Source organism: Mustela erminea, chromosome 5, assembly GCF_009829155.1.
Source record: "Mustela erminea isolate mMusErm1 chromosome 5, mMusErm1.Pri, whole genome shotgun sequence".
Taxonomy (NCBI): domain Eukaryota; kingdom Metazoa; phylum Chordata; class Mammalia; order Carnivora; family Mustelidae; genus Mustela; species Mustela erminea.
This window is the reverse complement of record NC_045618.1, coordinates 10,821,821-10,965,999: the sequence shown is the minus strand read 5'-3', so window position 1 is coordinate 10,965,999 and position 144,179 is coordinate 10,821,821. Positions and strand designations below refer to the sequence as shown.

The 144,179-nt window shown below is 47.1% G+C and overlaps 1 protein-coding gene and 1 long non-coding RNA gene across 2 annotated transcripts; one reads left to right on the top strand and one right to left on the bottom strand.

The window, feature by feature from the left end:
• Nucleotides 1-47,308: 47,308 nt before the first annotated feature.
• ST8SIA2 (ST8 alpha-N-acetyl-neuraminide alpha-2,8-sialyltransferase 2) lies at nucleotides 47,309-109,812 on the bottom strand. Its single transcript, XM_032342114.1, has 6 exons — nucleotides 108,973-109,812; nucleotides 76,368-76,430; nucleotides 72,799-72,927; nucleotides 68,777-69,034; nucleotides 63,253-63,546; nucleotides 47,309-47,728 (listed from the first exon to the last, which is right to left on the bottom strand). Exons 1-6 carry the CDS (start codon nucleotides 109,068-109,070, stop codon nucleotides 47,443-47,445), a joined length of 1,128 nt encoding a protein of 375 aa, XP_032198005.1. The 5' UTR covers nucleotides 109,071-109,812; the 3' UTR covers nucleotides 47,309-47,442.
• On the top strand, nucleotides 107,776-115,490 carry LOC116590393. Its single transcript, XR_004285580.1, has 4 exons — nucleotides 107,776-108,442; nucleotides 108,997-109,071; nucleotides 112,474-112,654; nucleotides 114,526-115,490. It is a non-coding gene; the product is annotated as an uncharacterized LOC116590393 (long non-coding RNA).
• Nucleotides 115,491-144,179: the final 28,689 nt, after the last annotated feature.

Below are 144,179 nucleotides of genomic sequence, written 5' to 3'. Positions count from 1 at the left end.
AGGGTTAGAGGGAACACACCTCAACGTAAAACCCTATATGACAGACCCACAGCTCATAGCTTGCTCAGTGGGGAAAAACAGAGAGCTTTTTCCTAGGGTCAGGAACAAGACAGGGATGTCCATTCTCATCACTTTTATTCAACACAGTACTGGAAGTCATAGCCATGGCAAGCAGGCAACAAAAAGAAATAAAAGGCATTCAGATTGGAATGGAAGAAGCAAAAACTTTCACTCTTTGCAGATGACATGATACCATATATAGAAAGACTATAGGCTTCACCAAAAAACTACTAGAACTAATAAATGAATTCAGTTAAGTCACAGGATATGAAATCAATGTACAGAAATCTGTTGTTTCCATACAGATAATGAAAGAGCAAGAAAGGGAAATAAAAGCAATCCCATTTATAATTGTACCAAAAATAATAAGATACCTAGGAATAAACTTAACCAAGGAGATGAAAGACCTGTACTCTGAAAACTATAAAACACTGATGAAAGAAATTGAAGATGACACAAAGAAATGGAAAGATAGTCCATGTTCATGGATTGCAAGAAGAAATATTGTTAAAGTGTTCAGACCACCCAAAGTGGTCTACAGATTTAATGTGATCCCTATCAAAATACAGCAGCATTTTTCACAGAAGGAGAACAAATAGTCCTAAAATAGCCAAACTAATTTTGAAAAAGAAAAAACAAAAATGGATGCATCACAGTTCCAGACTTCAAATTATGTTACAAAGCTGTAGTGATCAAAACAGTGTGGCACTGGTGTAAAAATAGACATGCGGATCAATGGAACAGACTGTAAAACCCAGAAATAAACCCATAATTATGGGGTCAATTAATATTTGACATAGCAAGAAAGAATATGCAATAGGAAAAAGGCAGTCCCTTCAACAAATGCTATTGGAAAACTGGACCGCTACATATGAAAGAATGAAACTAGACCACTTACACCATACACAAAAATAAATTAAAAATGGATGAAAGACCTAAATGTGAGATAGAAAACCATAAAAATCACAGAAGAGAGCACAGGCAGTAATCCCTTAGACATTGGCTATAGCAACATTTTCTAGATATGTCGGCTCCTGAGGCAAGGGAAATAAAAGTGAAAATAAATTATTAGGACTATATAAAAATAAAAAAACTCTGCACAGGGGCACCTGGGTGGCTCAGTGGGTTAAAGCTTCTGCCTTCACCTCAGGTCATGATCTCAGGGTCCTGGGATCGAGCCCCACATTGGGCTCTCTGCTTAGAGGGAGCCTGCTTCCCCTTCTCTCTCTGCCTGCTTCTCGGCCTACTTGAGATCTCTTTCTCTGTGTCAAATAAATAAAATCTTAAAAAAAAAAGTCTCTGCACATAGAAGGAAACAATCAACAAAACTAAAAGGCTATCTATGGAATGGGAGAAGATATTTGAAAATAACCTATCTGATAAAGGGCTAGTATCCAAAATAAATAAAGAACAACTCAACACTCCAAATAACTCAATTAAAAAATGGGCAGAAGACATGAACAGACATTTCTCCAATGAAGACATCCAGATGGCCAACAGACACACAAAAAAAATGCTCAACATCACTCATCATCAGAGAAATACAGATCAAATCTACCGTCTCATGCCTACCCCGTCTCACACCTGTCAGAATGCCTAAAATCAACAACCCAAGAAACAACAAGTGTTGGCTAGGATGTGGAGACAAGGGGACCCTCATGCACTGTTGGTGGGAATGCAAACTGGTGCAGCCACTCTGGAAGACAGTATGGAGTTTCCCTAAAAAGTTAAAAATAGAGCTACCCTATGATCCAGTAATTGTACTACTGGATATTTACCCCCCAAATTCAAAAAACACTACTTCTCAGGGATACGTGCCCCCTACATTTATTGCAGCATTATTTACAATAACCAAATTGTAGAAGCAGGCCAAGTGTCTATCAATAGATGATGGATAAAGATGATGCGGTATACAGATATATAATGGAATATTATTCAGTCATAAAAAATGAAACAGCATGTATGGAGCTAATGAGTACAATACTAAGTGAAATAAATCAGAGAAAGTCAAATTCCAGATGATCTCACTCAGAGGTGGAATTTAAGAAACAAATGAGGAAAGGAAAAAAAGAGAGAGACAAACTAGGAAACAGACTCTTCACTATAAAGGACATTGGGGAGTGCGGGAGGGCACTTGCTGTGATGAGCACTAGGTGTTGTATGAAAATGCTGAATCACTATATTACACACCTAAAACTAGTATTAAACTGCTTGTTAACTAACTGGAATTAAAATCTTTTTTAAAAAGATTTTATTTATCTATTTGAAAGAGAGAGAGCAAGCGAGAGAGCACGAGCAGGGGGTAAGGGTAGAAGGAGCTGGAGAAGCCGACTCCCCACTGAGCAGGGAGCCCGATGTGGGGCTCGATCCTGGGACCCTGGGATCGTGATCTGAGCGGAAGGCAGAGGCTGAACTGACTGAGCCACCCAGGTGCCCTAAAATAAAATCTTAATAAAAAAATATGCTGTTAATAAATGAAAGCTAGTCCTGTCTTGCTACTAGCAGTTTCCAGGGTGCGGGTCAGAGAAGCACACCACACGTCCCCAAGGCCCGTTGGGATTTCATAAAGCTCCAACGTGTCTGTCTTTGTTTCCATTTCCTTCTCTGGCTCCCTCTGCCAAGGATCCTGGCAAAATTGGACATGACTGACCCTTTTCCCCCAGCCTTTCCTGCCGCAGCTGTTGCTCTCTGTGGAAGCTGTCCACAAGTCTTCTGGGGAGAGGGTCCCGAGACCGACCACTTTCAAGGAGTAAGGCCTGCCTTTGCAATTTCTATTCTGTGAACTCACTTTAATTCTCTCAGCAAATCTCTGTGCTATTTTAGAGAGAAGGGAAACCGAGGCCCCGGGGAGGTCAAAGAACATTGCTGGCTTCCTCCGGAATGAGAACTTGCCTTCAGTATGGGTCTGAAGTCCACGCGCCACCTCCTGCCTGCCCGCGGACCCCTGTTTTCTCTGGCTGCCCCCTACAACATCTGCTTTCAGCAGGCTCTATTTTCCCAGCCATTATCTTTTGTTCTTGTTCATTTTCTATTCCATTATTTCCCTCCGTGGCAGGGTGCTGCCTCTTTAAAATACAAGTCCCGTCACACTGCCCCTTAGCCTAAAATTAGTCATGTTTCTGCACTGCTTTCTGGACAGAATCCAATCATGGCCTCCCAGGCCTGCTCTGGCCTTTGCTTTTCTGGCCATTTATTTCCGGCTCTGGCCCTCCCTTCCACTCGCATCCAGGACTCTCTTCCCCTGGGCTCTGCACAGGGTGATGGGCAGCACCGAGGGTTCCCTGACTCTCTCTTAGCATCATTGCTTTGCCCCAGAGAGTCTGCCCTGCCTAGAATGAGGAAGGTTCTGCCCAACCCCGAAGATTCAGCCAAGGAGTCGCTTCTCTGGTGGGCCATTCTCGTAGTGGTTGCCCCCCCTGTGCTGGACTATTCTGGGCAGGACCCCTTACACCCAGACAACTGGGCCTCTGCCCACGCAGTGCCCTTGCCCTCATCGGGACCATGCCCTGAGCCTCAGGGCCCAGGAATATTCTATTCACAGGGCTCCTGCTTGCTTCTAGGGCCTGAGAGGTTGGGCTGCGGAAACTTGAGGTCAGAGGAACAGCTGCCTTTAGGAAGTTATGTGGACTTACACTTACACAAGTGTGCGTGGGAGGTCTTCTGTGATGTCCTATGAAGTCAAGATGGGAACAGAAAGAGCTGGGCGTGGGGAGCACCCTTCTCCTGGGTGCTGCGAACACGACGCGTAGTCTGCACGGACCACTGGTTCTCTTTCCCTCCCTTCGTCGGTCCGTCCGTCTGTCCGTCCCTCCTTCCCTCCTGCTGCCCATCCTTCCTTCCTTCCTCACGGCACAAAACACATAACATAAAATTTACCATCTTAACCCTTTTTATTTATTTTATTTTTTATTTATTTATTTGACAGACAGAGGTCACAAACAGGCAGAGAGGCAGGCGGGGGGCGGGGGGGGGGGAGCAGGCTCCCCGCTGAGCAGAAAGCCCGATGTGGGGTTCGATCCCAGGACCTGGAGATCATGACCTGAGCTGAAGGCAGAGGCTTAACCGACTGAGCCACCCAGGCGCCGCAACCCTTTTCTTTTTTATTAAGGAGATGCTAACACTTGCAGCTGAGCTCTTTAATGTAAGTGACACCAGAAGAATTCTGGAGGTCAGACCAGACCTGAGCAGCTAAGGCCAGGGAGTTCAGCTGTGGTCGAGAAAGAGTGAAGTCTGGATCAGAAGGCCAGTTCTGGGTGGCTGGATGAGGGGGCCTTGTTCAGAATGCAAGATCAGAAGACAGTATCTTTGAATCCTTGTCAGCAACTTGAAAAGGGACTTTCAAGTTGGGGTCCGGGAAAGGTTGTGGCAAGGGCCAAATCCTTGCCAGCACCTTGCTGCTGAGGGCTATACCAGGAAAATCACCTCCTGACCTGCCTTGGCTCACTTTCTAGAACTGAACTGGGTCTGTCCCTGGTCAATACACCTTAAGAGTAGTAGTGACAAGCCTGGGTTTTCGAGAATAAGGTAAGCAGAAGGAGCTGGAGGTATTTGTTTTGAGGACAAGATTTAGGGGGCCAAGGTAATTGCCTTCAAATCAATGATGTATATATAATTCATATAGAGCAATAATACTATTAAATAATGAGGGAAAGAGCTCAACCTTGCACAATTTTAATTAAATTTATTCTTAGATACTGTCTATATGCTGATAAATGCTGTCAATTGTGTACTGTTCTAAATTGCATCTTTTAAAAATACATTTTGAGCAGTTTTCTGGTGGTATTTTTTATTTATTCATTTTTAGAAAAGATTTTATTTACTTATTTGTGAGACACAGAGAGAGAGCGAGAGAGCATGAGCATGGGGGAGAGGGAGAAGCGGACTCCCCACTGAGCAGGGAGCCTGACGGGGGCCTTGATCGCGGGACCCTGGGATCACGACCTGAGCTGAAGGCAGAGGCTGAACTGACTGAGTTACCCAGGCATCACTATTTTTATATTTTGAATTCAAATCTGGTAACCTTGAACTCTCTCATTAATTCTAATTATCTGTAGAAGCTTTGAGTTTTCTACATACTTCATAGTATATTCTATAAACCATGATGGCTTTGTTTCTTCCTTTCCAATCCTTGTTTATTTTCTTTCTTGAAGAAAGAAAATTCTTTTTATTATTCTGTGGTTTTTTTTTTTTTTTAGGCCTCAAGAGCAGAGGGTCAAGTTAATTATGCTTCTTAGTTCATGGTGCATGGTGAATTATCATAATTGATTCATGCAAGGCACCTCTCTTGAATTATTTATTTATTCCCCATTTCTGGCACTCCCACTGCCCTCCCCACAGTCCCGAGGCAACCGCTCAGGCGTGGTTAATCTACGTGTGTCCCTTTGTATGTATTCTTGGAAGATAGACGTTATTTTTTGGTGGGAATAAATTTTTAATTTAAAAAATTTAATTAATTTAATTTAAAATATATTTTAAATTTATATTTTTTAAAAAAGATTTTATATATTTTATATATAATATAATATATATATTTATATATTATATATTTTAATTTAAAATTAATTAAATTTAAAAAATTAAATTAATTTTAATTTACAAATATGTTATATTATATAGACCATTCTGTTTGTTTATTTTTGTATTAAACAATATATGAGAACTTAACCTATAGTTTCTAAGTGCTTCATAGTAAATCTATCATATTTTGCTTCTTCTGTTTCTCAGTAATGGATGTCCAGAAAAAACTTTTGCCACACAAAGGTAGTCACAATAAACATCTCTATAAATATCCCCTTATAGACCTGCAGAAGACCATATTTGGAATTTGTAGCTGGGAGTGGAATCCTGGGCTCATAGGGGTGCATATTCCTAATTTGATGAAGTAGTCCACATGGTACTTGTAAACACCTGCCACCAGTCATGTATGGTGTTTCTGTGTCCACATGACCTCCAATCTGTGGCATGTACCATCTTCCTAATGGCGCCAATCCAATACATGTCAAGGGATATTTCATTGTTAATTTGCATTTCTTTACCTAATGAGTTTGAGCATATCTTCATATACTTTTTTTTAAGGTTTTATTTATTTATTTGGCAGAGAGATCACAAGCAGGCAGAGAGGCAGGCAGAGAGAGGGGAGGAAGCAGGCTCCCTGGGAGCCCGATGTGGGGCTCCATTCCAGGACCCTCAGATCATGACCTGAGCTGAAGCAGAGGCTTAACCCATTTAGCCACCCAGGCGCCCCTCTTCATATACTTTTTAGTTCGGGGGTTTCTGTTTTATAAAATGCTGGCTTTTATTTTTCCTCATTTTTCCATTAGGTTCCTGTTCTTTTGTTTCCTGTTGATTTACAGACATTCCTAGTATATTCTAGATATTATCACCGTGTTGATTTTAGTCATCGCAAATATCTTTTCCTATTTGGTCCACTTCTTAAGTTTGCACATGATGTCCGTCGTAAAACATAAATCTTTCACTTTGATGAAATCAGTTTTATCTATGTGCTTGCCTTATGATTTGTACTTTTGAAAATTTGTTTGCAAAGTACTTCCTTGCCCCCAGATCACAAGAATGTTGTCATGCATTTTCTTTGGTTAAGTTTATGTTCATACTACCTTTCATATTTAGGTCTTTGATCCATCCGAAGTCCACTTTTGTGTGGAATAGCAGGTTTAAATTCAGAGTTAATGACCCATTCTTTTCCAACTGATTTATGGTGGCACTTTTGTCACCTATTCCATTCCTAAGCACACCCATATGTATGTATATATGCATTTATACATGTGTGTATACATGTGTACATGTACATAGGTTTAGGCTGAATCTGCAGGTTTAACCTGAGCTCTTCATTCTCTCCCATTGGCCTATTTATTTTTTCTCTACTACTAAAATATTTTTGGTTAATATGTAAGTATGTCTTTGTAGACTGTCTTACTTAAGGTAAGCCAAGATCCTTTCTTAACTGTACTTTTAAAAGGTGATCTACCCGGGCAGATGGGTGGCTCAGTTGATAAAGTGTCTGCCTTTGGCTCAGGTCATGATCCCAGGGTTCTGGAATGGAGTCTTGTGTAGGGATCCTTGCTTAGCAGGAAGCCTGCTTCTCCCTCTCCCTTTGTCTCTCTGCCTGCTCTCTTTCTCAAGCTCTCTCTTATAAATAAATAAATAAAATATTTTTTTTAAAAAAGTGATTTACATATTCACAAATCTTTATTCTTATATGTTGTAAAGTAAATTTATTGAATTCCTTAAAAATTCCAAATAGAGTGGTGTCTGGGTGGCTGAGTTGGTTAAGAGTCTGCCTTTGGTTCTGGTCATGGTCCCAGGGTCCTGAGATCAAGTCCCACATCTGACCCCCTGCTCAGTGGGGCCTCTTCTTCTCCCTCTGCCCCCCATCCTCCTTCATGATCTCTCCCTCTCCCTCTCCCTCAAATAAAAAAATAATCTTCAAAAAATCCAAACAGAATTTTGTTTGCATAGGATTTATACACTACTTTGGGCAGAGTGTATATTTTGTAATATTAAATTATAGCATTCGAGAAAATGAAATGCTATATCTCTGCATTTAACTAGATACCTCTAAATATTCTTTATTGAATTTTAAATTTTCTCCATAAATGTATGTTTTTGGTGAAGCTTTTTCTTTTTTTCTTTCTTTTTAAAGATTTATTTATTTTGTTGGTAGGGGGAGGACATAAGGAGAAGGAGGGAGAGAATCTCAAGCAGACTCCTCACAAAGTGGGAAACCCCATATGGGGTTTGACAACCACCGAAAGATCATGACCTGAGCCAAAATCTAGACTTGGATGCCTACCAACTGAGTCACCCAGGTGGCCTGGTGAAGCTTTTTTTAAAGATACTTTCTAGTTGTATTGATTCAGGGAATTATGTCTTATTTTTAAATATATTTTCTTTATGGTTAGCGGGTCATGTAGAGAAAGTCTCAAGCTGATGAATCTTGTAGGTTATGTCTCTCTTCTAGGCTCTGATTAGATGTATATGAGGCTACTCTTGTCTCTATATTTCTTACATTTTCTTTCATACTTACCACGAGTTTCTCCATGTGCTGCCTTTTAGATAATTTATTCAGCTGTAACTTCCAGTTAATTAATTCTCTCTTCAGCTGTGTCTAAGGTGCTCCACCTCTGCAGTGTACTTTTAGAAAAGAAATTTTTTCCAATGTTATCTTTCTTTTTTTAAAGGTAGGTTTATTGAGAAATAATTTACAGCCAGTAAAATTCACCATTTTTAGTTGTTTGGTTTGATGTTTTGAAAAATTATACAGTAGCATAATCATCACCACAATCAATACACAGAGCATTTCTATCCTCTCAAAAACTTTCCTCCAGATCTTCCATAATCAATTCCCTCTATTCTCTCCCAGCTCCTGGAAGTCACTGAAGTATTTTAATTCTTTTTTTTTTTTAAGATTATTTATTTATTTATTTGACAGACGGAGATCACAAGTAGGCAGAGAAGAGGGCAGAGAGAGAGGAGGAAGCAGGCTCCCTGCTGAGCAGAGAGCCTGATGCGGGGCTCGATCCCAGGACCCTGGGATCATGACCTGAGCGGAAGGCAGAGGCTTTAACCCACTGAGCCACCCACGCGCCACACTATTTTCATTCTTTATAGTTTTGTCTTTTCCAGAACGTCACCTAAATGGAATCATATACTATACACAGCTTTTTATGTTTGGCTTCTTTCACTTTGCATGCTTTTGAGATTCATCTGTTTACCAGTAGTTCATTTTACTTTATTGCTGAATAGTGTCCCATTGTATAGATGTACCACAGTTAACCGTTCTTCAATTGACAGAATTTGAGTAATTTTCAGTTTTTGGCTGTGAACACTTGCTTGCAGGTATTTGTGTAGACATAAATTTCACTTGTTATGCATAAATACCTTGGAGTAGGATTTCTGGATTGCAGGGTGAAGGTATGTTTAACTTTATAAAAACACTGCTAGAACATTTGCATTCCTACTAGCAATGTATGAGCATTTCAATTTCTCCAAATCTATGTCAGCACTTGATATTGCCAATCTTTTTAAGTTCAGCTGCTGTAGCTGGTGTATAGTGTTTCTGCAATATATTTGCAATTTTGATTATTATATTTTTCATTCTAGATGTTCTGTTCATTTTTATTCAAATCTGCTTCATCCTTTTTAGCTATGCTTGCTCCTTGACTTGCCTTCACTTTTAAAAAACATACTAAGCGGGATGCCTGGTTGGCTCAGTTGGTTGGACGACTGCCTTTGGCTCAGGTCATTAACCCAGAGTCCTGGGATCGAGTCCCCCATCGGGCTCCCAGCTCCACGGGGAGTCTGCTTCTCCCTCTGACCTTCTCCTCACTCATGCTCTCTCTCACTGTCTCTCTCTCTCAAATAAATAAATAAAATCTTAAAAAAAAACATACTAAGCTTACTTTATATTCTGTGTCCAATATTCCCCTTACCTACCATGTTTTTTGGTCTCACTCTGTTGTTTTTTCAGCTAGCCCCAGTTCATGATTTCTTGTTGTAGACGGTGCACTCATATTATTTGGATCTTTATCTAAGGAAATGCTTTGAGGGCTGACTTCCCTCCAATAAGGAAGGCATTGCTTGCTGTCAGGTGTCTGGGGAATCACCAACCCAGGAGTATTTGAACTACACTCTCTCCTTGAGGTTCTTCAAATCAAGCAGGTAATTTTCTTTCAGTCTGAACCTGCATGAGTCAGATTTGAGAATACAAAATCTCAGGGGAGATGTTCTTTCTTCTCTACTCGCTGCAGAGGTTTAAGACAAGTCATTTTCCTTGTAGTCCTCAAGGGGTGGGTTTGTTTCTAGATCATTCTCAGACTAAGGGATAGCTTTTAAGGTCCCAGCTTTTTGTTGGGGGTGTCAAATTACATGTTCTACTTTGAGGGAGACCTGGGCTTTGTCTGTGGGCAGGAAAGGGAGGAAAGGAACAGAATTGGGCAGGCAACAAATTCTGTGTGCTGAAAACACTATCTTACATGAAAATCACATTAGGGGCACCTGGGAGGCATAGTTGGTTAAGTGTCTGACTCTTGGTTTTGGCTTAGGTCATTATCTCGGGGTCATCGGATTGAGCACCATGAGGGTCTCTGTGCTCAGGGTGGAGTTGACTTCAGACTCTCTGTCCCTGCTGTCCCTCCCAACTGTGCTCTCTCTCTCTAAAGTAAAATAAAAGAAAATCACATTAAACATGCCCCAACATGAGGAAAAGCAAAGGTCTAGGAGTAGGAAAAAAATCCTTACAAGCTTACCTAAAGGCATGGTGTGAGTTGCCTCTAACACCTCACCAACGTCTTCCTGAAACAAGACCCACATCACTTCCTTGTTCTAGAACTGTTCCTCAAGTTCTTTGCGTGGTGCCAAGAGAGGTCAACTAGCAAAGCATTTAATTCTCCTTTTTCCCCCAATTAAATATGACTAATATGTGGTGGAAATAATATGATAGAAATTAACAGCTCATATATAAGAAAACATCTGGGACTGTCAGTTACTGCCAATTCTGGTAGAGACTGAAGACTCTTTCAATATAACAGGATTCTATAAGCAGGATGAATTTCTTTCTTTCTTTTTGCTTGATGAACTTGTTAGGATAAATTACCAGAAACAGAATCATAGGAACAAATGTATGCTGATTTTTAAATTTGGAGAGGTAGTACCTAATTTTTCTTCAGTTACTGTCTTATCAGCAGAGTATGGGCATTCCTTTTCCTCCATATGCAAGTCAAATACCAAATAGAATTTAAAATTTGCTTACATAGACTTGTAGTCTTGTAACAGCTCTCATGAGTTAGTTCTGTCATCTATAAATATCCTATGTCCAAAGGTCTACTGGGCCAATTTTTCTTCTTTTGAATGTTTTTCTCTATTCTCCATCTTTCAAGATGGCGTCTGGGTATAGGTATAGGTGTATGCGATATCATGCCAATAAGGCAGGCAACTGGTTCTTGGACGGTCTTTTTGCTGCCATCTGGATTCTTGATGACTTCCCTGGAGAGGATCTTTGTGTTGCCCGGTCAATGGGTATCTTACTGGTATCTGCAGCTTCTATCTGTCAAAGGTGGGGCCTAGTTCTACCCCAAACCCCACTGGCTAGGCCCTTCTTGGGATCTTGTAGACCTTGCAGATCTCTCTTCACTTTCCATCTGGCCACTGACTTGGGCCATCTCCTCTGAAAACTCTACCTTCAGTGGCTCACCTTTCTTTCCCTCTGTAGGGTACTGCAGGCCTGCTGACTCACAACGTTCTACTTCTTTCTGCATTCCTCAGTGGTGAAGGTTCTGGTTGCTCTCTCACTGGAGAAGCATCCCAAAGTGGCCAACTTATATTCTTAGAAGCAACACAGATAGACTGCCCAGCTCAGCACTTAGTAGATGTGCAAACAATGTTGATTTTCCCTCCCTTCCTTTTCTGTAGTAGGCAACCACATGTCTGGCTCTGATTCTCTTACTAAGCCAAAATGCTAGAATAGTGGATTAAAGAAGAAAAGGAAATGAATCCACTGCTCAGAGGTAAACAGCCCTCTTCCGCCCCGCCCCCACAACAGCTATCCACCTCTAGACTTTCTTCTGTGACTGTATCTCTATTTTAGCATGGAGGCAACATGCTCTTCATGTTTCCATGTCATAAGACCACTAGAGGAACACTCCAGCTTTTTTCTAATGCTTTACTTAGTCCTCTGAAGACGAGGGGCTTGGAGAAACTCAACACCTCCTCGTTCCTGAGACATGCAGAGAGCCCCTCCTCTGCCTTGGGACTCCCTGCTGTAAGTCTTACAGGGACAGGATCTGGTCCTGCTGAGTGAGCCTGTGTTTGCTCAGGGTCACCTGTGATCCGGTAGGCAAGGCAGTCAGTTGTGGGGTTCTGTATCTCCTATCTCTCTCTGTTTCTTCCTCTCTCTCGTACAATCCCCTGTGGATGCATTAAGTTGTTTTCATGTTTTACTATTAAAAAACAGGCTTTGTAAACATTCTTGTACATATTTCTTTCCTACTTGTCTTGATGAACTCGTTAGGATAAACTGCTCAAAGCAACATCACAGGGTCAGATGTATGCTAATTTTAAATTTGGAGAGGTATTACCTAATTTTTCTTCCGTTACTCTCTTGCCAGCAGTGTGGGAGTTCCTTTTCCTCCATACCCTTGCCAACACTGGCTGTCATTAATTAAAAAAATCTTTGCTCATCTGCTAGCTGAAATATTGTTTTAATTTCCATTCATTTTATTACTAGTGAGCTTGAACATCTTTTTCAATTTGTTTTTCTTCCTTAATTTGCTTGTGCATGTTCTCTGCAAAATTTTCCATTAGGGTGGTTTTCCCCTGATTTGTAGGATTTATTTTTATGTTCGGGATCTTGGTCCTTTGTCGATGGCAGATTAGAGGAGTGGGTGAGAGCTTGGGTTTTCAAGATGTGACTTTGGGCTAAGATACTTAAAATCTGCTGTCACTTCTTCATCTATAAATTAGTTCTTATTTGGCAGGTATAAAATATTACTCTTTTCCTCTCACACGTGCCACCTCAACCACACCCCTCTGAGGATAACTGGGAGAGACGGTATTGGTAGCAGTCATGATGGGGCATTACATAATAGTGACATAGCCAGAGAAGGCAGGAAATATAAAGAGAAGAATCAATGCGGAGGGCAACAGCTCCACTCTGGGGCGTGGGGAAGATAGATAGGCTAAACATTTTTTTTTTAAAACCTTTTTTTTGGGTGTTGTATCCCTTCCTTTGTAGACTCTGGTTCTGCCCCCTTCTCTGAGCTATTTATTCAATAAAAACTTTTTTCAGAGCTTTGATTCAGAGCTGCATTTCTTTAGTACTTACCTCTGTGTGATGCTGGAGTTAAGGAGAGCCAGAGGTTCACTTGACCAGGGTATTAATGGCGACGGGGCATGTGAGGTGCTCTTTGCAAACATGTTCCTTAATCTGTTATTAGTCTTTGTACTAAGTTTATGGCATTTTGCCATAAAGGAAAAAAGTGTTCTAACTTCAAATATTTTAAAATAATATCTCTCAAGCTTGTGATGATGTATTTGTCCGCAGGTAACAGGAGACGTGACACAGGGGGGCTTACACCATAACAGATGCATTGGCTGATACGATGGGAATTCTAGCCGGGGGGTGGGTCTCACACCAAGTGTTCAGATCTTTCCACCTTCCAGACTATCAGAAACACCTTAAGGCTGATTTCTTTTGTTCTTCTAGAACTCCTGCCCGTGCTTAGGGCTTCTCTCTCCTCTTATTCATGTTCAGGGCAGGGGGTGAGGGGAGAGGGAGAGAACATCTGACTTGCCCTGTAGATCTCTCTTAAAAGAAGGAAATTTTCTTCCAAAACACTTATATCCAACATCTCACCGTATCTCAGAGGGTGCAGATGCCCTATCACATAAGCCAGCATTGGCAAAAAAGAAGGGTATTATGCACTTGGCTTAAATTGGGGTTCTCATAGTGTGTTCCCAGACCAACAGCTTCAATCCTTCTTTGAAATGAAAATTCTCAGGGCCCCACTGCAGATCCATGGATCAGAAATTCTCTCCAGCTGGTTCCGATGCCCCATCAAGTCTGAGACCCACTAGCTCAGGGCCCACCACTGGAGCTGTGTTGGTTATGTCCCTTGAATCCCATAGGGTAGTTAAGAGAGTGAAAGATGCCCCGCCCCAAACAAAGCTGAGGTTCTGTGAGGTGGGAAAGGAGAAATAAAAACTGGAGAGGTACCAACTAAGTCCACTACATGGGACAAATGGGCCATAATTCAAACCCCAGATGACCTTTTATTTTTTAAATGATTTTATTTATTTATTTGATAGAGACACAGCAAGAGAGGGAACACAGCAGGGGGAATAGGAGAGGGAGAAGAAGGCCTCCCACTGAGCAGGGAACCTGATGTGGGGCTCAGTCCTAGGACCCTGGGATCATGACCTGAGCTGAAGGCAGACACTGAACTGACTGAACCACCCCTAAATCTAACTTTTTAAATTGAAAAATTAATACATGCACATAGCAAAATTTTCTAATTGTGGAAAGGTATAGAGGTAAGCATACAATGCTCGTGATTCTATACTTGCTTTCCACATTCAGTATATCAGGGAGATTGTCTTTTGCCCACACCCATAAATCTGTCTTTCTAAAAGTTGTCTATTATTCTGTTTCACGAATATGCCATAATTTATTCTGTCAGTCTCCTACTGATGGACCTTGAACTTTTTTCTAATCTTTTGTTAATATAAACAATGCTACAATGAACACCTATATCTGCATATCTTTGCTTGAGACCAGATGTCTACACGTGGAATTTCCAGCTCAGAGGCAGGTCTATTTCAAAGTTTGATACTTATTTGCCAATTATTCCCCACTGGAGTGGTACCAGTTTACACGCCCACCAACAGTGTATGAGATCCATTCTCCACCAACTCCAGGTAATACCACACTTCTAGATTTTTGGTTATCTGAGAAACAAAAATTTATTATTTTAATGTACATCTTTTTATTTGTTATTTAAATTGGCACTCCCTTATATAAAAGGAAGGTTGGGTTAATTTTCCACATTTTCTTACCGTAAAATTCATCTTTACATCTTCCTTGAGGGGCCAGCCACACAGATAATAATACATATATGTGGTTTCCTCAAAAGTTTCTGGCTTAAGCATCACGCCAAGAAGGGTCTTCTGAACTCTAGGATTTTAACGTGACGTTCTAATAGAAAAGAGAGTAAATAAATCAGAGTGATAAAGAACATCAGTGCTGTTCTATTTGCAAAGATACGATTGTTCAAGACGTTTCAGGAATGCATGTCTTGGGCACAAGCAGATTTCTTTACCATCCGAATGCCTGGGTATGTGAAGCTCCGTTAATCACAGACGTTCTATGGTTAGTCTGAGCTTTTGGTGGAGACCGGAGTTCTCTGTCTGTAGGACGAGGTGTTCCCCGCGCTGGTGACATCCCCCACAGGACGCCCCCTCTCTCCCTGCTGTTGTTTACTTCCCATCCCGGTGCCTCGCTGGTCCTCTGTAGGTAGCTTTCAAATACCAGCTCCTCTGGGTCTTGTTAAAATACTTTATCAATGCCCATCTTTCTCTGCAGGGGTGACCTTTAACTCAGCTTTGCTGTCACTACCTGACTTGGATAACCTCCAAAGGAAGGTTGCCATGGCGATCCTGTATTCAGCTCAACCAAATCTGGCTTCTGTATCTTATTAAATGTTCCCTAAAAAGGAAATCACACAGAGACACGGACGATGAGGGTCATTCACATGTAGCCATGACGCGCTCTCCCCCGTCTCCCTTCCCAATCACCAGGTCACCATCCTCTCCTCTGACGCCGTGAATTCAGCCACTGCCCTGCTCCTCCTTTCCCTCGTCCCGGCTGTTGTGGTAAATGCTTACATTTTAGGGGGTGAAGGGGTGGGCGATGATTATGGCAAATGTCAATTTGCCTTTCAGAAGACATTCTTCTGCGGTTCAATTCGAACACCACTGGCAAATGTCAGAAGTGGATGTATAACGAGGCCGTGTTAGAGACACTAATTGGACGGATATTCTTTTTCCTTCCATTTTCTTCTTCTTCTTCTTCTTCTTTTTTTTTTTTTTATTGTGGTGTTTTTCCCCTTTTCCTGGGGACTCTGTTTTCACAAGGACTCTCATTAAATCTGAGGAGATAATCTCTTTTACACTACAAGCTCGGTGCTCCTTGGAATCGTGCTGGAATGCACGATTGCTGCTGGGGACTTTCAAGAGGTTGTTTTGTATTCACCCCATGGTTGAAAGAAGAGGGGAGAAAGCAAGAAATATGTGACACTCCAGCATCTGCGGGAGGATAGATCAGGTTCTCAATCCTTTGCTAGCAGTCATTCTGGCGCAGGGGATGATTGGGCATCGCGGAAGATAAAGGTCGCTCCTGAAAGGGCAGGTGCTGCCTATGGTCCTGGGGTCGCCCTGCCTTCAGAAGCAGAGGCCCCACATCTGCTCTGAGAGGAGGGAAGGTCTGACTCTCTGGCTGGCACCCAGGGAAGAGGGGTTTGGGGTGTGGGCAGGAAGAAGAGAGGGCTCTGCTGGTCCTCGCCTCCTTCCAGAAGGTCCTCCCGCCATGTTACTCTGCTAGGGCTGCTGTAACAAAATACCACAGACGGGACAGCTTGAACACCATTTATTTCCTGGCAGTCCCAGAAGCCAGAAGTCTCAGATCAAGATGGCAGTACAGTCCTTCTGAGGCTTCTTTCCTTGGCTTGCAGATGGCTGTCACATGGTCTCCCAAGTGAGTATCTATGTCCTAATTGCCCCATCTTATAAGGACGCCAGTCATATTGGATTGGGGTCCAGGCCTAGGACCCCAATTAACTGTGATTACCTCTTTGAAGACCCTGTCTCCAAATACAGTTGCATTCTGAGGTGCTGGGGCTTAGGACTTCAACATAAGAACTTTGGTAGGACACAGTTCAGCCCCAAATAGTCATCTGCTCCTGACCAGCCCCCTTTTCTAGGCCACTCTTGTCCCCATGCTGTGTTTTGTTGCGGGGAGCAACCAGCATTTTATTCTGGAAGCATGTCTCAGAAGCAAACCAGAACAGTGTCTGGAATTTCGTTTTTACTAGATGTCAGTTGCCATTATGATGGAATGCTACAAAATTCGATGTTTAAATGATACAGTGATCTGCTGTTAAAAATAGAGCATAATCGGGGCGCCTGGGTGGCTCAGTGAGTTAAAGCTTCTGCCTTCGGCTCAGGTCATGATCCCAGGGTCTTGGGATCGAGCCCCGAGTCGGGAAGCCCTGCTCAGCAGGGAGCCTGCTTCCCTTCCCCTCTCTCTGCCTACTTGTGATCTCTGTCTGTCAAATGAATAAATAAAAATATTTCAAAAAAATAGAGCATAATATAATGTTCCAATAAAACAATAAAATTTGTAGGTTAAGTCCTTCATTATACCTTCTCTTGGCTCTCTGATCTCTTCTGCTGTGTTCTGCCGAGCCCTAATTAATACATCACATGAAATATTATTGGTTTATTGTTCGTTTGTTCCTGGTGTTGGAAGCTCCATCTGGGCAAGGGCCGTGATTGGTTTCTTCACCCTGTATCCTGACCACTTTACACAGGGCCTAGTATATAACATAGGTGCTTCAAAAGAAATGGTGTGTGTGGACTATTACGCAGCCATCAAAAAAAATGAAATCTTGTTATTTGCAAGGACAGAGATGGAGCTAGAGTGTATTCCACTAAGTGAAATAAGTCAGCCAGTGAAAGACTGATAGTGAAAGATACCATGTGATTTCACTTGTGTGGAATTTAAGGAACAAAACAGATCAACATAGGGGAAGGAAGGGAAAAAAAGAGGAGAGGCAAATCATAAGTCATAAGAGACTCTTTTTTAAAAAAATGATTTTATTTATTTATTTGACAGAGAGAGAGATCACAAGTAGGCAGAGAGGCAGGCAGAGAGAGAGGAAGGGAAGCAGTTTTCCTGTTGAGCAGGGAGCCCGACGTGGGGCTCAATCCCAGGACCCTGGGATCATGACCTGAACCGAAGGCAGAGGCTTTAACCTGCTGAGCCACTCAGGTGCCCCAAGAGACTCTTAACTGTAGAGAATGAACTGAGGGTTTCTGGAGGGGAGGTTAGTTGGAGGGGGTAGGGTAAATGAGTGATGGGTATTAGGGAGGGCACTTGTTATGATGAGCACTGAGTGTTACATGTAAGTGAAGGATTACTCAATTCTAAACCTGAAACCAATATTACACTATCTGTTAACTAACTAGAATTCAAATAAAAACTTGAAACAAATAAATAAATGGTAAGTAAATGAATTCATAGACATTCTTAGTCTCTAGGAAAAATGACCACAACTCAGGTGCTTCTCTGGTAAGTCAGTGTCCACCTTCTGCATACATCTGGAAAATCTACCCACAAGTTCTGAAGGAGGACCTTCCACTGGAGAGGGGTCCCCACCTCCTCCAGCTGCCTTGGCCCTGGACTTAAACCCTGGTTCTTCCCTTTGTCTTCTGAGGGATGAACACAAACATGGATCTGTTTTTAAAAACATCACCAAAGCTTGAAGGATTTATATTAAAGAAAATGAAACCCTAAAAGTGGTCCTGAGGTTTCACTTCCTCAAAGTGTGTCACCTCCAGGTCTCTGGGCTCCTGCCTCCAGCTCCCTCCCCTCCCCAGAGCAGTCTTTTTGCTGAGCCCCAGGCCTGTCCCCGGATTGTAAGTCCCCTCCTTCCACAATTGAATCAATCTGGTGTTATCACCTCAGTTCTGGAGCACCCCACACCCGCCCCATGCCTGGCCAGGCCAGAGCTATTGTCAAAATGGTCTTTGGAAGGGGATCTCCTACCTTTGGTGAAATTCTCCTGTTAAGCTATTGCACCTGGAGACCCACATCCCAATCATAGCATTTGCTTCTGAGTTGTCAAGCACTCCCCGTTTCAGAACACTTACATGGGGACTTGTGTCTGCATCCTGGAAAACAGCCAATGAAATGGCTTTTCCCAACACCAGGCAGAGCCTGCCCCAAAGAATAACCACAACTTCTTCCCCCAAACCACTAGAAATGACTATTCCAGGTTTTGGCTTCTAGCTCTCTGAGTCCCAATCAAGATACTGGGGTTCAGTGTCAGGGACCCTGGTTTTGCAGGTCTCTTTGCCCATAAACTTGGATCAAGGTGATATTCTAAGACATTAAGGGACAGCGGGCTGGTCCAGAAAGACTCAGCTTATAGGGGCAGTAGGATTGCCCAGGGAGGCATGGCTGGCACAGAAACGGCATGGTCTCTGTCCCCTGATGCTTAGAGGGGGGGAATCAGAGCATGTCCCCGTGCAGAACTGAGTAGGGAAGAAGGGAGGGTCCCAGAGTCAGTCCTAGGTGGTCATTACCCTTCCCACCCCTTCTCTTCACTCTGCAAACATAGGACAAAATCAGGGTTCGCCGTGTCAGGTCCTAGAGATAGGGCTTTTCTGGCGGCAGGGGTAGCTGGGGCTATGCCTCTCTCCTCGGAGGAGTGGAGGGGATCTTGGAGGATCCGTCTGTGGGTCTGCCTGCCCAGGAAGAGGGGCAAGGAAATGGACTGGGGGTGAAGCTAGCAATTATGACACTGGAATTACCTGAATTCTCCAAGCCATCAGCTTTCACTTTGTTCCAAACGCTGTGTGAAGGATTGCACACAAATGTTCTCATCCCATTCTTATAGGTAGCTGTGAGTTACTAAACAGAGAAATGAGTGACTCCACGAGACCCAGATCACACTGCTAGGTTGAGTCATGGCAAGACTTGACGTCTGGATCCCCTGATTCCGAAACCTGCCCTCTCAAGGGTTCTCAATGGGTTCTCACCACTCTCCCTTAGTGGGTGGAGAGAGAGGGCTCTCAAGAGGGTTTTTAAAAACTCACACCTGAGAGGAGGAGGCTGATAAATAAAAACGCCTTCATGGCAACAGCAGCTACAGTCTCAACTCCCTGGGTCATTGGGAGGACCCCTGGACTCTACGGGCACCCATCCTGAGCATCTGCTGTGTGTTGTGTTGGACGAATGAAGGTATTGGCTGTAAAGGTTCCAAGTTCCTTAGGGCTCACCTCATAAATGACCAGCTCTGGGGAAGGCCAGCTCCGTCTGCACAGGGACATCCTTTCCAGAACGACCCCACTGCCCATTATAGTTTACAACCTAGGTCGTAGGGAAAGAGTCCCCAGTTGTCCCCACCATGGCCCCAGGCAGCCCTGTCTCCCTTCCTTTCAGGCTTCTAAAGACGGTAGAAAACAGACCGCACCCCCACTTTCTGCTCGTGACCAGTTAGAGGGGGTCGTCCTATTTTTAAGAGATGTTAAGGTTTTGTTCTGTTGTTGTCACTTACTAATCCCTGTCTTTGCTGTCCCTACTCCACCACAAACCACAACAAGTCACCTCAAACTAAACAAAATCAGTGGGGTCCCATAGGCAACTCCGTTCCAAGGGAGTCCAGAACCCCAGGCAGCGAGTGTGTTCATGGACACACGGAGGGTAGAAGCTGGAAGCGGGTGACTACCCCTAGCCGCACCGACCCCACTCTGGGGCTGGGAAGAGCAAAATCATTCCTGGGCGTTCTGCCAGGCATAGCAGCAGTGGAGAGCTGGCCTGAAGGGCATTGAGGAAAGGGACAAAGGAAACACCAGCCGATGTCTGAGTTGACAGTTGACGCCAAAAACCAGATGGCACCCCCCACACCTATGCCGTGACACCACAGAAGTCCTCAGGATTTGGGCACAGGCACAGGGAGGTGAGGACATTCTGAACCGAGTCAGAGCTGTGGAGTGATGGCTCAAAATAGAAATAAACCCGAGTTATAGACAGATAGGCAAGTCTCGTTACTTGCACACTGATTGGGAGGGGGCCATGTTGCAAGATTTAAAGGCCCTTTCTTCAGGAAGCAGAACTCCAGCCTTTTTTACAGACTGGTTGTCTGAGGAATAAAGAGGGGCCGGACCTGAATTAGAGGAGGGGGACACAGACTTGTATGAGTAGAGGCAGAGTGGGAATGGGGAGGGAGCGCTTGGTGGTGGTGGTGGTGGTGGTGGGAAGGGCAATTTCTTGTTTTTATCCCAGGGCAAGGGTGAGGACACAGAGGCCAACGTCTCCGCATAATGTAGATTATCCAGGACATGGCTGCCATAACGATTTTCTTGTAGAATCAGGATAAATCTCCAAGCCCGGCCAGTCAGGTCCCCTTCCTGGGCCGCCAGCCCTGCTCTGCACCTCCTGGTCCACATGGCTTCTTTGCTTTTCACAACTGTGCCCCTGGAATTCGCCTTCATTGGCACTTGCTGGGCCAGCCACTAACAGCTTCTCAGTGAATGCTCTGATGGGTGTGCTCTGTGGCAAGGGAATCTGGAATAAATTTGCTAAGCCTCAGTCAAAATGTGGAAAGAGAAAGAACCAGAAAGAAAGAAAGGATAAAAGAAAGGAAGGGAGGGAGGAAGTCAGTCCATAATTTTCCAGCAAAGGAAATCCACGCTTTATTCTTCTAGAATGCATTCTTTTAGAATGGATACCGGAGAGCTAAATCTGTCTTTTACTTTCTTTATACCTTTTACTTCCATCTTGAAAACACCAGAAGACATAGGACAGGTGCAGCGGCTTCCATGACCTGCTTCCTATCAAGTAATGAGCAAGGCAGGATCGCCTTGCACATGCCGCGTGGCCTGCCACGGAGGGAAGGCTGCTCCTGATCAAAGGGTTCTACTAACACTCTCTCTTGGAAATGATTCAGGCGGGAACTCCCTTGAACTCCACTTTTTGTGATCGTCTAGGATGGTGTAGTTTGCTTAATGTGTGCAATTATGAAAATGGCTCTTGTTAACAGTAAGCCTGGCTGGTTTCCACAACAATTCTGTTTCCTTGCAAGAAGCCAGGAGATGTGTCCATGGCTGGTCTATCAGGACCCTTACAGCTAGGAGGTGAAAAAAATGGGTCTAAAATGATTTCCAGCAGTGGTGCTTGGAACCTTTACAATCCTTAGAATCTTCAGAGTTTGTCCTTAAGAGGAGAAGGAAGGCAGGAAGCCCCTCACTCACCTCTTTCCAAATGGAGGGATTCTGTTTGCTGATTTGATTTGGAGGGAAAAGATCTGCGTTGCTGAAATAGGTTTGAAAGTCATGTGGCTAGGACAGCCCTGAGTGGACCATAAAGCACAAAGTCTTCACTCCACAGGGAAAGATGGAGTGTGAGGTTTTTGGTTAACTTCGGCCTTGGTCCGAAGTGTCCTGATCTGAGTCACATAATATTGTTGAGGAAGCCAGTCCTATGGGTGGGGAATGATGCCATGGAAGTGATGTGCCTTCTTCTGCTGGTTCTTCTTTGACTCAGGGTCATGACTAGATAGAGTAGCCCTGGTTTGAGCCAGCTGGTACTTTAAGCAGGCTGGGCCGTCCCACTGAAAGACACAGCAGCTTGGGGGGTGGTGGGTGCTCATAGGGGCAGCCAACCCACCTTTTCCTGTTTGATCCCAGCATAGGCTTTGGGGGCAGGAACACCAGTGTTCTTGGTCGGCCATTCATTGACTGACTGTGGCCACTAACACTTTGAACAGCTTCTTAATCTGAAAAGTGGGGAGGACAGAGCTTACATTGTGAAGTTATCGTAAAATGCAATCAGATCATTCACATGTAATGTGCAGCATACTTTCTGGCACAAATTAGAGTCCCACTGAAACATCATCATCATCATTATCATCGTCATCATCATCATCATCATCATCTCAAGAGTGGATGCCCTGTTGTTCATTGCCTGAGTGGTGGGGGGGCTGCAGTGAGCCCTTGGGGGATGTGAAATGTGACATATGGGAGCACGGTCCAGTTATTCAAGGATGAACTCCAAGTTTTGTCTTGCTACTTCAGGAAGGGCAAGTTCTGCCCACTGGTCCCTTGATGGTAAGTGGCCCTTGGACATTTGTTGGAGAGGCACGAACAAGATGACTCTATTAGGCAATTTTTTTAAAAAATAAAACTGAGGTAAGGGGCACCTGGGTGGCTCAGTGGATTAAAGCCTCTGCCTTCGGCTCAGATCATGATCCCTGGGTCCTGGGATTGAGCCCCGTATCTTCTCTCTGCTAAGTGGGGAGCCTGCTTCCCCCTTTCTCTTTGCCTGCCTCTCTGCCTACTTGTGATCTCTGTCTGTCAAATAAATAAATAAAATCTTTTAAAAAATTGAGGTAAAATTGGTATACAAGGTTCTATAAATTTCAGGTAGATGACATTATAATTTGATATCAGTATGCTACAGAGCGATCGCTCTTAAGAGTCTAGTTACTGTCCATACCCATAGCATTAGCACTCTGCACTTGTTTCACAAGCCCCCTCCCTTCTCCAACCCTCACTTCCCCACACTCCCACTGGTAACCACCAATCTGTTTTCTGTATCCATGAGTTTGTTTTTATTTTGTTTTTTAGATTTCACATAGGTTTGAAATCATATGATATTTGTCTTTCTCTGTCTGACTTATTTCACTTAACATAATACCCTCTAGGTCCATCCATGTTGTCAAAAATGGCAAGATTTCATTCTTTTTTTTAACAGCTGATTAGTATCCCATTGTATAAGTGCCACATCTTCTTTATCCATTCATCAACTGGTGGGTGGATTTAGATCATCACCATTTCTTGGCAATTGTAAATAATGCTGCCGTCAGTGATGGTGCCTTCATATTTTTGTATTCTTTATAACCAGTATTTTTGTATTCTTTGGATAAATACCCAGAAAGGAAATAGTTGGATCATATTGTAGTTCTAGTCTTAATTTTTTGAGGAAACTCCATGCTGTTTTTCATACTGTCTGTACTAATTTACATTCCCACAAACACTGTATGAATGTTTCCTTTTCTCGACATCCTCTCCAACACTTGTTCTGTCTTCTGTTGTTGATAGTGGCCATTATGATCAGTGTAAGATAGTATCTCATTGTGGTTTTGATATATATTTCTGTAATAATTAATGATGCTAAACATCTTTTTGTGTGCCTGTTGGCCATCTGTATGTCTTCTGTGGAAAAATATTTATTCAGGTCCTTTTTTTTTTGTTGAGTTGTGTGAGCTCTTTATATATTTTGGATATTAACCCCTTGTCAGATGTATGACTTGCAAAAATGTTCGCCCATTCAGTAGACTGCCTTTTCATTTTGACGATGGCTTTTATCCCCCCCCCCCCCAACTACACAGGAGATTTTTGTTTGGTAGAGCCCCATTTGTTTATTTTTGCTTTTGTTTTCTTTCCAATTGGAGTCAGAGCTACAAAAATATCACCAATAAAATAATGTTGAGGAGATTACTACCTATGTTTTCTTCTGGGAATTTTATGGTTTCAGGTCTTATATTCAAGTCTTTAATACAATTTTGACTCCATTTTTGTGTATACTATGAGATAGTGACCTAGTTTCACTCCTTTGCAGGTAGATACCCAGTTTTCCAAACACCATTTATTGAAAAGACTGTCCTTTCTCACTGGACAGCTATATGTAGAAGAATGAAAATCGACCATTCTCTTACACCATACAAAAAGATAAACTCAAAATGGATAAAAGACCTCAACATGAGACAGGAATCCATTAGAATCCTAGAGGAGAATATAGGCAGTAACCTCTTCAATATCAGCCACAGCAACTTCTTTCAAGATATGTCTCCAAAGGCAAAGGAAACAAAAGCAAAAATGAACTTATGGGACTTCATCAAAATCAAAAGCTTCTGCACAGCAAAGGAAACAGTCGACAAAATAAAGAGGCAACCCATGGAATGGGAGAAAATATTTGCAAATGACAGTACAGACAAAAGGTTGATATCCAGGATCTATAAAGAACTCCTCAAACTCAACACACATAAAACAGACAATCATAATAAAAATGGGTAGAAGATATGAACAGACACTTCTCCAATGAAGACATACAAATGGCTATCAGACACATGAAAAAATGTTCATCATCACTAGCAATTAAAGCCACACTGAGATACCACCTTACACCAGTTAGAATGGCCAAAATTAGCAAGACAGGAAACAACATGTGTTGGAGGGGATGTGGAGAAAGGGGAACCCTCTTACACTGTTGGTGGGAATGCAAGTTGGTGCAGCCACTTTGGAAAACAATGTGGAGATTCCTCAAGAAATTAAAAATAGAGCTTCCCTATGACCCTGCAACTGCACTACTGGGTATTTACCCCAAAGATACAGATGTAGTGAAAAGAAGGGCCATCTGTACCCCAATGTTTATAGCAGCAATGGCCACGGTCACCAAACTATGGAAAGAACCAAGATGCCCTTCAACGGACAAATGGATAAGGAAGATGGGGTCCATATACACTATGGAGTATTATGCCTCCATCAGAAAGGATGAATACCCAACTTTTGTAGCAACATGGACGGGACTGGAAGAGATTATGCTGAGTGAACTAAGTCAAGCAGAGAGAGTAAATTATCATATGGTCTCACTTATTTGTGGAGCATAACAAATAGCATGGAGGACATGGGGAGATGGAGAGGAGAAGGGAGTTGAGGGAAATTGGAAGGGGAGGTGAACTATGAGAGACTATGGACTCTGAAAAACAATCTGAGGGTTCTGAAGGGGGGGGGTGGGAGGCTGGGGGAACCAGGTGGTGGGTATCGGAGAGGGCACGTATTGCATGGAGCATTCGGTGTGGTGCAAAAACAATGAATACTGTTATACTAAAAATAAATTTAAAAAAATTAAAAAAAAAAGACTGTCCTTTCTCCATTGTGTATTCTTGGGTCTTTGTCATAAATTAATTGTCCATTTACATGTGGGTTTAATTTTGGGGTCTTAATTTTGTTCTATCATTCTGTGTGTGTTTTGATTGTCATAGTTTTGTAATATTGTTTGAATCAGGGAGCATGATACCTCCAACTCTGTTCTTCTTTCTTAAGATTGCCTTAGCTCTTTGGGTTCTTTTATGGTTCCATGCAAATTTTAGAATTATTTGTTCTAATTCTATGAAAAAAATTTCATTGGAGTTTTGATGGAAATTACATTGAAACTGTATATTTCTTTGGGTAGTATGAGCATTTTAACAGTAGTAATTCTTCCAATCCATGAGTATGAAATATCTTTCCATTTACTTGTGTCATCTTCAGTTTCTTTCTCAGTGTTTTATAGTTTTCAATGTAGATATCTTTCACCCTCTTTGTTAGATTTATTCCTAGGTATTTTATTCATTTTGATGGAATTGTAAATGGGATTATTTTTATAATTTCTTTTTATGATAATTTGTTATTAATGTACAAAAACACAACAGATTTCTGTATGTTGATTTGGTATCATGTTAATTTACTGAATTCATTTGTTAGTTCTAACAGTTATTTTGATGGAGTCTCTGGGTTTTCTAGATATAATATATCATGGGCAAATAGTGAGTTTTACTTCTTCCTTTATGATTTAGAAGATTTTTTTTTCTTATTTCTATTTCTTTGTCTTGCCTAATTGCTGTGGCTAGGACTTCCAATACTGCATTGAGTGACAGTAGCAAGAGTGGGCATTCTTCTCTTGCTCTGATTTTAGAGGATGATCTTGAATGTCATATTAGCTCTGTGTTTGTTATATATGGCCTTTATTATGTTTAGCTATGGTCCCTCTATAGGTTCCCTCAACAAAATGGGTACCTGGTTGAGAGTTTTTATCCTAAATGGATGTTGAATTTTGTCAAATGCTTTTTCTGCATCTATTGAAATGATTATGTGATTTTTATCCTACACCATTTTGTACCATGTTGATTGATTTGCAGATGTTGTGCATTTTCTTGTTGTAAATTGGTGTCATTTCTTTTCAGTTTAGAGAAATCCCTTTAACATTTCTTATAAGGCTGGTTTAATGGTAATGAACCCCTTTAGCTTTTGCTTATTTGGAAAACTTAATAACCTCTTCTTCAATTCTGAATGATAATCTTCTTGGGTAGAGAATTCTTCATTGGAAGCTTTTACCTTTCAGTACACTCTCTTCTGGCCTACAAAGATTCTGCCTAGGGGCGCCTGGCTGCTCAGGCCATGATCCTGGGGTCCTGGGATCAAGCCCCTTGTTGGGCTCCCTGATCAGTGGGGAGTCTGCTTCTCCCTCTTCTTCTGCTCTGCCCCCCTCACCCTGCTTGTGCTCACTCTCTCTCTCCCTCCTGCTCTATCTCTGAAATAAATAAATAAAATCTTAAAAAAAAAGTCTGTTGATAGCCTTATGTAGTTTCCCTTGTATGTGATAAGTTGTTTTTTTCCTTCCTGCATTTAAGATTCTCTCTTTATCTTTAATTTTTACCCATTCGATTATATAGTGTCTTGGTGTGGCTCTCTTTAGATCCCTCTTATATAGGACTCTCTGTGCTTCCCAAACCTGTATGTCTGTTTCCTTCTTCAAATTAGGAAAGTTTTCAGCCGTTTTTCTCGAATAAGCTTTCTGGTCCCTTCTCTCTCTCTTTTCTCCTTCTGGGATCCCTGAAGTGTAATGTTCTTTCGTTTGATGTCATCTCAAAGTCCCCTTGAATTCTCTTCATTTTTAAAAATTCTTTTTTCTCTTTGTTTCTCTGTCTGGAGTTCTATTGCTTTGTCTTCCAACTTGCTGACCCAGTCTTAGGCTTCATCCAGTCTGTTGTTGAACCCTTTTAGGGTATTTGTCAGTTTAGTTACCATATTCTTCAGCTTCGTAACTTCTGTTTGGAACTTTCTTATATTTTATATCTCTTTATTGATGGTTATACTCTGTTAATTCTTCTCCCAAGTTCAGTGAGCATCTTTATAGCCATTATTTTGAGCCTTTTTCAGGTAGATTGCATATGTCCATTTTATTAATGTATTTTTCTGTTGTTTTGTCTTGGTCTTTCATTTGGAACATATTCCTCTGTATCCTCCTTTTGCCTTTCTGCATTTGTTTCTATGTGTTAGGCATATCAACTACCTTTCCCAGTCTTGAAGGAATGGTCTTGTGTAGAAGATGTCATATGGAGCCCAGAAGCACAATCACCTCTGACTACCAGAGCATCGCTCAAGGGATGTCCCCTATGTAGGCTGTGTATGCCATCTGTCCGTGGCATAGGGGCCATGTCTATGGCATAGAGGTAGGTAAGACTGGCACCTGGCTTGACTGTAATGTGCAGTTGTGCTATGGTGTAGCGGCAGGCAGGGCTAGTGGCTGGCCCATCTGCGACCTGCTGTTGTGCTGCAGAGGTGGATAGTGTTCTCAGCTGGGTAAGCCCAACAACTCTAGCATGTTAGAGAAATAGTTTCAAAATGGTGCCTACCATTGCCAACATTAGCAAAATAGAATGAGGTTGTAAATATGGTGTCCACCAATGTCTCTGTCCCTGGAGGAAGTCTGAATAGTTTCCTTCCTCTTTGGCAGGTGGTTTAAGGCTAATAAGTGGGTCTATTTCACATACAGTGAACTAATGCCTAGAACTTTTGTTGAGTCCTAGGGTGAAAGAGTCTGTGCACGAACCCTTGAAGACTGGTTTCTCTGTTCCCTACAGTTCTATGGTTTTCCTAGACATAATCCACAGTGTTTTTCAAAGCCTGGCATTTAGGGGGCCTGTTTCTCTGGTGAAGGATATAAAGGTTGAGTTACCTGATGTGGAACATAAACCTCTCCTCCTCAGGACGAAGTTCTGTGTTTTTGAGACCCCTCCCAATTGTGGATTGCCATGTTTGGGATGTGGTTTTTAAGTTTTTGTCTTTTTGGTGTGGTAGTGTCTTTATCTCCTACCTCTCTTGATACTGTCCTTTTTGGCCTTTGTTGTAGATGTTCTGTTCATTCAGTTTTCTGGTCTTTTTCAGAGGAAATTATTCCATATACATTAATTGTATCCATGGGGAAAAAGTGAGTTCAGGATTTTCCTACACTGCTGTCTTAAACTCAACTCCCCATTAGGCAGCTTTTAAAAGAGCATCTTTTGAATTGTCTTTCCCAACCTGGTCTTGGGGAGTTGAAACAGGATCAGCTGTGCCCAGTGTTGTGAACTTCATCAAATCTGGCCTATTATAGAAGCCAAAATGCTTAGTAGATTTCCTGGGGGGAAACAGCACAAAATAACAGAGAGTGGTTTGAGAGAAGATAAAAAAGGGATTTATTCCTTCGAGGAGAACATTGAACATTCAGTCCAAACACCCCCGTAACTAATTCATTACTTTACACCAAGCAGACATCTTTTAAATTAGGCGGAATACAAATGAGTCTTGTTTTGTGCCATTAATTTCAATGGCTTTACACAATATTTGAATCACTGGTTTTTCTTCTCCTTTGGAGGCAGACCAAATCAGGCTGAATCTACTCACATTAAAAGCCATTCATGGGACCCAGCCAGCCCCATCTTGCAGATGGAATGCCATATGTTTTGGCTTGCCCCCTCATATGGAACAGTAATATGCAATCCAAGAATAGAATGCACTATTTCTCCGTGTCTGCATTGCTGGTCACCTCTAACCCGTAAGCACTTTCTATTCTGGACAGAGGTAGACAAGTTCATCTGGAAAAGATTCTGAAAGATGCTGAGAGTTTGAAGAGATGGTTTTTGTTTTCTTTGGCCCCTTCTAGACTCAAGACCTCAAATGAAATCAGTTAGAAGAGTTTAGTGCATCCGTAATATGGCACTTGGAAGTATTCCATTTTTACTTTTCTAGGAACATGTTAGACCTTTTAACTCGAAAGCATAACATTTGACTTTTTGTTAAGGTCTGGAGTATCTATAAATAATGAGCTAAATTGTTCTGGGATTGAAAAATGGAAAAGCAGAAGTAGAGAGACAGGTAAATATGGCATATGAATCATATTTATGATTAGAATAAACTTTGAGTGTTTGGAAAGACTTGACAGGAGAAACAGAGAAAGGTAGTAAGAGGGTAAGGGCTCATTTTTCTGTTTACCTAGGTTGAGGTTGTTGAAAGAACATTGAGTAAGAAGTTTGGTCTTTTCTTTGCTGTTGACTAACTGTGTGACTGGGAGCAAGTGCTAGGATTATGTTCTTCACCTATAAAATAAGAGGATTAGGGGAACTTGGGTTGCTCAGTCGATTAAGTGTCCGCTTTCAGCTCAGGTCATGATCCCAGGATCCTGGGATCGAGCCCCAGGTCAGGCTTCCTGCTCAGCAGGGAGTCTGCTTCTCTCTCTCCCTCTGCTCCTCCCCCCGACCACTGCTCATTCTCTCTCTCTCTCAAATAAATAAAAATCTTTATAATAAATAAAAACAGAATAAGGGAATTAGGTAGACTTGGCAATGGCAAGTAGATTTCATCTCTCATGCTCTTGCACTGCTGGGTATTGGATGAGGCTGGTCTTAGTGTGCACACTGGTGAGACCAATCAGATATTTGCTGTGGGCCTGGGATCTGAGAATGAGCATGGTCACCTTTTATTTGGTTCAGAATTGAATGTCTCTAAGGTCCTTTTCAGCAGTAAAATTTTGTAGCTATGTAACTATGATTCAGTTTGTTCCACAATTGACCTTAAGAAGACTTGGCACCATTTGGAAACCTCTCAGTGACTGAAGAAGTGTTCTTGAGCTTTAAACCATTCTCTAACATGAGGAGTGCCTACATACAAAGCCCTATGTCCATCCACCCATTGCTGTGAAGCTTTATTCCTGATCTAGGGAACAGTTCTAACAACAGACTGATGTCATGGAAACACAGATGCAGCTAATCTCGAATTCTGATTTTAATGAGATTGTAAATGAAAAGCAAAGGGCAGATACTGGAATCTCATTGTTTTCCAGATCACCAAGGTGTGGCCCACATCTTCTTGCAGCTCTTTAGGTTTCAGTCAGGCATAATCATGGCCCTCGAATTACCAAATATCTATCTTCTGGGTTGTTAGAGATTGAGGTTTGAGATAGCTAGGCCCTTGAGATTGCTTGACCCTATAGGATGGGCTTTCAGACAAGGTACCTGAACCATTACTTGAATCAGTGTATTAAAATGCAACTTTCTGTCTCTCTTCCTCTCTCACTTTTTTCTTTAAAGATTTATTTATTTGTCTGAGAGAGAGAGAGCATGAGTGGAGGAAGGTCATTGGGAGAGACAGAGAGAATCTCAAGTAGACTCCCAGCTGAGCAAGGAGCCTGATGTGGGGATCAATCTCTCAATCCCGAGATTATGACTTGAGCTGATACTAAGAGTTGGATACTCAACCAACTGAGCCACCCAGGTGCCCCTGCCTCTCTTTTAGCTGAGATTCCACAGGCTAAGAACAAAACAAAAGCAGCCATGTACTCTTTCTTTCCAAAGCCAGGAGCTATATACCTGTGTAGGACTTGCAAAGGGGCTGACCTAAAACTAGGTTCTGATCCTTAGCCCATTACCCATCTCAAGGGTATAGAATTGTTGAAAATGGCAATTGCAAAGAGACAATATTTTAAGGGAGAGTTGTTCTTATATGATGTGACCTGCCCCATACCCTAATCCACATACAACAGGAGAGAGGAGGCAGAAGTGAGAGCGGCTTCTGGAGGACCACCTGGAAAGCTATTCTTCTCTGGAATTGAGGGACACAGTGGACTGTGCCCTGATAGACATCAGAGTTGTGGATTATGGAATTAAGATTAAGTTATAGATTGAGGCACCAGAGCTGGGAGGATAGGGGCTGTTGGGAGGCAATGTTATGGATTTTCCATGAGTCCAATGGATGTGAAGAGGAGATTTGGTCTGGAGACTTTGCCCAGGAGCTACCATTGGAAGGATGATGGACCAGATGTCTGGTCACTCTAGAGTCCTTATATTTTAGCACTGCAAACCAAAACAGCATTTGAAAACTCGTGCTTGTGTGTGTGTATGTATGTGTATGTGTTTGTGTGTATGTGTGACTTTGTGTTAGTCATGAGAGACTACACTTGTGCTTTTTTTAAAATTTGAAGATCTAATTAGCTTTATTAAGCAATTTATGAATTGGGCAGTATCCCATTTAGCAAATAGAGGGGAGCTCCTTTAGACTTATGTCTGGAAACAATCTCCAGCACTCAGTGACTTAACACAACATACTCCGTGAGATTGCTTTAGAACTTTGCTCCACACTCAGGGACCTGGGTTGATGAAGGGTCCGTCATTCTCTAGTTGCTTCATCTGGGTCCTGTTGTCTCTCTGGGCACCCTAGGACAGGAATAGGTAGCCAGATGGTTGCGTGTGTGCTGGTTCTTGTGTGTCTTATTCCAAAAGTAGTATGCCACTTCTGCCTATAGTCAACTGGCCAGATCTAGTTAGAGTTAGGTTCTGCCTCACTGCAAGTGGGTTGGAAAATGTGGGAGAGCAGATGGAATGCATTTTGACCATCTCTGCCTTTGCCACAAGCTTTTTGACTATGGGCTCCAGTGTACAGTGATAGGACTTGAGCTGGTCAGATTCCCAAAGAAGTCCTTCTAATCTCTTATTTATAGAGTGAATCCTTGTAGCTAATGCTCTGGGAGGAGAAAGAAGGCTAAAATGGGATGTGTATATTGGGGGAACCTCAGCATTTAATATGCATAGAGTCACTTAGTACCTCTGTGCCTGGTATCCACAGTTCTTTGGATTTATTCTCTCCAGTGTTATGTGAGGAGCCATCACCCAGTTTCCCCAGAGAGGAGATGAAATCAGAGGGTTTAATCACTTCCTTAATATCTCTTAACCAGTTTTCCTGTTTTTAGCTGCATCTTCACCCCCACATTCATGGGCACCTGGTGCCACCTTTTCTGCTGCCAGCTTACAACATAGTTCACTCAGTTCCCATTCTTCCATCTGCTTTTCATCTTCCAAAATTTCTCTTGTTTTTTTTTTTTCTTCCATTATTTATGTGCCAGAAGATTTGTATCCTTTTTGAAAAATCATTTTAATAGGGCTTATAAATTAAGTTGAAGTACATGGGTGCTTTTAATGCCCATCTTTAGGCAGAAGACCTATTCTCACAATCCTTATAAAACTCACTTTCTTTTTTTTAATATTTTTTTATTTATCATTTATTTGACAGAGATCACAAGCAGGCAGAAAGGTAGGTAGAGAGAGAGAAAGGAGGAAGCAGGCACCCCACTGAGCGGAGAGCCCGATATGGGGCTCGATCCCAGGACCCTGGGACCACGATCCGAGCCAAAGTCAGAGGCCTTAACCCACCGAGCCACCCAGGCGCCCCCAAACTCACTTTCTTGATACACGATAACACCTACAGCCTTACATACATCTTATCATTTCAAGTTGTTTTCATTGGAACCTGGGGCAGCTCTGTCCTACTCCCATTCAGGAAGCAGAACAGGGCCCTTTACTCGCCCTGTCTTCCTTCTCTTTAGTGAGGATGATAGGTAGGTGTCTTAGCTTTGGAGCATTTTTGTAGATGACCAGCTGTAGTGATTTCAAAGAAGCTTGGTAGAGCACGACTGAATGTGGAGAGGGAGTTTTCTGTTTTACCACCTGGAACACAAATTCGCTTACTGCATATGCCCTCAAGTCCTGAAACTGTTGTGATGAGACTCTGGTACCATAAACCTTCAGGGTGTGAAGAGAAGCATATTGTGGCTTTATGATGGACTTTTTCAACTTGGAAGAGGCACAGCATCTCTTAATGTTTTAAGAGTTTATTTGATGGTTTATTGAAAGCCTGATGAGAGCCCACTTTGTTCTCTTTATAGGGAGTTATAAAAGACCTTATTTCCAGAAATGCATTGTAATTTATGTTTCTTTTTTTTTCCTTGGGAGAATATGGAAGAATGAAAGGAGGTTTCCAGGGGATGTCTGTGGAACACGGGCATACTATATTGAAGGTACAGCCTGGAATAGGCTCTCACAGGCCTTATTTTGTCTCCAGTAGAAGTGGGTGATTGTTTATGCTTTCCAAATGGAGGACAAACACATGCTTTGTGCTTGGGATTTGGCCTCTCAGTCTGATCTAGCGTTTAAAATTTTTTTTTTTGGAAGATTTTATTTATTTGACAGAGAGACACAGCGAACAGCTAGAGAGGGAACAGTAGCAGGGGAAGTGGGAGAGGGAGAAGCAGGCTTCTTGCTGAGCAAGGAGCCTGATGCGAGGTTTGATCCCAAGACCCTGGGATCATGACCTGAGCTGAAGGCAGTGGCTTAATGGCTGAGCCACCCAGGTGCCACTGATCTAGCATTTAGAAGATGGTTGGGACTCCGTTAACTCTGCTTTTAAACATACTCTGGGTACATATGAGTCATCTTGGGCTCAGCCCCTATATACAGATTTGCATGTGAACATTTGATATGATCTGGTCCCCTGCTATACAGCTCAGGCCCTTCTGAGTTAAGCTCTGGTAACAGCTGCCCTGTGTTAAGCACAGGAAACATGGGCTGGAATTATGAACTATCTAGGCCAGATTCCCATCTCTGCCACAGGCAGGAGGAAAAGTTTGATTCGAATCTAGTCTATGACTTAGTGTTTTCCTGGGAATCCTTATTGTAATTCCATAACGGAAGTCCCATTGTTTTAAAAATTCTCTTTCCTGACTGGCAGGGACAATGCCTGAGTCAAAAGCAGACAAGACTCCTCTTTGTCTCCCAGGTCTTGAGAACAGCTAGACCCCCACATTGTGCATGCTGTTTTTCAAATTAATTGATTGGTTACCAATCAATCAATCGATTGATTAATTTTAAGTAAACTCCACACCCAGTGTGGCACCCAGTGTGGGGGTTGAACTCATGACCCTGAGATCAAGACCTGAGCTGAAACCAAGAGTTGGATGCTTAACTGACTGAGCCACCCAGGTTCCCCATGCATGCTGTTTTAGGCTGAGTTCAAAGTCACCATCTGTTGCAGACAGAAGCGTAGCTCGTGTCTCCCTTTGGGAATGAAAGCAGGGATGAGCCCTGCTGGCACCTGCGTTGTTGGGTGTGAGGTCGTAAGCGCCAGCTACATGCCACCACTAGCCATATGTCTCTGTGTATTGATCTCACCTCGCTCCCTCTTGCGTCTTTTCACCAGTCTTAATGACTATCACGTCAGCTTATTATCTTAAATATTTTGGAAAATGTGCCGCGTTGTAGAGTGGACTTCTCTTCTGTCCTCTACCCTTACCTCCTGATATGATTCCGGGTAGATTGTCTTGTTAGTTTCCCCTTTCTTTTTAACCAAAGGAAGCAAGCTGTGAGGTGCCCCACTATTTGCCATGCCCCATTTATTCCTGCCATCTTCCTCTTCCTCTTATAGGTGGGGGAGCTCAGATTTAGGACCTTGTCACATATCCTTCATGCTCACAGCAGGGTAAGAGTAATGCCCTCATTTAGGATAAGACATCCTGTTTTCTTGAGATTCTGGTGAGCGTGGTGGGATCCCAACTGATGACATCATTAGGTGCTGAGGCTGTTTCTCATACGTAGGTCTTTTTTTTTTTTTTCTTAAATCCAGGGATGAAGAAAAAGTGCAAGTGCAAGAGCCTGCTCACCCATGCAGCTGCCACGACGTTCATCCTTGGCTCCTTCCTTCTATCCACTTGACTTCCACTGATGAGAAGCAAGAGGCTTCCATCTTCCCTGAGAAAGATCATGAGAACACAAATGTCTGCCTCAATGGCCTGCATGGTTACCGGCACTCCTGGGAAGCTGAGGCATATCCTTGAGGACTGGGCCAGTGACTGGTATTACAGTGAGAAGAGCTGCAGACAGACTAAGGAGGCTGTTCATAGAAGGGGGACACTGAGGTCTTACCAACCACACCCTGGAAGAAGGTGAAGTAGAGAAAGGATGAGGGCATGAGGGGGGACTTGGAAACAAGCTGCCAGTGCATGTCTTGGGCATTTTGGGTGAGCACCTGCCTGTCCATTCACCCCTGGCATGGTGGACCTAGTGCATTGCTGGGTCCCAGTGTGTCTCTGCCATGCCAGGAGGAAAAGGACAGAGCAAGGGTCTCATGCATCCAGGTAACCTCACCTGGGGGTGGTCTTTTGACCTAAAGGGGAGGCTGGACAGGTGGCAGCAGGGTTTATTCTCTTGGTGGCTTTTGTAAATTGGTGGGATCTGCAGCAGTGTGGCAGTCAACTACCTTGGACACTTTGCCCTCTGGAGTCAAAGCGGTGGGCCTTGACTTCCTTATCCATAAAATGGGGACAATACTATTGACCTCAGAGGGCAAAGTGCCCAAGGTAGAGGAAGTCAGCTCCCTGAACCTTCATCTCCTGTCCCTCGCTGCTGCTGAGGAGGGTAGAACCATCCCAGAGGGGATAGTCAAGAGAGTCAACATTCAACTATCAAAATCCTACTCATTCCTCAAGGCTCAGCTCTTCTATCATCTCCTCTGTGAAGTCTTCTCTGAATCCTCCCAGTGACTTGGGCTGGTGTTTCCCTTTTATTTCATTCTGCCATTGGTGGTGCATAGTTGTTCCTCCCATCAGACCTGAGCTTCCAGGGGCAGGGACTGTGTCTCCCGCAGTGCCTGAAGCAGAGCTAGTCCATTGCCAGCTCTCAGTGTGTCTGATACTGAATGAAGAGCTAGAAGCAGTCATGCTCTCTTTGTCCTGGTCCCGTTGGTGAGCCCAATGGTGGGGGATGTGTACTGTGTAGGTGGGCTATTCCCCTACAACCTCTGAGCTGGAGGGTCACCAAGCATTGAGCGTATGGGGAAGAAGGGACCAGAGTGTCCCAGCCCTCACTCCCCTTGTGGTTCCTGAGTCTGTAGAAGAAAGGAGAGTCCTCTTCACAGGCACATGGTCTCAGTCCCTTGGGCATGTTTCAAAATTCCACTGCTCCTCTGGAGTGAAAGGCATCAAAGGGAGAACAGACAAGCAGGAGAGGAAGGAGCTGACCTGGGTGGGCTGGAGACTTAGCAGCAAGGGGAACACTGACCAATGGTAAGAATTCAAATGCCTCCTCTTCTGGGAGCCACCCCTCCTGGGGTCCTTCTCCTTGGTGTGCCCTCCCGAAAACAGAGTTCCTCACTCTTTTCTCTCTCCCCTCCCTGGGCAATCTGCTGCTTCCCCTTACACCTGCCCTTACAGCACTGTGCCCTGTGTCTGTCCACCTTCTGCCACTCCCGTCACCGGACTGTGAGCCCTTCAGGAGCGAGGACAGGCTGCTCATGTGCCATGGTGGTTTGTTTGTTTCTTTTTTTTCAATAGATTTTATTTACTTATTTGAGAGAGAGCACACGAAAAAGAGGGAGAAGCAGGCTCCTTACTGAGCAGGGAGCTTGATGTTGGGCTCAATCCTGGGATCCTGAGATTATGACCTGAGCCAAAGGCAGATGCTTAACCAACTGAGCCACCAGGTGCCCCCCACAGTGTTTCTTAAGTGGGTGAAGAGATGAATGAGTAAGGGGGGGGCACACATGCATGATTGAGCTCAGACAGCTGCGTGGATTAGGTAGGGAGAGATTCCTAGAAGACATTCTCCCTCTGAGTGAGATCCCAGCTCTGCCGTACTGGCCATCTGACAAGCGGTGGGTCTTGACATCCTTATCCATAAAATGGGGATAATACTATTGACCCCAGAGGGCAAAATGCCCAAGGTAGTGGCAGGCACACGATAGACACTCAACCAATGGCAGGTCCCAAGACTACTTGAGTCAGGGTCTTGTTGCAGGGACAATAAGCCACTTAGGAAAAGGCCTCTTCTGGCGGGCAATGGGGAGGGAGTCTAGGGGTGCTACTGGCCCTCAAAACCCCTAGTTATCTGCTGCTCTACTACGATCCCAGCTGTGGCTCTCAGGGAGAGGAATGAAGAGGAATGCACCTCTTTTTTTCAGGAATGAAAACAAGGCTGGGAGCCCCTCTGCTGAGTAGATGGAAAGAAGCAGTTTCAGGAAACTGGGAAGCATTCGGTCTCTCAACAGATATTCATTCCTTATTAGGCACCTACTGCATGCCAGGCCCTGCCACTCACTTCTGCAACAGGTACGCAGCCAGGATGAGCCATAACTCATCAGGGGCTGGTCTTTGCCCACTTGGCCTGAGCCACCCGGAGAAGGCAGCGAGTTGCCACGCGCGGCTGGCCTTCTGGAGACGAAGGACTCAAGGCGCCTGGTCAGGCTTAATCACAGGAGCACCTGAGCAGGCAACTTCTCAGTTTGCCGATGGGGAGACAGAGATGGGAGGCAAAGTGGCTGGACCCAGGTTGCTCAGATAGGATGCGGTGGAGGAAAAGTTGGGACATGGGTCCTCCGGGGTCCCTCGGTTTCCTCAGTGCCCTCAGGGAGGCCTTGAGGCCCCTTCTCTGCTGTAACCCAGCCTCGTGTGACTGCGGGGTTTTGAGGCAGGCAGTTGGAGCAAGGGGCTTGACGAGGACAGCTGGTGACCCCTGGGAGAGTTCTCAGGAAAACTCCATGACCTTGCCCACACTCTCTCCATTCTGTGCCTGTTCTTAACCCATTCCCTTCCGTCCTCTGCTCGCTGTTACTTCTCCTTTCCAGGTTGGCCTCTGCTGGAGGGCGCTTCCACGTTTTCCTAGCAGCCTGTGGCTTGGCTGTCCCCCTTCTCATCCCCAGACACTGGGCCAAGTGGCCCAGCATGTGCAGAGGGTCATGTCCAGTCCCGGCTTCCTCGCCAAGTTCAAAAGGCAGCAGCTGCAGCCTCTTGGCAGCTGAGCCTGTCACCATCCCTGCACGAATGAGCGTTTCCACTCGGTGGGCCTGGTGGCGGCAGCTGGGGGTGAGGAGGGGCCGGGGGGCTGGGTCTGCATGGGCACGGCCCCCATGGGAAGTGGCCATGTTACTGGGCAACAAGGCAAATGCAGCCCCCGGAGGGGGCTACGGCGATCAAGGTGAAGTTGAGGGGCTTCCTGTACCACTTTGGAAAGTGTGGGCTTCAGTTCAAATCCCAGCTCCGCCATTGCCTAGCTCTTTGACCTTGGGCAAGTTAATAAACCCTTTGAGACTTACTTTCCGCATCTGCAAAGTGGGGATGATCATAACATCCACCCGCAGGGACCTCTGTGAGGATGAATGAGTCCAACCATGTAAAGCACTCAGTGAGTGTTCAGGGAACAAGCCTGCCTTTTTGGGTCCTCTGCCGCTCCCTCTGTCCCTGGCCCATCTCCCACTCTCCACTGTGCCTCACAGTCACTCTTCAAGGCAATCATTTCTAGTGACCAGTCTTGGCTGATTGCCCTAAGATGCCTCTTCTGCTTCTTATGCCTCTCGACGCTTCCACAATTGAATTTACAATCTGTACTCACATGAGCTGGACATCTGCTCTGGGTCAAGGCTGTGTCCATGTCCATGGAAAACAATGGGGGAAAGCCAGCCACTTCTCCAGGCCTGGCTACCATGAACACACCAGTGAGACAAAGCTCTGGTGTCCTGCCCTTTGGTCCAGAGGCTCAAACTGCCCTCTTATCTGGAGGGTCTGGGAGCAGGAGATGATGGGTTAAATAGTTACAAACTCAGAGGGGTCCTGGCCAGTTAGCACGGACTCCGGTCATGGTGTCGGAGCACGGCACTCTTGGGGAGTCAGGGGCCTCAGCGCAGTAGCTCTGAACTGACTGGCAAGGAAGTATTTTTAACAATTGACATTGTCACTCGAGTGTGTCCAGGGTCCATAGCAGCTCCACCCATGGGAAGGGCCAATGACAGCAGCAGCCGGTGACCAGTCTGGATGGAAGGAGAACCAGTCTAGTCTGTTGTCCCTGTGCCCCCTGTATGCGAGCTCACCCTCTGACCAGATAGTAGAGGTTTGGGGCTCGGTGCTAGGTGTTGGCTTTGGCATCAAGCCACCCACTCAGGACCTTTGACATCTTGAGCAAATTTTGAGCCTCTGAGAACCTGAGTGATCCGATCTATAAAGTGCAGGCAATAAAACCCACAGGGCCGTTGTAAGGATAAGTGTTCTAGAAAACACAGGGTCCAGAATGCAAGACCAAGCAGAGCACATGGGAGCAGCCCTGCCCCTCTTCAGGAGGGGTTCTTTCCATTAGATAGGAGTCCTCCCCACTCTGGAGGTCAGTGGGGTGCTTGTCTCCCTTAAAACACCCAGGCCCATACTTTCATTCAGGCAACAGGCGTTTATTAAGCGCTACTATGTGCCACACACAGTTCTAGCGGCTGGGGGTGCTTCAGCGAACCTGCCAGGCAGGGCCCAGTCCTCCCACAGCTTATATTTTGGAAAGAGAGACAGGAAGTGCCAGGCCTTTCCTCCTGCTGCAAGCACACAGAAAAAGCACAAATCCTGGAGGTGACGGACCCATCAGCAGCAACAACAGAACCCATCAGACGACATAGAGCCAAGCTCCAAATCAAAGGAGGAAAATTCCAGAAGCTGTAAACAAAGGAATGACCTCCGACCTGAGGCCTGAGTGAAGCTGCCGTGGAAGGAAGAAGGGCGGGGATTCCGGAGCTGGGTCTGGGTCAGCCGGTCCCAGCTGGGGCTGCACATCAACACCCTCCTAGAGGCTTCTAGATGCCCAGGCCACGTCTCAAACCAATTGCATCAGAGTCCCTAGGGGCAGGTCCAGGTACCAGTGGGTCTGAGACTCCCCTAGTGCCTGCTGTGAGGAGGGGCTGGGAATCTAACGGCTGCTCAGACCAGGCATGAGCCAGGATCCCAAGTAGGACAGGAGTCGTGAAGTTCTCTGAGTAGGTGAAAAGGGCACTGGATAAACTCCACCCACACGCTAACAGGGTAAAAGGCTGGCCATCTACCTGGGGCTGCAGGGGACAGTGTCACTTGGGAGAATTAAAACTAGTCTGTGCCTCCTAAGAGTTCCAGGGAAGTGGTCACATTGCCAGCCCATTGCCAGAACCCAGGACCAATGCATGTTAACCGTAACCTACTGCCCAGGGCACAAGATACTGCTTTAAGAAATGAGTTCCTACTGAACATTCTAGAAGGGCAGGCAGACAATAAACAGTGGAGCAAACATGTCATTGTTTCTCAATCCTGGCTGTGCACTAGAATGAGATTTTTTTTTAAAAGATTTTATTTATTTATGGGGCGCCTGGGTGGCTCAGTAGGTTAAAGCCTCCGCCTTCGGCTCAGATCAGGATCTCAGGGTCCTGGGATCGAGCCCCGCATTGGGCTCTCTGCTCGGCGGGGAGCCTGCTTCCCCCTCTCTCTCTGGTTGATGCTCTGCCTACTTGTGATCTCTCTCTGTCAAATAAATAAATAAAATATTTTTAAAAGATTTTGTTTATTTATTTGACAGACAGAGATCACAAGTAGGCAGAGAGGCAGGCAGAGAGAGAGGGGGAAGCAGACTCCCTGCTGAGCAGAGAGCCCAATGTGGGGCTTGGTCCCAGGACCCTAGGATCATGACCTGAGCCAAAGGCAGAGGCTTTAACCCACTGAACCACTCAGGCGCCCCTAGAAGGAGATTTTAAAATGTGCTGATGTCCCTGATCAGTTTCCAGAGATCTAGATTAAACTTACCCAGAGTGTGGCCTGTGTATCAGAATCTTTCCTGAAATTTCTCAGGGCTGAGAACTACAAAACAACTGAGATAATTCAGATGGTTTATATAGGCTAGCTAGCAGGATATAGGAAAGATAATAAAGAGTAATTAGTTCAGGGGCACCAGGGATGGACTTCCCGGAGGTGACATGCAATATGAAACTTGAAAGATGAGCAGAAGGCAGCTTGCAAGGAGCAGGGGAAGCAGCTCTCCAGGCAGAGGGAAGAACACGTGCAAAGGCCCTGAGATTTGAATGAGGCTAAAAAGTTTTAGGGGAAACAAACCAGCCGGTGTGGCTGGAATGTAGTGAACCAGAGGGGAGGCATTTTCAAGACCGCGTAAGTCATGAATTTTGCAGGCTTGCAAACATAAGCATTTTCTCCCAAGAGCAAAGGAAAGCCACTAACATGTTTCGGCAGGGCAGTGACATGGGGAGAATCCTGCAAAGTCACAGCTGTATGCGCTTGATCTGCTTTACGGCCCAGAACCTCCTCCCCGCCCAGCTTCTCTCTCTCCCCCGTTCTTTATTTGCATTATTCCCAGTGACTCCGTGGGGGAGGTAGGTAGGTGTCCTATCCGTGTTACAGATGAGACAGCACCAACATCGACTGGCTTCCTTCGTACGATGCTGCTCCCGAGGGTAGGCTTCTGGATCATCTGGCGCCTGTCCCAGGGCTCCTGGGGGGAGACGGGTTGCTGCGGAGTACCAGCAACCACAGTTGTCACTACAGTGAGTTACATTCTTGCCACCCCTGGTTGGAAGGGAGACGCACAATGCTGGGTCTCCTTGAGCAAAACAGCTTGCCCCCGAGTGGTCTCCTTTGCAGCACCCAACTTCCACGAAGAGCAAATTGTTCTGATTGTTAGTTGTTCCTTCATAGACTATGACAACCTCATTTTAGGAAATGAAGGTGCTTTGAACCAAATCGAAAAGCCAAATCCGAGGTGCCTCACCTCAGTGTTTCGCAGTGGGATTCCCCACTGGTGAGTCCATGCAGGCTCTGGGCAGCTGCCCCACTGCTTGGCTGTGGGCTCTCATTTTCTATTAATTCCCCAAGGACTGGCTGCTCGCAGCTGTTGCTGGGTCAGTTGTGGAGAAACCTCTTTAATATTAGAACATGCCGTCATGGTTGAGCATATGGGTCTTTCTGACACAGCCCTTGGAACCCCAGGAGACCCATGTCACACCCCGGGTTCTAGGGAGGGGAAGGATGTTGTGAGGAAGACTGAGAAGGGCCACAATGACCTTTAGTGATCTCGCTGGGTGGTTTCGCGGGGCTGTGGCTGTACACAACTGGGATGATTCTGGAAACAGGATGATGCTGGGCTGGATGGCTTGATGCACAGTTTGTGGAAACTGGTCCCACCACCTGGATCACTAAGGCGAGATATGAAACTCCTACCCTCACCATGAAGCCCAAGGGCAACAAACACATTGCTTCTACGTAGTAACCATGGAAACCCTGGTACAGACCCCTGGTGTTTTTGCTTCCTGTAGAGATGGCACCGAGTGCTCCCCAACTCCTCCCTTTCCGCCGTCCCACTACTTTATCCCAGTCGGGGCTTAGGTTCCCAGGAAGAGGTCTCTCAGCTCACCAGGCTCCTGGTGGATGCCAAAGGGAAGAGCCCTGGGGAAGGAAAGCAGAAGGCTGGGAATGAAGACAGGAAGGAATGATGACATCCAGCAGTGCTGGTGAGAGACAGGCAGGCTAGGGCAGGCTGTTGGTGTCACTGGGAATGCTATTAAGGGCATTCATGAGGCAGCATGCACGTCTGGAGTCCCATCTGACCGGCATCAACAAATGTCTCTGTTCCATTCATTCTGGAAGGGGAGCTTTAATTAGGCATGAAGAGATTTATCAAACAGCAGCCCCTTGGAGCTGTTGGTCTCTTTGCCATCTGGACGGATGGCTTCGTACCCTGTGACAATAGCAGTGGGAATGATTTATGAGGTCCCACAGCCCCACCCCCTGGGCCTGGTAAAACCTGAATGGCTTTTGTCCTCTCCCAAAAGGAGAGAGATTTTGCCTTTGTTGATGGGCACACAAGCTAGGGTTCATGTTGAGGTATGTTTGACTCTTTGAAGGTGATCCCAGACCCATGGCAGCCAAGACTGTGCTTGAGGTCGGTTTCCAGTGTACAGTGAACCAGCCACAGGGATTAATAGAAGAGACCATGGAGTGGGGATAAGACTGGGGTGCAAATTCTGCCAGTGAACTATGGGGCTTCACGCAGTTTTTTTGGCCTCGATTTTATGACCCATCCAATAAGAATAACGATTTCTACATCTGCCCAACACATGTGATTTTTTTTTTTTTGGAGAGTTTTATGACATTACAGATGCAAAATGACTTCATTAATTACATAGCCCTCCACAAGCATTAAGGATTTAATCCAACAAACATTTATTGAGCAACTGCTGTGTGCTTTGCACCACTCCTGGTGCTGTAATGGACACAGATGATTAAAACACAGTCCCTGCCCTTGGCGAGCTTACAATCTAAGAACGGTCATAGGACAAGTGCACAGTAACTATAATACAAGGCAGAATATGGTAAGTGCCATGAGAAAGGTACAAATAAAGTGCTACGGTGGTTCAGCGGAGGGAGAGATCCCAGTGGTTGGTAGATCAGGGAGGGCTTCATGGAAGATGTAGTTTCTGCACCGGCCTTGAAAGGAACAGAAGAGAGGGTCCCAGGAGATGAGAACAGCAAGACCAAAGGCACAGAGACAGGAAAACCAGGCACCCCTTCCAGCAATGACGATTCTCGATGGACCAGTGCAGGGAATAAAGAAGGAACAGGTCCTTATCTGGTGATCTGTAATAATGTCAGGGTGGTGACTTGTTCCTTGTTTCGTGGGCCAGGGGAACTTTTAAAGGCTTCTGAATGGCTGGAGATAAGAATCACGATGCATCTGCAGGATGGGTGGGGGTGTGCAAGCATGCGCAGAGGGAAATGGGGGTGCAGGGAGGGGGAAGAGAGCGCTGCTAAAATTGTGCAAGCAAGGGAGAAGCCAGGGCAGCGCTGGTTGGAAGGATGACAAGGGAATCCATGGAGAAGAGTCAAGATGACTTTAGGGTCTCAGACTTGGGTGGTTGAGAGGCTAACGGGGCTTCTAGCAAGAAGGGGGGGGATCGTGGAGGAAGGGGAAGCAGAGATGATAAGCTTGGCTTCGAGGTATGGAGTCTATGATGCCCCTGGAGCAGGGGGGGTGGGCACACAACGGAAGGCACCAATGTAGGGAGTGTCCGTGCAGTGGGGCAAGGTGGGAGGTGGGAAATAATGGCCTGACCCATCTCGGGTCCTTTTTAGAACAAGGGAAGGGTGGTAATAAATAAATCATAAATACATAAATAAATAAATACATAAATAAATGATGAAGAGACGTTGGGAAGGGAGGAGAAACACCGGGAGTACATGGCATCGTAGGCACGGAGGGGACGGGTGTCCAGCAGGGGTCGCTGTGGATCCCAGTGATGTGGGGAGCTCGGTGGTGATGAGGGGTCTTCTGATGAGGCAACATGGAGGGTGCTGAATCTCCGGTCCCCGGAGCATGGAGAACAGGCAGGTCGTGGGAGACGGCACTGCAAGCACTGGAGACCCCTTCCTGGGGCTGCTGGCAGGGAAGGGGAGGGAGGGAAGAGGATGCTGGAGCCTGGATGGGTGGGAGAGTGTGTGCTGGTGGAAGTGAGGACAGAGGTGGCAGAGGCGTGGCTGGGGTGTGTAGGAAAATGTCACTGCCCAGAGGACGGATGTCACCTCCTCAGAGATGCGCGGAAGGAGAGGCGTGTGGAGGAAAGGGATCAGGAGATCTGGGGGAGCGATGGTGTTTCTGGTGGCTTCCTCTCTTCAGCCAAGGAGGCAGCCGATGGAGGGGGTGGTCTTTTGGGGGCTTGGCCAGCATGCAGGTCTCAGAGGCTCCAGGGTGGGTGAGGGTGGGGTGATTGGGGACGACTCAACAGTCAACAGGAGGTGACCAAAGGGTCTCCTGCTCCTAGGATGGCTGTGACCACTGCAGTTACAAGGCGGTGGACCGGGGCGGCGAGGACAGGGTGCAGGTTGGGACTCCTTGGGGCCACCCAGGCTAGGTGGCTTGTGCATTTAGCTGCTCTCAACGGGAGAGGGGATGGGCTGCCTCCTGACTGCGTGCCCCGGTGGAGGAGCAAGAGGAGGTGGGGGAAGCCCAGGTTCTGGAGCTCTTGCCATCAGGTGGCTGGTGCACTTGGGCAGCGTAAGACCTGTGACTTGGGGAACAGAGGGGTGCAGAGGGTCCTGGCTTCCCAGGGCAGGTTGTCAGGGCTCCTTCTACTTCAACAGCCACTGGTGTCCGTTTAAGGAAAGTAGACCAATATGGGACAGAAGGAAAACCAGCTCTTCCGCGGAGCTCTGGCCTTAAACTGCCCCACAGGGTGGACTGGTGGCTGGTACACGGAGCGTGGGGCCAATCCAGGACCTGACGTCCCAGCTCCCCTCAGGACTCACCACTGGAACTTTCTGGAGTCCAAAGCCCCTGTTAATCCACCGAGTCCCAGGAAATTCTACCTGCTCCCCAGGGCACTCCCAGCTTCAGACATTAAATGTCTTTCAGGGCCTTTGAGATCCTCCCGATGAAAGGTTCTGGAGAAGTGTAAAATATGATACTAATTATTTCCACTTCTTGCGAGGAAGTCCAAACCACGCAGTTCCCACAGAGGCTGTTAGGGCTGTTGCTTTTTAAATATTCATTTTATAATGCAAATCCCAAATCTCAGACTTGAAGCATCCATGGCAAGGACAACAAGAGAAGAAACACAGAGAGGCAGGGTGGCGGTCGCAGCCATGGCTTGGACACAGAGCACCTACGTGCAGGTGAATGGTTCTGAACATCCTCCTACTGCCTCCGTTTGCTGCCCACCAGCCATTAATTTAGAGCAAATGTCCTGGTCTGAATTGCTGCTGATTAATTATGTCCGGTCTCATGTGCTTGGGAGCAGATCTCGGTTACTTTTCTTAACTCCCTTCACCTTCCAGATAATGGTTTTTTACTTAGCTTTCAACTATGTTTTAAAACACTGTTATTTATCAGGCAAGGGAATACATCCAAACCGCCTAATGCTTGTCTATATGTGACCTCTGATTCCAGCCCCTAAGTGATTGGCATGGAGCCCAGATTTCCCTGGGAAGATTAGGTCCCGTATTTGGATACTGCATTTGGATTTGGGTTAAAAAAAAAAAAAGTCTTTACAATTAATCTTCATGGGGGCAAAAGGGATTTTGTGAATTTCTCAAATCATTGCCTCCATAGAGAGGATGGGTGGGTGGGGGTGGGCAGCGGAGCCTCTCCCTGCACGCTGGAGATGTTCAGTGTTGGAGCTCAATGCCGGCTAGTGTGACATCGGGAGAGGAGAATGACGAGAAAGTGACATGGATGCAGCAGTCTGGCTGCAGAGGCCCCGTGAGCACACGATGCAGGAAGCAAACAGAGTGGTTACAGAGAAATGAAGCAAGGTGCTTAACATCCTTTTAGGTCTCACACTCTGGGGCTCTATGAGGCGCCCAGAAAGGCAATCATACGTATTTTAAAAAAGGATGACATTTATCTTGACGGTGCCCTTTCAAGCTTTGGCTGTGGCTTCCCTGGTGGAAGAAGGGGACAGGACGGTCCCTCATGTGACATTCTAATAGAGCAGGAAGGGGGCTGACCCAGCGGGTGACATCTCAGGCTCCCTTCCTCCTTGGTGGACTCTAGACATTTTAAAGAACACCCACCAGACCACCACGTTCTGGACACTCTTCTGCCTTATTGTGGGGTGGAGTGCTGTCCCCAAGCGGGAGATCTCAATTTTTCCAAAACGCCAGGTGAACACCCCCTGTGGTCTTCAGGGTCATCTGCCTGGTCTGTCCAGGTTCTTGGTGGTTCTTGCAAAGCCAGAGTATGGACTGTCCTTGGTTTCTTCTCCAGCCGTCTCTCCATAGCTGTGGAAGCCTGTCTGGAACAGGTGGGTCCACCGTGAATCATCCCTTGGACAGTTTTACTCTAAGTTTGTAGAACAAGGCTCGTGGCCCTGAAGTGGCCTCTGCTTCTTGGTGTCCTTGTCCTCCTTTGCCAGGCTGAACCCTTCAACCTCCTTCTCCTCTGTGAACAGCACCATTTTAGACTTGGGTCCAGTTGTCCCCTCTGGGTCTTGGCTCACCCAGAATCCACGTGTCTCAGAGGCTTGGGGCAGCTGCCAAGAAGGGGCTCTCCATTCATCCATGAGCCCAAAGATCTCTCCAACCCAGATCATCCAAAGTCATGGGACTGGCTTCTTTTCATGTCAAGTCCTTCTGCCCCTAAAGATGGACTGAGTCTCAATCCGGTTTGGGTGGGTTCTCCACACCTTCTTCCTGTGGCTTATCTGCCTAATGCTAGATGAACACCACACAGTTATAAATACTCAGGTCAATATATATATGCAGGTATATATATATATATTCTGGTCACTGTTTTACACTTTAACAAAGAAAACCACTAGCCTGCTTGTTCTATAATTTGCGCCACCCCGACTCCCATCTGCCTGTGGTGTAGCTGGCAGGAAATGTGAGCCACTGAGTCCCACGGGGAGCCCACCTTACGTGGCCCCATCGCACTGGCCAACAGTCAGTTTCAAAGCCCCCTGCTCATGCAGGCTCTTGAGGGCCTTGAACTCCAAGGGCATGGTGTGGGGGCTGGCCTGGGAGGTGTAGCCATACTTGAGGCTATCGTAATAGTGGTACTTGACGGGGTTCTGGTTCTGATCTAGTGGAAAGGGCCAGAAGCCATAGAGGTAGATCTGGTTGCAGAAACGTGTGGCCAGGGTGTACATCAAGAGACCAGTGGTGGGTCTCTTGATGTGGACCTTGTTGGTTAGCCAGTACCTGAAAAAAAAAAAAAAAAGAAAGAAAGAAAGAGAGAAAGAAAAGAAAAGAAAGAAAAAAAAAAGAAGAGAAAAGAAACATGAGTTTGTGAATCATCCTTTCCAGGAAGAGGACAGTTTTAACCTGTCCAGCAGTCTGCCTCGTCTTCACCACTCCAGGAGGTGCGGAGACCACTGACCCCTGGTTCCTTTCACAGAGGACTGACTACCTACCTTTATTAAGAAACAGAACTCTTCCCTATGCTGTGAGCTTTCCCATATACGATTTTTATGGAAACATGAGGAGCCCATTAGGAGGTATAGATGCAGAAATGAGGCACAGAGACAAAAGTGGCTTGCCCCATGCCACCTAGGTAGAAAGGGCAAGACCTTGACCTGGGCTAAGGCCTGTTGGAATCTAAAGTGGGAACAGGCAAACTTCTTCTATAAAGAGCCAGCTGGTGGATATTTTTGGCTTTGCAGTCACGCTCCTGGCCTCTGCTGTGGGAGCACAAGAGAGCCAGCCCAAGAGGACTCATGTGGGTGTGACAGCTTGCTGCTTGGGCCGCTGCATGCAGACCCCCTATTAAGGGGCGGCTCTTGTACGGTGCCCCCCCATCTTCCCTTTGCGGAGGGTCCCATGTGCTTCCCTCTGCATGTCACCATTCCTGACTCCAGCAGAGACCTCCTTGTCTCTTGAGCGTCATAGGATTTCCTTCCATCCCTGCCTGCAGGACCTCCACCCTCTAATGCGGGCTGCCCACCTATGGTCAGAGTTGAGGAGACACCAGAGGGTGCTCTGCCCGGTGAAACCAGGTTCAGCCATGCTCTCTTCTCAAGGCCTGTTGTGGTGCTTGGTGTATCTCCTTCTGAATTGGGAGTTCCGACTTCCTACCTAGGAATCTGGCAGGGATAGCAAGAGGAGCTATGGAGAATTGGGAAGAGCACAGCATTGGGCTAATGGACACCAGTGCTGGAGGAGGCACTGAGCTACCTCTGCCCATACAAGGTCTCAGTTTACCTTAACCAAGACAGCATTGAGGAAGAACCCAGCTCCAATCCACAGATGAGGAGACAGGGGTCTGGGGAGCTACCAACTTTTTAGATCTGCGCTTCAAGTGACAGTTCTGTTAATAGCTACCTGCGTGCCTTTGGGTTGGTCACTTCTCCCTGCTGGAACTAATTTTTCACATCTTTGTGATAATGGGCCATAGACTAGAGGATCTCCAAGTTTCAACTCAATCTAGACCTTTCTCCAGAAGCAGGAAAATGTCCATTCTCTTTGCCGCCATTTTGGCTTTCCACTATGGTTCTTCTGCTTGGATTTAGAACTCACCGGGATGTGCGGTTTAACCTCTTTCTTTCTCATAAAAAGCTTCTGCTAACCCTACGCTGGATGCCTTTAAAGGCAATGCATATGCCTTGGTGGAAAGATGGAGTTCCTTACCATCAACTTCTCACTACTGTGTGTCCACACCAGACACTGGCCATGTTTTTCTGTCCTCAAACTCTATGCGCCTCACTGCACCTGGTCCACCTGCCTCTGTGAAAAACATCCACTCCCCAACCCCAGCGCGGCTCCTGAGGACCTCAGCCCTATAAAGTGTGACTTTATAGTCAAACGCACCAATTAAACTCAAGCCAGAATCAAACGTATGCCAGGCAAAACATTTACGTGTTGCTGAAAGTTGAAACGGTCTCATATTCTTCACAGTGCTTTTGGGGAAAAATTGGTTGGGCAGGGGGAAGATTTTCTAGAAGCTCCAGCACGCCTTTCCTCTTGCAAGTGGTTCTTTCTACCGACCCAAAAATGAAACACCAAGACATTCCAGAAAGTTCACCTTAAATCCTTTTTTTTTTTTCCGGAGGAGATTAACCTTTGAAACAGACAAAGGTTACAGATTCCTAGTAACCCATATAATTTTAGTAAATAATGTAATATTTTATATAATGAAACACATTTCAAGGACCCCTCACCCCATCCTGTAAACATGATTCTCGGAGGCACTGTGCCGACCTCCAGGAGAGTCCCTAGACAGCCAGTCTTTTGTCATAAGCTTGTCAGTTGAAGACCACTTTGCTTGCTTCTTTTCCTGTTTCATTCTGTCTGGGCCAAAAAACTTCCTTATGGGTGAATTTTTCAACCCAGAATCAGATGGAGGGGACAAAGGCAGAGAGCAAGACAATGGCTCCCTTAACCACAAACACAACTGGGAAGTAATAGGGAAAAGCCTGTGTGGACATCCCACAGACCTTCATCATTTCTTCCCTGAACTGCTGAGAGGCTTACTCCCAGCTAATATGCGGAAGGCATGGTGCTGGCTTGGGGGTGGGGGGGTCCGTCGTTGAGGCTCACGAGATAAGATGCTCTTCCTGAGATAACTTGCACACTGTAGGTTCAATGTGGCTGAACTGAGCTTGGGAAGGGTGCTGAGGGGCAAAGGCAGGGAAATGGAAGGAGGAAAGAACCCCAGCAGAGTAGCAGCTGATATTTGGATCACCCCACACATCCTTGCAAAGTGCTCATCCACATTGCTTTAATTACTTATGATGATGGGGAGCTCACCCCTTCATAAAATTGCATTTTCAATTCTAACTCAATGCTTCTTCACCAAGGCTGTACACTGAATCACCTGGAGCTTTAAGAGGACAGATCCTGAGTACAACCTCCAGGTATAGGTTGGACACTGGGATTTTTAAAACCTCCCCCAGTCATTCAAATGTGCATCCAAGGTTAAGAAGCCCTGCTCTCATTGGTGGGTGGTTCTGCTTGAATGAGGTATATTTAGAGAAAATATGGGCAAAGAGAAAGCCTCAGGAATAGTCATCAAGTTTTAAAGACGATTTGGCCGGGGGAACTTGTCAAGTCCCGTGGCCTGGCAGGAGATGTAACTGGGAGCTGGGAGCTAGGAGCTGGGATGTGAAGGGAAAACCAGTGCCTGGCCTCAGGGTTGCCAAGACAACAGGGAGGGTCCCATGGTGCTGTGGCATTTAAAGGGGTAACCAGTTTTATTGTTGTCCAGTATAGTGGTGTCGAAGGGTGTATGAGAGAGCTGGATTTTTATGCCATTTCTCCAAATTTTTGAATGTTAGCAACTAATTAAAAAAAATTAGAAACATCATGTGAGGTCCTGTTGGGTGAGTCAGCAGACCATATGTGTGGGTGATCCGTGGGCCTCCCAGATTGAACTTGTTCTCTTGTTTCAGGTTCCAGAAGGAAAACAGGAGAGTCCAGGGAGACAGGCCCGAGTAGAGGCACTCCTCGAGCTGCTGGTTAGAGAAGGCTTAGAAAAAATGCGGCGTAGACTCCCCACTCCTGGTTTTGGGCCTTTTCCACCCCATGGTGATTCCAGGAGGGTCATGGCCTGACATGAGCCGGCTGTCGATCCTCCCGAGGGACGTGCAAGCCACTGCAGTGTCCCTCCCTGAGAGCACAGTTCTATTTGCTCCTTGAGCAAATTTAAGCCCTAACACCGGTCACAAATGCCTTATTAGGGATTTGTGGTTTGTTTGTTTTCCTATTGTAAGGCCTTAGCCTGAGAAGGCGTTCAGAAATGAATTTCTTCTCAGGACATCAGTGCTGTGCTCAGAGACATGGAGGGAAGAGTTTGATCTGCAGGAGGTCTGAGGTTACTCGGACACATGCTGCGCCCTGCCTGCAGGTGGGACTTTCCTCCTCCTGTCCCCAGGGTCAACTGTCTTCCCCTCCCCACCAAAACTAAGCACACGCATTACATCTTCCTGGAAATGTTCCTTTTGTTCCACCCTCTTCTTCCTAGTTCATGCTGAGGTAATCACTTCCATGTATTATCATGAACTTGGCTTCTACTTCTGCTGTTGTGCTTGTCAATCTGGCCTGACCCTCCTACACAGAACAGTGCTGGCATCTCCCTGGGGACAGGGGTCATGCCTCACAGCCCTGGTAGGGGGTTCAGAGGCTCCTGGCTCCCTGCATGGCACAATCAGTGCACTGTGGCACGGACAGAAGCACTCAACAAACACTCCATGTGCCCTCCTACATCTCCCAGCATTCCTTGCAATGGGGCTGTGGTCACGTGACCAGTTCTGGCCAAGAAGCTGTGACAGGAAGTGTGTCCTTTGGGGGCCAACCTTCTCCTCTGCCTTAGGGACCCTCCAAGCCTCCCGTAAAGATGGTGTCAGCCTAACAAGGAAGAAGCCTAGATCCCTGGATCACTGACTGGAAGAGAGCCAGTGCCGACCTGCATCACACTTCCCATGAATGAGAAATCAGCTTGTTGGGCTAAGCCGCGAGGGGCTGGGGTGTCATTACTGCCACGCAGCCTAGAACCACTATCTATCATCCAGGGTTCCAGGTGCTCAGCAAATGTCTGACTCACATGGAACTGAAAAATAGGAAGAAGTCAAAAAAGAGGAAGAGGGAAGCCAGCATGGCACACAGGTTTGTACCCGTGGCTGGGAGGGACAGGGAGAGAGGGGCGCAGCCTCTCATATCTGCTGCCGGCTTTCCCCCAAGAACCAATCACTGGGAGAGGTATTAACAGCCCAGGAGGCTCCAGAATGAATGGGGAACTCTGTGGCATGGAGGGGCTGACTTATTTCCCATCCCGGCACCACAGGTGAACAAGAACACTCCTGAGCCATGTCTGACTGGGACGCGGGGGCTCCATTTAATGAGAAGCTTGTAATAGCCGCTGACTGAGTTACGTGGGAACAAATCACTCTTGATTTCCTTTCTATCCCCCTCGGCCACTCTGGCCAGCTTAGAGACTGTGTGTGTGGCTGACTTGTAGACGATTTCCTTCCTCAGGATAACAGCTGGGTGTTAAAACACAAACTAATTAATTTTGCCTTCCCAAATGAGGTTAGCTGGGTGCATCCGAGACGTTGTATTGACAATGCACCTTTAATATTCCAGTCTTGAGATTTTAATTAGAAGGCAAAGTAATCATAAAGAAGGCAGTAATTATTTTCCAAATTGGTTATCCCAATTGCCAAGACGATTAAGCGCTGTATTTTATGAGCATGGACAGCTATAGACGAGGATCGCCAAAATCATCTCCAAAGCACATTTGTCCTTCTTTCTGAATTCCTGAGCTCGGTATGTGGCAAGCACAGTGGCTGCCACTGTGGGAAAAAGGGACCAAAACCGCCTTCTCTAAGATGCTAAAAGCACTTTGTGGAACATAGCTCATATTGTCCCTTAAGGAGCAGGAATGCCTTACAGGTGGTTGCCATGGCACACTTGGGGACACTTTGTGCGAGATGAGCAGCAAAGTTGGGGGCAGAACCCTCAGACCCCTGGTTTCCCATTATCCACACCAGCAGCCTGGGCTCTGGTCTGGGGGTCCATAGCCCATTGCTGTCTTTTCCTTGGGAAGACTGCCCAGGGCTCTTGTCTCCTGGGGGAATACCTCAGGATGAGGCTGCCCAGCTTTGTGAGCATGGAGAGCTGGGGGTTTTGTCTCAAGATTAGGGGCTGGAGTGCAGAGCTGACCCATTCCTGTTGATGCCTGAGGTCGATTCCTGGTCCCTAAGCCTCAGTGCCCACCCAAACCAGTATCCTTCACTCAAGTAAACAAGGTTGACTTGAAGGATGACCATGCCACCAGAATTTCTCCAGGGACTCTTGGAGTCCCGAGGACAATACCCAGTGGCCTTGGCCAGGCTTGGGAAGCCCTTGTGACCTGGGACTGAGATCCCTCCCACCACCTGGCCCTCAGAGCCACACGCTATAAGGACCTTCTTGATTCCTACCAAGACACCACCAACTCCCAGCTCTCCTGGCCAGCAACTCTGTCTTATGGTCTCAGCTTTGATGTCACTTCCCAGACCTCCCCAGATGGGTCCATTTTACGTTGTTCTTTTCCAATCACAGCACTTAACCATACTATGCTATCATTATTTACTTGTCTTTCCCCTCCCCTACAATTTACAATTCTGTGAGCCAGTGGGCTGACTTCCTACTCCTTATATAACCCCAGATCCTTATAGCTCATGTGTAAAGTGGGTGCACCACAAATCTCTAGTTTATGAAGCCAGGAGAGAAAATGAGCAAGCAGAGGCTAGTGTCTCCTTGGGGGGGGCACTGGAAGAAACCAAGGAGGCTGGTTTTCCTGCAGACCTGCAGGTCTGTACATGGGAGAGGCAGGCTAGTCGTGCCTTAGACCATTTGTTGCCAAAAGAAAGGAGAAAAATCATGATGGCTGATAACTTCAGAGCTTCCTCCTCCTTCATGGGGGGTCCCTGCGGGTGTCGAGAGGCACTCACAGGGATCACCTCTGGCCCAGCAGGGTTTCAGAAAGTCTACCTCTTGGGGGCTGAAAACTTGTGGCTGGTGTTGGATTCTGGAATCTAAACTGATGCCGCTCCAAACAGGAAAAAAAATTATAATTAACCTCATTTATAATGAAAGGAATCCAATTCCACACAACAATCAGATGGCATTTTCCATTGGATTCGCAAAGAGAACAAGTATTGGTGACCTACCATGCTGGTGAGCTGGTGAGGTTATGGGAAAGCAGGCATTTTCAATCACCGGAGGTGGGACTGTAACTTGGTACCTGCCTCTAGGGAGGGCAATTTGGTAACCTCTATAAAAACTAATGATGCTTACATGCATCTCTTTTTAGCAACGGCATGCCTAAAAGTGAGCCTCTAGATGTACATATGTATGTAGATGCCAGTATAAGATGATCACTATAGCACTGATTATACTAGCAAAAGATTGGAAAAAGCTGCGATGCCCACCAACGACTTCTGCTCCCATAAATTATGGTCCAGACACTGTGAAGGAGAGCAAGGTGGTGTGCTTTGATGTGGAATAATTTCCAGAATTTAGCAAGGTACGATGTTTAAAACATGCTCCCTTATGTGTAAAAGTGGATATTTCTGGAAGAATACACACAGAAAACCAGTGTAACAGACTGTCTCTGTGGAGGAGGGCTCACTCGTTCTTCGCTTTAAATCCTTTATACTGTTTGGATTTTTCTTTTTACTATGTGCATTGCTGTTTGAAAAAAAAAATTGAGACAATCTATGAAAAATGATGAAATACCATCTGTGCCTTAAGACCACAGACCTCCTTCTTTTTCTCTATGTAACACTGTGATGGGATATACTTCTGCACTCTGTGTCCCCTGGAGGAGACCGGAACCCAGCTCCTGGACTGAATCTGGGGACATGCTCTTAGGACCATGCGATGGCCATGTCTGGGAGGAGGGTCCTCCAACCTGCGCTGGTCTCGGCTCTCATTCTCTGCGCCATGCTTACTCTCTTGCCCGTCCAGTGTGCAGGTTTCTGCTCCCCACTGCCAGACAGCAATGCCCACAATGCTGATCTGCTGCTCCGGCCCTGGCAGGGATGCCCGCTGGACCACTGCCATCCTAGGGCTGACGTTCAGCACGTTTGGTGCCTAATTAAGCACCAATTCACAGGCTTCCTCTGCACCAGGCCTGTGGTCTGGGTGGCTAAATGGGCCAGGCAGTGGGCTGCTTTCCTGCCCGAGGGCCACCCTCTCCACGGGTCACAGCCTTCCCTATTGTCGTAATTGAATCAGAGCCATTCATTACCATCTGCAGACCAGAGTTTTCCCCTTCCTGCAGCCATATTCAACTGCCGGGGTGTCCTTCCCCTGGGCTGTTCTCTTCCCTTGCCAACAGCCAGCCAGGGCACTGTGCCACTCTTGCAGGCTGACACAACCCAAAGCCCCCTGGAAGTAAGATTCAAAGGGTAGGTTTTCTCTGCCCCACACTGCCCCCTCCCTGCAATGCCCAGGCCCCATAAAGGCCCCCAAATGTCAGGAATCTCCAGAGGAGTTGGTGGTTAGAGGTTCTGCTGACACAGGTGTGATGAATCAATGAATCTCTGAGTGGAAAGTGTGGACCATCTAACCCAACCAGTATGGGTTGAATGATATTCCCTCAGAATTCATCTGTGGAGGTCAACCTCCAGTACCTCAGAATGCGATCTTATTTAGAGATAAGGGTCTTTACAGAGATAAGCAAGTTAAAATGAGGCTGCTAAGGGGACCCCTGTTCCAACCCAATTTTATAAGCAGGGGGGATTTGGAGATACACAGGCACACAGAGAGAATTATGGAGATGGTCCTCCACAAGAGAAAGGCCTGGAGAAAGGTCCTCCACAAGAGAAAGAGGAAGGCCTGAGGGAGGGTCTTCCCTCAGTGCTCTGAGAAGGACTTCTAGATCTGCAAGACAATAACTTTCTGTTGTCCATTTAGGCCACATGGCCTGTGGTCCTTTGTTACAGCAGCGCTGACAGACTCATACACTAATTCTGTAGGATGCGGAGTTCCCAAGTCATGGCCCAGCAAGGAGCATTCACTGCTGCCTGAACAAGAGGCAACCAAGCTCAGTTCAGAGAACCTTATTTGTAGGGATGCTCTTCTCAGCACCCCGATGAAGTCAGAATCCTCGTAGATCCCTTCTCAACCTTGGTTCTACATCTGGAGCCTTGCAGTCCAAATCTGTGAGCCACTCAAGGGCAAAGGCCTTGTTTCATTGATTTTTGTGTTCCCCCAGCACAGGCCCGGGGCCTTCTAGGTTATAGCAAATAAATATTTGTTAATTGAAGAAAGCTTGCTCCCACGCTCCTTGGAGACCTCTCTCCCCTAACCTTTAGACTTTCGAATTTCTCTGCCACTGGGGTGCCTCTCCAGCCTGGGTCCCAAAACTTCTCCAGGTCAGATTTGACCAAGGTCATTGCTGACCTCCTTGAGTCTCAAAACATTATACATCCATCGCTGTGATCTAAGATCATCTTATCCCTTTGAGAAACCACGTGCCTGCTGCTGATTGGTACTGTTCATCACACATGTACAATTGTTTAGAACCTAAGCACAGAATCTTGCATTTGTCTGTATTAAATTTCTCCCTCTTCGATTAGCTCATTGTTTCAGTCTATCAAAAGAAGTTTGGATTCAACTCTGAGGCCCCAATTATTAGGAATGCCCCCCAAAGTTGTGTCTTCCGCAAACTGACTAAGGAGACCATTGATGCCTTCACTTAAGTTACTGGTAAAAATGGGGACAGTTGGGGCACCTGGGTGGCTCAGTGGGTTAAAGCCTCTGCCTTCGGCTCAGGTCATGATCTCAGGGTCCTGGGATCGAGCCCCACATCGGGCTCTCTGCTCGGCAGGGAGTCTGCTTCCTCCTCTCTCTCTGCCTGCCTCTCTGACTACTTGTGATCTCTCTGTCTCTCTCAAATAAATAAATAAAATCTTAAAAAAACATGGGGACAGTTGGCAGTACAGGAAGCTGGTGGTGTGTTTTAGAGACCCCCATGAAGTCAACCTTTAATTAGTCATTTGGGTATCTGTGGTCAACAGACAGTGGCCAGTCTGTCAAGGACATGAGAAGGGGCATGGCAGTAGACACAACTGAAACCCATACACATGGGTTCGAGTCCCCCTCCTCCTCATCTGAGTTACCTGGTCTCTGAGCCTGTTTCCTTGTGAGTAAAATGGGGATAAAAATAGTATCTATCTTACAAGGTTTCTCTAAGAAGAGACTTAACATTTGCTCCTTTTTACTCCCTGAAATATCACAGTTCTCCATGCTGCTCAAGCAATATTTTGTCAAAGTATCTGACTTGAACCAAGATATGAAAATGACGACACCGATCCTGGGTCTATCTGTCTACTACCCCCTCAGAAGAGCAGACTGGGGCAGTGTGCCCTGCTGCTTTCCCATGAGGACATCTGGTCTTGATATTTGCTTCTTCATCTTCAGGTGTTCCTGAGCCATTGCACTGATAAACATTTTGAAACTCTGGCTTGGGGTTGACAACAAGCTCGCTGGAGTCCATCCTTTCCCATGTTTAGAAAATTGGGGCATGATTTGGGAAAGGTCAGGGCCAACTGCTCAGTGGTCTTAGTGCATAATATCTCCTGAGATATTAATAGGTCTTGGTTTTGTTGATAGTACAGGTTCTCAAACTTGTGCTGTACATCAGAATCACCTGTAGGGTTTGTGAAGATGTAGATTTCTGGGCCTCAAACATGCAGTTTCTGATTCAGTAAGCTGGGGTTGGGCCTGAGAATTTGTATTTATAACAAGTACCCAGGTGATGCTGATGTCGCTGGTCCAGGGACCATGTTGAGAACCGCTTGTTTAGGGCAACGAAATGGGATTATACATAATGATGCCAAAAGCTTTGTCATGCTATCCAGGTAAAAGACAGCTGTCCTTTGCTGAGAAGACAGGTGAAGAAGAGGAACCAAGAGACCCATTCCCATTTGTCTTTTGTAGCCTCTACACTGCCTGCCCTTAACTTTTTGGTTCTTTTTACTTGAATCATAAAATGCAATTTCTGTTTTTCTTTCTTTTCTGGGGGGGGCGGGTGGGCGGAGAGGGAGAGAGAGAATCTTAAGCAGCCTCCACACCCAGGGCGGAGCCTGACGAGGGGTTCCATCTCATCACCCTGAGATCATGATCTGAGCTGAAATCAAGAGCCAGAGGCACCCCTTTTCTATTTTTTTTCTTAATATTTTCATAAGCTCGCATTCTGGCTTTGGCCTTCTGACATTATTCTTCTAGGATCCCTGTTATTACTTCCTGGTTATTGCTACAGGGGCAAATGGGTGGTGATCAGGAGCAAGAGAGGAGTCCTGAATCTCGCTCTCAAGCCATGCAATCTTGTGCAAGTTTCTTACCACCTGAGGCTCACTTTGCTGTCTTCAGCATAGAATGCTGGTTCTAGTTCTCTCATCACATGACATAATACTTAGCATGGTGTCTAGTATAGCTGTGTTAGGGATGGTTATCTGTAACCCTCCTCGATTCTCCTACATGTCCTTCTTCAATCTAGGTCACTGGAGACCCCCTGACCAGTCACCAGAGGCTCTCTGAGTATCAGGCACTATGCAGGAGAGAGGAATGCAGCACAAAGTGGCAGTATCCTAGCCTCGAGGCACTGACAACTTAACAATTAATAATAAGAAGTAGGTTAATAACCACAAATGTGTAGGAGGAGACTGTTTAGCCAGGAGAATGGAAACTGTGTTCATGTGGTCCCTTCAAATGAAGCCTGGCTCTACCACGTGCCAGTTTGTAGTACTAGACGGACTTAATATGACCAGCACTGGGCTCTAAAGTGATTTATGTAAATTATTTCATTTGGTCCTCATGACAAGCCCACTTGCTGTTAATAGAGCATCTCATGGTTTTTTTCCCCCCATGAAAGGATGGACTGGGGACACTAAACCAGTCTAAGGAGCACAGTGACTTGTATGTGGACACGTTTGGACATGTCAAGCCACCCAGCTGCACTCAGGGTGATTGGACACACAGCTGCTATCTGAGGATGGCTGCTTTCCTTTGGAAAGATGGCTTGGCTGTGAAGGAGCAGTCAAGCAAATGAGGGAGGCAAAGGCCAAGGCAACGTCAAGGGGCGAACAACACTGAGAGCCTCAATGGGGGGTTCCTCAAGACTGTGTCAAGGCTCAGATTCCAGAGGGTGTTTGATGGGACCCTGAGGTGTTCTGACCTTCAGCTTGTTCTGCCTGGTGGGAACACTGTCCCAGACTCAGAAGAACTGCCGTGCACCCAGGGAGACCTGATACACCGCTGTGTGGTCTCCTCACACCACTTCTCTGGTGTGACAGCACCTGCCCCATGGAGCTGATGGGGGCCCCAAATCCAGAACTGGCTGGGTTTGAATTTGCTGCCTCTGGTGTCCTGGCTAGAGTGAGGTGCTGTGCTTCAGTTCCTGGTTGTGCCCCTTCCTGGCTCGGTGGCTTCCTACTCATCACCCAACTCATCTGGGTGTCAACTTCCTCCTTTGCAGAATGAACATATTAAGATGCCTCAAAGATGATTCCCACTTGACATTCCCACCAGCAGGCACAAGGGTTCCAATTTCCTCACATCCTCACCAACGCGTGTTATTTCCCACGTTTTGATAGCGTCCATCCCAGTGGGTGGGAAGTGGTATCTCATTGTGGTTTTGATTTACAATTTCCCAATGATGAGTGATGTTGAGCATCTTTTCATGTGCTTATTGGCCATCTGTATATCTTCTCTGGAAAAAAAAGTCCATCCAAGTCCTCTGCTCATGTAAAAATTAGGTTGTTTGATTATTTATGGTGTTGTTGAGTTGTACTCAACATACACTCCGGATATTAATCCCTTATCAGATACATGATTTGCAACTATTTCCCCCCATTCTATGTGTAGGTCCCCACCCCCCACCATACTAGATTGGCTTTTTGGTGCATGAAAAGTTTTAGTTTAATGAAGTCCCTTTTATCTCCTTTTTTCTTTCATTTCCTGCGTTTTTGGTGTGATACTTAAGAAACCATTGGAAGACCCAAGATCATAAAGATTTTCTGCTACATTTTCCTCTAACAGCCAATTACTTCTAATCGAATGGTGCACTTGAAAGTGGTCAAGGTGGGTTACTACCAAATCACAAGTTGGCAAAGATGTGGTGAAATGGAATAGCAGGTGTGGGGGAAAATGTGGAGAAACTGAATCCCTCGTGTGCTGCTAGTGGATCGCAACATGGTGCAGACACCATGGAAGGCGGGATGGATGTTCTTCAAAAAATTAAAAACAGGACCACCGTGTGATCCAGCCATGGAAAGCAGAGTCTCGAAGAGCTATCTGCTCACACGTGTTGACAGCAGCACTATTCACCACAGTCAAGAGTTGAAAGCAACCCAAACATCCAGCTATGGACAGATCGACAAACAAAATCTGGCGCACACATACAACAGAATATTATCCAGTCTTCGAAAGAAAGGCTGTTCTGACACAGGCTCTGGCACGGATGGACCTTGAGGACGACACATTAAGTGGAATCTGTCAGTCACAGAAAGGCAAGTGCAGTAGCAATCTCCTTGAATGAGGTATCTAAAGTAGCCAAATTCATGGAAACCGAAGTAGAAAGGTTACTGTATCAGGGGATGGAGGGAGGGAGGGTTGGGGAAAAGGGGACTTGTTATTTAATGGGTATAGAGTTTCAGATGTGCAAGACGAAGTTCTGGAGATTCGTTTCACAACACTGGGTATATACTTCACTACTGAGCTGCACAGTTAACAATGGTTAAAGTAGTAAATTTTATGTTGTGTCTATTTTATCGCAATAAAAATGTTTATCTCCTCCACTTCATAAAGTGAGGGTTTACTGAACAATAGATTTTAAAGTATGGAAACAAGATTATTCTGTAAACTACAGTCTACGTTGGAACTCTGAGGTGAAGACATCCTGACAGGTGAATCTAACTTTTGTCCACTCTTCTACTACAGAATCCTTTATCCAATGGAGCCTAAATATACCCTCCACCCTGTGGTTTCACCCTCCGGTCCTACTTCTACCTCTGAAGTCTATAGGGCAGGTCCAATCCCTTGCTGGGTGGTTGGTGGCCGTAGGGATGACTGACTGACTGTGTCTCCCTTGGCCAGCTCAGACCACACATTCAGATGTAGGCAAGAGACAGAGAAAAGTGAGAGACAGATAAAAGCAGGGCTCATGGAGGTAATGGACCTGTTTCCACCACCTGAGTAATGGAGGTGGGATTTGAACCCAGGTGTCCCTAACTCCAAAGCCTATGGTTCTCATGTTAGACCAGACTGCCTCTGGGCCAGTTTCCTCTTCAGCCATCTTTTCTACGAACCCTCAGTTTTTTCTCCTGTGGCTTTGTTCTGCCTCCCCCATCCCTTCAGCCCATTCTTCCTCTTGAGGCAAACCACAGGGTAAGTTCCCGCCTCGTCTGGGCAAGCCCTCGCTCTCGCTACAGGCACTGCCCACCTTTCCTGTAATGTCTGACAGGACCCGCACCCTGCAGAGGGAGAGGGCCATTGGCAGAAATCCATTCCGAGGCCCCTGAAGCCCTCTTCCCTGCCAGCTCTTCCCCTTGCTAAAAGCAGAAACCAGCCCCGTTCTCTCCTGCAATATTTCCTCCCGGGAGTTCCTGCAAGGGAAGATGTTGCCATCCCAGGATTAACAGCCTGTTTGTTTAAAGGGCTTATTACTGGTGCTTAATGCTATTTTGACAGATGAAAGTGAGTCAATTATAGCTGGAAATAGCTCTGGCTGTAAACGTTTCTTATAGGTAGTAGCCCATTCCCTGTCTGAGGGACTACTTCTTTTTACCATGAGCAAGTCCTTCCCCTTCTCACATCTCCTCTGACCCCCAAACCTTTCCTCCTTCCAGGCAGAGACAACATATAAGGCATGGAGCCCAGACTCCATGAGATGGGGGGTTGCTGAGACAGGGAGGAGGTAGATGTTCAAGGAAGACCTCACAGGTTGACCTCCAGGATAAGGAATGTGGCCCCAGTGAGCCCTCTGTCCATCAGGTGTCACTCTGCTCCAGCAGCCACAAGCGTCGCCACCTCTTCCTGAATGTTTTGCTCGGTTTTTCTTGGGGGTAATGGGTTTCCGTGCTGGCAACACAGCCTAATCAGATCAGGGCCGGTCACAGGCTTGGGGGTCTCGGGGGTCACCTTTGTGAGGACAGCAAGAATCTATGTGGGTTGGACAGAGAGCTTTCTGGGGGCCACACTGAGTTATGCTTGGGCCCCAGGAAAGAGCATTTCAGTGTCAGCATGGGTCTGTATGATGCGCTCGCTTGTGCCACTGGAGCAGGATGGTGAAGTGCCACGTGCTTGGGTGAGGTGGGTACGGGGCTTGATCCCAAGCTGCAAGCTCAGGAGTGTGGGCAGGCGTATTTGTAACAGGCATCTCAAACTTAATATGTCCAAACGTAATACCCCCAAACATGCCTGGGCTCTCCTCTCACAGAAAATGGCACCACGGTCCACCCATACTCTCAAGCTCTAATCCTTTTTTTGAAAGGTGGCTTTCAAAAAAGGATCCTTTTAAAAAAGGATCTTTTTTTGCAGATCTTATTTATTTATTTGATAGAGAGAGATCACAAGTAGGCAGGGAGTCAGGCAGAGAGAGAGGGGCGAGCGGCTCGTGAGCAGAGAGTCCCACACGGGGCTCGATCCCAAGACCCTAAAACCATGACCTGAGCCGAAGGCAGAGGTTTAACCCACTGAGCCCCCGAGGCACCCCTCAAGCTCTAATCCTAACAGCCATTCTGGATTCTTCTCTTTCTCTCCCTCCTCGAGATCCTCAAATAGAACCCACCAACAAATCCTGCTGCCTCTACGCCAAAGTTTCCAGCTAATCCGAGCGACCTGTTGCCTATCTCCTACCACGACCCCAGTCTTAGCCACAAGCAGTCCTGACGCCGACCATTGCAAGAGCTTCCAGCCTATTTTCCTCTTTCCATCTTGCCCCTCATGGTTTACTCCCTACGCAGCCCCGATGGGAGGACCGTTCTCAACCCAGCTCCCCGGGCGGGCCCTATGGATTGGTCGAACCGGGCGTGCTGGAAGAAACCCATTTAGCAGCCCCAGCTCCTTTCTCCAGGAAGGGATGTGCAGGAAGACCAGGCCAATGCCGAGGTCACAGAACTCACGCGTGGTAAGCTGGGATGCAAATGCGTCTGGGCGGGGAATATCGCCCACCAAGCCCTGCCCAGGCTCCGCGCCGACCCCCTGCCCACCCCTGCCCACCCCGCGGAGAGGCCGCTCACCCGCGGACGGCGTGCAGCAGGCGCAGAGAGGGGTACGCAGTACGCACGTTGACGCGGTGCTTCAGGATGAGCTCGTTGACCCACTCAACGCGCTCCTTGCCGCCCCTGGCCATGAAGGCGGGAATCCACAGGATGCTGCCGTTGAGACTGTGCAGCCGCTGGAGTAGCTTTTCCCGCCACGTGGCGTTGACCAAGTCCTCAAAGGCCCGTTGGATGACGGAGGGGTTCATGGTCACCAGGTCGGTCTTGAGCCCCACGTCCCGCGCGTACTCCTGCACCGGGGCCAGGTTGCACCTGCCAGAGAGAAAGGCGTCACGGTCCTTTGGGGAGAGATGAGACGCTGCTGCCTACAGTTCATTTCATCCAACCTTTACCTCCTGTCCCCTCTCCTCAGCTTCCAGCACGGTCCCCCGCTCCCGCCCCATCATCCCTGCCTCCCATGTTTACTAGGCTCTTACCACATACACGCTGGCCCCTGGGGCTGTGCAGTGTGTACCTTCTGGAGTTCCACATCTAGTGGAGCAGGAAGGGGGCGAGTAAGCCAGCCGTCAGCCCACAAGATGGCCATGCTACAAGCAGGTGCGACCTGGCCATGATAGGTAACAGCAAGGGCTCTGAAGGCACACTCCCAGGTTCAGAATTCACTCTGCCACTTTCTACCTGTGTGATTCTAGGCAAACTCCTGAACCTCTCTGAGCGTCCCAGGAGCTTCCCTACAGCTAAGGAATATGCACAGTGGTGTCTTTAGCTGTGATGGAGATCCCAAGAGCACCCCCTCCCAGGGATTAAAGGAGTCAGCACATACCCAGGACTCAGAACACTGCTGGACCACACTAAGATCTCAATGTGATCTAGTCTCTCGTTACTACGGGAAGGAGGAGCATTAGATGGTATTCTCAGAGGTGGTGACCACTGAGGGACATCTGGACGGATGGAGGAGAACTAATCCCTTTGTGGATGAGGCAATTAGAAGAGTGTTCCTCTAGCTTGTCGGAGCAGAGCAATCACCTCAGGTGGTAGTTAAAAATACAGATTCATCGGGTCTCTCGCCTGGGGACCCAGATTCAGCAGGTGAGCAGAGAAACTGGTAGTTATTTTTATAAGCCCGTCAGGTGATTCTTATGACCAGGCAGTTTAGGGAACATTGCGTTTTGGCATTAGAGGCACAAGAAATGTATCTAAGGGTGTAGAGGTGCAAAACAGTATGGGGATTTAGGGGGAGGCAAATAATTCGCTCTGCCTGGGACATATTGTGTGGAGGAGACAAAGCTAGAGAGATAAACAGCGTATATGTTGGGCATGTGGTTCCAAGAAGATTTCTTGAACAGGGGAGTAACATGACAAATTTGCATTTTAGGCAACAGGTAGGCAATAAGACGAAATTGTAGTACGTATTGGATTGGATAGAATTGGGTCTGGGAGTACAAACTAAAAAGGCCATTGCAATCTTGTGCTGAACTAGCCAGGGACCCTGGGTGGGCAACCTCTGATATCTCACTAGAGGCCTCCTTTGTGGGGGACCTTCCCACCTTCATGGGTCTAGCTTGGGTGTGCATACTGGGACTTCTTGCCTATACTGCAGACCAGTGGGCCTGGGCTGGCCACAGGGGAAGCCTGGCTGCTTACTGCACAGAGGATCTGATGGTGGAATGAGCCCTTTGACCAGTGGAATTAAGTCTGAGGAACTAGAGTAAGTGTTTGTAGAACAGAGGCTGGATATATGAAGACCAGGGCCATAAGTCATTGCCAAATGATGAGACCCAGAGAGACACCACTCACCCTCCTTGCAAGCCAGGACTTTTCTTCCTTCAACATTTGAGGAGGAAAAGTAGGATGATCAGAAAGAAAATGAACATCCTTGTGCCCCTGGCGTGTGCCAGCCCCCGGTCCTTTAACACGAGTCAGCTCATTTTATTCTGACTCCGTGTTAATCACCCTCATTTTACAGATGAGGAGCCCAAGGCCAGAAAGTGCAATGTAATTTGCCCAGAGCGAGTAAGAGAAGCCCCAGGATTCCGTCTCTGATGTGTCTGATTCTAAGGCCTGTTTGGTGCTCCGACTAGACCCCCTGAAATACCCACCGTCCTCATTCCCACCCTGGCCTTGCTATCTGTGACTGTGGCCACATACTGCAGGGTGTAGAACTGGTTTGGGACACCTTCAGGGGCCCTTGCCTCGGACCTCAGAGGAATGGAGTGCCATTATCCCTATTGTCCTGAACCCCGCTGAGCCAGGTTTCCAAGACCTTCCTGAGAATCTGGGGCCTCCCCTGGGCCAACCTCCAGGTCCTGAGAACAGGGGAAGGGAAGTGGATTCAATGCAGTTCACATCTGCTGAGTCTACCACGGGCCAGTGGGGGCTGCCCCCGACAGGCTTCTAGGTTGGTCAAGGGACGGAAAACAGGTGCATGCACCCTCAGCTGCAGTACTGGTCAGTTGGGGTGTCGCCCAAGTGCCCTGCTGGAGACTCTGGGGAGCTCTGGGGCTGCGAACAGCCGGAGGCGGGCTCCCTACCTCATTCAACCTAGGACCCAGCTCATGGCAGGTGTTCCAGGCAGGGGAGGCTGTGAGGGCCAGGCTAGGTCCGTGACCATGTTTCAGGGCCACTCCTCGAGTGAGGATGATGGAGGCAACTCTGCCTTGCTGTACCCCTCCTTCACAGGGCAGTTTTCTTTATGGGGGTGATCGGGGGGATCAGGAGGGGAATAAGCTTGCTCTAACAGCAGGCCAACTCTCCCAAAGAAAATTCTAGGGGGGCTGCTGGTGGGCTGCAGTGCTTTGATGGGCATGACTCTGGGCTGGAAAGGAGTCTGTCCCTTCCAGAAACAGGCATGTCCATAGGTCCAGGGGGAGAGGCAATCTGCTGGAGAGAGCAGCGGCTCATGCTTGGCTCTGAGCCATACTGCCTGGGCCCACAGCTTGAGCCTGGCCACCCAAGCATGCTATGGACCTGTGGCTCTCTGTACCTCAGTTTCCTTCCTGCAAAAGCCAGCCCCAAATGGAACATTCCTGATAGGGTTGTTGTGAGAATTGCATAAGTCAATTGACATGAAGTGCCTAGAATTACACTCGGTGCATGCGAAGTGCCCAGTGACCGTGACAATGGGAGGGATGATTTGTCTGTGAGGGGGCATTCATCCATTAGGTTTTCTCTATTGAAGGTGAGTGTGTGTGTCTGTGTGGTCTCTCTGTGTGTGTGTGTGTGTGTGTGTGTGAGTGAGTGTGAGAGAGAGAGAGAGAGAGAGAGAGCGAGCTCATGCAATGAAGTTTTGATTCCCAAACATCTGGGAATTTATTCTGTACTAAATGACCCCAAGTTAAGCAGTCCCCTCTGCCTGCCACTGCAGCCTCATGGGGACACCGCAGGGACCAGCACTCCTGTGCGGCTCCAATTCCCAGCAGCACTTGAGGTGGGCAGCCCGTGCTCCGTCAAGCTCCAGCCTCTGCCATCCATGAATCTAGTCTCTTGCTTCCAAGCCTTTCCTTCTGCTGCTTCCTCCTGCTCAACTTTTTCATTTGCTAACGTCTGCTTCTTCCAGAAGCCTGACCTGAACTCCCCTCAGGAATGCAGAACGTTTTGCAAGCTCATTGCATTTTGCATGCAGGCCTGTTCAGTGTGGAGCGTTCTGAGAGGCAGAAGGTCTTGGGGTCTCCCAAGCAGGGGAGGGGTCCCATTACCACAGAGCAAAGCAAAGTGATGGAAGACTGGTTGACAGAGACTGAGAACATCCCATCAGGACCCTCCTGGTGTCTGTTATCCCACAGAGCCTAGAGCCCGAGCTCAGAGTCTCCTGTCTGTGCCAGGCTCAGGCTTGGACTGGTGTCCAGAGATGGGCAGGAGCAGCTTGCTTTGGGGGAGCTCATGGTCAGCATGGGATGGGTGGGGTGGAGACACAGGGCTCCTGGAGAGTTCTCATTCAGAGAAGCAAATGCTACAGGAGAGGTGGTGTGGAATTGTGGGGTGGCCTCCCTCCCCGCACCTCAGGGGAAGGCAGGGCAGGGAATGAACTCTCAGTATGCTCTATTGTGGGCGACACCGTCTAGACACACACATGCCAACTCAGGCTGTAGCCATAGCATTGCACCGCATTTCCTCTCGGTGGGGGCTGTGGCCTATAGGATCCCCCAGGGGGAAAGAGGGTGGTCCCCCTAAGGAAGAAGAGCCCAGGGGGCCCCTGACGGTAGCCAGGGCTGCCACCTGGCATCATGAGGGTTCTGTATACAGTGCGCCTTTGTAATTTTGTCCTGAATTGCCAGGGCAGGGTTGGGTCGACCATGCAAATCTCACTGCTGAAGCTTGTGGCAAAGGAAGAAGCATGGCTTATGCGTGTGACCCCAAGTCAGGAAGGCCTGGTACCCCCTACTCACACTCTGCCCATACCTTTAAACCCCGCTACCCAACCCTCACCCTTGCCGCAGCTTCCATCAGACACCTGCCCTGCTTCCTTCCGCCTTGCATTCCCCCTCGGTCCCTAAGTCTGTAGACAGGAGGGCTTTGAGAATGGGGGCCAAGTCCCGGGCTACACCAGGCACAGGCATAATCTGGCAAACGCTACCAAGCTAAACCAAGTTTGGCTGCGAGGTGGCTGGGGTGCTTCTGTCACAGCAGATGCATGAGTCGACACAGCGTCTAATCCCACGGCCTGAGGTCGTTTCCCAAAGTCCCAGGACAAGGCTCTCTTTGCATCAGGACAGCCCCAGAGGAAACGTGAGATGCGGTATGCCCTTCTGCCAGGGCTGGGGCACTGTTTGGGACGAAACTTGAGGCTCTGTGTGCCCTACTTCTGACCAGGGGACAGCAAAGCCTTGTTCCCAGTCCATCTGGGTTGGGGGTCAGGTATCAAGGCCATGGGTAACTGAGTCCAGTTGGGTCCCAGGAGACGGAACAATGAGAGCTGACATTTCAGGGAGAATGATGGTCAAGTCCAAGTTTCTCTGCCACCCCCTCACTTCCCAGATTTTGACTACAGGATAATAGTCACTAGCAGAGCACCGCCTTCGAGAACACTTGTACGAGGTTTGCAAACTTGAACGGACAACTGGCTGGCCTAGGCTTTATCTGGGGGTCGGCAGACTTTTTGCATAAAGGGCTAGGTACTATTTTCAGATTCTGGCATATGCTTTCTCTGTTGCTACACTTCAACTCTGCCCAACTAATTTAGCTATTGAGGATATGAAAATGAATGGGCATAACTGTGTTCCAGTAAAACTTTATTGATAAAAACAGGCTGTTGGCCATAGTCTGCCTACCTCTGTGCCAGGTTAGGGATCTCAACCTTGACGGTACACCAGACCATTTGGGTTTCCTTGGCTATATCCTGCTGACCCCTCAGACTGACCTAATCAGTCTGGGGTGCACTTTGGACACTGGGACTTTTAAAGGCACCTCAAAAAATTCTAATGCACAAAGGTGAGAACGGAGACTAACCCAAGCATAGTCTCTCGTTTCAACCTCTTGGGACAACTGGCCATGCACCACTTAAACCTGCCTGTCGCTTCGGGCCCAGAGCCCCTGCTGTGGTTACCTGATGACAAAGCTGTGCGTGTCGATCTCCTGCCCGCAGCCGCTGTTCAGCAAGACCCCCGAGTTGCCCACAATGGCACAAGTCCGGAAGTGTTTGTTCTTCAGGGGAGAGGTTCTGGGGAGGAGATCGTAGAGGTTCTGGGACACGTTCATCGTGCTGTCACGGTCAAAGATGTAATGAATGATGTCTCCGGGCTTCAGGGTCCCCTTGAGGACAGAGATGTCCTTTTCAGCATCCAAAAACTTCAAGATTTGCTTCCTACAGGAACCAAACACACATGAGGAACAAGTTTCCCTGTGGCCAGCTGCCCTTTGTCAACCCAGATTTTCCTGTCCTCTGTCCCCCCATGGCCTGACGCAGCCAACACACAGGCAAAGCCGAGTTCGGGTGCTCTCTGAGAATGCATTCTAGGTGGGGGGTATCAGAAATGGCCCAGAGGCAACTATGGCGAGGGCTGTTCTGGCTTTTGTGGTTATGGCCTCTTCCTATGAGAGGTGGTAACTGCCCAGGGAGAGGACTCTATTAGGACATAGTAAGAGCTCATCACAGAAGGCCCGGAGAGGAAGCGTGTCCCACCATTCTGGTTTGCCCAGGACAGCCTGCTTTTAGCATTGAAAATCCAATGTCCCAGGGAACGCTTGTTTTGGACACTTCCAGTATCCCCAGATATCACACTCCCTCTCAGTGGGATTCGGGGCCAGCATCTGACAGGGGGGTCCTGAGCCAGGATTAGGAAGCCAAGATGACACGTGTCCCTCACTCCTCAGCGGTCTGTTTTCTTCCACAAAAATCTTCTCTAGGAGAGGGGATATCCCATGGTGTGAATGGGAGTGTAGATGCTGTGAGGTGTGTCAACTCCTCAACTTTTGAGAGACTGAGAACGTGGCCTGCCATCCCTGAGTCGGTCCATTCCATGGACTGTGCTGTTCTGCCCCCACTTCTATCTAGTTCGAGTTTATAAAAATTGATCCTCCTCTGGTCCCTCAGAGAAATTCCTTCGTGCTGTTTCAGAACAAAGGTGAGCAAAGGACAGCTCCCTAGTCTCCCGGATGACTTGGATTTCGGCGGAATGTTCTAGAATCATCTAGCAAAGTACACAGCTGGAATGGGTGTGGTCAGAAAAAGGATAGGATCTTCTCAGAATCGCCTGGGGAGATTTACTTAAACCACTCAGACCTAGCTGGGGGATTCTAGCTGGGGTGGAGGTGTTTACTGTCTGAATCTCCTAAAACATCTTTAGAAGTGATTTAAGTCAAGAGAAAGAAATTTGGTCCCCACAGTAGCCCTACATGAACTTCATTTCCTGCTGCAAGCCCCTTTCGAACATAGATACAATGATGCCAGAACATAGATACAATGATGCCAATCTTCTTTTCCACAGAGCCCTGGCAGGACAAAACTTCTTCCTGCACTTTGCAAATGTGCGAATTTGCAAGACAGTTGCCCCACTGTGAAGATGGTAACGTGGATGCCTGAGAGCCTGTAGGACTGGAGATGTTGGCCACCAGCTGCGTGTCCCAGCAGCACGCCCATTCAAGCCCCCAGGGAACTATAAAGAATTCGGAAGTTTGGGGCTCACACCTGAGAAATCCTGACTTTGAGAGTGGCTCAGGCTCTGCGTGCTTCCTAACGCTCACCAGGGAACTTTAACATGTGGCTGGATTTGGGAGCCTCTGGGGTAGCCAAGGGGTGGCTAGAATGCTTGGCAGGGCACACTGGAAGGAAGTTCTTCTTCCGCTAGTCTTATTAATGACCTGGATCTCTGGCCATCACGCAGGGGAGACACTCCGGGCTGAATAATTTGTATCTCTTGATGGGAAAAGAGGCATTATATTTATTTACTGCCCTTTACCAAGGATTCTACAACTTGACAAACTGATACAGCATGGAGATTGCTAAAACCTCTGCAATCACTTACCCCAAAGTATTTAAAAGTAAAGAGAGTCCCTAGAAAGTCCATAAATAAATACCTCTGTGAGTGAATTGATTTATACCTAATTGTGAGAAATTACTATCAATTATTAAACATCATTCCGAATCACTCACAGCATCTTTTATTAATAATAATTTGGGTAATTAATTGAAGGGAGTTGGAGGAAATTCCTTTTCCCCCTGGGTGAAGGCACATTGTTCCTGCCAGCATGGCTGTGTTTGTAGGCTGCCATGGTCTGGTCGCCTCTGAAAGTGTGTGTGTGTGTGTGTGTGTGTGTGTGTGTGTGTGTGTGTGTGTGTGTTAAGTGTCCATCAAGGCCAGGGGCATGCAGGTGGGCTTGTGCTGGTGGAAGGATTTCACTCCCACATGGTGTGGTGGGGTGCTCCCCCCACCAGATATATGTCTACTTCCTAACCCTCAGAACCTGTGATGTGGCTTTATTTGGAAATAGCACTTTTGAGGACATAATGAAACTAAGGCTCTTGAGATGGTCCTGGATTACCCGGTGGGCCCCAAAGCCAATGACACGTGTCCTTACAAGAGGTGGGAGAGGGAACCACCCGGACACAGAAGAGATGGGGACAGGGATTGGAGCCATGAGGCCACAGGGCTGAGGAAGGGCTGAAGCATCCCCCCTCCCCCCTGCACACCCCTTCACCCCACCACGCAGAGGGAGCACTTGGAACTCGGGACCCAGAGCTGGAAGAGAATATGTTTCTGTTGTCCTAAGCCACCAAGTGGGTGGGAATTGGTTAAGAGCAACCCAACCCTGGGAGACTATTGTGCATGATCTCACGGACGGATCCACGAGTGCTGCTGATCCAAGGGCGAGTGATAAAGGCCTGTAGCTGGTCCACCAGGGGGCCTCAGAAGGGGCACTGGTGAGGGTGGCAGAACGGTGGTGCCAGGAGTCAGTTCCTTCAGGTGGCTTCTCAGCTGCTGGGTCCCGGGTCTCATGTGTCTCTAGCTCCCACCCCCATTCCCCCTCATGTCCCCAATGAAGCCTTGGACTAGGGGGTGGGGCTTTTCCATTCTGACAGGGAGCCTCCCTGGAGAGGGCACCTCCCTGCTCCTTGTGGGGACACCTGGTAGCTCTGGGCCCCCTGCTCTCCCTCCCCAGGCGGAAGGCCAGCGAAGGTTGGCGGCCATAGTCCAGGCTTTCTCCATTTCTCCAGGCTACCTCGCCAACCTCCCCACCCACATTCCGTACCTCCGAATTCGTGCCCCGGCAGCACAGGGCACGGACACCGGATGCCAGGCTGTGTGCAAGTGGGACGAAGCTTGGCATACCTGTCAACCTCCTAATTACCTTTCTAATCCCGCTGCTCCTTTTCTGGCTCTCCTGTTTCATCCCCTTGTTCTCTCCTCAGCGTGATCTCTGTATTTCCACTGATTCATGCAATGCAACACCACTTAATGTGTGTGTCACATGGCGCTGTCCTGTCTTATATCTGTGTCTCCCCACTAGTATGTCTGCTTTAGCATCCCGGGCCCCCAGCACGATGCCAGGGTTCTACTGACCAAGCTTTGGTGGGTCAGTCATGGCTATGTCAATGTCAAGTACTCAAAATGTTGATGCTGTATCTCCTTCTTTAGAGCTCTCCATCCCTGCCACCCAGCAATGACTGCAGAGCTCTGAGACATCATCCTAGAAGCTCAGGACAAGAGCTCCTCTCTGGCTAAGCACACCTCTCCTCTTTATGTCAGCTCCTGGGTCACCCACAGACAGCGGCGCAAGTGCCAGAGAAGGACTCTTGCTTTGGATCGCCTGGGAGAAGCCACCTGTGGTCTCCACCACTCAGGCTCCTGCTGTTGCTGACCCAAGAGCCTCACTCCTTCCAGAACCCAGGACCTCAGCAGGGAGCTCCTGCCACCTCCCCAGCCCTAGTCGCTGCACACACGTGTTGGGCTGCTGGGGTTGTCTCAGGTTTTTATTTCCAATTGATTGCTTACGGATGAAACCTGCCTCAGCGGGAGGTAAACATTTTATTTCTATCCTGACTTCTTTAGATGATGGAGAGCAGCAATTTGCCGGCTTGTGCCGAAGAAGGCCAAGGCTCTCTCTTGTCCTATAGGTAATTACCACTACCTGATCCTCAGAGAGAGCGTCTGGTTGTGCCTCCATTTGGCCGAGGCTGGCTGGATGTTGTGTTTAATGCTTTCATTACTTCTGTCAACAACAGCTGGCGATGAGGAGCCATTTATTACAACTTCAGCTCTGGAAGGAAAAAAAAAAAGAGGAAGAGGGTAGACATGATCTGTTAGCATGCCGATGACAAGTCTAATAGTTTTGTTTTTGCATGGGCTTGGATGTAAACTTCGGGAGAGCAAAATTGCAGTTATTACCTGAGAAGGGAAGGAAGTCTATTTATCTTCTAGAAGGCACAAATTCTCTCCCTCAGATATACAGTACATACAGTTTGGAGACGGGGAAGGCGGTCTTTCTCTCTCTCTCTTTCTCTCCATCCCCCACCCCAATGTCTCCTCCCAGTGAAACCTCGCTGTCAACCGTTGGAATAGTAATACACCTTCAAGTTACTTTTGCAAAACTCTGCAGTTGCATTAGCAGCTAGGGGGCATCAGATGGTCTACAAAACTTAATAAAGAGAAAACAAAAGCTCATGCCAGGGAAAAGCAAAGCAGCCTGTGGCTTTCCCCTCCTCTGTCTTATCGTATCGCTGCCCTGTTCGTACTCTCAGATGACACCTCACACCGTGTTCCACAGTTCTCGGTGCTCGGTCTCCCTCTCCCATTGTCTATAAGCAGGAGAGCTCCCTCATTCATTTCTTTTTTTGTCTAAAGGTCTAACATAGGAGGTGCTCAGTAAATGTTTGTTGAACTTGAATTTCACCTTGGGGGAGCCTGGATGGGTGAAGGAGTTGGTTGGCCCTGCATGTCCGGGGCAAATCACAATTCTGGCTGCACAGCCTCTCTCTACCTGACTCAGGAACACTAAGCATTTGGGACCCGCTTGAATCCTGAGGTTTGAAATCTATGCTAGTAGGTTTCTAAGAAACTAGGTTACAATTACATCTCTAAAGGCAGCATAGTCACCAGCCTGCCTTTATCAGATGCGTACAGATGCATGTGGGTCACGTCAGGTATTGCTTTTGTCTGTGCTGACAGCAGATTCTCCCACTTCGAGTGATAAGTGGATTTGTGATGCCAAATTTTGGAGCTCTAAAGAATTCAAACCAAACATCTATGTCCTCAGCATTTATCTGGAAACAGCCAAGTTAAAAGAGATGTAGTTCTTTTAATGAAGTCTATAGCCGATGCTCTACTTTGCTTTTTGTAGGTAGAAAAGAAATTCAGTTGGGGGTGCAAATTATCTCTGCACATTCTCCCCACACATCTCCATTGCTCAATATTCCTGACTCCTCTGGCTGATATCTCCTGTTTGGGATTCAAACATATGTAACTTTTGCAGAGGACTAGAAGAGGAAACAGAAGACCCTTGGAAATTTTGTTGTTTTCATAAAAGGAAGCAGAAGGTGTCATGGAAAGATTTTACAAGCTGTGTGACTGTGGGTAAATCATTTTACTTCTTGGAGATTCAGTTTCCCCATTTATAGAAAAAGGAAGATATCCAGCATTAAGGACCTAGAATTCTGTAAGGACCACGAGGTCTCCTGCACCTGTCCCTGACTGCCCTCTCATAAGGCTGCAGGAGGAGCTACTTGTGGTTAAAACCCTTAGGCACTGCCTCCTTCTGCACAGGCCACAGGTAGGAGCAGTGACTCTTGGGACCACAGATCTAGCTATTACACCTCAAGATCCCAAACTTCACTGTAGCTTACATCAGACAGTATTTGTGATAGAAACACTTGACTTCTGTGCTTTCCAAACAGGACTTCCAAACTTGACTTATTTCCAAACAGGCTAGCTGATGTTCTCATTGGTAATAAATGATCAGAACCTGGTATCTCATGGCTTAATGTGGATTCAGTCTTAAGGTGAAGCTTCCTAGAAACTGTGGCACATTGGTTGACCCCAGGCTCTCTCAGGCAAGAAGGATCTGCAGAGGTACCTATCCTGGGTGCTTGCCCAGGGAATTTTCTTGGAAAACTCCAGAAGGAGTTTCTAGGCTTCTTTGGGACAGAGTGGTGGAGGGGAGGAAGGGAAAGAGATAAATGCTGGCATGACTAGTGGTAAAATTCCATTTCTGTCTCCACTTCCTAGTGATATCTTGGAGGAGACCTTATGCCTCTAGTTGTGGTCTTCCTGGAGTTAATCCTGGCTCTGTGGCTGTTGAGCTGGGGGACTTGGTCAAGTCACCTTGGGTCTCTGTCCTCTGCTTTCTTCTCTGTAACATCGGAGGGATGGATTAGGTGACCCAGGAGCCAACTCAAGTCACTGGTTTTACATGCTCTCTGTTGCACAAACTCAGCTGGATTAGTGGGTCATTCCAATGCAATGAGGAAACAGGTTCAGATGGGAGAAATAATTTGCTCATGGCCCCAACTAACAAGCACGGGGAATGAATCCTGGTCTGCCTGGCTCCCAAGGCTTTTTCTTCCTGCTTCTCATACTTGATTTTGAGTAAGTCTCTTCCTCCCTCAAGTTACCATGGAGCACAGCTGTGGCAAGATCATGGGTCAAGATCTTGTTTCTCCGAAAGGGGACATTTTTCCACAATAGAAAGAGAAGAACTTAGGGCCACGTGGTCTCCTTTTTTATTTCTGCATTTTACTAGGCATAGTGCAAGTTTCATTTGTCATTAGAGAGCCAGAAGCAATGATGTCAGGGAGAGAGGGGTCAGTTTCCTGAATCAAGTGGGGTTAGGAATGGACATATTGAATAGGTCGGATATGGTCAAGAGACCTAAAAAAACAAACAAACAAAAAAAATCTATAGAAGGGCAAATAAGAGACCCTACTCCAAACCATTTGGATCTCTCATCCCCAGACTGACCACAGTAGGATATTTAGAAAGTAAGACAAGGACTTCATTTTCAGTAGTAACTGTGTCAAACAATGTGGCAATCTTTCTTCCTTCCAATGTTCCTTAAGCTATGGGGCAGTTGTCATCAGTGGAGAATCGGACTCAAAAGCCAGGTCCAACCATAGTCAGTGGCAAGTGTGGGTTTGTTAGCTTGCAAAGCATTTGCTCGCTTCTGTGTATCAAGCAGCCTCTGGCCAAGGATCATCACAGGAGAAAACTCGCTTTCAGAATTTAGATTGTACATTCAACAGTCAAGATGAACATCACTGTGTTGACTTCCTAAATATTTTTAAGAGGTCTTTGTGAAGTTCCTGAATGTTTTATTTTCCATCTTAATCTCCCAGATAAGACACCTACTACAATGAAATTGAATGAGAGACCTGATTTTCTTTAGAGCTTCCACTGCTCAGCAAAAATGCAAGTTATGAATAAGCACATTCGTGGCTCAAGTGCTTCAAAATGTGTGGGCTCTTTTCCAGAAAGTAGCTCTTTCCCATCTGAGTGTTCCATCTCTATAGCCTCTAGACCTTGGGCCATTTCCTGGGCTCTTCTATCGACAGCTCCTCCCCAAAAGTGATTAGGGAAATGCAAAGCCAAAGTGAAACAAAACAGATCTATTTGCTAAGTAAGAAGGGCACATCCAGCAAAGAGGAGAAGCAGATTAATAGCTGCCTTACAGCAAAAACAAATGAACACAAAATCTAATTTACAAACCTATTAGATTTGCTATGTAAGCTGTTCACAGCTGATCTGATTGTACCTCTGCCTCCAGAATCCCTGCAAGACAAAGGAAATGCATTATTTATAAACCCAGCTCTTCTTCCCAAAGCCCTCTTCAATCACCAGGAGATCCCGCAGCCTGCCTGGAGAACCGTAGAGGGAGGATGAGATCTCACTCTGGCTTCTCCAGAGTGGGCAACATCCTGGCACAGTCACAGACCCAAGCATTTTACAGGGAAGTAGGCCCCCCAGATCCCCCCCACCCACTTGAACACTGTTTCAATTGGTAGGAGTGTTTCCACTTGAGATCATTTGAGTCTTGAGACTAACTTCTTTGAGATGAATCTCCCCTAGTTAATCCCTCAGCATGACTCAGCATGACTCAGCATCTGCTCTAGGATGTCTTAGCATGACTTGGCCTTCACTCTAGCATGATTCAGCATCTGCCCCTGGTCTTCTGTTGCTCTCACTCACGTGTTAGGATGTTGTCCCTCACATTCTAAACCTGAGACACCAGAAGTTCAACAGAATCCTGAATATGGTAATGATTTGCTTTTTTGGTGGCAGGAAAAATAATAAGTGGTGTCACTTTGTTGTGGGCAAGGAGCAGGAGATTGGTGATTAATAGGGTGGTTTGCTTCTTCCTCTAGAATATAGGTTTTTGGAGTAGAAACCTTCTAGGGCCCTTTCCAGCCCCACCACCTATTCATTTCTGGAAAATTCCATTCTGAAGAGGGCCTCTGGGGCCATGAAGTGTCACCCTGCTTTGCTATCACACAGGGCCAGGGAAGAGATGAATCCATCCACCCTCAGTACCTAGTCCACTCTGTGCCCTGTGCGTGTTTTTTAAAAGTTGTGAGACTAATTATTTTTATTAAATTGAATATTTTTTTCTCCCACTGGTTTATAGGATGTGTGGTGGAGGAGCTCTTCACACTTTTCTCATTTCTAAACTTCCATCTAGCTTTTCCGTCAGGGTGTTGGAGCACTCCGGAGAAACGATTAAATCACTGGCGAAACTGTATGTTTCAAGGGATCCTGTGATTTAATGAGAACTCTTTGGGGGAAGTGAATGCCTGTCTCTACACTGTTGAGTCTGGATTTTTCTGTCTGCTTTCTTTAGGGTTACCTTATCTGTAGTTATAACACTGTGTGTGGGTTTTGTGTATGCATTTGTGTGAAAACATATATGCCTTTCCCTGATGGACTGAAACATCTTTTCAGCATTATTTGGCATCAGCCAACATTCTTCCACTTCACAGCCAGACAATCCGACAACAGGAAGTACGCTATGTCCTGCCCAGAGCCTCCTCCCTTAGGTCTTTCCTCAGGTCTCCAATTTCCATCCCTCCCAGTCTAGTTCTTGATTGCATGGAGTGTCATTGGTTCTTCACATTTTAAATCAATGCCTAGTATTTCCTTTTTGTCCCTCCTTGTTTCTCCCTGTGAAGACAGGGCTCTGCTCTGGCATTTTTAACTCAGGGGTCTGGGAATATCGGGCCAGCTCTGGACCTGTAACTACATCTATTCAGATCAAACCCCAAGGGCTTTCCTGGGTGTACTGCTGTCCGCATGTCACTGACCTTGCACATCCCCCCATCCTGACCCCTGTCCTCAAAATCAGTACTCTTCACAGGGAGGGAAGACCTGTGGGGCCAGATACTCAGTCAAGTGCAGTAATTAAAAGTGTGGTAATAGCTCAAGACTAATGAAAGGTTAATGGAACAAAAAAGATCATCCAGAAAGACTTCATATAAGAATTGATATATGACTTTAAAAAATCATGATCAATGAGAAATTCAGTAAATGGTTTGGAGTAGTTGGTTAACAACCTGGAGGTGAGGCAGAGGGGAATCAGTTGAGTATTACTTTAGTCTATACATCAAAATGATCTCAAGTGATTTAACTAGTGTTTCCTAAATGCCAGCTATTCTCTTACCACCAGTTCACCATGTTTTATCACTCACACACAACATTACCTCCTTAAGTTTTAAAACTGACTCGTCTTTGAAAACTCCTGATCCTAAGCAATGCCATCTGTGAAAATATGTGTTTGATATAGGGATTAGATGGCATTTGAAAAGAACACAATGTCATTAATACAAAAATATTTATCACTGGAATTCCTAAAGCCATATTATTTCTGAGAATACTTCTAGAACCCTCTGAAAAAGACTAAATTGCAGAGGTACCCATTTAAGGAAGGGATCCCATAAGAAACCGGTGAGAAAATGGAAGAGAATATTTATCAAATCTTTGATGAGGTATGAAGAGTGTATGCAAAGGACTTTTTAAAATTCAGAAGGGAAAGAAGAAGTCATAAGAGAAAATATAAGACAGATCTGACTTTATAAAAACTTAAAACTTGGCTTATACAAAAAAAGCAATCCTCAACAAACCCCATGCATGGTGTCTTTCATGAAATCGAAGTGGGCATCAGGAGAGAGAGCACTGTCTCTGTGCAGCCCTCTGGTTTAATGTGACCAGGGGTTTGGAGAGAACCACGTGCCCAACAACAGCTGTCCCAGGTCTTTCTCTTCTGCCTCCAGACCAGGTCCTGAGTGGCACCAAGACCTATGGAGTTCAGCAGCATCTTGGCCTCCATCACTTTACGCCAACAGCAGCCCTTTCCCCACCCCCCAATTTATGACAACCAAAAATGTGTCACCAGACTCACCAAATGTCCCCTGGGCAGGGGGGCAAAATTGTCTCCATTCAGAATTTCTGCTCTAACCCTTGTTTCTGCCCAGTGCCCCCCGGGAAGAGGGATCTCCCACCAGCCAGCCTATCTGCTGTCACCTTCCTCAGCTGACCCCTGAGCCAACATCTGTGTTTCCCTTCCAAACCATCCCATTTTCATTTTTCCATCTTTTCCTTCTCCTCCCAGAGTATTCAATTGTCTTATAGCATCTGTGACTTCCGTGCTTATTTAATTATTTCAACGATTTCTTGAACTCACAGATGGGGGGGGGGGCTTTAAAGAAATCTCATGTGCATGGTCCAAACTCCTCCTCTTAGAATTGGAACCAGGGCCTGGAGATTTGGTCCCGGTTGCAGTCTCCTTGGCTGTTCACCGCACTAGAACATCCGTCCTTGGAGGGCATGCATTAACCAAGTCTTGTCTTTCCTGTATTCTGAAGCCTTGTGGACTCTGGAGAAACTGACCCTCCCAGGTTAGCCAATTCCTACAGACAGTAAACAACTCATTTGGGAGTGTACCTTTCAAAGGCAAACCAACCAATCTAGCGCCCACACCACTGTTACCTTGTTATCTTCCTTACTGGGGTCTCACACTCTGGGCTACTATCCCTCTGCCCTAATCACCCCAGAGCCAGGTACTGGACAGCTAGGGGCAGCCCCATGTCCAGAGCCTGCTGGATTTATTCAACCAGCCTCAGCCTGCTTGCCCTGCCTCACTCTTCCTTCCTATGAGAATGACAATAAAGGCTCTTGCCCAAAGTCTTCCTCATCTTTCTGCCTCCTGGGTGACCTGGGATCTGGAAGTATAATAAAATATCATTTTAGTGGCAATCATCCTCTGACCTGTTGGTCTGACCATACCTAAATAATGATAAAACCTGTATTAAGAGGCAGGGACCCTGTCTTGTTCACCTTCACAGCCTTCCCCAACTGTGGCTTACTGAATCAAATCTAACTTCCAGGTTAGGTGGGACTTTTCTTCCAAAGTCTTCCCTTCCCAGTGAGCATGCCATGTTCCTGCATACGATTTACACCTGTACAAGACACAGTTCCCCCTCTCAGATAGCCATAGAATGGGGCACACCATCATTCCAAGAAACAGACTGCAGATGTTTGGTTGAACAAGAATCACATGAACCGACAAGGGATTTTTTTTTTTTTTTTTCTGATTAGGATTTTGCCTTCAGTGTTATTAAAATAAGCTTGTCTTCCTTACAATGAAGGAATGCTGATACCTGCTTGGTTGAGTGACATAAGAAGATGATCAGGTGAGAAAAATTTGCTAAAGATAATTCACAGTGTGCTGAAGTCATAGAAACAAAGGCACTTGGATAATCCAAAGGAGAAGACATATAGAAAAGCACTTTGCACACATAAAGAACTCTATAAAACAAGGTATATTTCTAGTAATAACCACTGTGCATTTGACCCTGTTAAATATTCTCAGCCATAGTGATGATAGAAATTGATTACAGCCCTGCATTTTAGGACAGTGATCTTTCCACCACTGACCTAATACTCCCTCTGAGTAGAGTGTACTTGGTAAACTAAAACAATGCATAAAAATGATATGTTGAAAAAAAAAAGGCATCATGTACAGTTAGCTCTGTTCTAGTGAAAAGCAATTAGCAAATCTGAAAGCTGCATTTCTGTGTTGTCTCTTTGCCCAAGCCCAGTTGTTGATGGGTAAGGGAACATCCAGTGTGTTGGGGTCTTGTAGCTGTTTAGAATCTCCTGTGTTCTCTGTTTGTCACTGGAGAGAGAGGCTCAGTAAACAAACTGTCAGCTTTAATTAAGAGTCTAGACCCGACTTAAACAACTGACTAGTCTTGAGAATAAAAGATTAAACTAAAGCACAAATCATGAATTTGCAGATGGTTCTTCCTTCCTTCCTTCAGAGTTTTGGGAGGATACTAAATGGTATTTTTTTTTTCAAAAAATTTGAAAGATTTTATTTATTTGACAGTGAGAGAGGAAACATAAGCATGGGGAGTGGGAGAGGGAGAAACAGACTCCCCGCCAAGCAGGAAGCCCCATGTGGGGCTCGATCCCAGGACCCTGGAATCATGACCTGAGCTGAAGGCAGATGCTTAAACAATTGAGTCACCCAGGAGCCCCTTTTCCTTCAATTTTTGCATAAAACCAGTTGGGGTTCCTTCCCGTTGTCTAAGGGACACACTATATAAATATGTGGCCCAGAAATGCATGGTGGGGAGGACTGGAAGAAAAGGGATCATTCATTTGGGGTCAGTCACACGGATAGAGCTAGGGCTTCTGGGTTCAGCGTCAGAGGATAGGTTTCTTTTTAATTGGGGCAAAATATACTTAACATAAAATTCCCATTTTAACCCTTTTAAAGTGTACAGTTCAGTGGCATAAGTATATTCCCAATGTTGTGTAGGCACAGCACCACTACGTAGCTCCAATTGCCCAAAGAGAAACTCTGCACCCATTAAACAATATGTCCCTCATCCCTTATCCTTCCACCCACTGGTAACCTCTATTCTACCCCCTAGCTTCATAAATTTGTCTATTCCATATTTTTAATATATATATATTTATATATTATATAAATTAATATGAATTAATTATATAAATTAAATAAATAATATTACTTATATAAAATTATATATAATTTGTGTATATAAATTATATATATTATATATATATATAAATGTAAGCGGACTCATATAATAGTTGACCTTTGTGTCTGGCTTCTTTCACTTAGTGTAATTTTTTAAAGATTCTTCCATGTAGTTGCATGCATTAGAAACCTAGCTTCTGATGCGGCTGTTCTAAGGAGGCAGAACTTCAGAGTCAAGAGAGGGAAAGACCCCTCCCAAGTGTTTGTGTCTTGATCCTTGAGCCCCTGTGATTAGAACAGGAGCAGAGGGTCTACCAGCTGACCAGTGCTTGGATGGGTCAGGGGCTCTCTGGCCCAGGGCTTACTTGGTGAGGAGCTTCCTGAATTTGTTGCCAGAAAATTAAGCTTTGCTGTCCATCTCCTCCTTCATGGAGCTCATTGTACTTGGCCAAGTGCTCAGATGGGCAAGGGGCCCAGCCTTGTTGATCCAGTGCACGGCCTCACTATGAGGTTGGCAATAAAAGTATTTTCAGTTGCCCTAACACAGTGGGAAACATGGCACCCCATCCTTTGGACCAGGCCAATTTGCATTCCTGAAGACACTCTGTCACTGGTGTCTGATTCACTCTGAGCAGAAGGCAGTTACATGTGGTGTTGTCCACAGGCTTAGTCATTTGCTTTGGGTTGGTCACCGTGAGACCGCCCACAACACCTGTATACTACCTGCATCCATGGGAACTTCTTCCCAGCAATCTAGCCATCCTGCTCTAGGGCATCTTCAGTAGATACCACTGGGTAGTCCTTGATGAAGGACTTGGACCCCGTCATCAGCTACTCAGGAGTGATGCAATGGCTGGGTTCATCAAGAGACCTGAATTTCGAGGTCATACTTTCCAAACTCTAAGAACTAGAGGCTACAGCACTCATGCCATTCCTCACCTTGTAAGGGTAGCCAGCCTTTCTAGTCACATTCCATAGCAACTCCATCGTTCCATATTCTGTGGGATATGAGTCAGCAAACTTTTCCTTTAAAGGGCCAGACAGCAAAATATTTTAGCCTTTGTGGACCAAGAGGAAAAATGGAAGGTTTTGCAATGAGAAGAATGCAATTCCTTCTGGGGGGAGATTGGAGCTTGATTAATTGAGATTTGAAGTTAGTAGTCCTGTCATCATGACAGAAAGGTGGCATCATTCCTCTATAAAGTCTTCCCTCCCATGAACTCATCAAAATGTGTGTCTTGAGTCTCTCTTTTGGACTTCTACTTTATCTACACTTATGGGGTAGGAGAACATTTCATATGGGGATGCAAGTTAAGAACACAAGGCTCTAAAATAAGACTCCCTGGGTCTGAGTTCTAGCTGAATTAATCGTTAGCTGTGTGATCTTTGACTATTATTTAACCTATCTAGAAGCTTCCATTTGTTTCCTGGTCTACAGAATGAGTAACCACTTCACAGGGTTTTAGTAAGGAGTGCATGAGCTAATGAGTTCCAGGCTTTAGAACACTGCAGGACACATTATAAAGCACTTGATATTAGTGTTACAATTCCTTTGATTTTTTTTTTCTCCCAACCTTTAAAAAATGTCAAAACATTCTTGGCTTGAGGGCCACATGATAATAGGTGGCTGGTTGGATATGACCGATGAGTCATACTTTGCTGACCTCTGCTCTCAGGAGTTAAGAGCAAAATGCCTCTCATCCCGCATGTGAGAGGCATCTTTGCCATATTTCTTTTGGACAATGTTCTTCTGATCCAGCATAGGCTTCCTGAAGGCACAGCTCCAAAGAGGAGGACCATGAACTCCAGCACTGCCAGCTCTTTACCAGTGTTGACAACGACCATGGATCATACTGAAAGCTGGAACTGGTCGGTCACTTCTGGACCGCCAGCCAGGACTCCTTGTGACTCTAAAGGTCACAGCAGCTTCAGTTTTATAAGCAGAAAGTGACGCTTCTGGCTTGGTAGTTCCATCAGATTTAGACTTATTCCCAGGGTCACCCATACTTGTCACCAGTTTGCCTCTTTCTTCTGGTTCCATGAACTCAGCTTCTTGCTCATCAGGTCAAGCTTGAAGCTCTCCTGATGTGCTCACCAGTCTCTGGGACACCCTTTCCTGGACAGTGAGTCTTATTGGACAGAAGCCCTTGAACCTCACAGATACTGAAACACACCAGGCACAGAGCTCAGAAGAGACCTCGGTAGGGTTCAACCCTGACAGTGGTGTTTCCATGACGATCGAGATCTCTGCTGTTGGTGTCAAGGACCAGGGTGAAGTCAGCGAGCTTACAGGTGTCTCTCTTATGCCCCTGAGCTCTCCTTGTCAACCGCCTAGCTCCTTTCTTTGCTGTCCGCCCTTCTATCACTTTAAATATTAGTGTATTACTGAATTATTAAATATTACCCATTTGCTTTGATTTCAGCAAACTTTTGCTTGTGAATCAGCTTCCATCGGCGTACAAAGAAGAACCAGCTCACTCCTGGTTCTTCCCTTTGCTCAAGTTCAGAAAACACCCATGTGAACTTAGGGCTTTGATTATGTTCCAGGCAATTTCTCTAGTCTTCATATAAAAGCCCAGATAGGGATCTACACACTCCAAATTCAAGTAAATAAGGCACTTGGATGCCAAATATTTATACCCGGTTTATTGCTGATCCTTTCTTATTATGAAACTGTTACCTTTGATGGGGTGGGGAGAAGGGGGCCATATGATTTCTCACTCAAACCTGAGTCTTTTTGGCCTAAACTGAGGCACTGTTTACCAATCTAGGTGGGACTCTCTATCCTTAAACCCATACCCATTTTATAAAGGAGACAGACTTTATAATAGAAAGACTTCTGAGAGAATGCTGCATTCCTAAACCCTGAAAACATTCAAAACCCCAGAAACCAAGGCCGTTAAAACTCAGAGGTGAGACATATTTATTCTGTGGCTTGAGCTGGAGACAGTAAAGCTATCGGCCGAGAAGACTTCTGTAAATCATTCAAGGCTGTAGAGACTTTTCTGAGAGCCCCCTGACCCCATCCTGAAGTCCCTGCTTTACAGCAAGCCAGAGCGCTTGTCCTACTTCTGGGTCCTGGTCCTACCTGCACCAAGGTGCTCCCCACCACTGCAGTGTCACCTAGCACATGACTTCGCCAGACCACAGCCAAGCATAGGACAGGGTCCTGCTCATCTCCGTGTTGCGGGGGTGGGGTGTGTCTCTCTTGCACATCAAACATGTCCGGGAGAGGGCTGCTGAATGAGTAGATGAGTGAGGAAGGCTGAAGGTGTCCCTCCACCTGTAGAGAAGAGGACTAAGCCTCCCAGAAGCATGACTTGGGGAGGAAGAAGGGAAATCCTAGCTTCACTGCGATCACTACTGCCCACCAACCCATGTTCCCCTAGGGGGTGCTCTAGCCTCAGCGCTTACGCACTGGCTGTTCCCCTTCCCTGGAACACTCTTCCTGTAAATCTCTCCATGACTCACTCCCTGTCCTTTCAAACCTGGCCTCCGATGTCACTTTCTCAGAGAGACCATCTCTGACCACCCCATTTAAGATAGCATCTGCTCTGTTATTCTCCCCACCGTGGCCCTCCCCGCTCCCATCTCCTTTTGTCTTCTTATCACCATATTCATGTATTAAACGCACGGTCTGACTCTGCCCCCGGAATGTAAGCTTCGTGACGGAAGCGCCGTGTCTGTCTTGCTGCGGCTGCACCCCCAGCGTTGGGCACAGTGCCTGGACATCATAAGGGCTCAGTGAATATTTGTAAACAGAAGACGTCTGCCTCCTCCCTTCCTTTGTTACAAGAGAAGAGCTAGCTGTTCTCTTATCCAGACCCAGGAGCCCTGTAGGAGCTAGCTGTTCTCTTATCCAGACCCAGGAGCTCTGTAGGAGCTAGCTGTTCTCTTATCCAGACCTGCCTGTGCTCTGAATAGCATCCCTTCCTGCCTTGGAGACTCTTGTTCTATCAACTACTTCTTCTCCCTTCCATATCTTCAACAACATCCCTCCAGCTCTGTCGTACTTCTGATATATATCTTGGACCTCACAATAGCCCTGTGAGGCAGCACTGCTTACCCGTTCCACCTGACAAGACACTCAGGCACAGAGAAAGTGAAATACTTCCTAGGGCAGCACAGGGACTAAGTAGGGACACCAGGGCTTGGACCCAGGAGGTGGATTCAGTATCCCAGCTCCTGATTCCTCGGCCATACAACTGGCTCATACCCACTAGCATTTATATGTATGTTTGTTTTTCTCATTTTTTTAAAAAAAGATTTTATTTATTTATTGGACGGACAGAGATCACAAGTAGGAAGAGAGGCAGGTGGAGAGAGGGGAGGAAGCAGACTCCCTGCTGAGCAGAGACCCCCCGATGCGGGGCTCGATCCCGGGACCCTGAGATCATGACCTGAGCTGAAGGCAGAGGCTTACCCCGCTGAGCCACCCAGGTGCCCCTGCTTTTCTCATCTTAAATAAACAACCCAACCTTAATTCTATAAGGTTTCTGTACTTTCTCTATGTCTTGCCAGCACTTAGCAAAATTCCTAAGGAATCGTCTACACTAGTCATCTGTGTTCCTCATTCTACACTCTCTTGGCGCCTCTCCAATCTGGTCTATGTCCCCCATCAAAAGAACTCTCGCAATGGATGCTACTCATTCCCCACCTTATTTGAACCCCATCCTTGTGTGATGATAGTGGCTGCTTCTTCCTTCTGTCCTTCTTGGATAGGTAAATTCAGGGCTCCCTCGGTCTGGCCATGGGACAGATTTCCCTCTAGAGGAAATATGCTACTGGGAAGGGACATAATGAACAATCCCTACCCAAGAGATGGGTTAGAGTCCTCAGGGCATCGTTAAGATTCCTTCTGGCTCAGAAAACCCATTATTATATTAAATCATCTCCACTCAACCCTTTAAGGTTCCACGTACAATGAATAAAATCCCTTGAGTCTCACCGCTCCCCAGAGGGTGCCCCCAATTAAAAGTCTTGATTTTTCTCTATTTTCACACCCAGCAAGATTTTGTTCAACATTACTTTCTACAGTTTTTCTTACAGACTATTCGTTTTATGAACTTTTCAAATACAAAATATACTGGAATATGGTTTTTGTTTTGTTTTGTTTTGTTTTCAAACGAATCAGTCTCTCTTTTCTCAGCAAAATTTACTCCCTAAATGTGATGCCTTCACCAACCCAGGTGAAAATCCCTGTCCCAGATGGACATATTACTAGAACATATTTCCAGGAAGGGGATGCAGATTCCAAGAGATCAGTGAAAAATGTTAATGACCTCATTTGCTTGACCCCACGATGTACGGGGCTCTGTAACAGGGACCTGTTAATTTTCACATTTTAGTTTTAAAAATAAAACACGCAGGCCCCAAAAGGTTAAGTGATTTGCCCAGTGAAAACACTGGCAGAGCAGGAACTGGGGTCTCCTGTGCTTGGAGAATGGGGCCACCCTGCCCTTCATCTGCTGCGGGTAAGGATTCAACATACTGTCAGGAAGATGCCAGGGAGTGAAAAAGAAGCAAAGGTTAATTCCACAAGTAGTTGTGAGATAGCTGGTGAGCGGGCTGGAGAAATAGTCAAGTTGGAATCTTCACCTGTACCACACCAGTAGGGAGGAATCGTGATCCAGGAGTGGTTTTATATGAAAAATCATTCAATCTTACTGTCTCTGTCCTTTTGGGCTGCTAGAGCATGATACCAGGGACTGGGTGGCTTATCAAAAATGTATTATTGCTCACAGTCCTGGAGGCTGGGAGTTTGAGATCAGGGAGGCAGCATGGTCGGGGGAGCCCCCCCATATCCCACCCCATCTGGGTCTGATTTCTTGTTCTAACCTCCTGTGGTGCAGGAAGGGAGGGAGCTCTGGGGGCTCGCCGGGACAGGGCACTCCTCCCATCATGATGGCCCCGCCTGCACGACCGAATCACCTCCCAGAAGTCTCCACTCCCTAACAGCATCGCATTGAGGGTTAGGGTTCTGACATGTGAATCTGGGGGTGGGGGTGGGGAACACCAGCATTCAGACCCTCGCACCTCCACTGGCCAGTGACTCCGTGTCCGTTTATCGCAGTGCCCGCGCCTCCTGCCGCAGATACAGTGGTAACCTCGGCTGTCGTTCCCCGCATTGCATCGTTGCATTAGAAATAGACTCCTGCAAAACCCCTGAAGTGGGATCTTGGCAGCTCTGAAAGCCTCTCCTTTCATTCATGTGGCCTGCCATGGATAAATCTGTGCTCTTTAAAGGGAAGCAGAATGCCCAGCCACAGTGCCGCGCTTTGCTCTTGAACCCGCCTCGCCTCGGCAGCACTTGAAAGGGCTCTACCTTAAGCCGGGCCTTTCTTCCCTCTCTTTTGTTCCCTTCTTGATGGAGCTGCATTCAGAAACAGCATCCATCCCCATTAATACCAGTGGCAGCCTTTCCCGGAGGAAACTCCCCGAGGGCACCAACGTTGGAGAGGACTTTGAAGTCCTGTCTCTTCTGGGTGTCAGATGTGTCCCCACCCTGCCTTTCCAGCGGTCACCGTGCAGGGAGTGTGGGTGTCGTGCAGAAGGAGGATGGCCAGGACCATCAGTTAGGGGGTTGGGGTTCTGGGTCTTGATGGTTCTGGCTTTGCCGCTTTAGACTCTCTAGGACTTGATGTCCTTCCCGGTAAAGCGGGGACCTGTTGTGGGGCTGCAGTGAGCAGGATTGGACGGACAGGGACCTCGGTTTTTGTATTAAGGTGATGGCTGCCGCCCTCTGGATCAGAGAGAACCATTGCTGGGCAAGGACTGCCAAACCCCCGTGGAACAGCTTGTCCTCAGGGAAGCTGCCTTTCAGCAGTGCAGCCCTCAAGGGAGAAAGGAGGACCAGGACGCAGAAGAAAATGCGTGTGTTCCCCATGGCAGAGCTGTGGTACCTGCTGCCGTTGCTGTCACCGATGGTGTGCCAGAGACTAATCAGTGCATTTCCTTTTCTTCAACAAAGAAACTCTCAGCTAAACAGCAGGAAGCACCTCTAGAGGTCATGCTGTTGAGACCTAGGCTCAACTGGCTAGCAGGCTGTGCTAGACTGAGCTCCCAGGGGGGACTCCTTGCAGAAACTCCCGGAGTACAGACTGGTCCTTGAGTGAGTCCGACCACACGTTGGTTCTTTCTGCTCTGCCCCTGGACTGAGCAAGACCCGAAATATGCTGCGAGCCACAGACACTGTCCTCCTCCGTCGACTGGCCTCACGTCTCCAAGTGTTCCCTGAACCTTTCCCACTACTTTCTCCCAGCTCCTCCCCACCTGCCTGTCCTCCCCCTCAATGCTGGGGTAGCTCAGAGCCCTGCTGAGCATGGATCACTTGTCCAAACCCCAGTTTCATTGCTTGTCTAGATGCTGTGACTGACTGATTCCCAGCAGGCACGCCTCACTTCCAGAATCATGCACATCCTGGATACCTCCCTACACAACTCAAACCTGACCAGGATCCAGGTGGCATCTATATTCCCCACGTGGCCTCACCATGCTCCACCTTCCAAGACCACCCAGGCTTCAGATTGTACACTTGAGGGGAGCAGGTGCCGACCTTCATGGCCCCACCCTGGATCATGGCTTGGTCTCCATGTTCTCTCCCTCTCAGTCTTGGAGAGTCATTCTCTGCCGCCCCCTCCCACACTGGACCCAGCTTTCTGAGATGCAAATTGCAATCTGGTAGTCCCTCCTTGAAACTCTTCAGGGTTCCCTTACAGACCCTCCCAGCTTTCAAAATAAAGAACACAAATTAAGGAGCAGAGCACAGGACACACTTTCTGGGGTAGCCCTCTCTGTCTTCGTATGCCATTTTCCCACTTGCCACTTGCTAACTCCACCAAGGGAAGTTTCTGGAATGTGTGGGTTGGATCCAACCAAGCTTGTATCTTTGAACATCATGCTCTCCCTCAGGAATCATTATTCTATCTGCATTTGCTAAATTCCAAGTTTATGAACTGCCAGCCCCAGGTCACATCTGGCCTCAATATGTGTCTGGGTGGAGGTGACTTGCATATTCTAAACATTTTAAAAATCAGAAGCCAATATTTTAAAGCTCAAGGGAATAGTTATTATAAAGCAGGCTAATTTCTGGATCCTTTTGAACAATCAGAAGATCTGGCCACGCTGAGTCAGAGTGGTTGGTTGAGTTGAGTTGAGAAGGGGCTGTGCCTCAGGTTGGTGGGAGCAGGGGCGGGGGGCAGGTGGGAATATGCTACGTTTCGCCACGTCCTCACCATTCCCTCTTGTCTTACCCTGAGATGCCTCACTTATGTACGTGTCCTACCTGGACTCTGTAGTTTGAGATCCCTGGATTGACTCTTTGCCACTCACATAGCAGAAAATCACATGTCATCTTCTCCATTAACATCCCTGACTCAGAAGCCCCTCTTAAGCCAGTATAGCAAGCCCGCTGGACCTGAGGGTGTGCGGGGAGGGGCAGGGGGCACTAGCTTCTTGCTCCTTCTCAATGACAACTGACAAGGTGCTTATTGATAAATTCAACCATAAGCAGAAGAACACCCAGAGGCTCAGTCCTTTGCCCCCTGTAGAAGCAAAGCTGCTGGAAAGGAAATCTGGGAAGTTCCTTCTTCCTACCATACAGTGCAAGGCTACTGCCTGCCCAGGGCTCGCTGATTGAACTTCCAACTAACAGAACAGTAAGAGGAAACCAGCCCGAGCTCTGGAAGGATACTCAGCCCCCATGACTTCAGGTGTCAGCCGTGGCCTCCAGTCCCACACCGACCCTTTGTTCTGGAGGAGTCTGGGGGCTCTGGGGAGGAATTGTGGAGGGGTTCTGCCCATTGTTTCCTGGTGAGCCAATTCCTGTTTGCCTTGGAGAAAAGCCCAGAGCTGGTGCTCAGGATGGAAAACGCAACCTCCTGCCATGTTGTTAGGGCATAGAAAATGACTTCACTCAACAAACAGCGAGTAGCTTGTATCGGGTGGGGGTGGGGTCGGGATGGGCATAGAGAGGATGGTGGCACCCAAGCCTGTGTCAGGTTGATGCTAGAAACAGGTGTCTGGGTGGGGACTTAAGAAGGACTTTGCTTGGATGGTAGAGCCCAGAGGAGTGACCATCCTGAGTTGCTACTGCCTGGGTACCTAGCATCTGGCACCCACAGGCCACGCCCTCACTGTGGATTTTCTCCTTTTGTCTCTATCATAACCCTACGAGGTGAGCATTTTTAGTAATCCCATTCAGTTAGAGACGTTAAGCATTGAATCCAAGGATTTACAGCAAGGAGGAGCTGGAGGCAGGATATGAACCTGGCTTTGTCTAACAGATTGTCTCTAAGCTGGGAACATGGGGCAAGGGGTTGGGGCAGGGGCGGTCAAAGCCTGAGTGGAGTCAAAACTGGGGCTTCGTGTAACTGGCGCAAATCCAGAAGAGAAGCCAGAGAGCAGGGCCAGACAGCAATTGTACTTGGGACCTACACCTGACTCCAGACAGATGCCCAAGCTGTCCCCTGGCACAGCCAAGAGAAGGAAGCAGGGAGCCAAGTCCTCCAAGGGGTGTGTGCACAGGGACCTGGGGTTGTCTATCCCACTGGATTCCTACCTTCTCATTCTAGGAGGGTTTGGCCCTAATGTTTCAAATGTTTCTAGCAGCTTTTCAGGGAGCCTGGTTTCTGCTGCAAACACACAAAAGTGAGAGGTGCAAAGATGGACTGGATAAGTTCCCCTCCCTTGCTTTCCCCCTTGCTCTGAGCATCAGTCCGGACTCCCCGGGTGTGTGCAGGGCGTTCTGCCGTCTGCCTCCAGGGTCTGCGCTGGTGGCTCCGCATGGTGCTCTGCGGACAATGGCTCAAGGTAGCATTTCAGGCTTTGGACTGGGGCTGGCTTTGAGCCTTATCCCTTCTCCACTTCTCCTGCCACTGAATTCACCTAGAAAAGGCCAGGGAAGAAGCTCGGGGGGAGTGAGGCTTAGTCTGCCCCTCCTTGGACTTTAGAACAATCCAGAGGCAAAGAGAATTCTTTACCAGCTTACTTCTCCATGTGACCACAGAGGACTGGACAAATGGATAGGAAATTTAACTCTTCTTAGGCTCTTGTAAAACATCCTGGCATGTAAAGGGCTTTGCACGGGCACGTTCAGAATGGGGAGCAGAGGGAAGAGGCTGCCCAGAACCTCCCCACCCCCTGGAAGAGGGAAGGCAGGAAGGGATCTTGTCTCTCTGCATTTTTATTTTTATTTTTTTGACAGAAATGCCTCTTGGATTCAATACTGTCAAAAAAAGAGCGACAGAAGAACACAGGCTTTGGTGAGCGAGCAGAGTATTTAAAGCTGAGCCTCCTCACTCCTTAAAGTGAGTAAACTTTGCAGAGTAAATGAGGTAATGAATATATACAAACAGCTTGGCAGATGCTATTTCAATTTTACTTCTATTATTGTTCTCATTAAAACTCTTCTGAGAAGAGAGACAGGTCATGGCTGGATTCCTTTGCCTTCCCATCATTTTCTTCCAATTAGCATGCACTTATTAGGCACCTACTATATGGCAGGCCCTAAGCTGAGCCCTGGGGTCACAATGGGGATAGACAGTAACCCGCCCCCCAGGTTTGAAAGTGCTAAATATCTAAATTTGGAGGTACATCTGGGTAGCTCAGTCAGTTAAGTGTCTGCCTTCAACTCAGGTCATGATCTCAGGATCCTGAGATCGAGCCCCACATCTGCTGAGCAGGGAGGCTGCTTCTCCCTCTCCCTCTGCCTACTGCTCTTCCTGCTTGTGCTCTCTCTCTCTCTCTTTCAAATAAATAAATAAAATCCTTAAAATAAATCTAAATTTGGAAGCACACACACAGCCATACGAGAAAGACAAATATCTCAACAAAGGAAGAGTCATAAACATGTACTTGGTGGCGCCAAGAGGAATGGAGGAGACAGGGATGGGTGTGTAGGGACTGGGGGCAGGCTCCGCGGGAGACAAGGACGAGTTGCGGAAGGAGCCGGCTCTCCATCACATCCTGGAATCTGAGCGAAAGCCAGCCTCACAAAAGGCTGTGGGAAGAGCCCCAGGCAGAGGGATCTGCTTAGGCCAGAAGAGCCTGATGGGTTGGTGGATCCCAGATCTTCCTTCCTTTAAAATTCATGTTTCTGGAGCCTCCCAATCCAGAATATGGTCTCCAAGACTTCATCCGACTCTTCCTCTCCCCAGCTCTGATTACTGGTCTTGTTTTCACCTCAACATGGTAGCTTTATCATGTAGCCTCTCCTTTCCTTCTCCCGCTCCTTGTTTCTCTACCTTATTTTTATGAATGCGATCTTTCCTTCGTAGACTATTCTCCTCCTGCCTGCTCTTCACACCCCGGACCTGCTTCTCCCTCCTTCTCAAACCTTGGGTGCAGCCAGACGGTAAACACGACCTCTTTGATCAGGGACCTCTCTTTGAAATCTTCTTTCATCTCATCATTGTCCCAAATGTCACCAGACACCTGCTGATGGCTAAGTCCAGGGGCCCTTGAGCACCCTCAAACCTGCCAGGAGCACTTCCCTCTCTTGCTCACTGCTTTGGTCTCTTGGTTCCCCTCTCATCTTTGTCCAACCTTCTCCATGGCCTTTGCTACCTTGGCTTCTCCTTTCCATCCTCTAAATGAGGGCAATGGCCAAGGCTTAATCCTGGGGTCTCTGTTTCTTTAGGGATTTTGTCTCCATTCATGGCCTCAACTAACATCTCCCTACAAATGGCTTCCAATCTCCATCTCCGTCTTCCACAACCTCCCTCCTAGATATTGTTCTCTTATGGCTTGATCCCAGTTGCCTGCCATGTACATGACCATGGACAACCTCTTCCCATCTTGAGCCTTTGTTGCCATACTTAAATAATAAAGGAAAATGGGCCAGCTAGCCTTTTGTCCCAATGCTCTGATAATTGTTGATTCAGGCAGTGATTTTTAAATGTCTTCATTCCCACATAGACAAACTCCATCCTTTTATAATCACCATGTTTAAGGCCAAACCATTGTCCTAGCCACCACTGATGGTCCCCTGTGTGCTGTTACTTCTTCTCTGCACAATGATGTCCTAACTCTTTCTTCCTTTCCATTGACACAACTGCAACCCTAACCCTCCACGCTCCTCCTGTGGATGACGTGAATGGTCTCCCCAGCTCGTCCCCCTCTCAGCAGCTCACATATTCTCTGCACAATCCTGTTCAAAACCCTTCAAGGTTTCCTACTGTCCATAACATCTTCTCTTCAGCTTTATGGATCCTTTTGAGAATCCTTGAAAATATATGGATCCTTTGTCCAGAAAAATGCCTAGAATTTCAAGAGGTTCACTGATCTCCTGAGATTAATCGCAGACTGTTTAGAGGTCTTTGGACCCCAGCTTAATCCAAAGTGGCTCCTAAAAGAACCAAGTGTGATAGCATTAGCACTGACAGCTTGGCTCTGAGCCCTCTGTCCTGTCATATTTCTCTCCACCTCCAGGCACTCCTGAAGCCCCCACTGCAGCCCAGCTCCTTGCTGTCACTCACCCTTTCCTTGGCTTTGACCATTCTCCCCATGTGGATCACCACCTTCCTTCTCTTTCTGGCTAAGTCCTTGGACCCATCCTTGGACCCAAGCCCCACCCTGATCCTGCCTCCTCTGCTAAATGTCTCTCTTGTCCTCAGCCCCCTTTGGAGCTCCTACGGTATGAATCATCAGTACCATCAGCACAACAATGTCACTTTCATTTTTATTGCAAGGCAGGGCTCACCGCTGAGGACAGGCACTGCCATTGCACACACGAGTGGTTTGTTGGTGACAATGAACTTCCTGATAACCAAAGGGAGAAAGCTTCCAAAAATCCTCCAACTTAGCTATATTTGATAATAGCCTTTTATATTTTATTACACACACTTAGTGCTTTTCTAACACATGGAATATTGAGCATAATTTATCTGGAGCACCAATCCTGCTGTAATATAATGATTCTCCAAGTGGTACTGGAAGGCGGGAAACAGTGATGTTACTGAACCTCTCTTGCAAGTTTATAAGGTGCTTCTTTGAGATGTGAGAATGTCTACTGCAGTGCCTGGCAGGTAACAGGTGCTCAGTATGTTAGTCTTCCTTCTCCGGTGGTGGCTGTTTTTTTTTCTGTTTAATGTAGAGCAGCTGGTGGGTGAAAATAGACTAGCACCTATTTATTGCCCCGCTCTAAAATTTCAGGGCAAAGAATTCAGAGGCATAACAAAAGGATTTTCTATTTCCAGTGAGTCCGGACTCCATCCAACAGGGAAACCCATGGAGGGAGGCACCCAGCTGTGAGGCATTAGAGCTAGAGAAGACCTGTGGGCTCATCTCATGCTCATTCTACAGATGGGGAAACTAAGTCCCAGAGAGCTTTGGGCCTGCCTTTAAGGTGAATGGCCTGGGGGTGCCAAATCCGTAACCGAAGCCCCGATCCCCAAATTGTTGCTCACTCCAGACCCATCTGTCATCAACCCCTAAGAAGTCTCTGACCTGTTAGACCACAAGTGCCTTGAGCCTTTTTTCCTGTACTGGGTTCAGATCTGCATGGTGCCAGCCTCCAACCCAGGGCTTGTGAGCACCTGTGGTTGGTGAGTCGGATCGATTTGACTCGTACAGCTTTGTGGTAAGCACATGAAGCTCACAGTAACGGTCACAGCATCTCGGTACCAGGGACGCTTTTGTCCGGGGGCACCTCGAGTGACTTGCAAGGCTGCTGTTTCTGCACCTCGCTAGGAGCACGTTCAGACAGTGGACTTCTCGGTGGTAGACAGCGTGTGCTGGTTACACTGAAATGTGACATTCGAGAAACTGGTTCCTGAGCATTTACCATGCGCCATGCACCGGCGACACGTTGGTGAACGGGGCGGAAATGGACTCTTCCCTCACAGAGATTGTCTTGCAGTGGATGAAAACAGTAAAATCAAAACTGAATAACCCCAACCACCTCGTCCAGGCTGATGGTCTCAGTGGCTAATCTCCGCCGATTTCCAAGACAGAACATAAAAACAACGCCACACAATGGCACTCTGATGAAGACTAAAAAATCCCAAAGTCAACACATTTTACTTTATTTTCTCTCCATTGATCTCAACTCCCAAACGTTCCAGCTTCAAAAGGTAAGATTAGGTACCATTAAGCCAGTCAGACCAGCATTGATTTAAAACCCTCCTTCGTGCTACAGGATGGAGGAGGTTGCGGACCCTTATTAATCTCCGTGTTATCAGCTTGATCTCAGCCTGCCAGCGAATTCCTGATTCTGCCCACATCCCTCCAGTCCTCTGGCTTCTGTGTACCAGGCCACGAAGACTGTAGAGAACCTCGAGTTATCCTGTGAAGGATACTGGTCTTTCTCCATGGAACCAGCCAAAAGGAAAGTGGGCTTCATCGTTAAGTAGGATGGCACTTAATGGACTTTGAATCAGACGGTTCTTTGGGGAGGCTTTTATAATTCACATTTTCTCTCCTTTGGCCATGGAGAGAAATGTAGACACGATCTCAGGATGTAGGCGGCAGGGGCCTTTCTGAGCCTCAAGGAAGGAATCCCCCCCCTTTCCTGACCTCTCTCCTTTCCTGCCTTTGTTCTCCAAACCAGGGCTTAGTCTCTGCAAGGCCCGTGCAAGGAGCTTGGAAGCACAAGGCAGCACAGGTCTGCTGTGGTGACCCCAGCCTCCTGTGGCTACCATCCCACAGGCAAGAAAAGGATCATGCAAGATACACGAAGCCTAAGCTACGGCGCAAACCAGAATTAGAGCATGCCAGGAGACAGCGAGATGGGGGTCTAACCTTGTGGCATTGTCGGGGGTCCGGGGTCTCTCGGGCCTTAGTCACCCTTGCTTTTCAAAGCATTCAGAAGACTGTTTCATTGGCCAATTCCTTATTTGTACCCTGGGCAATTTCCCAGGTACCGTGAGCAAGTGTCTCTGTAACCAGGCACTTTCTAGGAAGATTAGCTCTCTTCCTCTACCTACAGAAGTTTTGCAAGGATTGTCACAGCTTTGCTACCAAAGGGGCAGATAATGATCACGGGGAAGAAGTAAGGCTAGTGTATCATCACAGCACAGACGTCAATCTTTTCCTGGATCTTCCTTCAGGGGTTTTGCTAACTGCACTTTATTGACTTAATACTTTTCTTTACAAACTTAAATGAATTTATCATAAAAGGAATCTTTATATCAGTGCCATAAATAGAATACCAATATCCCTTGCCCTTAAATAGAAAATAATGGCAAGAATAAATATAATTAAATTCTTGGCTACCAGCCTGCCCAGAGGCTGTCTTTACCTGAAGGAGCAGGTTGGTTCTAATGGCTTTCTTTTACCTGCCTTTGATCACCCCCAGTGGCCTCCCCCACCTTAATTCCTCTGCTTTCTATAACAGAGCACAGTTTGGGATGAGACCGTAGTCTGGGTAGGCCACCAAAACCACCCAGAAAACCAGGAACCCCAGGGGTCTGTAACTGCAGATACCAGCTAGAAAAGGGGGGCCTTTCCTGTGTGAATGACCACATCCCGGCCAAGTTCATGAGTGGGGCTTAATGATCCAGCCAAGGATGGCCTCGCTGCCCAGCTTCTCCAGAAATTTCGATCCTGTGCTATAGCCCAGGGACGAGGTTGTTTCTGGTATAGACATACTGCAGTCTCCTTGAAGACTGATTTCATAGATCAATTCCACCCTTGGTTGGGATTTCTCCTTTTCTTGCCTCCTGTCTCGGGCCTCATCTGGGAGAGGGGCAGAGAGAGGGAAGCAGGCTAATCTCTGAGACTAAATCTCCAGCACCCGGATAATGGCCAGCTAGACCTTGAGAAAATTCAGTTCTCTTTCTCTGTGTTTAGGAAGCAGTTACTTTACTGGAGTCTCAGTTTACCTCTCCACAAAGTGGGTTTTGTTGGGGTTTTATAATAAATGTGTGAAATAATGTTTGAAAAGCTCCTGGTGCTTACACAGGCATCCGGCAAGTGGCTCTAAGAATAACTATTAGCAAGTTATTCTGACATCCATTCGAGGGTAACTCTAGGCCAACTCTGTGACAAGTAACAGGGATCCTACAACAAGTTTCCCCTGGTCTGATGGTCCGACCTCACTGACTTGGGCTGGGGCTCTGCAGAAGGCCAGGAAACCAGCTATACCTACCAGTGGAGCGAGTGTGCATGCAAATCACCTGGGGTCTTGGATCTTGTAATGATGCAGATTCAATTTCATTAGGTATGGTTCTGGGGTGAGGCTCAAGATTTTGCATTTTTACCAAAACTCCAGATGATGCCATGTGGCTGGACCAAAGACCACCCTTTGAGTGACAAGGCTCTAGCCCCATGGTTCTCCAAATGTGGTCCTTGGAGGGACCAATGGTAACAGATCACCTGGAACTTGTTTGAGATTTGGACTCTCAGACCGCACTCAGATCTGCGGAGTCAGAAACTCTGGCCTGGGGCTGGTACTGTATCTTACAGCTCTTATGGATGCTGACCCACAGCTTCCGCATTCCCTGCCCCTGCAATCCACGGCACTCCCTCATTCCTCCTGTGTTAGCGGAACTGTGTGGCCTGAGCCTAAAAGCGAGGGAGACAGCTGTATCCCAGCTTCCCTAGGCCAGAGAGAGCCAAATCTCTGGGGGTTAGCATTTGGGGCTCTCTTCTTTATTCAGATTCACCATTGACCCCAAAACACTAACCAAGGCTACTGGGATGCAGCTGGTAAGGCAAGGGGCAGCTAGGGAACTGGATGTGGCGGGAGGGTGGTTTGGGCTGTCTATCCCCTTCCCCGCCTTACGCCTTCCACCATTCCCTGCTTTCCACGAGGCCTGCGCTGCTCCCGCTGAACTTAGACAGGCCAGCCAGCAGCCCAGCAGGTATTTACAGAATGCCACAAAGAAATTACGTGTTTGCGCTTCCCACAATTCCAAATCCCAGATGCTGGGTGTTCGGGCCCCTCCAGCAAGTGGTCGTATTTCTGTAAGTCTAGCTCTGCATTCCGTCTCCCCTTTCTCCCTTGACTTCCTCCCCACCATGCTTTTTCGTACTATATTATTTCTTGAATTGAAGAACACTCCCACGGATGTTGCTTGGTTAAGACCGTAACTGCCCACTTAAAATAAATCAATGTGCCTTGAGCACCTGCCCGGTGCGTTTTGGCAGCTTGCATCTGTATGCGTGTTTTTCATTGTGGTTAAAGTCCACGTCACATAAAACCTCCCACCTTAGCCATTTTTAACTGTACAGTTCACTAGTGTTAAGTGCATTCAGGACGTTGTGCGACCCATCGGTAGAGTTCTTCTCTCTCACAAAGCTGAAACTCCGTAGGCCTTAAATAGTCGCTGCCTCCGCCCCTAGCCCCAGCAACCACCATTCAGCTTTTTTGTCTTGGGAATTTGATGGCTCTCGGCACCTCATGGAGGTAGAATCGTTCAGTATCTATCTTTCTGTGACTGGTTTCTTGCACTTAGCATAATGTCCTCAAGGTCCATCCATGTTGTAGCCTGTGTCAGAATGTCCCTCTTTTTTTTTTTTTTTAAGATTTGTTTATTTATTTGACAGACAGAGATCACAAGTAGGCGGAGAGGCAGGCAGAGAGAGAGGGGGAAGCAGGCTCCCTGCTGAGCAGAGAGCCCGATGCGGGGCTCGATCCCAGGACCCTGGGATCATGACCTGAGCCGAAGGCAGCGGCTTAACCCACTGAGCCATCCAGGTTCCCCAGAGTGTCCCTCCTTTTAACGGCTGAATAACATTCCCTCATACTATATGCCGTACATAACTTACCCTTTCATGTATCCTTGGACATCTTTTGGCTACTGCAAATACTACTGAACACAGGTGTACAAACACCTGCTCAAGCCCCTGCTTTCAATTCTTCTGGGCCCACACCCAGAAGTGGGATTGCTGGATCCTATGGTAATTCTACTTCCAATTTTTTGAAGAACCGTCATACTGATTCCCATCATGCGGCACAATTTTTCATTCCCATGATGTGTGTTTTATTTAACCCTCGGAACACTGTGAGTCGGATATTATTAACCCCGTTATTTAGATTAGCAAGCTGGGGCTCTGAGAGGTGATGTCACCTGCCTGAGGTCACACAGGTAGTGTTTCTCCAGACACGAGAGCCTCAATCTTCCCACTGTTACCCTTGCGCTGGCAGCTGGGAGAAATGAACAGTGAAGACCTAAGTGAGTTATTCTGACACCGGTGGAGGTTAGAGCTTTACTCTAATGCGGCACCAGACAGGGTGGGGAAGGGGCTCCAGAGATTGGCTGGTTCTACGCTGGAGGCTGGCCCACCGTGGTTCTGTCCTTGAATACAGCGGCCTAAGAGGTATCCCCCCCCCCCCCAGGGGTTTCCAACTTGCCCTTCTCTTTGCTTCTCCTTGTGGACCCCGGTACAGTCAGATGTCATACAGAGTCCTCTGAGTGTCAGTTCCCAAGTTTTGGGAACCATGGAGGTGTGGTTGGAAGGGCTTTGCTGCTTCTCCCTCTTCTTCTTTATTTTAAAGCTTTTATTTATCTACTTGACAGAGCATGAGGGAGCGCACAAGCAAGCGCAGAGGCAGGCGGAGGGAGAGGCAGAAGCAGGCTCCCGCGGAGGACTCGAACCCAGGACCCGGAGATCAGGACCGAGGCTGAAGGCAAATGCTTCACTGACTGAGCCCCCGGGGCACACCGGAGAGGCTTTGCTTCTTCCGGGAGCAATTGAAAGTCCCCGGCCCTATCCATTTACCAGCTCATTTTCTCCGGAGACCGTATGCCTCCTCCCTTCATTATTTAAGCCATGCTGGCATTTACCGAGAGAGAAGGTGTGAATTAATCCTGGGTATCGCTCCTCCGAGCGCCGCCAACGTTCTTGTTCTGGAAATCGGAGATGGGGAACTAACAGCACAAGCCCACGACTCCCTGGGCAGAGTCTGAGTGTGGCCGCCCCTTCCTCAGCATCCACTGAAATGGGGCACCCCAGGGCAGCGGCCACCACTGTGTCTGGGGCGCTCCTCTGACCTGCCCTGAGCCTTCCCTGCAGTCTCAGATGTCCCCAGCTTCCCTTTCCAAACCCTCTGTGTGGTACAGAGGATACAGAAGAGGCCTAGGGAGCTGTCGGAATAGGAGCAGCAGCCCCATAATTCCAGTTCCTGAAAGTAGCTAAGGCCTGCACGGGCCTGCCTAGGCAAACCTGCCTAGGAGTCCAGTGCCTCAGTTTCCCGCGTGTGTGACCTTAGCAAATCCTGGACCCTCTCCTGCCCTCATCTGCCCATAGGCAAACCGGGTGGCTGTGGGGGTTAAGGGAGTGAGCCATGGGGTCCCCAGCAGAATGGTGGGCACGTGTCTGTCGCTGGAAAACAGGGCTCCCTGGGCACATACTTCCTCCCTGCTCTAGCCTGTCCTGTCCCTGCCAGCTTGCTTCCTTCCTTCCTTCCTTCCTTCCTCAAAGGGCCCCTCCCAGCCTGAGGGAACTGGAAGCACCAGCCCTTCTGCCTTTCCCCAGCAAGAAATTCCTCCTGGCCTTAATCACTTGTGTTGTCTTCCTCTTCCTTCAGTGTGTGTCCATCTCTCTGGCAATGAGACGGTTGCACGAGGCCACGCTCCAGAGCCATTCTGAGGAGACTCGGTGAGGGCAAGCAGGGGCCTGGGGGAGGCACCATTGTGCAACAGGTGACTCGGAGCCGGCCGCCCTACGGGGCATCGGCCCACAGGCTGCCAGGATGCCACCCCAGCCGGGCGCTAGCACACGGCCCCGGAGCTCGCTCTCAGCACCGCTGCTCCTCACAGACCTTCATGTTTCCCAGCGTTAGCCTCCTGCAGATTTCCCCCACTGGATGCCATTCAGTACGTGGTTTCTGGATCATTCTCCTTGCTTCCCGCAGCCTGGGTTCACATCCCAGCTCTGCAGCTCACTAGCGGTGTGACCTTGGTCGTGTTCTTTAACTGCTCTGTGCCTCGGTTTCCTCCTCTGCGCAATGGAGGACAGAGCGGCACAGACTTCCCGGGACTGCTGACGGGGCAGGGACGAAGAAGGCTAATGGGCTTCGAGTATCGTTCGGCGCAGAGCAGGCACCCCAGAGTGATGCGTTATTCTCGGTGGCGTTGGCCTCTGAGAGGAAAGGATGTGTGAGGAGAGAAGCTGTGCTTCGGGGAGCGACCCCCTCTGCTGGTAAGGCAAACTCAGACCCAGACTGTTAGATTTCAGGATCGGTAACATCGGTAGCATCGGGGAGTCACAGGGCCACCAACCTCTTCGGCCACGGAAGACCATCACTCTCTCTCAGGAAAGAGAGGACGCCTTTCTACCCCACAGGAAAAAAGAACACCACCTCACAATAAAGGAGAGTCAGTCTCAGGAAAGGCAGCCGGCAACCCCAACCAGCATAATCATCACGTGTACGTTGGGCTTTTACTTTTTCTTCTTTCTTTTCTTCCCCCGTTTGGATCCCTGGCCTTCTGCGGATCAGCCTTGGGGACCACTGGCCTCAGGGTCATTTTGATCCCCCAGCCGCTGACTAAGAGGCCAGAGGAGGAGGAAAATTGGTCGCCTTGAGGCTCAAAAAGGGACTGGGAGGTACGGCTGATTGGCAGGATGGGGGGCTCTGGGTTCTCCCAGGAAGAACAAAAAAGGTGCTGGGGAAACTCTCCGACAAAGCATGAGCCTCCTTGCAGAGCCATTTAGGAACACACACACACACACACACACACACACACACACACACACACACAGTCTGTGGAGCGGGACTCAGAGTGGAGAGCAGCGAATCAGGATTCCAAGTGGACAAGTGCCGGGAGGAGCAGCTCCTGGCGTGGAACACGGATACATGGCTGGTCACGGCCACTGCTCTCTCCCCGGATGGAGCGGTTCCCTTCACCCCCGTGAAGTCTGTGACAGCTGAAGCTGAGAAAACGCTGGGACAAACAGGTCCCGTCAGGACACCGGGGCGGCTTCCTAGCCGAGTGACGGATTGCAGGCCACTGGGGAGAATTTAAAACCAGCCCAGCTGCCACCCAGGAGAGTGACTAATCTCAACACTTAAGGACAAGCCCCAGACCGGCAGTCATTCAGACACAGGAGATGGGTTTCCTGGACGCAGATGGCACCCAAGTGTCTCGCCCTGGGGCTTCTCTTGGAGAAATGCACGGACCCCACCCCTTGGCAGGAAACGGCCACCTGATGTGAAACGCCCCCCCTGCAACCCCAATGGCCCGACCTCATGTTTCTTACTCTCTCAATGTGTCAAACACGCAACTTCCAGCATCCTTTCTGGGGACCAGCCCTTGGAAGGAAACAGTTGGCTCCTGGTTAAGTCTGCTCTTAAGGCCAGTATGAAAGCATGAAGGTGACAAAGACAGACAGAGCTGGCCCTCTCTGTCCAATCAAAAGGATGGTGACTGGGGGCTGGAGGGCTGAAAAGGGTTCCCTGGAGAATAAGAGGCTGAACAGGGGCATGGGGTGGGTCTTGACAGCTTTGGTTTTTATCTGAACTGGCAGCTGGAAACAGAACTGCTAAGTCCTCTACTTTTACAAACGAGGAAGGGCTTTTCCACTGGCCGGCCTCCGACATTCCAAGATGATGAACAACGCCCTTGCCCTTGACTGAGCTTGTGTGCTCCGTGTCGGATACAGAAGGCAGGCAAAGTGGAAAAGCAGGACCTTTCAAGTAAGCAGAGGGTGTTTGCCTATTATTAGAATAGTATAGGGGCCCCTGAGTGGTTCACTCAGTGAAGCGACTGCAGTCGGTTCAGGTCCTGATCCCAGAGTCTTGGGATCGCGCCCCACATCGGGTTCCCCACGCAGTAGGCAGCTTGCTTCTCCCGCTCCCTCTCCCCCTGTTTGTGCTTGCACGTGCTCTCTCTCTGTGTCAAATACATAAATAAAAATCTTAAAAAAAAATAGTATAGGCCTTTGGGGGCAGAAAGACTGAAAGCTTATTTTGGCCACATCTAGTCCAGAAAAATATATTATGGCTTTCATGCACTAAGTCATATGCTCCTCACCAGGGGCTGGGGGCAGGGAGAAATAAAACAGAATTGCTGAGCCCATCTCCATGGGTGTAGATGCTGCCATGACCACGTGCTAAGGGTAACACAGGAGGGACGGCCACCCCAGACTGTCCAAGGAGGGTCTGGGCCCTGGCAATGCTTTACAGAGGAAGTGCGACCAGACCTTAGCCTTGATGGTGAAGTCAGAGGAAGGTAGCAGAGCGTGGGGTGGGAGTCGGGGGGGTGGATAGGGTGTGCAAAGAGGTTTTTCCTGAAAGGAAGACAAATGTGTTCAAAAGCACGGAGGCATGGAGTCATGGCTCATTCCAGGAAACTGTGAGCAAAACAGAATGGCTAGAGCCCAGGGAGGCTGAAACAGGAGGATGGGGCCAGATTATGTAATACCTTGCACACGGCGCTCAGAGCATGGGAGCCTTTCTAGAATTCTACTCTCTCTGAGAAGTATTTATAATTTGCAATTTACAACATCTCCAATTTGTAAAACCTAAACAATTTTAAAACCTAGCAACCCTGCTTTATAAGGGGGAAAGAGGCCCTGAGTGGTGAATTGGTTTCCAAGATGGATATCTATTTACAATTTAAATTTGATGCTAGGAACAGTTGGCAACAGGACTTGGGCAAGTGAGTTAAAAACCAGAGCCTTCTCTCCTATTTTATCCTCCAGTCATGTTTATACGAGAGGGAAGTACATCAGGATTGGGAAGAAGAATGAGCTTTTACCAAAAATAAATAAATAAATAAATAAAAGAAAAAGAAAAAAGAAAAAAAGATTACATCGTCTTGAGCAAATATGTATTCTTCTGACAAGGTCCCTGCGCTTCAGGACTCAAAGACGAGCTCGTTTTCTTTCACATCAGCCTGGACTCATCCAGGACCAAAAGGTGCACCTCACCTCACTCCTGGCAGATGGCCGCAGTGGCTGCCTCCTTGCAGACCTGGTCACAGCCAAAGACCAGAGCTAGCCTGCTCCTCATCTTAATTCTCTGCAGTTGTGGTCTGATGTCTGCTTGGGGTGCACTGGGACTCCTGACCAGGGTGACTGGATGGCATCTGTCCTGACCAGTCAGATGTCCATGCCAATAGGCCAGTGCTCACAGGGACCCACTGTGAAATATCTCTACTATCAAGCCTGCTCCAGGCCCCCAGACGCCCAATCATACATGGTGTGTAGACGTCAGAATTCTCTTTCAAGTGACATCTAAATCAGATTTGCAAATGGATAGGAGTTTTCCCTCCAGAAGCTTCAGCCCAAGGTCCCACCTGTGAGTCTAGGATGCTCCTGCTTGTGGCCCATGACTTTGCCTGGCCAGCCAGGGGACAGAGAGTGCCATCATCTGTCCTCTGGCATCACACTGAACTTGATGGGACCAAAGGGGCATTTCGGGGAGACGAGCTCTCTGTCCTTCCCACAGTCTCCTTCACTTACCTTCCCTTTTTGCAAGCTGCTGAGGCCAGACCATGGTCTTAGGAAAACTCTGGGCCTGTGCAACATCCCTGGGAAATGAGTGAAGTTCTGAGACCCGTTCTGCGGTATTACCGCAGCGTGAAAGAACCCAGAGGACAGGGCAGTCAACGAGGCTTCTTACAGAACTAGGGTCCCTTGCTTGATCACCAAACCTCTCTGAGTCTCAGTTTCCTCACTGACAATCTGCAGATAGCCACAGCACCTAGCTTAAAGAGATACAGTAGCATTGAGCAGAGTAGTACTTTAAAGCGATGAGCCCAGTGTCTGGCACACAGAGTTTGACCAGGAGGAGGTCTTGTTGCCCCTGGGGAGGTGACCACTGTGTCGCCATGACAAAAAGGTGAGTTCATATCAATGAAGCACTTGGAATGGCTCTTGGCTCAGAGCCAGCACTCAATAAATCAATAAATGCTAATGACCATCATCACCTTCATTTTCACCATTATCGTGATTATTACTATTATTACTATTTATCTTCTTTGAAGTTAGAGACTATGTTCAGGGAACTCATTCAGGGATGAGGGCATTGGGTTGCAAATAAGGAGACCTGTGCAGGCCTGTCCTCTCTTTACCAGGTCAGGGTGTGATATTGGATAAGTGATATTGTTTCGCAGGGTCAAATTTACACTAACTTTAAAAAAAAGGGGAGGTTTCCTGGGGGGGGGAACCTCACACACCCTTCCCATCCTAAGGATCTGTGGGTGTCTGCTTTGCCCAAAGATGCTATATGTGCCCATCACTGGGCCAGTGCAATAGAAGTTTATTGAATGTCTCTGTGCACTGGATTTGGGGACATCTTGGTGGGCAAGAGAGTCATGCCTCTGTTGTAGGTTACCCTCAAGACTAAAGTTCAAGGGACAATCAGAAAGAAGCATTTTAGCTTACAACTTGGACTAAAAATTGGGGCACCACATGAATTGTTGGGAGCTGTTTTATCAAAGCCCCACCCAATGTCTGATGTAGAATTTGAATTCACTCTTTGTTAGAGTGCTTTGCTTAGAACTCATCTTTCTACCTTTCCTTTTCCCTCTTGGCCCCAGGGAGGCATTTCCACAAGCAAGCAAGTTAGAAGTTGAAAAGCATCACGGAGGAAAAGAAACGAGTCTCTCAGAAAAAGCTTCAGGAAGAAAAACCTGCCCCTCGTAACCCATTGTATTCCTTGTGCAGGACAGGACCTCTGAGGCTACCGTACCAAAAGCTTCATTTCAGAAGAAAGGGATACAAGAGCTTAAAAAAAGTGTATCTCACTTGTGTTCCACCACACAATGCATGTGCAATTCTCTTCCCTCATTCGGTTTCATTCCTTAATCCTTGGCTATTTAGTCCAGAAAGAAATGCCTTCCTTCTTCCCTTCCTAATAACACCGTGGGGTCTTCCCTTCCACAAACAGCCATCCCTGGAGCGGGTCGAGATCAAGATGGGGAAGCACGGGCATGGCTGGGGCAGTGGCACCATGGTCTTGAATATGTGTCCAGGTCTCCCAGGAAGGAATAAGATGAGGAAGACAGAGCTCTGCTCCTGGCACCCGTCACTGGCCACTGTGCCAGGGCCCTTAACCCACTGAGCCCTGGCTGACCACTCAAAGTTGGGGTGGTTCCAAGGATTAAAGTGACTGAGCTTGGAACCTAGCCTCTAAGCAGACATCACACCTGTTGGGATTCTGGTCCTCTGCCCGATACCCTTTCTCCTCCAGCCATGGCAAATCCCAGATATGCCTCCCCTCCCCTTAAACAGGTGTGGGACAGATTGGGAGTAGGGACTGGGGGAGGGAGGGAGTGGGGGAGATGTTTCAAGCCTGGGTCAAAACGGGACTAGCTGGGGATCAGCCTGAGCACAGGGACACCAGGAAGGAGGGGTGATGCCCCAGAAGATTACACATTTGACCCGTCTGACAATTTTTCCCAGCGTCAGCCCAAACAGATACTCCCCTTCCCAATGAAACAGGTCCCGGGGCATAGCAGAGGAGCCCTGGGCTTTAAATATATAGGTAAAAGCCCTTCTTAGCTCTGGCCTAGGAGCTTATTCCTGGATACCCTGTTGAAATAACCTGATGTGGGGTGGTATTGGGGGCGCTGGGGGTTCTGTAAAGCATTTGGCAGGAAAGTGAAGCATTATGTGCAAAGTGATTTCCTGATTGCATTTTAAAAATTAAAAGTCCCTGGCATGTAGAAGCTATTCAAAGTTCAGTGAGTGGATAAGCCAGGGATGCCTGAATGGGCTCCGCACTTCTTGTGTTTCTATAGCAGAACAATGGGCAGCTGCTGGTCCTTCCCTCTCACCTGTCAAGGTCAGCAAGTGGTCTGGGCCAAGCAGAGCCCACAGCTGGGAGAAGGGAGGGAGAACCGAGAGGAAGGCCCTCCCCACCGGGCCATCCATCATCTAAGACTTGGCTTGCCCGCTTTCCTCTCCCACCCTGTTTTTGGGGGCAAACAGCTATGGAAAGTAACGTATTTCTCTATTTCTGCGTGGGAGCACGTCACGTATTAACGGAACAGTATTTGCGAAAGTTTTCGGAGCTCGTGGGGAAACCGAGGGTGAGGAAGAGGAGGAGGCTGGCAGAGGGGTTCATGAAAGGTCGTGGAGCTCACAGAAGGAATTCTTTGGTTTCTGAGATGGGGAAGGGGCCGGGAGAAAAGGAGAGGGCAGGAAGTGGCGCCTGCCCCAGGTTTGGGTCCTTAGGGCCTTGGGATCCTGTCATTTCCTTTTCCCTGGGACCTGTCCGCTTAGCGGGCCCTCAACTCCAGCTGATAATGAATGAAACAAATGGGACAAAGGAGGGGGCGCACGCGGCGCGGGCCTCGACTAGGGCGCCAGGCTCGGCTCTAGCCCCAAGGAGAAGGGGACATTTTGCCCCCTCGGCGACCTCACCCTTTCCCAGCCCGGGGCCAGGAAGCTCTCCTCAGGGCCCCTCAGAACCCTAGCTGCCTCCCCACCTGCCCGCCGCGGATTGGACGCTCTTTGTGGCGCTGAAGCAGAGAGACCCGGCGGAGCGTGCGGGGAGGCTGCCGGGCGGGGCGCGAGTCCCAGCCTCCCCGCCCGACAGCGGGTGCGTCCCGCGCCGCAAGTGAGCACTCCTGGAAGTCCCGCGCCAGGGCAGGGGCTCGCGGTCCCGCCCCACCTCTGGAGAGATCGGGAGAGAAGCCGGGGCGAGACGGCGCTCCTGGGGGCCCCCGAAGACGACCCCGCGGCAACACAGACTTTCCCGAAAGGTCTCCGTCTCCGCGCTGAGAGCGCACGGGAACCCGTGGGCGCAGGGGGCGCCGTGGGGTTAGCTGAGCGTCCAAAGCCAGGCGAGGGAGAGAATCTCAGCCCAGCCCCGCGCGCTTCGCCTCTAGCGGTACCAGCCGGCGCCCCAAGGCCGGGCTCCCGGGCGGGCGGGAGGAGCGTGTGCCAGTCGGTAGGTACTGGGGACACTCCCCTTCCAGGGAGCCAGCGCAGAGCCCCCGCCCTCCGCTCCAACCCGGGGATCCCCTCCCCCAGCGCAGAGATCCCCGCGCGCCCCCTGCCCACTTTGCCAAGGCGAGAAAGCGGCCGAGCTGGAGACAAAGAAACTCCTGCCTCCTCCACTCTCGGCCCCTCCGCCCACCCCAGACACTCCCCGGCGCCCTCCCTCGACCCCGGCGACATCGTTAGCGGACACGCTAGGGAAGGGGGGTAGGGTAGGCGAGTCGGCTCCCTGACGCGGGCCAGCTGGAGGCTGCCCGTGCTCCCCGCTTGGGGACACCCCACGGCAGCCGCGCCCCCATGCTCCGCGCCCCAAACCGTCCCGGTCCCCCGACACCGCCTCCCCGGGCCAAAACCTTCCCCCCACTTCTCCAGCTGAGCGTTAGGGGGGCGCGGCGCACACAAAGCGGGTGTGGGGGGCGGAGTACCGGGGTGGGAGAGATCCCGCCAGGGCTCTGCACGGGCCCGGGTGCAGCTATTTACCCGATTTCTTCTTCGATCTCCGAGATGTCTGCGAAGATGAGGAAGACCACGAGCAGCGTGAGCGCAGCCAGCATCCAGCTCCGGAACTGCAGCTGCATGGTGGGTTCGCGCCCGCCGGGACCCGCGCGGGCCGGCGCGAGGAGCGGGGGCTGGAGGGCGCAGCGGAAGGCGCCGGAGCCTCCGCGCGCGGCGCGCAGCGGGGCAGACACCCTGCGCTCCGGGCGAGTGCGGGCCAGCGGCGGCGGCGGCGACAGCGGCAGACAGGGGTTGCTCAGGCGCGGCGAGCCCGCTCGCTCTCTCTTCGCTCTCGCCCGCCCCTCCTCTCCCCTCCCTCCTCTTCCCCTCCCCTTCCCTTCCCCTCCCTCCTCCGCCCCGCGCGGGGCTCCGAGTGCAGTTTGACAGCTTTGCTCCGCGCCTCTGCTCGCCTCCTCCCACCCTAGTCAACTCCTAGGTCCAGCCATCCGCTTTTGCTCCTCCCGCCTGGCTTCTTTCAGTCCCCGAGGGCGCTGGGATGTGGCCAGAACCCGCCACTCTCCGCCTAGGGCGGCTGGGCTCGGGGCACCGCGGGCGTCCGGGTACCGAGCAGAGCCCCGGCAAGAGTGCGCACCGCCCGGCGTCCCCAGCCGGCTGGCAAACGCCCTCCCGCGCTCGCTCTTTGTCCAGCGCCCTCGCTTTCTCGCAAAGTTTTGGCGACACAAAGACCTACACCTGGGGACAGTCCCCAGCGCTCGGCGAGGAGGCGGTTTCAACCAGGCAGATGTTTCAGCAGTTGACGAATTAGGAGGGGTGATGGGGGAAGGGGAGGAGAGAAGAGATATCCAAGATAGGCCAACTTCAGCGGAGATGCTGATTGCAATCTGTGGGCGAGGTGCTCAGGCCCCTAGAAACCACCCCCTCCGGGCGGTCATCTTGGTCACCATTGATAGAACCGAGAGACTGGATCCGGAGAGGCTCCCTGAGTTGCCTGAGGTCGCGCAGTCTTGGCTAGAACTCTGGGCTCCTGCTGGAGCGGCTGCTCTACCCACAATGGCAGACTCAGCGTCGGCCCTGCCCAGCCTCTGCCCTGGCCCTTCTGAATCCGGGCTGGGCTTCCCTCTCCAGCTTTTGCCCTCTCCCAGCAAAATCAGTACCCGCCCTCCCCCCACCCCGGGGTCGGGGGGAGGCTCCTGTCTTGATCTAAAGGCCTGCTAGAAATTATGGCTCCCATAAGGGGTAGTGCCCCCCAAGCCGAATATTTTTCGCTTCCCCAGCCTTAGACAATTTAACTGAAATTACATTCTGCACCAACCATTAGCCTGGGAAGGGCCCCATTAAGTTTTACTGGAATTAGATAATTACCTTTTTTTTTCTTGCACTAATTGTAACAATCCTCAAATCAGGAAATGTAACTTCCCAGAACTGATCATCTGGTTTATGAAAGGGTCCTTGAGGTCCGAGTTTGGGGAAAAGGGTCCTGTTCAAGAAGTGATATGGGGTATCCTAATGGCCTGAAAAGGACTGCGGAATGAAAGGGCCATGGTGCAGACTGGCTGTTTCCTCCAGGACCACCCACACAGAGCCAGTTCTCACCAGGGTTGAGGAGGGGGATGTCAGTGGCTAAGTCCCTTCAGGGGCACCTTGGGGAGGTAAGAGGGCTGCCCGTGCCCAGGATCCTCCTGCCTCTTTGTGTGTAAGAAGGAGGACAGGAGGAAGTCTTCCAAGCTAGGGGAGCTGCTGGAGGGCTCTTGTTGACCCTGGAAGCCAAGATAAGATCTTCCCTGTAGGAGGAGTTCCGTTACCCTGCCCGGAGGGCAGGAGAGGGAAGCACTCCAGAGAAAGGGGGAAAGCTCTGGGCATGGGGTACAGATGTCTTTTCCCCAGAAGAGGGGTGTACCAATCCCATGACAGCACTTCATTTCTTTTCGAGCCCCTCGCAAAATCTGTGCACCTCCATGCCTACGGGGAGCTCCTCCAGAATACCACTTACTCTTCTTGGAGTGAGATTTTGTGAGGTTGAGTACTGTTGGATGTCTGACTCCCGGTCCATTAGAGGTGGTAACGGGCATCAAAGGAGGGTTTACCATCAATGTGGCTGGCCACATGGCTTAACCATCACATCTCCAAGTTTTCTTAGTGCCTTGGTCTTTCCCTTGTCCTACTTCATGGATGGTTAAGGAGTGGTAGAATTGTATTTGTTGTTTTTGTCTTGTTTTTCTGGATGGTTGTGATATCAGAACAGAGAGAGGTTAAGAACAGGGCGCACCTGTTACACTGCTCCATATTTCAATTGTTCATTCATTGATTCCATTACTCAACATGTTTTTTGAGCACTTACCCTGTGCTAGACACTCTGTGCTTGGGGCTAGAGCTACAAAGAGAGGAGAGAGAGAGAGAGAGGGAGATAGAAGGGGAGAGAGGGAAAGAGAGAAGCATTTCCTGCCCTCTAGTGGCTCATGGTTTAGAAGGAAGACATGTAATTATGGTACGGGATGTGAGCAAGCTACAGGACAGCTATGGTCTCCCGAATAGCTTATAATTGATGAATAAGACCACACAAGAGAGCAGCAAGAAACGAGCTGGCCTGTCTCTTTGCTGCTCTCTGTTTCTCTACCAGCTCTTACTGTGGCCATCACGGAGAGACTGCTCTCATCCTAAACTCATCAAAATTGCTACTGTTACAACAGAGTGTATCCATCTCCTTTTAGGTGACCCAGTGGTCATCCCAGGCTCAGGGTCTCCCTTCTTTGGACTCACTTGAGAAGAGTCATTTTGAGTGGACAGGAAACGTGGAAGCTGTTGAACCCGTCCATCCCTTCTACAGAAATCCTTGTAACCAGACCCCCATAGAGCAAATCCATCAAGTACACCTGCTGGGAGAGAGTGAGCTTTGTAACATGTAATCCTTGCACTGAGAGCCACTGAGATGGGCTTTTACTTGGAGAGTGGTAGGGACTCTCGTGAAAGTTGACCACAGGACACTGTCTGGAAACACCACTTGCATCTGCTTCCACATGGGCCAGCTCCTTTTTATGGTGGTCTGTGCACGGCCACTGCCTCGAGGTTGTCTGTGAAAACCGAGTTTGTTCCTGGGGTCTGGAAAGAGGGAAGATGATTGAATTGGCAGCAAGTGTCACGTCTGCTGATGCTGTGTAAATGGACACGTGGACACACACTTGGCTCAGCCCCCCAGGTCCCTCCACTCTTCCTGTCCTTTCTATTCAAACAAGTCCCTTTTCCTGCGTTGGTCTTTCTAAGAAAGAGTAATCGCTTCTTTAGGTTACATTATTGAGTATTTGGGTTAAAATACAAGGGTTATATGGGAGTGGCAGCAAATTACAAGTCATTACCACCCATTAACATTTTAACTCAAATTAATAGAGTAGATTAGCTATTCAGGCGACTGACATGGCTCTGGGAGGTTCATATGAATGGGGTGGGAGGAGCAGGGAACTCTGCAGGGCCCAGAATCAGGCAGCCCTTCCTTATCTCTGACTCTGACTAAAGGTGTGTTTCTCCTTCCAGCTGCTGACCTCAAGAGTGGGGACCCCCACCCAGAATTGAAATTCCCGAAAACCCAAAAACTGTGTGTATCATTTACACATCAACTAACCTCTCCACGCTTCTTACCGCAGATACGGAGTGTTTTCATCTGAACTGCTTCTTGGGGGGTGATAAAGACTTCTCTTGGCAATCCTTTACACAGGTACCATCATCTTCGTCTTACTAGGGAGGAAACTGAGGCTCAGAAGGGTCTCCATTGCCCAAGATACCTCTGTGGGCAGAAAGGGAATTTTAAGGCAGGTGGCCCCCTCTGAGCCTTGGGGACTTCTGGGATTATGCGAATGCCAAGGTCCTCTCCAGCACAGTTCTAAATGGAGTTGTAAGTAGGCACCACCTTTGATTTTTACTGACTCCCTCTTCATTCTGGTACGCCAAGATTAGGGAAACAAATTTATCTTCACTCACTGCCCACCCTCCACCATTGGTGAGACCGTAATCGTGAATTTCAATTTTCATCTGTCCACACAGAAGAAACCAGTCCTTTTAACCCAATCTTTCAATAAAAACCTCAACAATAAATAATAATTTTTTTTTATCCAAAATTCTGAGACCCGGTACTGAACCACCCTTGAACTCTCTTGGAAAGCCATTTAGAGTGTTTGAGAAAAAACTAGAGTGGTAACAGTTTTGCTCTATCATCATCTCTGAAGGAGGAGCTGTGGATTCTTAGTGTTGGGGGTCTTCTGGGGGGGGGGTGTAAAGTCATAGAGATCTTAGTTGGAATAGACTAATAGGCTATTGTATTTCTGTACCTCCCATAACTGAGAGAACCAGCCTTCCCTTTTTTAAATTTACACTAAATTTGAATGTTCTCACAAATGCAACATTTCCCCCTTCAAAATCAGAATCCAACGATAACAATATGGGAAAATAAATGGGCACATTTGCATTCCATTTGTAGCTTTTGTAAATAGCAAAATTGTATATTAGCTGAAGAAAGAAAAGAAATAGACCCAGGCAAGTGCTGTAAATGTTTCTGGGATTATCTGCAAGAGACCTTGGGAGGGACGTGGGCATGAGCTCCATGGGGAGCTGGAAGTGATAGCAGAGGGTAGGGGGTAGAGGTTCAATTTTTTGCTGGGATTTTTCCAAATTCTTCAGCCAGGATTAGAGATGGTTTTGAACCAAAGCACGAAGTCAAGGGTCAGATGGCAGAGATAAATGAAAAGGAGCGTCTTCTCATGACTCTCAACAGTGCTTCAGCGAAATGACGACTGGGATCTCTGAATCAGCTCATCCAGTTTTGCCCAAACCCCAGCATGACCCTCCCCAAGACCATCTAAGGAAGCTGGCCCTGGTCGGCTCTCTGTCTTGTCTCGTGTCACTTTCTCTAGCCTCTGTTTGGATCATGGACCTCTGCATTCTCAGAGCTGGGGCATTGGGCAGAGAGGGTGCACCCCTGTCCCTTCACTCACTCAACCATGGCGTGTCTTGAATAAATCTAGGCACAGTTTCTGCCCTTATGGAGGTTGGAGTCCTGTGGAATTTTTACAGATGGAAAACCCTGGGACCCAGAGACCAAGAGATGGCCCACAGTTGCTAGTTTGAGAACCTAGTTTGAGAGTTTGCCAGTTTGAGAACCGAGAGCAGAATTCTGCCTCTCCTGTCTCCGAGCTGAGCTCTGTGCCAGGTTTCCCCTACCTACACTCTTCCATGTTATTTTCCATGACAGTTCAATGAAATTGAAAACTCCCAAGAGGTAGGGAGATTTATTCCTCTTCTGGTCCCACATTATTCAATGAATACATGTTCCCCCACGGTCAATTTCAAGCCACCACCATCATGTCACTGAAAGAAACACTGGGAAGCTGTGCCCTAACCCGCCATGACATGGATGTCTACCACATACGTACAACAGATGAATCATCTCAAGGGGACGGGAAAGGGTGAAAGGTAGAAAATAAAGTTAGGAAGTGAGGAGTTCTGAGCACGTTTGGCCTTTGTTTTCATAAATTTATGTTTTTGAAAGTTTGCAGGCTTTGATTTCTAATAATGGCTCTGTTTCACGATCAGCACAAGCTGCCTCCAGGGCGATACTGGTGACCACCGGCAACAAGAAGTTGGCATCGTCCCAATGAACTGGTGAGCATGCTTGGCAAAATACCATTTCTAAATGAAACTCCAGATGGGAGAGTCTCCAAAGCCATGGCAGCATTTAACAGAAAGTGAACATGCCCAGATCCTGGCACAGCGCACTGGCCGGAGGAGAGTGGCCTGGGCCCCAAGTAGGCTTCTTGTGAAATGTCCCATTGGGAGTCCTCTTCTACATCTCCCTACCCCACATGGAGTCTTTGTGGTTGGTCATCCTCTCTTCCCAGTTCCCCCAGTCTGGTTTGACAAAGTAGACTGGAAAACCACAGAAGGATCAAGAGACAGTGAACGTTTTTGGATTAGGTAAAGCAAGTAAACCCCAAGGCCAATGGCTTCTTCAAAATAAGTTTGTTTCTCTCTCATGTGCAAATGCCCCCAGTAGGCAGCCTGGGCTGGTTTGGCCATGGAGCTCCCTAAAGTCTTTAGGATTCAGGTCCTTCCAGCTTTCCTGTGTGCCATCCCTTTGATGAGGCCCTTTCTCATAGCTCATCACCTCCAGATTCCCAGGGGTAGAATGGAGGAAGAGATAAAAAGAAAAGAAAGTTCCGGAAGCCTACGGCACAGGGCTTGGGCTCACTCCCCTTGGTCCAGAACACTGTCCTGCGGCTACACCTCGCAGCAGGGGGCTCTGGCCTTCGGTGCGCTCAGCTGAGAAGCCCATTGTGGAAGAACAGGAGGGCAGATGTGAGGGGCAACAGGCGGGCTCTGCCACAATGGGGTCGGAAAAGACCACCGCAGGGTTTTTCTCTCTGCATTAGCTCTGCCTTAAGATGATTGTGTCTTGGGCAGAAATGCCGGGTACAAGACCTGTTCGTGCAGCCGAGTTTCATACTGTCATAGTTCTCTCTCTCTCCATTTCTTTCTTTCTTTCTTTTTTAAGATTTTATTTATTTATTTGACAGACAGAGATCACAAGTAGGCAGAGAGGCAGGCGCAGGGTTGCAGGGGCGGTGGAGGGGGAAGCAGGTCCCTGCTGAGCAGAGAGCCCAGTGCAGGGGGGCTTGCTCCCAGGACCTGGAGATCATCACCTGAGCGGAAGGCAGAGGCTTAACCCACTGAACCACCCAGGCGCCCCACTTCCCTGTTTCTTAGCGCCCTTTATTTTGCCACATTCTTTCCTTGTTATCACCCGAGGGAGGCATCCTAGGAGGCATGATCTGTACTAAGCAGATCTTTCTATTCTAATGCGCTGACATCTGGGCCTTCCCTGACCTTGGAAACAGCTCTCCCAGGGCTAATGAATCCCAGAGAGAGTGAGGGCTTTGCCGGGGAGTGTGTCTTCCATATGCAAACCAAGCCAATCCAGACCCACACCCCACCCACTTCCTGTACGGGCTCTCACTCTCTGGGCCAGTATCCCCCTGCCCTATATCACCCCAAGGCCCTACACCAGACAGCCAGGGACATCCCCTGTGCCCCAGAGCCCACGGAAATTACACACACTGAATCTTAAACCTGTTAATCCCGACTCGCCTCTTCCTTCCCCTGACCATCAACCGGAAGCCTCTTGCCCGTGTTTTCTTCCCTGTCCTCCGCCTGCTGACTGACCCAGGAGCGTCCCCGTGTGTTCCCGTGTGGCATGGCCTGTACAACAGATTATCTTTTCAATGGCCACGGCCTCCTGATCATGGGCTTCCCTTCCCCGCAGCTGAGTCATAACAACAGCTACATTTAAAAACAAGGTTTTTAGAGCTGAACTTCGCAAACCACTTGTGATACAGGACCGGGGTTTTTCTTTGTTTTTAAATCTCATCGACTGCAGAGTAACAGGGGTCTGACCATGTGACCAGCGTGCATGTCACATCATGGGCCCCTCACCACGTGCGTCGAGCACCTGCACACTCTTCATTGAGGGAATCACTGATCACGCGGAGGCCACAACACGTGAACCTTCTATGAACGTTTCTAAAGGCTTGTCTTCAATGTCTAGACGCATCTCAGCGTGGACCAGGAACGTCCAGTTCACACATGGTCCCTGGACCACACTCCAAGTGGTTTTTGCTCTGAGCTGATTTTGAGACCACGCAGATGGCTGTTCGGAACTTAGCTTTTTGTGTGATCTCGACCTAGGTTCCAGTTTTCCCGATATTAAATGGAGAAGATAATAACACGTAGCTCATGAGTTTTGGTAAGAATGAACTAAGATCGTATAACTCAAGTACTCAGGAGCATGCCGGCATAAAGGAACTGTTCGTTATATATGGACTTCTGCTTATTATTTAGGATAATGCAAAAATAGAAAGGATATACATATGTATATATATATAATGCAAAAGCAGTTATCTCCGGATGCTGAAATTTGGGTTGATCTTTATTTTTCTCCACACTTTTCTCCATTTTATCAATTTTCTATGATGACCATAAATTACTCTGTAATCAGGGAAAAAAGAAGTCATTACAATTTGTAGTGCCTATTTGCACTGCACTGAATTTGTTTTTTCTGCCAGACTTTAATATTCTTTCTTAATAACCCAAGAGAAACACACATATTTAGTAAAGAAAATTGGTTTTGCAAACAATTTCCAACCTTTCTTGGATGTTTTGTGAGCAGCTGCCCAATATTCCTGAGGAAGGAGAGCACGGTCTACAGAAATTTGCCCACTGGCGTTGGGAAGCCGCAGAGATGAGTCCCTCTCTTATGTTCTCACCTGATGTCACCCAATGGTCACCTAACGGGCTTCTCTGTTGATTGCTGTGCGTCATGGGCAAGTCCCAGCTTTTGGAGCAAAGGGGTGACTCAGAAAGATGTATGCAGGGACAGCAAGCAGTAGCTTCACACCCACATGGCACCCCAGTCTCCCCAGCTCCCAGCGCTGAAGGGACGGACTCTCCCCTTGACCTCACTGTGGCTCAAACTCTGCCACCCATGGTTTTGTGCACGCAGTGATACTGAGGATACATTAAAATGAGGGGCAGAGGGGCAGACCAACATGAGGGTCATAATCAAGGGTCATAATCCTTCCTCTTCAAGTCATTACATAAAGTCCTTTGCTTTATGTAATCATCAGGTCGCTTTACTGTGCAAAGCTCTCTTTGAGAAGAATGACCCTCACCTTGAAGTCAGCTCTGTGACCACTTCATATTTTAGAATATCCACCCGCCTGGGGCGCCTGGGTGGCTCAGTGGGTTAAAGCCTCTGCCTTCGGCTCAGGTCATGATCCCAGGGTCCTGGGATCGAGGCCCGCATCGGGTTCTCTGCTCTTCGGGAAGCCTGCTTCCTCCTCTCTCTCTGCCTACTTGTGATCTCTGTCTGTCAAAAAAAAAAAATCATATTAAAAAATGGGCAGAAGATATGAACAGAGACTTCTCCAATGAAGACATACAAATGGTTATCAGACACATGAAAAAATGTTCATCATCACTAGCCATCAGGGAGATTCAATTTGAAACCACATTGAGATATCACCTTACACCAGTTAGAATGGCCAAAATTAACAACATCTGTTGGAGGGGATGTGGAGAAAGGGGAACCCTCTTACACTGTTGGTGGGAATGCAGGTTGGTGCAGCCTCTTTGGAGAACAGTGTGGAGATTCCTCAAGAAATTAAAAATAGAACTTCCATATGACCCTGCAATTGCACTCCTGGGTATTTATACCAAAAATACAGATGTAGTGACAAGAAGGGCCATCTGTACCCCAATGTTTATAGCAGCAATGGCCATGGTCGCCAAACTCTGGAAAGAACCAAGATGCCCTTCAACGGACGAATGGATAAGGAAGATGTGGTCCATATACACTATGGAGTATTATGCCTCCATCAGAAAGGATGAATACCCAACTTTTGTAGCAACATGGACGGGACTGGAAGAGATTATGCTGAGTGAAATAAGTCAAGCAGAGAGAGTCAATTATCATATGGTTTCACTTATTTGTGGAGCATAACACATAGCATGGAGGACATGGGGAGTTAGAGAGGAGAAGGGAGTTGGAGGAAATTGGAAGGGGAGGTGAATCATGAGAGACTATGGACTCTGAAAAACAATCTGAGGGGTTTGAAGTGGGGGGGTGGGAGGTTGGGGTACCAGGTGGTGGGTATTATAGAGGGCACGGATTGCATGGAGCACTGGGTGTGGTGAAAAAATAATAAATACTGTTATGCTGAAAATGAATAAATTTAATTAAAAAAAAGAATATCCACCCCCCCTTTTTTTTTGGTGGGAAGAAATTTATTGAAATGAAAAAGAAGGTAATAATTTGTTTCCCTAGACAGTTTTTTAAAAATCCAAACTATAAAATCCAAATTGTTTCAAACTCTTTCAGATTCTAAGAAGGCATTATTACTACCTAACATTTATCATAGTTAACATTTTGAAAGGAGAAGGAGATGATCTTTATGACCTAGTACTGTTGCATGTTTTTTGTTTACAAATATTGTTTGGGGAGCATTGGGATCTTGCATGTAACTAAAGCTTAGGGGCGCCTGGGTGGCTCTGTAGGTCAAGTGTCAGGCTCTAGATTTCGGCTCAGGTCATGATCTCAGGGTCATGAGATTGAGCCCCGAGTCAGCCTCCACACCGGGTGTGGAACCTGCTTAAGATTCTCTCCCTCCCTCTCCCTCTCCCTCTCCCTTCCTACTCTCCTCCTCTCTAAATGAAATAAAATAAAAATAAAAAATAACTAAAGTTCAGAGTAAATGTTTACCAACAGGGAGATAATGTTGACAATTCCCCATGATTATGGAGATTTATGGCTGCGTACTGGCCTTTGGATCAACATATTATTGGTAATAGCCATGATTTATTTGCTTCCAAGACCTAGATCAGTAACCGAACCCCAGTTATAGATTTGATCCAAGGGAGGAAACACCGTCCATTTTGCAGGTCTCTGGAAATTCACTGAGATGACAGATAAGTGCTGGGTCACCCTTTCGGTCGGAAAGCAGTTTAATAAATTTTCCTGAGTGGCCCTGGGAGCAGCCGTGGCCTCCAGTCATGTGACATCACGAGAGGTAGACAGGCCACATAACAGCAACCCCACTGAGCATTTAAGTTACTCACATACTGAGTCAGAAAACCACTGTGTGATTTTCCCAATACAGCAGAACATAGGTCCAAGAGGGATTAGGAAGCTTGATCTTTCAGTTTTATTCCAAAAGGAAAATGCCAGGGTCTCAGATCCAGAAAGGCCCCATAGTGGGTTATTACACTTCTCTAAGTGCCCATAAGACCCTCGGCCAAATTTTACCGGAGGGACCCACTGGCTCCCGTGCACCGATTCAGCTGTGTGTATGGATCGTGGTTCTTGCGTCCGTAGGGAGGTCAAAAAGGCACCATCGACTACAGGACTCTGAACACTGTCTTGACAATGTCCGCCCTTTCCTCTCAGTCTCTGTGTGAATAATCCCCAGTTTGGACCATTCAAGATGAGTCCTGTAGTACTTACTTTGCAATTTAAAAACTTGGAAGGTTTATAAGGGACTTCATCTGGCCTGTTCTAGGGACCTCTCCCATTTCCAGTGTTGTCCTTCTCCCTTTCCACCTGAACTGCCCACTTCCTGACTCTCGGGCGTTTCAGGAAGATTTTGCGTTCTGTAGCGAGGCTCATGTCAAAAGATAATATTCTCGGGGTGCCTGAGTGGCTCAGTGGGTTGAAGCCTCTGCCTTCGGCTCAGGTCATGATCCCAGGGTCCTGGGATGGAGCCCCGCATCAGGCTCTCTGCTCAGCAGGAAGCCTGCTTCCTCCTCTCTCTCTGCCTCTCTGCCTACTTATAATCTCTGTCTGTCAAATAAAGAAATAAAATCTTTAAAAAAAAAGATAATATCCTCTTATGGTTCCAGGCCCCATAAAGGGGAACACATATTCCCTTTCCCTTTCTTCCTTCCTATTCACCAGCCTCGGGGAGGGGTCAGTGCCCTTCCTGCAGGACGAGCGTCCCACTGCTCAGACTACAGCTGGACCCTGGCCGAGGTGTGCCCACAAACAAGGAACCAAAACAACACAGCATTTATTTCAAGATCCATTAGGGGCTCACATGGCATGAGGAAACCGAACGGGAAAGGTGAAACTGGCAAGAAAAGAACTTCTATTATTCTGTTTCTAGAATGGAATTGACCACAAATAATGATGGGGTGGAAATCATTCAGCAGCATCTACTTTAAAGGTGAACAAATTAAAAAATCACACCAAACACACATTTTTGTTGTCATTACCAAAGCGTACTTTAAAAAAGAAAAAAAAAAAAAGAAAGGATAATTGCCACTTTGTTCTTTATTTTTTTTCCTCACCGGCACACGAACTGCGGGGATCCAGGACTGGAGCGCCCAGCTAGCCATTGTGAGAGTCAGCCCCCCCCCCCCCGCAAAGCAGGAATTACCCTTCCAAGGTGGCTGCAGCCATTTGAACGGATAAACTCTTAAGTATCAATAATATTGATGATTCATCATGATTTGCTACATAATAGAAAACCGTTTTACCGTCTCGCTTTCAGAAGCCAGTAAAGAGAAGGCTTCCGTAGGGAGTGGTTAACCACTCAAAAGTGATCCTTGTCCGCTGACAAAATACAATAGAAAAGGTATTTTGAGAGCCGGCGTGGAGAGGAGTATAGTTTTGATATTTGTAAAATAGTCTTCGCAGAATCAATCCTTCCTGTGCTTTCATACAACTTGGGAATTTGTGGGCTATTTCTCAAAAAGAGGAATCTCTCTCTCGCTTTCTGCGTCATTTGATTTCTTGCAGGGGGTCGATATCGGGTGTATTCAAGCCCACCACCCAGGTGGTGGTCTTCCCCGGGTTTTGTTGTCCTGTTGCAACAGCGGAGAGGGGCCACCAGGTGGCACTGTGCTAGACGAGGGTCTCCAAAATGAAGCGCCAGGACCGGGCTGAGCCTGTGCCGTGTAGACGCGGGGCCAGGGAGGGTCAGAGAGAAATAGAATGAGAACAAAGAAAGGACACAATCACCCAGAGGACGCAAATCTTGTATTTTGCTTATTGACCTGTGTTAGACCCATGGAAGCCAGCTCCCATCAGCCAGTTTCAAGCATGTAACTGGAGTTGAGATTAAGAAGTAGACTCCCCTTCCAATTTCCCTCAACTCCCTTCTCCTCTCCATCTCCCCTTGTCCTCCATGTTATTTGTTATGCCCCACAAATAAATGAAACTATATGATAATTGACTCTAGACTATAGACTCTGAAAAACAATCTGAGGCTTTTGAAGGTTTTGAAGAGGTTTTTGAAAGGGAGGTTGAGGGAACCAAGTGGTGGGTACTAGGGAGGGCATGGATTGCATGGAGCACTGGGCGTGGTGCAAAAAACAATGAATACTGTTATGCTGAAAAGAAATAAAAAAAATAAAAAAGAGAAAAGAAGTAGACACACTATTTCGGGGTGTTGAAAGCTATCAGTATTCAAAGCCAATGAAACGGAGGATGGACATGAATCACCAGAAACTGGTTGGATGATCCCAGTTATCTCTGCAGAGGGGTTCTTTTCTTAATGCCTCTTCTAGCCTTGGTGAAGAAAGGAAATTTGAGCAGTTCTTCAGATAATCAATAATGGAAATCAATGATAGATGGACACATTGCATGATCAGTGAAAATCAATAATTGATCAACAGCTTGCCCTGTCCCTGATTTGGGCACAACTACAGTCGATGTGCATTTCTAGCTGTTTAAATTGGTGAGAAAATATGAAGTGTTTCCACTTCCCCAGCTATCCTTACATATTAATTAGACCAAGAATCAGCCTTTCTCTCCCTGCCCCCCCCCCCCCAGGGCAGGTATATAAAATAGAAAATCCACTTCCTTGGGGATGGAGGAAGAGCATGATACTCGTACAGCATATGTGTCCTCACAGCTCACGCAGGGGCCAGGAGGCACTATTCAGTACCTTCCCTTTAGGAGTCCAGCACTCTACCCAGTGCCCTGATAGGAAGAAATAGACGCTGGAGATTTTCCCCCAGAGTGTTTGGAAAAGATCCCTGATGCACATATGAGGTGATGCTTGTCACATGTCGCACAGATACAGCTCCACCCAACCCCTCATTAACTTAATGGATTCATATAGTCAGTCCCCCAGGGATGTGGAGTTGAAGCGACTCCGATTCACGGCAAGTGTGGGAGTATTTATAAGTGTATCTCTCCCACTGCTCCCAGGTTCTGAAAGCGGGTGAGCTCTGCTCCTGCAGCAGATAAGAAGGACCTGAACACTGTATCCAAAAGCTGTCATCGTTTGTTCATTCATTTATGCTTTTTATGACACCGAGTTTGCTTCCCAAGAAGAGAAAGCTTATTAATTTTTGTGCCCTTTGTCCATCTTGCAGTACCTACTGGCCCATTTTGTATGATACCTTTTTTTTTTTTTTGTAGTAAAGATATATTGCTTTAGGGTCACCTGTATGAGGCAATTGGCTTTGCTTATTAGGCAATGCTTTTTTTCCCCCATGTTCAGAGGTAATAACTGTTCTCCGCTAACTTTCTCTCAAGTGTAAATCATGGATCATAAACTCACAGCTCAAGTTTAATCTGAGGCTCCCAAATATTTTCTTGGACCAGCAAAGTGTTTAAAAATATTTCTGATGGGTGTCTGGGTGGTTCAGTGGGTTAAGCCTCTGCCTTCGGCTCAGGTCATGATCTCAGGGTCCTGGGATCAAGCCCCACGTTGGCCTCTCTGCTCAGTAGGGAGCCTGCTTGCCCCCTCTCTCTGCCTGCCTCTCTGCCAACTTGTGATCTCTGTCTGTCAAATAAACAAATAAAATTTTTAACAAAAAATTTTTTTTAGCCTGGAAGTCTTTAGGGGACCACAGACTCCCCAGCTCTCAACAGGCTCCACCACACATTTTCTATCTAGTCTGATTCATATACTTGTGATCCCTGCCTGGCTCTAAGGGCATCTTGGAACTGATTCCATGTGAAGCCCATACTATTGGGAAAAAGAACCCAGAATGTGCATACTTTACTGATGATGGGTCAGCCCCTTCTCATATAGTAGATTTTCAATAAGTGGGGAGATTCCCATATACTGTTCACAAGAGGGCAGATTGGAACAACTTCTCTGGAGGTCAGTTTAGCGATTTACAGAAGCCCTGTCAGAGGAGACACTTTTCTGTAAGGTGAATTAGTGGTCCGTGAGAATAGAAGTATGCAGACCCGTGGAGGCCTGCTTCTCCTGCACAGCCCTCATGCTCTGGGAGCCGTTAGTGGTATGAGTTACAGAGACAAATGGCGGCCTCTTGTTAGCCAAACGAGTCCATTAATTGCAGTTGGAAACATCTTATAAAGTAAGAGAAATCTTTAAAAGGCACATGCCCTCAACCCAAGAATTCTGCCCATCTTTGGAAATTTTTTCCTAAGGAAATACATAAATGAATATGGACATGTCTGGATACAAAGGTGTTTATAACAAGGTCATTTATAGAAATGAAGTATTGAGAACAACCCAATGGCTAGCAGTAGGCTTTCGTGAAAAAAATCACGTGATAGCTATGCTGTGGAGTACCACGTGGTCATTAGCAATCATAACTTGGTGCTATTTGTGTATGCAGAAATTGGTTTGCATGTTAGGAAGTTGGAGATTATAAAGCAATATGATTCCACGTTGCAGACATTAACACGCACATATTTGCATGGTCCGGTGGGTGTCCTCCAAGATGGCGCCCAGGGACGTCTGCCTCCTCGAATTCCCAACCTTGTATAACCCTTCTGCAGTGAATAACTTGTTTCAACCCGCAGAATCCAGCAGCATTGAGGGGAGGTCAGTTCCATGATTAGGTCACAAAAGATTGTGACTTTCATCTTGCTTTTGGGCTTTGTTGCTTTTTTGTCTTGTTCACGTTGATGAAGGCAACCAGTATGTCAGAAAGGCCCACCTGTCAGGGAAGGGAGGATGGCCCCTAGCTCCAGCCAGTGGAGAACTGAGGCCCTCTGTCCAATAGCCCACAGGGAACTGAATCTTGCCAACAACCACTGAGCAAACTTCTCCTGTTGAGCCTCTTAGGTGAGACCCCACTTTGGATAACATTTTGATTGCAGCCTGTGGGAGACGCTAAAAAAAGAGCTGTGCCTCATTCCTGACCCATAGAAACTGTGAGATAATAAATGCGTGTTGTTTTGAGCTGTTGCACTTGTCATAATTTGTTACGTAACAATAGATAGCTAATACCCAGGGCGGGAGATCTGGAGGTATATACAGGAGAGTAGTGGATGTCAGGATGTCTGGATGGCATAAATGTAGCATTCTTAAAATGTTTGGGGACTACACATCACTTAGATGAAGTACTGGCAGGCTTTTATATTTTATTCTGATGAAAACATTGAGATTTTGACACTGTCATTGAGTAAACAGAAGGGTGACTTAACAGTTTACAATTTATTTGGCTGATTTCATATACTTATGACAGAGCTATCATGTCTCTGAGACACACTCTGTATTTATGGTTGGGACTACAATTTGGGGTGACTTTAATTCATATTTCCCCCTTCTCTTTGCTGCAGGTTGGGTTCTCTGAAACAGAGTTTGGGTTGCAAGATGTTTATTAGGAATCAACACCCGTGAAAGGAGGAGGGGGAGCAGGATTGGGCAGAAAGTGATTTGAACTGCAGTGCAAGCCAATACTGCCTCATCTCACCAGGATGGTGCAGGGGTGGTGGTGGGGGGTGTCTGGAGCAAATACCGTCCAGGAGATGTGTCTTGAATGGGGCTGAAATGGCAAAGCTTTTATAGCCCCGCTTGCTGAGCTGTTGGATGCAGGCTGCCCCCAAGAGGGGGTGGCTTCTGCTTGGTGACTCTCTGCCCCTGACACAGACCTGGAAGGAGCTGTCACTGGAGGCTGCTGACTGCACCTTCCACACTGGACACCATGTCCTTCCTTGAATGGGATTCTGGGTAGCTCAGAGGTAAAGGAAGCCAGGCTGGGCTGGTAGTAAGGGGCGGGGACTGCCATGTGGGCCTAACAAAAGCTTGGCCAACCACATGGAGAACCCTTGGCCATATTTGGCCAATCAGAGTTTTTCCCCATTGAGTGGAAAATGCTGGATGTTTATACTCCCCACAATGGGTCATTGGATGTGCTGCCCTAAGAAAGGCATGCCCTTGGCTGAGAAAGGCATGTCACTTTCTGCAGCTGAGAAAGCCTGGAGGAGCTGGTAACTAGAAATTGTCCTGTGACAGCACTTTCCGTAGCTGCAACAGGTCCTCTCTTTCATAGGGACCTTGGAGGTGGCTCTGGGACCATGGTCCTCTCTTTGTATTACTCAGATCCACTTCTTCATGTACATTCTCAAGATCCCAGTGTGCTCCTCCCTTCCTGTGGGAAATGTAGGAGAAGATTAGAAAGACCTGTAGCAGCTGGTCTTGGGGCCCACCTGGAGCTCATTGTTCTCTAGACTTCCTTCACCATCAGCTGGCACCTCTGCTAGTCTCGATGGCTTACCTACCACAGTGACCCAGAGGTCTGAGTCCTTCACCACAGTGCCTTCCTCAGGCCAGGGTCATGCACTTATCCTCTCACCTTCCCATTTGGAAGGGAGGGAGGACCGACTGAGAGGCACCAAGCAGATCACCTGGAGCTTTACCTCTCCTCACATTCAGGGACAGTTTTCTCTGTTGAGATGGTGATTCCTTGCTTCGGCAGGATGTTTCTGGATGGAAAGAGTTTGAAGCGCCCCTATGGTGACCACAGCTTATAAATCAATGAGTTTCTTGCTCTGGCTCTGGCAAAAGTGTGCCCCCCTCCTTAGGAAACCGTTCCTCTAACGCTGCGGAACCCAGTTATAGGGAGGGAAAACACAAATTTCTCCAGGGGGAGGGATGTTAAATAAGTTCATTCCTGCTTCCATCTTTTGGTTCTCAGACCCGTGCATTGTTTCCATTGGGCAGACAGTGCCATATACAGGTCTCTAATTCAATGTGCATCCTGCATCCTGGAGAATGGTACCCCATCCTTGGGGAATATTGCATCCAAGGGTGTTTCAGTGGAAACTTCAGAAGCCATTCCATTGCTCTATAAGTCTGGCAGCTTCTGGGTGGGGCATTATGTGGTATGAGCCAACTTCCTCACCTCCTTTGCTGCAAAGTATGTCTCTTAGGATGCAATGTTATGTAAGATCTTACATTGGTGGATCAAACATTTTAAGCCTCTGGAATGTGGCGCTGGCCAAGGCCAGATGGGCAGGAAAGGCAAATTCATATTTGAAATATATATCTATTCCTCCAAAAAGGAACCTCTAGCTCTTCCGGATGGGAAGAATTGAAGGGGCCAGCTGTATTCCTTAAAGTTTGCTGCCATATTAGGCACTCAGAGTTTTCTCTGTGTCTGGCAAATGGATTCTCAGAAACAGCCGTGGTTTACTAGCTTTGGTAAGTGGGATCCCATGCTGTTGGGACCGTGCATAGCATTCACCCCTCTCTCTGTGGCCACTCTATTCATGTGACCAATAACCTAGGGTGGATGATTCAAATGCCTGAGTCATTTTGTCCCGGTGGCTATTTTGTGCCTCATCCATTGTGGATGCTCACTGGTAGATATTAACATTTGATATAAAGATCTTCACACCTTATGCCCACTGCCATATGTCCATCCATATGCCACTACCCAAATCTCTCTGTTTTTAATCTCCAGATCTTCCTGTCCAGACTCCTGACTGTTCAGCCAGACTAGTCACATTAGCCATGAGCCATATATATATTCTCACCTTTGGTCATTTCTCTTTCCGTGCAAAGTAGACAATGAAGTGAAAGGCTGGACGTGCCATCCATTTTTGGCTTGCACTCATATACCGAGCTGTCTTAACTCAGGCTATTACAACAAAATACTGTGAACTCTGTAGCTTAAACAATAGACACTTATTTTCTCATATATTCAGTTCTTGCTGAGGGCCCTCTTCCTGGCTTTTAGACAGCTGCCTTCACTCTCTATCCTCACTTGGAAGAGAGAGAGACTTTGGCTTCTTCCTCCCCTTAAGGACACTTATCCCATCACAATGGCCCTACCCTCATGACCCATCTAAACTCAATTACTTCCCAAAGACTCCTCCCACCCCATACTACACGCTGGGGGTTAAGGCTTCAACATATGCATTTTGAGGGAACACAAGCATGTAGCCTATAGAAGCAATTCATCTATAAGCCAAGGTTTGGCTTTTTCTTTCTTTAGCTAGACATCCATGGTTCTGATATAGCTGTAGGCATGTGCTGAGGGAGAAATCATGGACATCTGGGCTCTCTGTTCACGTAGCTTGCTTGTGCCCCCCTGAACACATTGTTGTGCAGTAGTATCCTTTTCCATTTTATGATGGATTGCTACTGGGCCCACCCAACCTTAGGATATGGCAGTTCTGACAGGCTTAGTCATAATGGAAAGTTCTGGACTCATGGTCACCTGTGATGTTTCCATGGTCAGGTGCTTTATCTCTGTTAGTAGCTGTTGTCAAAAGGTATACAGTTCTCCACTGTAGATACCAAAGCCTTGCCCAAATCCTAGGGATCTGAACTGTGGTTCTTTAACTGGAATATACCATCTGCTTCACACAGCAACTTTTCCCGCCATCAATAACTCCGTATTACAGGTTCTTCTGGGTCATGTGGCAGAAATAGCAATGTGCTTTCACTATAGACCAGCCCAGGCTCTGGGCTCCACTCAAAGTATACAGTGTTCAATTTACCCAGTATATAGGCTGGAATAGTGCTACAAGATGTGGAATATGATACACCCAGAACTTGGTGAAGCTTACCAGGCACTGTGTTTCCTTCCTTCTTCAAGCCTGGAGATATAAAATGTAATCTTTTATCTTTGACTTGGAAGATATCTTGGCATATCCCTGAGCACTGTAACCCTACAAATTGTATTGATGTAGCAGGCCCTGCTTAGGCACAGTTTACCTTCCACTATTAGGACCATGTGTCATACCAACTCATCCAGTGTGCTAGCCAACTCTTTATTATCTGGCCCAATTATCACAATGTAATCAATGTAGAAGATAGATGTGGTGCTCTGTGGGATGTCCAAATCATCCATATCCCTTTTATCAAGAGGGCTCCTCTATCCCTGAAACAGAACTATGAATTTGTATTGTTTCCCATTCCCTGTGAATGCAAACTGGTTCAGTTCCTCTTTTCACACCATGCACCTGAGGCCATGTTTATTTGCCCTAACCAAGACGATACATCTGACATAACAGCTGCTATTAGGGCTACTTCTTGGTTGAGTTTGTGGTAGTTTATTGTCATTTTTCAGGATCCATTTGGTTTTTGCCAGAGGCCAGATTGATGAATTCATCTGAGGTATAATGGGTATTGCATTCCCTGCAATCCTAAAATGGGGACTTAGCAAAGCTTTAAAGCATGAAATAATAAATATTTTATGCTTTGTGGCCACATAATCTCTGTTATAACCGTTTAATACTATTGCTGTAGTACAAAAACAGCCACAGACAATGTATAAACACATGAGCGTGGCTGTTCCAATAAAACTTTATTGAGAGAAACACGTGGTGGGCGGGGTTTGGCCCGTGGGCTGTAATTTGCCAATCCCAGCTTCAGGTCTTTAAGAGTGTCACTAATTTCTGCCATCCTAAAGAAAGATTTGCTATCTTGTGTTGGAGAAGGAGGATGTGTCAAGTCATGCAGTCAAGCAATTCCTAAAATTTGCTTTCTCCATTTCCATAAATTTGGTAAGAGAACAAGGAGGCATAAAGAATTTAGACAATCTATTAATCATGGCACAATATGTTTGCATAAATTACCATTACCCCCCAAGTTCCATGGGGGTGACGTGGGCTGGGCTTAGTGGTTGCTGTACATGCAGGTCTGGTCACAGCCAAGAAACACTGAGCTTAGGAGAGGCTAAATCTTATAATGGTTGCTGGCAAACATGCCCATCCTTCTCTCCAGAAAAAGATTAGACTTACTATCCTGGAAGGTAAGAAAATCCTCTCCTGGGAGGAGGGAGAACTTTATTATCCTGGAATGTTTCCTAGGATTTCTATCTTTAGGGAGACACTCTTTCTAGCTCTGAAGGCTGTCTGTTATAGAAACATTTTTTTTGCAGGGCCTTTGGCTCAAAGGATGAGCAGAAATGCCAGAATTATGGAGAATTACCTCCAAACAAGGATACTGTTCCAGAGGCTTCCATTTGGTATTCCCCACTATGCTAGTTCTCATTCCATAGATCAAGAACCCGATATGGGGGTTGCATCCATTCCTGAGTATGTAAACCCTAAATATGCATTTGGGTTCCTGAAGTGACTACTACAAGGGCTCATGGACCCAGAGGATCTACCATAAGCCAGAACTCAGCCAGACCTCCACTTATTACCTGACCCTCATGTGCTCCCCATGCTAACAGAGCATGCGAGGTTAGTGATGTTTTAGGTTTATGAGTGTCAGTGCTAACTCAGTCCTCCAAACATTAGAGTATTCCCTCCCCCCTGGTGTTTAGCTGTGTAAGTTAACAGCTGTAGGTCCCTTAGGAAGGACTGGAGTGGGTATACTATATAAATCCAGGAGATTCAACAGATATTCTAAGGAAGTCTCAAAGAAGATACTATTTTCTAAGACCAATGGTGAGGGGGCACCAGCATCACTAGAAAGTTCAGTGGTGTCACTCCTCTATAAGCTAGAGCTTGTGGTAAGGGGAGCTGTCAGTGAACTGGGCACACTGAGAGCAATGGGGATGATAGAGATGGGAATAATGGAGACCAGGTGGGGACATTTATCATGATGAGGACCAGCGCAGGAGTGGCATCCAAGAGGTTTGACCACAGAAAATTCAGAACTTTATGGAGACAGGTAATAGAACACAATGGCACTAGAGATGAAATATGTGGACTCCAAGCAGGGTGATCCTAAGCCGTACAGCCAGAGGAATCCAAGGATGGATGAGCAGAAGGCTGGGGACCATCACCTCAATAAGATATTATACCTCCTTACTTATATTCTTGGTTTCATTGAGTTTCAGATTGAAGAGGTACCCGAGTCCCAGGAGGAAGGACCCTATACCATGGCAAGCATACACAGTAATGACACCCATAGGCCTGCCCAATCCAGTCTTGTGTCTGGATCCCTTGATCAAGAACCCATGAATATTCTCCCAGCTCCTGTATGTGCATGCTGGCTGGGGCTCACAGCCTCTTTGATAAGGAGATAATTTTAAAAACCTTATGGAACCCACTGTTGGCTTTCAGCCTCTCTTAAGTTGACTAAATCAAGTGCATTTTGTACCCACATAGGATAAATTCAGATTTAATGGCCCATCTGATGGCCCAGAACCTGGGGAGGTAATGCCATCTGATGTCTTTAGGAAGACAGTGAGTGACAGGAAGATCATGACCCCATCCCAGTGTGGCACTGACTTGTCCACATTGTGCTCATTTTTGGAGTCATCTTTTTTGACAGGCATGTATTCATGTGGCCATCAGAGCCAATCCATTTGCACAAATACTGGGTTATTAACCTGAAACAATCAAGAAGAAGGAGTGTGGATATTTCTTCTCCCTGTTATGTCTTTGAATGTTCCCCTTCTGTGAAAGTACTTGTAGGAGGAAATTAGTAGAAGGCCTTTGCTTTTGAAGATACAAAGACCTGCCTGGGGCCTCATTCCTGTTTCTGTCTAATAAAATCTCTTTTCTAATAAAAAAAAAAAAAGTTACTTCCTGACAAGAGGCTTTGAGGGCAACTAGGGAAGTTAGTTTATTTCTCATAACTGTAAGAAAACAAACGCAGAGGAAACAACATACCGAAAATTTGTGAAGGAACTGTCTGGCCAGGGAAGACAGCGCAGGATTTGGTAATAGGTCAGCCTCAGGGGTAAATGATTTAAATGCCACCTATTTGTATGAAATTTTGGTCATTCTTGATACTTCTCTTTTCTTCAAGGGCATGGGCAAAGACACTGAATTTTAGAGAGTTTATATGACTTGGCCAAAATCTCATGCTAATAGGTGATATTTAAACCCATTTACCTCTAAGGCTGACTAGCAAATCCTATGCAGTCTTCCCTTCCCATGATAGACCTGCCACAATTTTTTAATTGGGTTTGTATCTGCATCTCTTTCTCCATGAAGACTGAGAAGGAGTCTCCAACTGAGAGAAGTTGGTGGTTTAAGAAGTCAGGTGTCCAAATGATGTGATCATCTAGAAAAGCAGGAAGTCATGAGACCAGGAAAAGAGTGGTATAATCTCTGAGCAGGATCTGGATTCCTGTTTAAGAATTGAGGGCATACCTAATGGGAATCCAGTCTGTACAGGCATGTGTTTTCTCCAGCCATGTTCACATGGCTGGAGTAGAACTGCTGAATTGGTAATCATAGACACTTTACATTTTAGTGGCTATTGCCAAAGAGCTATGCAAATATACTCTTCCTTCAAAATGTTTCTCCACACCTGTTAATATAGCGTTGTATCAAACTTGTTGATCTTTGCCATCTGCTAGGTGAAAAAAAAAATTGGTATTTTGTTGTTTTAAATGCAAATCATTTCATTATATGTGAGAATGAACATCTTTTCTTATGTTTCTTCTGTGAATGGCTCTTCATGATGGAAACTACTTACAAACTTCAGGATAGTCAGATTAAAAGGAAAATACATTGTCTAAACTACTGAGCAAAAATACAAAACATTAAGGAGGAGGTCCTAATACCTTAGGGCTAGGTCTTTGCCTTGGCTAGAAACATTTTGGCTGGGGCCACAACTCTCCTCAGAAACATCCTCATCCCACCCAGCCAATGGGAGACTGGTATCCAGATTCCCAACTCCCACTGCTGTAATCCCATATCTAACCACAGGCGAAATTTTGCCCATGACACAGTCCTAGGGAAACACTGAAAGGGAAGGGAAAGAAAGAATAAAATGAAAGGATAAAATAAATCCTCTTCCTTATAGGTTCAGTGGGAACTGTGAGTCAGAATTATGCATTCGGCAGCATAGAAATGATACTAATGCAAGACTTATGAATCATACACTTTTTAACCTGCGGTACAACTCTTTAAGAGAAAAATAAGACTCCTAAATCTCGTTAAGTTTGTCTACACTGAGAATCATGGTACATACACACTGTGTTGTCCCCAGTTTTTTAACCTGGAATGTGAAAGAAATAAATCTTTTGGATTCTTTTCCTTTCTTGTGGAGGGGGTAGTTTTAAACACAAGTTGAGAGGGGCTGAGAATCACTCTAAGTCCATTCTTGGAGAGGGAAGCATGGTACAGACATCAAAGAGAGGAGATAGGGCATTGGGTAAGATGGTGGTACAGAGAAAGACACCTGTCTGGAGGGTGTGGATGTGACCCCAGGAGTCCAGGCTTGCCTGAGTTATGACAGTGTCTTCACATGAATGTGCATTATATACTTAGGACCCCGGAACTGAGGGTGGGATCACCACCCAGCAGTTGTGGACTTGTGCCACATGAGCAGTTTTTAAATGATGTCCTCTGAAGTCCTGGGTCCTAGTGTTGCTTCCAGAGAGGAGTGATACCCAGATGGAAGGGCTGCCTTACTGTGAAAAAAGTATTCTGCACCAGTCACATATGTGGGATGAACTATGTGCCATGAACTATGTTGAGGTTTTCATTTAACTTGGAGAGCTGCCCAACTCTTCCAGCTTTGGAGGTGACAAAATTGAAACTCAGAAAGGTTACACAGCCTGCCTAAGACCCATTAGCCACCAAATGGTGAGCCTCAGTGTTATGGAACGAATGTTTTGTGTCTCCCCTCAAATTCATATGTTGAAGCCCCAATTCCCAATAAAATGGTATTTGGCAATGAGGCCATTGGGAGATAATTAGGTTAGGATGAAGCCATGAGGGTAGGGACTTTCATGATGGGCTTAGCACTCTTATAAGAAGTGACATCAGAAAGATTGCTCTTTCTTTCCTCCATGTGAGGACACAGCGAGAAGGTGTCTGTCTACAAATGAGGAAGAGTGTTCTAACCAGAACCCAATCATGCAGGCACCTTGATCTTGAACTTCCAGCCTTTAGCATTGTGAGAAAATAAGTATCTGTTGTGGAAGCCACCCAGTCTGTGGTTTCAGTCCTTCTGTACCTGACTTGAACACCCATATTCGTCCCAGTGTATCCTGCCACCTCTTCAGGATGATCCACGATTCCACTACGATGTTCTGCTAATGTATCACACCATAATGGTAAAATAACTCAGGACAAAACACGTGCAAACTACCCTGAGAAATTTGTAATATTCTTGGGATAGTTTTTTGGTCTTTAAACTTGTCATAAGGATGCTGTTCAAAGGGAGATATTTAATTCATTTCCTTTGAAAAAAAGGAATCTACAATCAATATTTCCTCCATCCACAGAAATCCACCTATCGTACATGGTCCTGGGTCCTATAAAACTCTATTTCATAGTTTGGCTATTGTGGACATGTTGTTATGAACATTGAGGTGCATATGGCTGTTCTTTTCACTACATCTATATTGTTGGGGTAAAGACCCTGTAATGCAATTGCTGGGTCAAAGGGTAGCTCTATTTTTAACTTTTTGAGGAAACTTCACACTGTTTTCCAAAGTGGCTGCACCAACTTGCATTCCCACCAACAGTTATAAGAGGGTTCCCCTTTCTCCACAACCTCTCCAACATTTGCTGTTTCTTGCCTTGTCAATTTTTGCCATTCTAACTGGTGTCTGGTGGTATCACAGGTTGGTTTTGATTTGAATTTCCCTGATGGCTAATGATGTTGAACACTTTTTTCTTGTGTCTGTTAGCCATTTGTATGTCTTTGGAGAAGAGTCCATTCATGTCTTCTGCCCATATATTGACTTGATCATTTGTTTTTTAGGTGTTGAGTTTGAGAAGTTCTTTGTAGATCTTGGATACCAGCCCTTTATTTGTAGTGTCATTTGCGAATGTCTTCTCCCATTCTGTGGGTTGTCTGTTTGTTTTATTGATTGTTTCCTTTGTTATGCAGAAGCTTTTTATTTTGATGAAGTCCCAAAAAGTCATGTTTGCTTTTGTTTCCCTTGTCTTTGGAGATGTGTTTTGAAAGAAGTTGCTGCCCTTCAACAGATGAACGGATAAAGAAGTTGGGGTACATATATACAACAGAATATTACTCAGCCACGAGAAAAGATGAATACCCAATATTTGCATCAACATGGATGGAACTGGAGGGAATTATGCTAAGTGAAATAAGTCAAGCAGAGAAAGACAATTATCATATGGTTTCACTTATTTGTGGAACCTAAGGAATAGCATGGAGGACATTAGGAGAAGGAAGGGAAAAATGAAGAAGGAAAATCAGAGAGGGAGACGAGCCATGAGAGTCTATGGACTCCGGAATCAAACTGAGGGTTTTGGGGGGGATCAGGGGGATAGGTTAGCCCACTAACGGGTGTTAAGGAGGGCACAGATTACATGGAGCACTGGGTGTTGTACACAAACAATGAATCATGGAACACTGCATCAAAAACTAGTGATGTACTGTATGGTAACTAACATAACATAATAAAAAATTATATAAAAAACTCTATTTCATAGAAATTATTTAAAAATCTTAAATGATAAAATTTCCCCATACATAGAAGTCCTTCTTTCACTATTCTCCAATTTTTGCGTTTGAAAAATAGACTGAGTTGGAAGTGCACACAAAACTTGCTCATGGTCGAACATACCTTTCATCAGGGCATCTTAAGGCTAAGCCATATTGAGAGCTTCTCAGGGAGCTCATCAGATCCAAAATACCTAAGACAAAAGGAAATCATGCTTGGTATTTTGTCCTGTGAATAAAAGGGGGGTTGGGCACCAAATTCATTCTTCACCTTTTTTCTGGAATGATTTTGGTTCAAGGCCCTTGCCCGCCAGTGGCCTAATCCTGGGACACTAAGTCAGGGTGGTTAGACCACAGGGGTCTTTGGCCCTTGTAAGTGAGACTCTGACTTCGTTTTGATGTCAACCAAACGCTGCCCATCCCCACCAGCCTTTCTCTGTTACATGTCCAACTTCTTGCTGAAAAACTGCTTTCATTCTCCAGGCTCCTCTTGCCTTCCAGCCACTGAAGAGCCAAATGAAGTTACAGATCAGACATCTGCAGAGCTCTTCTCTCACCTTATCAAGGTAAACAAGGTATTGGCAACTTTCCCTTTGAATAACTACATCAATTTTTTTTAATGCAAAAATACCACATATGTGGAAACTACTTTAAACAGTACCTAAAAACCTGTTACTTAGCACAACCACTGTATTATTTTGGTTTAGATTAAAAAGTTTTCCTATGTACAATTTGAAAAAATGTAAATGTTAGGAAAGCATACTTACATGTTTGTACCCTATTTTTTAAATGAAACATTACAACACGGTGTTTTGCAAATTATTATGGAAACACCCTACTATAGTTTTAAGTTTCTGCATAGCTAGTGAAATAAGGGAGCAACTTAGTCTTGAGAGAAGACAAAGGTCTCTAGTGTCAGACAGACTTTTCTTCAAATATCTGCTGCCATTTACCAGTTGACGTGAATTACTTCCTCTCTCTGTTCCTTGGTTACCTCATTTCTAAAGTGAAGTAATGTCATCTAACTTTTATAGAGGTGTGAGGATGCAATGAGGAAAAATACCTTGCAGATTGGCACTTTATACCTGGCTGCCATGTTCATTGTGATTAAAGAGTAGATGTGTGATCCTGAGCGATTCTCTGATTCGTGGGCATACCATACCTCTCTTCTCTAAATTTGTGCTTAGCAGGTCCCATGTTTCTCCATGAAATTTTGCTTCAGGTTTAAATAGCTAATGGAATTCTCTTTGCTGCCTGGGCTACTGCATCTCTGGGCAGCTTGTTCTGATGTTAAACAAGTAATGATGTGAGCAAAGGTCCAAGCTCCTGGGACTCAAGGACCAGTCGGCCTCCTAAAATGTTCCAGGACAGTGTGGTGTTCAAAGCAACACCCCCGGACTCCAGTCTGTAATTGGAGAAGAACAGACACCAATTCAGTTTACCTAAAATCACTCTAACAGAAATTCTTACAGAATGCCCCCATGCGCCAGACTTCCTTCTAAATGGGGAATAAGACTAGCCCTCTCATCTCTAGATAGAAGGAGGACATAGAGAATAAGTAAATGTCAGCCAAGTTCAGCATATGGTAAGTGATAAAAAGTGAAAAGAGGGGTGCCTGGGTGGCTTAGTTGGTTAAACATCTGACTTCTTTCTTTCTTTTTTTTTTTTTGTAAAGTGAGAGGGAGAAGCAGATTCCCTGGTGAGCAGGGAGCCTATGTGGGAGTTGAACCCAGGACCCTGGGATCAGGACCTGAGCCAAAGGCAGATACACAACAAACTGAGCCACCCAGATGCCCCAAGCATCTGACTCTTGATTTCAACTCATGATCTCAGGGTCATGAGATTGAGCCCCACATCGGGTTCCATGCTGGGTGTGGAGCTGGCTTAAGATTGTCTCTCTCCCTTTCCCTTTGCCTCTCTACCCCCCGCATCCCCTGCTCACAATGCTCTCTCTATATATATATTAAAAAAAAAAAAAAAAAGAAAAAAGAAAAAAAAAAGAAAAGAATTTGGGTGGACTGTTTCATAACAGTGGTCGGTATTACATCGATAGAGATGTAACACTGGAGGGGCGCCTGGGTGGCTCAGTCGGTTAAGCGCTGGCTTTCGGCTCAGGTCATGATCCCAGGGTCCTGGGATCGAGCCCTGGATCAGTCTCCCTGCTTGGCAGGGAGTCTGCTTTTCCCTCTGACCCTCTCTCTCTCTTTCTCTCTCTGTCAAATTAAAAAAATAAAGAAATAAAATAAAATCTTTAAAAAAAAAAAGATGTAACATTGGAGCAAGCCTGAATAGAAAGGAAAAGCCAACCCATGAATATTTAGGACAGTAGAGTGGTCAACTGTCCTATTTGCTCCAGACGGAGGCATTTCCTGGGAAGCGGGAACTTCTGTGCTTAAATCAGGGGAGTTTTATGCAAATCAGGGTGGTTGATGACCCCAGGAAGACAGTCCCAGGCAGAGGAAAGAGCAGATGTATAAAGGCTGGTGAGAGGGGAAGAATGTGGTGTATTCTGCGGTGTCCAGGAGGTCAGTATGGTGGGCCCATGGTAAAGCATGTGGAGGGAGGAGACAGGGCAGGAGGCAGGGCCAGGCCACACAGACCTCGTTGGGTAGGGCAAAGGCAGTTGGATGCATGATCTCCATGTCATTTTCTGAAGGCCACTCTTGTGCCTGCACAAGACCGTACTCAAGGTTAAAGTAGAAAGGGCATGGCCATCTCCAGACACCCCTTTTTCCAGATGAGGAAACTGGGATGGAGAAGGGAGGAAGTGACTTGTCTAATGAAACTCAGGGAGTCGGAGGCAGAGCTGGTCGTAGACCCCAAAGGGAGGGCACTTGCCTGAGGAATTGGTCTTGACAGTGAGCCAGGGTTGCTGCACCTGAGCTGGGCCGGGGGGAAGCTGCCCCCTCCCTGCTGGTCTTCCTTGAGCTGAATTAACAGGAATTTGGTCTCAAGATGTGGGAAGAGGCTAATTTATTCCTGTATTAAGACTGTAGTAGGAGCACTGTGGGGTATTGTGTGTGGGGGTTGGCAGAGGGATCCAGGATTTAAGGGGTGCTCATATAACGTATAGAGTGCATTTGGAGAAGAGTGAGGTCAGATGGTGTGGGAAATTGAAATCATGGCATGTGGACAACAATCAGTAGAATAGGTCGCTAAAGCTCAGAGAAGCAGCTGGGGGTCGGCAGTGCAGAACCCTGGGTCCAAATCTACGAAGGGCTGACATAGACAAATAATGCACTTTGCTTGAGTTTTATTGTTTTCTCTATTATTAATAATTTTATTGTCACTCATGTGACGCCTTTTATTCTAATTATATAGTCCTATAATTTCTTCATGCAGGGTTAACTACTTATCTGTGGGTTGGCCTGGAACCTGAATCATGCTTTAGAAAGAAGAACCCAACCCCAGCTGCGCATTTTAGGGTATTTTTCATTGTTCTTACTCCACCCAGAAATTTTTATTTAATTGGTCTGGGATGGAGCCTTGTGGTAGTTTGGACCATTGAGCAGAATAATTTTTCCCATCCTATTGATATGGGGCTTGGCCATAGCACTTGCTTTGGCCAATGGAGTGTTACTAGACGTGAAATGAGCAGAAACCTTACAAATGCTTAGTTTGGCTTGTCTCTTATATACCAGTGATCTGTCATGAGAGCATATGCTAGGTAGCTACTGGTCTAGAGAGAATGAAATATACTTTGAGCTGACCTGAATGCCACCTGTAGTCTGTGGGGTTTGCCCAGCTGAGCCCAGCCTAGGTGAGTCGACTGCAGTCCAGCCCTAGACTTGCAAGGGAGAATCAAATGTTTCTTGTTTTGAGCCAGTGTGTTTTGAGATGTTTATTATATAGCATCATTTAAAAAAACCCGATTTTATTTATTTGATAGAGAGAGGGGGAGCACAAGCAGCGGGAGAGGGAGAAGCAGGCTCTCCTGCAGAGCAGGGAGCCTGACTCGGGATTCGAACCCTGGCCCCTGGCACCATGACCTGAGCTGAAGGCAGACGCTTAACGACTGAGCCACCCAGGCACCCCTATACAGCATTATTATAGCAATGTCTGACTAATACAAGGCCTCAGCCCTCAGAGATTCTGATTTAATTGGTTTGGGTTGAGGCCCAGGCATTAGTGTTTTTCAAAATGCTGCCCAGGTGGCTCTATTGTACAACCATGGTTGGTGACTGCCATGATGACTGAATTTGGAGTATTGCTTTTTTCTGCTCAGGAATCACATGATGATATCATTGCTTGAACTGGAATGTCTTAAAACCTGGCTCTAGAACCACATGCATCAGAAATCCTGTGGTAGTAAGTAAAGCATCTCACATGATAAGAATGCAGATTCCTGGGACCCCTTCTCCGACTTACTGATTGGGACTCTCTGCAGTGGGCTCAGGAGTTTTTGTTTTTAACACACTCCTCCTTGGGCAGTTTTCAAACACAATGATGTTCAGGAAAGGCTGAATAAGGGATTCTCTCCCATTTCCCACTATCCTGTAGTAACAGAGTTGATGACAACTGAAACTTTCTTATTAATATTCTAAGCCATTGTCCTTGTCTATGAACATCTGACTAGAGTTTAAGTCTTTATAATGGAGATCTTGGGGAAGAGAAGCAGGCTCTGATCTCATTCTGATGTAATGGAGGAGGTCAGACTACATTACTTTTTGGGGCTCTAACACTCTATTACTTTATGCCATTGTATTGGTCATTACAATCTGTAGCAATGGCAGGAAGTGGTTTGACCCTTAGCTACCACAGGCAGAAAGGTGCCTAAGAGGTGTAAGTAAGAAATCACAGAGCCCATGGGTCCTGCCTCAGACATAAAGCCGTGTAGACCAACTGGGGCTCCAGACACCTTGGCCTCTGAGGCTGCACTTGGACCCCACCAGGCCATGGCTCTTGCAGAGGTCACCATGGGTCCTTGTGGCTCTTGTCTGGTTGGCTTAAAAAAAAAAAATACTGTGTTTCATTTCTGCCCCCACTTTAAACTCTTGGCTTTGCACCATGGACTCCAGTCCTATTGTTGTCCCTTTGGACTTGAGGTCAAGTCTTACTCTCCCCTGAAGGTGAAGCTTGGCTATTTCTTGTTGACTCAGATTTGGAGTTGGACTGCTCAGACTTGCAGTCCAGTGGTTCTCAGTTTCACCTGGGAAATTTGAAACAATGGATGTCCAGGCTCCCTCTTTTCCTATAATTCAGTCAAGGCCTCTGGGGTGGGACAGAGGTATCAGAATTTTCAGATGTGCTCCAGCAGACTGCAACATGTAGCTGGGATTGAGAGAACCATTCCCTGGCATAAACCACACTTCTCCATGGCCTCCACCTTTACCTCATCCCCAGAGCTTTGGTTGAACCCCCGTTACCAGGGTGCTGCTTCCACGAGGAGTATTTTAACACAGTCACCATATTGCCATCCGATGGAAGAGCTCTTTTCATGTCAGTCCCAAACTGGTAGTCACTTTCCCCACCCTCCAGGAGTAGAGTTTGAAATATGACACGATCATCAGGTTGCAGACGGAGCATGGAGGCAGCTGGCCAGAGAAAACACAGCGCTCAAATGAGAGAGACAGACAGAAAGCTTCAGGGCCATGCAAAATAGGAAGCGAAGCCATTCTCTATAATGAGTAACCGGCGGCAGGCGCTTTGCAGAGCAATACAGTTGATAAATACTCTGTACTTAAAGTGAACTTTGAACAAATGCATAAACAGAGATTGAGTGTTTTCCACAAAGAGAAGCAAGCAAGGCTTCACACAAAGAAGCGACGTCCCAGTACAGACGGAAGTGGGATAAGAAAGGAGTTGGAGACTCAGAGAAAGCTAGGCACCTGAGTAAATTTCAAAAACCCAGATGAATCAGATGGTAGGCAAGCTTCTCCTGACACTAAGGAGGGGTTACCCTCGTTGTGTCGTGAAAAGATATCGGAAATTCATATCAGAATCTCACTGTGTGTTATTTATAGTTTGCTGTGTACGCCACCGCTTAAACGGACTGTATAATAAGTGGATTATAATTTTTCATTCCGTAGGGTGGGCTCATTGTTATCAATTAATTCTGTTGCCTTCACAAAGGCCAGAACTAAGGAGCCTCATCAAGATCTTTTGCAGAAACCCACCTGGACTGTGGGGTTTGGAGGGCCAGCTGGGGGGGACAGACTGGATGAGCAGTTAGCTCCAGACTGCTGTGAGTTACGTCCACACCAGCAGCCCCCAGGAGAGGGAATGAGCACTGGCTGTGAGAAAGCAAGAATGGAAAGACCCTAGGGATGATGCGGTTGGGACATTCTTCAGTGAGACGGGGAGCCAGAAAGCCCTGGAACGGGCGCTGATTATCAAACTGGAGAGGTTGAGGGAGTCAAGTGGAACATTTCAGAGCAGCGGTGCCTGGTTTAATTAAGATGAGAACCAGATACGCCCTTTCCTCATGCAACACCATCCGATCTCCATAAGACAGCCCTGACTCGCTGCCTATCAGTTCCGACAGGGGCGAGCTGGTGAGAACAGGATCTGCCTCCCTCTTTTGCCAGGGCCGGATATTGATCTGAGATTCTGACATGGGGGGAAAATAAAAGAGGCAGAATTTGCCTTTCTGTGATTTAAACGGATGTCAGTTAGAAAGAAACATCGGGGCTGAAGGTAGAGTCCTAGGAACGGACTTCTTTCTCCTTGCCCCCTGGGGAGGCACCTCTGGGCTCCTCCACTAGGGCTGATTCTCTTTGGAAGAGTTTCCAGAAGCTCTGTAGAGGAGATGTTAAACGACATGGCCATTGAAAACAGATTAGGAGCGGATGATTACTTGGGAGCTGAGTTGCAACTGAGCCCGGCTCTGGCAATATGCTCCTGATAACAGCATACAGCTACGTGGAAGGTCTCCTTGGATGGTCTCGGAAAAGGGCAGATTAAAAGCAAACAAAGGGATAAGAAGCCCAAACCTTAAATAGCTAGACAGCAGCTGGGTGGTAGAACAGCCCTTGCCAGGTCCTGTCTCTTGGGGCCTTTGAGGCCAAATCCATTTCACACCAGATTTAATGGAGAATTCTTCTCAAAGTCAAAATCAACCCGCTGTCTTTGAACATCTTCCTTTAAAATGTTGTCAATGAGCCTGACTTCTTCTGGATCGGGAAGCCCCATTGCTGCCCCTTCAGGGTTGATACCTTCCCAGGCCCTACTATCCGAATTCTCTCATTTGGGGATCTAGCTTCTTCACGGATTTTCTTTTCTTTCTTTCTTTTTTTAAAAATTCCTTTATCTGAGAAGAAAAGAATATTTAGACATTTAATTGGCATGTAACGAGATAACTATAACAAGTTAATTAGTTCTCAATTAAGTTGCATTTACCATACTTCCTGAATGTGTTCTTAGCAATTAGGGGCATCTAATGAACTTGCAGTAGTTGCCTGTTTGGGAAACAGCATACAGAGTGCTGGGAACATTTCTCCTCCCGTCGAAGGCAGCATGGCATTGTCTTTTGAAAGGCAGTGTCCCTGTATGCATCCAACCTGTCTTAGGATCAATTCAATGTAACAGCTGGTCAATCAGCGAAACAATAAGCTGGACAAGTTCTGTGAAAATGGAAACAAAGGATCATGGATTTAGGGTGATGGTGATTGGGATCCAAGGGACATGAGGTCAGGTCTTGACTTTCTAGTGATGTGGCATTGGGCAGGTATCCTCCAGATCTCTAAGCCTCAGTTTCCCCATTATATGCTGAGCGTAACAAAGAGGGAGCTCACTAAGGTTGCTGGATAGATTGGTGAGAAAGTGCAGGTAAAGCAGTATAGGTCCCGTGTTTAGTGGACATTGCTATTAGTTTGTAGATGTTTCTCTGTGATTCTGAAGATGTGGGGGCAAAAAGTTTACTTGGTTACTTGGCTAAGCACTTGGGAGGTCAGCTGTCATTTTAAGTCATCGCAGAGCCCCAAGTCAAATTTCATTGTGCTGTTAGTGGAGGAAGATCCCTGAAAGCATTACCAAAATATTATAGGACAGCCAGGGAAATGTAGGTGGTTAAGGTTAATTATTCATTTTATCGTGGTGTTTCCCTTAAGATAACATTATTCAGTAAGCTTGAGATCAGAAAAATGATTGCGTTTATCAGTCCAGCACAGGGGGACAGTGAGGATGAAACCAGTCCCCTCTGGGGAACAAATGGGGTGATGGAGGGGTGACGAGGTGGGTGAGGCTCTCAGAGAATCCTTCATCCTACAGCGGTGAGAGGGATCCCGAGTTTTGACTCTCCCTCTCTATTCCTTCCTAGCTACAGGTTCACCTCCCCTTCAGCGCTAGCTATGATTAAAAAGCCGTGTAGAGGAATCATCAGAAGGAGGGGGAAAAAAAAATTTACAAACTAATTTGCATTTTAATGAATTTTTAATTGAACCAAAATCTGTTGTTTCTGTTTAAAGATGCAGTGCTGACTTTGTGGTCTCTGCTGCTGAGGGCCAAGTGGGAACTTAATGTGATAAAAACAATGATAATGCTAAGCTTAATTAGGTTTGAAAGCTCGTCTGGAAAGGCTGCAAGGAGTGTGGGAATGGCGAGCAATTTGCTAGCAGCCGGCTAAGAAGCTGGATTGGGGGGGTGGAGGCTTTCTTTCTAAAACCACCAAGAATGCAGCCCATATCAGCTCATTGATTTGGCCCCACCGATGCTGGACCAGTGCATCATCAAACTGTCCTTCCGTCTTCATGTTTTGGGTTTTCTAGGCACGGGTGACAGATGAGCTCAGCTAGTGGGAGGTGGACAGTAGATTTCTAGCATGGCTTTAGCGTTTATGATCATCAATGCCTTTTCCTTTTCTTTATGTCACTTAGTAGGATCTTATTGCGAGGGGTGTCACACTAAGACACATAGATGGTGGCCAGGAGGAATGTCTCAGTGGGCTCAATGGCAGTGTGTGCAGTAGGTTTGTTTCTTTCCTGGAAGGTATTTGTTGAAATTATTGCCCAGGGTGTCCTTGTTTTTGAGTATCTGGGTGGGGAAAATTCTGGGATAAGTCTGATAAGTCCCCCTACATTCTGCATTTCCCCATTTGCTCCTCAAGATCTTTTTGCTGTTTCCACCTTTCCTCACCTGCCCTTTGCCCTCAGCCCCAGAAAACAGATGTAAGCTCACTTCAGTCCTGCAAGGTGATGACCATAGTAG

Excerpts from the sequence above, each read along its gene's own strand:
- ST8SIA2 (XM_032342114.1), bottom strand. The coding sequence starts at position 109,070 with ATGCAGCTGCAGTTCCGGAGCTGGATGCTGGCTGCGCTCACGCTGCTC. Across the intron at positions 69,035-72,798 it reads ACGCTCTCTCTGAGGATCAG|GAAGCAAATCTTGAAGTTTT; the intron begins GTAGTGGTAATT and ends TGGTTCCTGTAG. Across the intron at positions 47,729-63,252 it reads CTGCTGCACGCCGTCCGCGG|GTACTGGCTAACCAACAAGG; the intron begins GTGAGCGGCCTC and ends TTTTTTTTTCAG.